General features: G+C 41.5%; 3 protein-coding genes across 8 annotated transcripts in view; 2 read left to right on the top strand and 1 right to left on the bottom strand.

Annotated features, from left to right (window-relative positions):
- The window catches only part of ARID4A (AT-rich interaction domain 4A), a 46,736-nt gene extending 10,819 nt beyond the window's left edge, over positions 1 to 35,917 (top strand). The window contains exons 6-25 of one of the 3 annotated variants that reach the window (XM_062495761.1): positions 4,116 to 4,195; positions 4,288 to 4,382; positions 4,963 to 5,095; positions 6,472 to 6,551; positions 8,267 to 8,343; positions 9,761 to 9,927; positions 18,953 to 19,025; positions 21,294 to 21,388; positions 21,713 to 21,810; positions 23,193 to 23,421; positions 25,019 to 25,269; positions 26,564 to 26,761; positions 27,894 to 27,978; positions 28,152 to 28,284; positions 28,460 to 28,522; positions 29,506 to 30,636; positions 31,217 to 31,321; positions 32,792 to 33,007; positions 33,233 to 33,379; positions 33,813 to 35,917. In XM_062495761.1, coding sequence (XP_062351745.1) covers positions 4,116 to 4,195; positions 4,288 to 4,382; positions 4,963 to 5,095; positions 6,472 to 6,551; positions 8,267 to 8,343; positions 9,761 to 9,927; positions 18,953 to 19,025; positions 21,294 to 21,388; positions 21,713 to 21,810; positions 23,193 to 23,421; positions 25,019 to 25,269; positions 26,564 to 26,761; positions 27,894 to 27,978; positions 28,152 to 28,284; positions 28,460 to 28,522; positions 29,506 to 30,636; positions 31,217 to 31,321; positions 32,792 to 33,007; positions 33,233 to 33,379; positions 33,813 to 33,916 — 3,560 coding nt within the window. In that variant the 3' untranslated portion in view covers positions 33,917 to 35,917. Of the gene's footprint in view, positions 1 to 4,115; positions 4,196 to 4,287; positions 4,383 to 4,962; positions 5,096 to 6,471; positions 6,552 to 8,266; positions 8,344 to 8,810; positions 9,928 to 18,952; positions 19,026 to 21,293; positions 21,389 to 21,712; positions 21,811 to 23,192; positions 23,422 to 25,018; positions 25,270 to 26,563; positions 26,762 to 27,893; positions 27,979 to 28,151; positions 28,285 to 28,459; positions 28,523 to 29,505; positions 30,637 to 31,216; positions 31,322 to 32,791; positions 33,008 to 33,232; positions 33,380 to 33,812 lie in introns of those variants that run through there. The other 2 variants (XM_062495762.1, XM_062495763.1) reach the window with 2 other exon arrangements.
- A 6,937-nt stretch (positions 35,918 to 42,854) lies between these two features.
- Positions 42,855 to 46,030, bottom strand: TIMM9 (translocase of inner mitochondrial membrane 9). Of its 4 annotated transcripts, none has more exons than XM_062495052.1 (3): positions 45,977 to 46,030; positions 45,558 to 45,653; positions 42,855 to 43,212 (listed from the first exon to the last, which is right to left on the bottom strand). In XM_062495052.1, the coding sequence occupies exons 1-3, from the start codon at positions 46,013 to 46,015 to the stop codon at positions 43,078 to 43,080; spliced, it is 270 nt and encodes an 89-aa protein (XP_062351036.1). In that variant the 5' UTR covers positions 46,016 to 46,030; the 3' UTR covers positions 42,855 to 43,077. The 4 variants fall into 4 exon arrangements, with proteins under 4 accessions (XP_062351036.1, XP_062351037.1, XP_062351038.1 ...); XM_062495053.1 differs by having other exon boundaries at positions 42,855 to 43,143; XM_062495054.1 differs by having other exon boundaries at positions 42,855 to 43,128.
- Positions 46,031 to 50,811: 4,781 nt separating this feature from the next.
- KIAA0586 (KIAA0586 ortholog) lies at positions 50,812 to 121,435 on the top strand. The gene is made up of 31 exons (XM_062495760.1): positions 50,812 to 51,085; positions 51,639 to 51,715; positions 52,780 to 52,849; positions 53,966 to 54,032; positions 54,338 to 54,515; positions 54,927 to 55,160; positions 55,803 to 55,947; positions 56,709 to 56,888; positions 59,487 to 59,568; positions 60,530 to 60,662; positions 62,050 to 62,091; positions 63,463 to 63,689; positions 64,576 to 64,648; positions 64,966 to 65,223; positions 65,398 to 65,572; positions 71,203 to 71,391; positions 72,291 to 72,478; positions 73,643 to 73,744; positions 74,883 to 74,963; positions 79,173 to 79,369; positions 79,574 to 79,692; positions 80,249 to 80,433; positions 83,043 to 83,202; positions 83,775 to 84,000; positions 84,537 to 84,778; positions 85,805 to 85,881; positions 87,480 to 87,614; positions 89,237 to 89,417; positions 92,725 to 92,864; positions 96,416 to 96,503; positions 121,082 to 121,435. The coding sequence occupies exons 1-31, from the start codon at positions 50,812 to 50,814 to the stop codon at positions 121,225 to 121,227; spliced, it is 4,671 nt and encodes a 1,556-aa protein (XP_062351744.1). The 3' UTR covers positions 121,228 to 121,435.
- The last annotated feature ends 21,055 nt before the right edge of the window (positions 121,436 to 142,490 follow it).

Genomic DNA, 142,490 nt, shown 5'->3' with positions numbered 1-142,490 from the left:
ATCTTTTCTCTAGTCTCTATGTGCAACAATAGTGAGATTAGCATTTCAGAAAAAGCAGTTTCAGCCAGTAGACTTTTGTCTGTGAGGTGATAGTTTTCTGTGAGTAGACTCAAAGGCCACTCAAACTTCCCTGCTTTCTGGGATATTTCAAGTACATTTTTGTAAGAGGAACTTGGGCTCTTGTAAAATAATTTACCAAGTAGTAAATTTGAGTTGTGTAGTTTCTCAGTAGTACAATACAGTGCAGTTCTTGCTCTTGAGTCCTTTTACAGTGATGAATCAGTAGTACAGCCCTTGTCTACAAGGCCATTCAACAAGCACTTCACAGCTCTTCTACATTGTTTCCACAGCTGAACCCCAAATATCTACAAAATCTGCACACGTTAGTTGAGATATTCATAGACAGCATCTCTTGTAGTTCATAAATTGCTGCTTTGCCAGGCAGCCAGTGACATTAATTCACTATGCGCAGTGACATTGGAACAGCTTTAATTTGTGGTATGTGCTTTCATTTCATTGTCTTGGTGACTTTAAAAGTTTCTCAATGGGTTGGAAAACGAGATGAAATTGTTTCCTTGCAGTGCAGTGTAGAATCCAATCTCTGTTGGTTTGGGCAGCAGCAGTAACACAGCTTGCTGGATTTGAAGTTTGCAGGATGCAGCCTTGAGGGTTGTTTTCCCTGTGCACCTGTGTGTCACAGAACTGCCTTGTCCTGCTAACACTGGTGGCTCTGTGGCAGTCATCTCGTAACTGCTTTGAGGATGTTCTCGCTAGAGTTCTGCTCTCTTCTCCTTTTTCTTTTTTTTTTTCTTTTCTTCTTAAATCTATTTCTAACATAGCTATATTTATATTTCTAAACCAGATGTAGTCAAACGGATCTGTAGTATTTTGTGACAAGCTTCTTCACAGTTCCCAAAAATGGTTTTGATTACTTGACTTGTTAATGTTTTATATTTAAATACATGAACACCAAACTTGAGATGGCCTTATTGTCAAGGCAGTGTTAGAGGATTTTTTCTGATAGTATATACAAGACTGCTACAGACAGGAAATGGAATATACCAGCTCATCAATAGTGAGCTTCAAGTTGCACTTTTTAGTGCATTTTTGAGGTACTGAAATTTTAGTCCCTTTTTCTTCCTTTTTTTTAAATTCTTGTGTAGTGTTGTATTGACCACTGCTGGGAAGTTTGTTTTTATTTTTCTGTCATAGATTAGGGTTGTGTAGCTCTTCTCAAACAGAAAAAAAACTATTGTGTTTCTCTCATTATCATAGACATCACAGACAACATCGAAATGCATTGGAATTCTGAAAATTTCCATTTTATTGTCACTGTTTCAATATGCTCTGTATGGAGCATATTGGACTCAGTTCTTGGGACTAGACCAAGCATTATGGCAGAGACTATTCCTCCAGGTTGTGCTGCTTACTCATCTCTTTTCCCCTTCTGTCAATGTTCCTCATTAAGGAATGTGTTTGGAAGAAAAGGGCTGTGCCGGGCAGAAATGTGGCTTTTCTTCCCTCTCTTCCCATTCCGGGCATGTTGTGTTGACTGTGGAGCAGTTCCCTGGCTAGTCTGTATCCTTCCCTTCCCAGCAATCAGCTGCTGCACTCTGTTTCCCCAGAAAGCCCCTGCCCACCATCAGATGAGGCAATGGGAGGACGTAAAGGGCTTCTGCTTTTTAACCCTTATTTCTTTGGAAAGACAAGACTGTAATTTCCTCTTTAGAGATGAGAATCGTGACACTGTAAACACATCTTTGATGACTTCACTGTGTGTGTGTGGATGGGGAGATGTCTTCTTGTCTTCCTTTCCTGTTTCTTGCTTTCTCCCTGCCTGGTGAATTATTCCTTATAAAACACAACCTTTTTGCTTCTGAAGAATTTGGAGTTGTAGCAATAACCTGTTGAAGGAATGAAGTAATTGATGCAAGTTATTCAACAGTAATTTAAAAGTTTTTAGTTTGATTGTTACTTCTAGGCATTTTAGCTAGAGTTAAACAGCCTTGCTTCTGGATGAGATTAAAAAGAGGAATGAATTTGCAGCTTAGAGTGTATTAAGTTCTTCTGACATGACTGTTATCACAGCTTCAAAATGTCTCATAGCCAAAAACTGTGCCATCTGCCTTACTGCTTATATTTACAGAATCCTTAGTATTTGATACTGTGCCTTGGAAAGACATTCCCTTAAATCCTCTAGGACTAGCATTAAAGAGTCATGCACAGGGTGACACAAATCTGAACAGTACTTTGGTGTAGCACATTTTTCTCAAGAGTGGCATGGAAACCACAAGGCCTATTTAGTTTACGAAAGGCTTAGATTTTTAAAGGTGCTGAGTTTATCAGTGTGAGTTTCTGGATTGCCCTTTCAGAAAGGCACAGTCAGGTGTTTTCCCTAGAGGAGAAGCAAGTTTGAAGTAGCTACAATTATGAAATACTTCAAGCATCATGGTTAATTGGAGTGACTCCTTACTTGGCTCCACCTTAGTAACTCAAATAATTGATATTTTTGTATGACAAATGATGCTATCCTTTATCCATTGAAACTTATTAAAGTGATCACTTATGCAGATAAAAAAAAATAAATCTTTGTTTATACTGTTATTTTACGCTTTGTTGTTCTGCAAGGATGTTTTGCTCCCAGTCCTGCAGCTACACTGGCAGTTGCAGGTGCTTTATACATGTCCACAGTATAAATTGTTACTCTTGATTGTCATAATGTCCTTATATGTCTTAATTTGAGTTTAGTGTATTTTACTGAGGGTATTTTACTTAATCGCCAGTATTTATAATATTTTATCTTTTAAGGGTGAAAAACTGGTATATGTCATCTGGTTTGTGAATAGTTTGCTTGATTTATCCTTCTACTGGACTAGCTTTAAGTAAATGGGTAGAGCTTCCAATTTTTGAGATAATAAATAAAAGGAAATAGCTTGGTTCTGTTGTCAAGTATTAGGCTCTGTGTGCCTTTTTAAAATCAAGTTACCTGTTGCCATTCACCAGCCATTTGTCTCCTAAAATGATTATTCTTGAAACTTCAGTAGTTTGAGATTTTTGGAGGAGGAAAAGTTAATTGTGTGTGTACAAGTGTTCTAAACCATAAGATAATTCAGTAGTGGAACATATGGAGTATACCACAGCAGTATTTACTCTGAAGATGGAGGAACTTGAAAGCTTATCTTATCCAGCTTAATTAATTTCATAAGTATGCCAAAATTTCCATACTGCTATGCACAACACTTGAAACTTTCTTTCACTAGTGCACAAAGCCAGTTTCAAGTGGTTTAAATATAGAGAAGTGTTCTTTTCTGCACTTTGACCCCATATAAATCAACTTGTACCTTGCTGGGATTCCAGCCTGCAGCCACCTGGACTCTGCTCGTTGGAATTGGTAACTTTGCCTTTCCTTCTCTTCAAGGAAAATTTCATGAAAAGGTTTTATCTAAACTGAAAAGTAGATCTTGCTCAGGGAGAGTTTGCAGTAGCCTCATGGCATTCCAGCCTTCTTGTGCTGTGCATTGATAGAACTTCCTGTGAGATACAACACAACAGCATGTGTACTAAATATTCCTTATGAAGTGGTCTGATTTGGAATTGCAGGTTTCCAGTGTCTTGATCTGCTTGCAAGATGGCATTGATGGTATAGCAAAAACTTATCAGAAACCTGTTTTTCTTTCCATTGATCTTTTTGTGGGATTGCTCACGGCGAGAACAGAAGTAAAATGTAGCATATTTTTTAAAGGATAAGTAAGGAATAAATGTATAGGGTGGGGAAAAAAACCCACAAAACCACAGATTGCTAGATAGTAGTAACTGGTGTGCAGCTAAGGCTGGGGTTTAAAATGTGCTGTTGTATTGATAAGAAGAATGTCTTAACTACACTGAGACTTTTTTTCATCCAAAGCCTTACTTTGTAGTGGCTTGAATCTGTGTGAACATCTATTCCAAGACTGAGTTCTGAATACTGACTTTCCTTTTGCTTGTGAACTGAAGAGTGAATAAATGAGGCTTGAAAGTGATGTTGTAGAGAATGTTCTTGATTGTGAGATAAACAGTAGACTTGGGATTGAGATCTGATCAACCTGTGCTGATGTATTTTCTTGGCTTCACCCTAGTTTTTGATGACGGTGATGAAAGGACCTTGAGACGAACTTCATTATGCTTGAAGGGAGAAAGGCACTTTGCAGAAAGTGAGGTAAGACAATGGTGGATGTGGAATTAAAAATAAATATTTAATTCATATCTTTTTATTGCAAACCTTTGTTGTTTTCCCCCGTTTCCACGTAGACACTTGATCAACTGCCACTAACCAACCCAGAGCACTTTGGAACTCCAGTTATTGGGAAGAAATCCAATAGAGGGAGAAGATCTTCTCTTCCTGTGTGAGTTTTCAGAGTGTTCTGCTTTTCCTTTAGTGTCCTTTGCTAAAACTGAAACAGTCCTATTGAAGCTGCAATGGTCTGAGTGTTCTGTCACCTGAATTTTGTGCACAGCTGATAGACATGTCCATATGCTGGCAATATTGTGAAATTGAAGGGCTTTTTTCCTGTAGTACCCTTAAGAGCATTTATGCTTCTTTCATCTAATAGGAAATGTAGGATTTTTAACCTCTATACTGAACACAGTTAAAAAAAAAAAAAGGTGCTTTTTTAATTTTTGGGGTAGAGAGCGTCTTTCTTTGTTTCATGTTTATGCACAGTCAAAACCTGAATCAAGTCTCCAATTCTAACATGATGCTGTTGTAAAATACTCCTACTTTTGCAGGAAAAAATTCCTGTAAAATTCCTCTTACTAAGTGCACTTAATATTTAAGTGTATTCTAAGCAACTTCAGCTCTTAAAATTATAACTCTTTATTTGAAGATTTGCAAAATAGGAAGAAAAATCTTGTTGTAGGCTGTTTTTGGTTTTCAAGTAGTAACTTCAGACAAACTTTAAAATACTATGCATTTTGATAATCCAGTACTGAAGATGAAAAGGAAGAAGAAAGTAGTGAAGAGGAGGATGAAGATAAGAAGCGCCTCAACGATGAATTGCTTGGCAAGGTTGTGAGTGTGACTTGTAATTCAGAGAAGGCAGACTGGTACCCAGCTTTGGTGAGTTCTTTTTGCAGCAAAGCTGTGAATGCAGTCAGGCTAAGCTCTACTCTCATGTTTGCTAAAAATACAAGTGTTTTGCAGTATCTATGAAGAGTAGGAAAGCAGAGATTAACATTCATGTGTAAGTTACAGTTTCATGGCATTAAAGTGTTTTAGAACTGCATACAAAATGATCAGTGTGTAATGATACTTTTCTTCTAAAAATAAAATATGGTAGGACTTGCACTCCCAGGCAGTTTAAGAGGATCTAGATTTATGGATTCTAATTGCAGTGGGATTTAAATTTTTTTTAAATGTAATTGTCTTTTTCCCTAGACGTTCAGTTTCATGAAATACTACTTTCTTTGATGCTTGCATTTGTACCAGTGGTCAGTTACTCTAGGAGCAGATGTTGGTGCTTATTTTTATTGGGCTGTCAATAAATGATACAGCTGTTCATTGCCACTGCTGATAATAAATATACATTACATAAATCCAGGTTCAAGCAGACTTGTTTTGTAAAGGCAGACACTTTGCATCTTATTGATAGACACAGAAAAGTTTACATGTGCATATTAAAAGTTGCTTTCTGTAGAAAACATTTTTATGTTTTCAGACATGGTGTAATGTAGGGTGAACTTCCTTATCCACCTGTATGTACCTCAATAAAAATGTGGTACTGTACATGCTCTGGTTGCAGCTCCCATTATTAATGACAGATTTTTTTTTTATTTAACATGGTTCTTAACTGCTGAGTTAAGTTCTTGGAGGTTATATATTTGCATTTAACATTTTCTGCTTGTATATGATCTAGAGCAAAACGTAAACCTATCCTGTTTGTGGTAACACAAATACTGCAAATGCATTTTTATCACTTTCTTTAGGCCTAGAGATGATACTGCTGTGGAAGGATGTGCTGGATTTCACAATGATTTATATTATCCACATCTCAATAAACAAAACAAACCAAAAAACCCAGTTAAGTCTCAGTTTAAATTCCAGAAAATCAGAAGCTGGTATAAAATAAGTGGGTTTGTGACTTATTTTAAAATAGATGCTTTAAAAAAAAAATTTGTGTGAACAAGAGTAAAAAAAGCAGAGAGAATGAACAGAGTCCTGTGATGTAACCTCAGTAGATCAGTTTTCAAATGAAATTTTAGACTTTTTTGGCTTGTACAGAACAAGTCAATAGTTTGGGGTAAATTACTTCTTGAAATTTGTTGTTGTTGGCCTTCGTAGTATAAATGCAAATAGGTTTGTTTACCCAATACTGGAAATACAACAGAAGAAACAGAAAGCAGCAGTTTTACTGCAGTATACCTTTCTGTCCTTTCAAGATCAGCTTTTTTTTGTTAGTTTGTTTTGATAAAGAAATGCTTTACTTGCATCTTCAGGTTGTGTCACCGAGCTGCAATGACGACGTCACGGTGAAAAAGGACCAGTGTTTAGTTCGATCCTTTGCAGATTCCAAATTGTAAGTGATAGCTCACTTTGATTAGATATCTGTGGGAGGAAACTGGGGAACTCATCACATATTGCTCCTGAAGATGTTATTTCTTCCAAAAGGAAAGGGTACATTTTTCTGTAATGCTGGATAGACACCTTTGGCATTCACTGTCTATTTCCAGCTGAGTCCTTCTGTGCTTCCTCACCATTCTTTCCATTGTATGTGACAATAAGAATTCATTGAATCAAGAAAGTTCCTGGTGCTTCTTCATTAAAAAAAATCAACAACTTAAAGTGTGAACACCTGGATGTTTGTCCTTTTTTTTCTTTGTTTAACATAATTTCTATCCTTTAAAGTGAGTTTTGGTTTTAATTATTTCCCTTACTGCCTTAAATTACCTTCTTTATGGATGTCAGTTGCAGTAGTTTGGGTATCTGCCTCATTACCTCCAGTGCCCAGATGTCCATAGCTGTTTAGATAGTTTATAATGGTTTCATCTACTTTATTTAATAGAAAAGAGAATTTAAACAGAATTGCTAATTAAAATGTTTACAGAATCTGAATCATATTCCTTCAAAAGGAAAGAAAGGTCCTGTTAGTCCATCCTCCACTCCAAAAGGGAGATCTGTGTCTTACATATTGAATAATGTACTCATAAGAGCATGAAGACTGCTTTTGGGATTTTTGAAAGGCTGCTTGCATTTATGTCTTTTCATTGTTACTGCATTTCATCTGTGTTAACACATTGTAACTAAAAACTTCCTCGCCAAAGGCCACCTGTCACCTTCTTTCTTTCAAAGTGAGCAGTTTTTGATTTTTGATAGCTGAGACTTTGAGTAGGTTACAAGTACTTGATTACTGAAATGTGTTTCAAGTACCTGAAGACTTGGTTCATTTTGGCCTCTTAATGAAGATATGTGTCATCATCCTTCTGGAGCCTGGCTCCTTCTGTACTGAGAGTTGAAAGTCACTGCTAAAATCTAGACTTGCTCTGTTGGCTTTTTGTTTGCTTTTTTTTTTTTCCCCCAGAGCAGTAAGGCTTTAACTTCAGAAAATGGCAGCCTCTAATTTCTGAGGTTACACTCCAAATTTTCTGAAGTAATGGAAGAAGACAAAAAAATGTGTTAGACTAACTCACTTTTAGGGCTTTCCCTGCAGTTTGGTTAGGATTTCTCTTGTAACTCAGTGACTGATATCCAGTATGACATTGGAACAGAGCAACCTAAGTATGTTTTGCTGTGAGAAGGAGAAGGCTTTTGTGATTTAAAAATTAAAATCAACTGTCTTATCAATGCAAATCTGAATTGACTTCACTGTTGTTCTGTGCTAGTGAAAAGGCATTTTGAAAATAGACTACTTGCTTCTGTCCTCTTAGCTTAGACCCTTGTTTTGGAGGGCAGCTGTTGATTCTTGTGAATATTTTCAGTTCTGAAAATTATTTTTACCTGCATGTTTGACCTCTGCAAATTTGTGCAGGTTAAGCAATTATAGTAAAGGACATTTACAAAGTTTTCTTAATTACTTAAGGATACTTTAATGCCTGGATTTCAAAGATTGGAAACTTACCCTAGATAACTTACTCTTCTGTTTGGACCAAATGAAACCAAGTGCCTTAGGCAATTAATTGTTAGCAAGGTCCTTGCAAGTGGATAATAACTCTTGAAAATTTTAAAAAATATTGTCTTTCTAAGTCAAATGCTTGCTTTTCTGTGATGTAATGACAAAACCTTATTCTTTTACAGTTACTCAATAGCAAGAAAAGACATTAAGGAACTTGATCTTCAAAACTTACCAAAATCAGAGTCCTCTCCTAAAAAAGGTAATTTAGAACAAATTCTTGGTGTTTAAATGAAGTAATTTCATACAAAATTTCTTTTGACATTTGCTGATAAATGATGATTTCTGATGATTGCTCTTGGATATTTTGTAAATAATTTTAAGTGGGAGAAATTAGAGAAACTTTGAATATAGCTGTGTCTTGTAGAAATATTCTTTATTTCATTTTTATTTCATTATTTTGATCCAGTCCAAATTTGTGGAAAATGAATAGAGTATTTTCAAGGTAGTCTATTTGGAGTGTCAGTGAGCAATGGAATATATATTTTTATATTTATTTACTTATTTATTTACCTCTCCTAATGCTAAAATTTAGTGGTATTGCTCAAAACACCCTCTTTACATTAAAGATACCCAGACAGTGAGGTGTAAACTTCATAATGACAACAGTCTGTGATTAATATTTACAGAATTGGATGGATGACATGGATGCCACAATCCATCAAAACATGAAGCGTGTTAAAGAGAAATGTTTAAATTGTATTTATTAAAAATTATAGTAAAAAGTCCTCATTCAACAACAGTATGTGGCTTCAGTAAAGGTGTGGAGCAGCTCCCTACAAGTCAAGATGTAAAATGCTTTGAATGAAAGCTTGAGGTGTTTTTGATTGATTTGTCTAATATAACATGATTTCTCTTCTACTGTGTCTTTAATAGCTATTTCACAGTCCAAGAACTTTAGAACAGCCAAAATAAAATAGCAGATGCCATGTTAGAGATAAATTGAAGAAAGGGACTTTTTTCCGGTGCAGAACATAATTGGGTTGTGACATTCCTTGCTACAAGGGAATATTTTGGAACCAAAGGTACTAATGGTTTTCAAAAAAAAAAAAAAAAAAGAGTTGAGACCAATGTGTGGAGGTTTTTCTGTCAGCAGTGTTAAAAACTGGTGCATTTTCTTCTCCAGCAACACTGAACAGTTAATTGCAGTATGTTCTTCTTTTGGGTGTTTCCCTGGCTCCTTTATTCAAGTCTTTTTTTGTGACTGAGGGGCAGATTTTGGGGTTATCTGGTTTTGTTTTGCTTTGCTGTTTCCCACCCTCAGAGCACCTCCTCAAGGAAAAGAATTTGAGGTATTTCCATTGTACAAGTGTAACTTGTGCCTGTCCCATTTACTCCTTTGCTCACTAATGTATTTTCTCTCTGTTCCAAACATTAATGTCACATCTCTTTGGGCCAGTGCTCTTTTTTCTTTTTTTTTCTTTTTTTTCTTTTTTTTTTTCTTTTTAATCAAAAACATATTTTGGAAAGAGCAAAATAAGCCATGGTGCTTGATCTGTGATGGATTCATTGCATTTAAGTTGGCGCTGTGCTTTTTAAGAAGGTGGAAAGGAAATAAAAAATGCTTTGTGACTGTGAATGCTGCAGATGAGGTAAAGCCAGGGCCCCTTCCTCTCTAGGGCTACAGGAGGCAACCACGTTTCTCAGCACCAAGGGTGTTCCTCGGAACTGGAAAATGGACATCAGTGAAATTCTGGAGTCTTCCAGCAGTGATGAGGAGGATGCCGCTGCTGCAGAAACTGATGAAGAGGAACAAAAAAGAGAAGAGAAAACTGAAGAAGTAGCGGTGAGTCTGGACAATTTCTGTCATTTTTCAGGGATAATTTAATAAGATGCTTGCCTGTAAATCCTGCAGTTTCTAGCATGCTATTCTCAGACTCAGCTCACTTCAGTGTCTTTTCAGTCCTGTTCATCTTCTCTCTGCTACAGTTGTATTTATTGAGATTTGTGAGCAGTGACAAGTTGTCTGTTACCCATTGAAGAAACAGGAGACAAATGTCAGAAACTAGGAATTCAAGGCAGAGAATAGAGAAAGGTTCTGGGTCAAAAGAAAAGGCAAAACCAAAAAAATTAGGTTGAGCCTATTAGTAATTCTACCTTGAATACAGTATCTTTGTATTTTTCTTTTCTAATTTCCTTTTGTATTTTTCTTTGTATGTAGGTTATGTAAAAAAATAACTTGTTTCTGAAAACAGTAGTGTGATTTAAGGAAAAAAAAAAGACAAAAATTTTCAAGCAAAATCAGGAGGTTGACTGAAACTATGCTAATTCACAGGGCCATAAATGCTGTTTAGAGCAGTACAGGACTGACCTTCGTGTGTGCTAGGTTGGGAATCATGGGATGCTGTGGTGGATGGATTTTGTGTCTAACGTGTTGTGGCATGTACAGACTGGGAGAGGAATTCATGGAGAGCAGCCCTGTGGAGGAGGGCTTGGGGGTTCTCATGGATAAAAGACTGGATGAGCCAGCAGTGAGCACTCGTGGCTCAGAAATCTAAACGTGTCCTGGGCTGCATCAAGAAGGGGATTCTCCCCTTTCCTCTGCTCTCATGAGACCCCTCTGGAGCACTTTGTCCAGCTCCAAGGTCCTCAGCACAGGAGAGACCTGTGGAGGTTGCTCCAGTGGAGGCCTCGAAGTTGTTCTGAGGGCTGGAGCCGAGCTGGGATGTTCACCTGGAGGAGGCTCTGGGAGAGACCTGAGAGCCCCTTCCAGGACATAAAGGGGTCCAGGAGAGATGGAGAGGGACTGGAGTGACAGGACATGGGGGGGCAATGGCTTTAAACTGAAAGAGGGATTTAGGTTAGACATCGGGAAGGAGTTCTTGGCTGTGAGAGTGGGCAGGCCCTGGCACAGGGTGCCCAGAGAAGCTGTGGCTGCCCCTGGATCCCTGGCAGCGTTCCTTCCAGGCCAGGCTGGACGGGGCTTGGAGGAAGCTGATCTGGTGGAAGGTGTCCCCATGTGGGGAATTCGAACTTGGATGATCTTTAAGGTCTCTTCCAACCCACATCATGGAATGTGATTCCATGATTCTCATATTAACAGTTTTTTTCAGCATTCGAGTACTTTAAGAGGCTCTTTTTCCGTGAAGTTACCCATTTTCTTCGTGTCATCAAAACTGTGGGTACAGAATTCCCGTCTGTTTCTGCTCGGCGCTCGCAGCCTGGGTGTTGGATTTAGCAGCACGGGCGGAGGTGGGGGGCGGGGAGGGAAAGCGCTGCGGGATTCATTTGTTTCCCCACCGCGCCATTCTCACAATACACCCCGCAAAGCCGCAGTGCGGGCCGTGCGTGTCGGGAGGAAGGTCAAAGGCCGCTTCCCTTTCCCCCTGGCCTTTCCCTTCCCACACGGAATGGCCGATGGCGCTTGGCGGCGGCCTCGGCGTTCCCCGGGCAACCGGGAGCGGGCGCGGCGCAGGCGCGGGGAGCGGCCGCGGGAGCCGGGGCTGGCCGGGGGCTCGGAGATGGGCTGGCCCTTCCCTCTGCCTTTCATCTAATGCCTCGCGTTCTCCTTAGCATTACTATTTCGTTCTATTAATTTTTATTTTTTTTTTTAATTTCCCCTCCCACCCCCCCCCCCCCCACCCACCCCTTCCACCCGTGCGGAAGAGAATGTAAGTAATGCCGGTTAACCGCGGCCACCGCGCGGGGAGAGAGAGCGAGCGCGAGCGAATATTTGGAAGTCGGGCTGAAAATATGTCCAGGCAGATTAGATAGAAAGGAAGTAAAACCATTTTGCGTTTGAAAGAATGCAGCTGCTAGGTAAGGATCGTGTGATTGCTCGAATCTGTGATGTGAGCGCGGTGCTTGGGGATGGGGGCTTGACTTGGGTTTCTGATCTGGGAAGAGTCTGGTGGAGCTTGATCAGGGGAGATCTTTCCAGGTTAAAAAAAAAAAAACAATAAAAAAGAGAGACAATAAGAATCTATTTTTAGGTGTGAATTTTATGCTCATGTATCAGCGTGTTGGAAAATGGAGTAGATGTCTGTATGAGAATAATGGCATGATGAGATAAATCTGTGCAGAAATGTAAAATCCTCTGGGTTTTTTCCCCTCTGTTTGCAGTGAAAAAGACTGAATAGGCCACATTTTGCAGGGTGTGAACTGTTGCAGTCTGTATTGCTCTGTCTGTATTAGCATTGGTTAAAATTTCAGAGTATCAGTCACTAAAAATCAAGGATTGCTGTACTAGTTTTCTAGTATCCATTTTTATTATAATTTTTCATGCCTATTGCATAAAATGCTGTGTATTTCAAACAAAGAAGGGGGAGGGGGAAGCTTGGTGGTTAAAAAAAAAAAAAAGGCATTCCTGTGAAAGAAATAGAGATTCTTTTTAAAGAATGATGTTAATGTTAAATAGTGAAGCAAAGGATTCCAGAAAGGTGCATGTGCTGATAGGAGAAGCTGTGGAATCCATTATTTCCAGGTGACAAGTAGGAATGTGAGGTGAGCATCTTCATGCTGAAGCTGTGTAGCAGAAGGTAGATATGAATCTTTTTAGATAATGTCAGAGCAAAACTGTCATGATGGCCCATTAAATCAAATTCCTGGTCCAGCTGTTAGAATACATATTTTCTATTATGGGCCATGCTAGGTGTTGCAACAGACAACATTCAGGGAATTTAAGGAATTTCTATTTTCTTTTCACTTAGAAAGGCAGTAATTCTAGCTGCAGAGAGAATCGACAAGTGAGTGGGGATTTTTTTGCCTGTATTTGATTACAGATGTTGAATTACTGAAATGTTATATTTTATAGAGTGTTTCCTTTTATTAATCAAGGTCAAAAATAGCTTCTGTCCATCCTCTCCCAGAATATTCTCAGTGGGCTTTTTGTTTTAGAATTGCACTTGGTTATATTATTAGAGATGGGAGTGAGATTATTAAAAATGCCATTTTATTTTCCCCATTCCCATCTTTTGGTATGCACAGCAGCTTTGCTGTCAGGGCCTGTCCAGCTGCTGCCAAGCCATGGTAGGCCATCATTAAATAATCAAATGAACACAGACCTACTTAATATATAATCACAACATAGTCAGAAAAGTCTGATTCTGGAATGGAAAGCATCCTATATTTCTAAAGTAGGATCTTTTATAGTGATAATGGAGCAGAGAGATCTGCTGTAGCTGGTGACATTAGATCCCGCCATTTTTCCAGCAGCTGGCTTAAAAATGTGCAACTTTGTTTTGGCAGAAACTGTCTTTCTAAGTGTGTTGCCTTTGATGACATCTTTAAGAGGTGGTAGAATTGGTACCACCAGGTTTCCAGGCTTTATATGGCTTTTGTAAGCTAAGGAGGGGGAACAAACACCATGTAGGTTTGGTGCTCCTCCTCCTCCTCCTCACCCGTGGTGAGTGACTTGTGTGGTCCAGAGTTGACTGGGAAGGAGGACAATGTGGAAAATGCTTGTCATGGACTCTTAACAGGGATTGCATTACACAGATCTACTCAGCATGTTCAAATTGCTGGAATTTTGGTGAAAACGTGGTGCAATTCAGGATTATTTTCCATTAGCAACCAAGGTTTTAATAACACATTTCATAAAAAGTGAAAAAATCCAGAGGTATTATAGAAAAAATATTGCATGAAAATTAAAAGAATCATTCAATTAATTTGAATCCACATAAAAATCTGAATATTGCTTTTGCTTCTTACCCAGTTTACAACACGTCAGAATAAGGTAGTCAACTGTGTTTGGAGGGTACATTTGGCAATCTGTGCACTGCAGGTAAAAGGAAAGAGAAAATCTTAACTCTAGTATCTCCACATAGAAACAGAAGCTTTTGGAACACTGAACATTACCTGATTTTTATCCAAAACAGGTTGTATCTACTACTGTATTTGCTTGTATTTAAGTCAGGGAAGAAGAAAGAAGAATCTAATCTAAACATAAAGTAGTGAAGTGAAGGACTGCAGACAGGTAAATGTGCTGGTAGGAGAAGCTGTGGAATCCACTGCAGTCCATCATGTTTGTTTCTCAAGCTTAAATATTCAGATACTCCCTGTTTTGCAAGGGGATGTGTAAGCAACATTTGGATTTGGCTCTGTTCAGCTGCAAGCCATTCTGATTCTGTTAGAATGAAGATGTTAACAGGCAGTTATTTCAAATATCTTTTCAGTACACGTTCTTAACAGATACATTCACTTAAGACCAGAGTAAAGGCAAGGAATTTATTTAGATAAAAAAAAATATTCAGCTAGCTGGTCTCCATGGTTCATAGAGGGAAGAGTTGTAGAACCTCCAGGTGTTTGCTAAGAGGGATTTTTTTCAAGGCTTATTTCTGACAGTCACCTGGAGGATGTATGTGTAGCATGTTTAGTGGGGTGCATACATTTAACCTTTTTAAGGTTCTTGCATCACAATGGCATTAAAAAAAAAAAAATTGGTCACAGTTGCTTTACATTGTTGAAGAGGGAAGATGCCAGAGGCATTTTCCAATGTTCCTGTTCAGAAAATAAGCAAGGATTTCCGTTCTCATGATAAGTTGTTACCATATATTTTATTTATTAGCATTAAGTCCATAAAGGAAGTATGAAATCCATGGTGTGTTTTAGGAGGCTTGAAATTACTACAAATAATCAGCAATCAGCTATTAAAATATTTACATTTTACTTCAAAATAATTCTTGTTCCCTGTGTAGGTTTTGCTCTAAGTAACTGTGGGAGAGCACATAAAATCATACCCAAATTGCCATGTCTGTTGCAACCTATTTGTATTTTAAAATAACATTGAAATAGCTGACTCTGTAAATTAAATACAGGGAAACAGTCATTTTGAAGTTAATGAAGGGTGATATCCAGAAAGAAGTGGTTTATTAGATACTAAGAAAAAATTCTTTCCTGTGAGGAGAGTGAGGCCCTGGCACAGGTTGCCCAGAGAAGCTGTGGCTGCCCCATTCCTGGGACTGTCCAAGGCCAGGTAGGATGGGGCTTGGAGCACCCTGGTCTGGTGAATGTCCCTGTCCATGGCAGGAGATGGAATGAGATGATTTTTAAGTCTCTTCCAATCCAAACCATTCGAAGATCCTGTGATTTATATATAAAAAAAGTCCCTAAGCATCTGTGGTGTGTAATGCACAGAATAGCCTTTAAAAATAGCTAAACATTGATTAGTTAATCCTCCTTCTCATGCATGTGTGCATTTGTAGGAGTTCTGGCTACTGTGAAGCACAGCCTGCATCATACCATGCACAAATGTTCTTTAAAGACTTTCTTGCTCACAGTTTTATGCAAAGAGGCATTCTCAGAATGTCACTCCAAGAGAAGTTGCAAACTGCGGCTCAGCTCTGGAGTGAGTCATTGTTGGTTTGTGGGATTTCTGGTTTTTGTTGGTACAAATTAACATTTTAAGACCATGCTCATCTCCACGTGGTTTAAAGCTGTTAACTTGTTGCAATCAGTTTAATTCTTGTCGTTTCCTTAATTAGTTTACAGGCTTTGCCTTAGAAAGCAAATGTGCAAGTGATGAAATCTCATTGAAGTACTGTGAAGCAACAAAATTACATTAACTGTAATTCTGGCAGCTTGTCTTGATCATCTCCTCCTCTGAGCTCCAAATCCTGTGTATGCTGCTCTTCCTTTTCCCCTGCATTTCTTCCACAGAAGCATTTATGGTCTTGTCAGTCTATTTATAACATAAAAGAAAGATCTGTCCCTGGTAGCTCCACCTTGGATTGCCTGAGTTCAGTGCTTGTAGGTACAGATTCATTCTTTTTGTAGAAGAAACTATTTCATCCTTTGTGCTCCCACTCAGCTCTAAAGGTTGGCACCCACAGAAGCTTTAACATCTTTCTGTAGAGTAAATGATGACTCAGGATAACAGAGCCACATTGTCTAAAATCATGCTAAGGACAGAGGCAAAGCTCATGGTGAATTAGGTAGCTCAAACCAAATGAAGCAAAACCAGTTACAAGTGTTCTACACATTTCTGTGTGCTTCATGTTGCTGGTGCTTACCCTACAGTTTTAGAAAATACATAAATGCTGATAATGTTGTTTGGAAGGCAGTAAGAAATGGAGTTGGGAAAGGAACATGTCCATTATGCAAAGATAATGTTCATTGTTGATTTTTTTGTTTTACAGTTTCCAGTGTTCCCTAACAGATGTGGCCTGCTTGTCAGAAAGGAGGAAAAAAATCTCAAACCATAAAGTTTAAATATTTTAATTAGAAAAGGAGCATCTTGGAGATTTTTACTTATTTTCATTTAAATGCAATTCACCCTCTCATCCTGAAACTAAAAAGTTTTTCTCATGTTGCATTTAGCTATGGGTATTGGATGAACAGCAGAATAGTCTCAGTTTTGAACTCTTGCAGCTTAAAATTTTCATGTTGTTTTGTCTCTCACTTGGACTTACCTTTGGCTGTAGTCTCTCCCTTTTTCTACCATCTGTATAAAAAAAAAATGAAACGGAGGGACAAAACTCTCTTCTTTAAACAGTTATCACTGTGAACTTATTTATGTCCAGTCTAGAATGGGCACAAATGTCTGGATAGTAGCACTGTCATCCTGGTTCCTGCTGGAAATCAGTGCTGGGAATTTCAGCTCTTCATTTGCTCTCCAGTGGTGATCACAGGGTGTGGCATCAACATTTCTCAGGTGTTTCCTTGATTTGGGTACAGATTTACAGCATCTTAGATGAACCCCAATGGCAGGGAGGTGGGTCCAGATGGTATTTAAGGTCCATTCCACCCCACCCCATTCTATGATTTTATGATGGCTGATACAGTTAAAGTAAAACTCACTCAGAACAGCATACATTTCTGGGAATTCTTTTATGTCCAGTGCCAAGCAGATAATCCTAGTAAAAATATGGCATTTTTATCCTCATGTTGCAGTAAGAATATCCAGGAAGGGTTGGTCTTTCTCATTTTGGCCAGAAGCAGAAGAGCAGCTGATCCATGATTTATTCCATGACAGTCACTCAGGTCTTACTCAGGTGACTTCTCAGAAGGCTTTGGTGCCTGTTCTGGCATCAGTGCCAGGCACAGTTCAGATTCCCTCTGTCAAGGGGCTCTTACACCAGCAACAGAGAGAAGCAGGTGCAGAATTTAGGATGTCTCACACAGATGGATGATTACTGCAGCCAGGTTTTATGCCCCCACCCTATAAAGCTTTTCATCTTTCCTTTTTGCCTTTCTTCAGCTGAAAGTGCTTGGTCTCAGTAGAAGGATTAAATCCTGGCTGCAAGATTGCTTTTTCTAACCTACATTTTTGGTGTTCTGACCCACAGTTCTGGTTTAGCATTGTGCCCACACAGAAGAAATGGCTTTAATTCAGCTTTAGTTCACTCAAGTATTTCTGAATGCTTGCTGTTACTAGATGTATTTCGTTTGCACCGTTTGAGCTGTATTGCCTTCAGTCAGTAAACATTACAGTAGATGGTAGAAATTTCTCGATCTTGACGTTATTTTGCAGTCTAGATGGGGAGAAAAAAGCTGTGGTTTCTATAGCAATACTTCACTTGATAACCTGGAAGAGCATGCTAATTCTATAGATAACTGTTTCTCCTTATATAATCCCTGTAATGTGCTGAGCAAATGCTAACTGGTTCTGTACAGTGTTGTGATTACACATTTATATTCCTCCAATTAATCCCAAAGAAAAATTGGTGAAGTAAGATACAGGTATTGTCTGTGCCTGATTATAGCTGAGCCCTGTTGGGTTTAGAAGCTCAGAATTCAGTGAAGCAGGCAGGGCTGGGATTCATTCTGATGCTGGGCAGATTGCTTGCTGGTTAGCAAGCCACTAACATGTACATCCCCTATTTCCCTGCCTTCTCCTTGCCTTGAAGCTTGAAGTTTACAGAATGCAGAGATGACTGAAATCTAAATTGTTGTTCTGGTTTCCTTCTGGAACTGCTTGTCACTTTCCTGTTATTTTTAATAATGTAATGATAAGATTTTTTGACACGTACTGTACGTCTTTCCTTCAAGACAGCTGCAGCCTGCCTTGTGCAAACTGCCAGGCTGGCAGGAAGAAAGTGGCATGCAGAAAGCATTGCAGGGAAAAGGTTTTCTTTTTTTCTGCCCCCCTTTTTTTTTTTTTTTTTTTTTGGTCTCTGTTAGAATCTCAAGATTCCATGAAGATACATAGACATTATTTCCTCTGCCTGGCCCTTCCACCCCCCCAATAAATTTACTTTATTTTTAAATAATTTTCATGGGAATAAAAGGAATATCTTTATTTCACACTATGGATTCCTTGCCATAAAGTTAGTGTTTATCTGTTTGAGGCTTTAAGTTGTAAAGGTAAAACTAAGGCATTTATAATAAGAAGTTACAGACGTGACTTTAAAGGTGTTTCCAAATATAAGCTGAAATCAACCATTGGAGCTTAATTAAGAAACAAATACTGTCTGGAGCATCTCCAACAGGTACTGTTGGAGAAAGAATTGTTCTGCAACCTCAGCTAAAATTGGGATAAGGAAAATGAGTTAAACAAAAAAGCTCCAAACAACAACCTAACCAAAAAAAGCCCACCTCTGAAATTCCTATGAGTTCTTTCAGTCCTGTAAATACCAGACCTCTTCTGTGTTAGGCAGGTATGCTATGTGTATTAGTGTTTTCATTTTGAGGGTGTCTCACTCATTCTGTCATGGACTGGTGCTTTCCTTGACCTACATTTACTTTTTTTCCTCCCGAGGTACCACTTGAGTCTTCCAGAATAAATTTTGTTTTCTGCATATTTCATCATTACATGGGTTCAGGGCCAAATGGGAAGTGGTTTGGGTTTAGCTCTTGCTCTTAGGCTTTCATACAAATAAACGGTTACTTTGCATATTTGCAGTTTTCATTTATGACTGCATTTATTTTCACAGCCTGAGGAAGAGCTTGATCCTGAAGAGAGGGACAACTTCCTCCAACAGCTTTACAAGTTTATGGAAGACAGAGGTAACACTGAATTTTCTTCCTTTTTTTAAAATCTCCAGTCCACTTGTTTAATGGCACAGCACTCAAAGGGAGCTCAAATCCTCCCTGAAGTGTTTTGGTTTTGTTTTGCTTTCACAAAGCCTTATTTATGTTCACAATGCCTGTTAAATAAGCCCTTGGTTGATTTCTGGTTGTGACAGCCATGGCTGAGAGCTCTGCTGCTGTTAATATCCCAGGCTGGAAGCTGTGAAGTCTGTCCATGGATGGTGAAATCCAACCAGCAGAGAATGGAGATGTGCCATCCTCAAGTCTCTGTGCACAAATGGAGCAGTGATACCTGAAGAGACAACTTAAAAGATTCTATTTTATCCTGTAGCTAGAACAATAAAATAGTGTATTTTACATGTCTGTCTTTACAGAATTAAGTGAGGCTTAATAAATTAGAATAGTTGAAGTGTTGGCTTCAGAGCTGTATCAGAAGTGCACGTGCTCTGCATAGGGAGCAGGATGTACCTGCTGACTTGGGAGAGCTGCTGTTGCATAAGGCATTTGCAGTTGCAGTTGTGATGAGACTGACACTAAAATGGAAGCATTTATGATCCTTTTTAAAAATACATATTCAAGCCTGCAGATAGTTTTGTCTTTTAGAGTATATTGGTTTGATTAATTTTACTTGTGAAGTCACCATTTCAATCCTGTATTTTAAATACCATTTTCGTCCTGCGGTAGCCTTGGTGTGGAGTTAAATTCCAGGTGTAACTACTGCCCTTTTCCCTTTTTTTTTTTTTTTTTTAATCTTTCTTTTCTCTTGACAGCAGTTACCTGAATGATATTTCCATAGCAGCACAGAGTGCAGCAAATGTTGATGTATTTGAATTTGAAATAACCAAGAGCTAAGGATAAAACATGAAGCACTTGCAGAGTCTGAATATTTGCCCCTTTCTTTTTTTGAGGGGGTGAGGTTGTTAAAATTAATGGGGAAATCAAGTTGCCTTTGTAAAAGAGGTTCTGTGTGCCCTGTAATGAGGTGTGTTCTAGACCACAGAATCATAAAAGAACAATTCAAAAGCTGTTCAATATTGCCAGTTCTTATCATAGATTTAGAAACTGAGCATGTATTATAGAGCAAAGTGCTCTGGAGCTCATCCAATATAATTTTGAAGGCCTCCTGTGTATATATCCAGTGTTTCTGGAGAATAAGCTGCCTTAGGGGAATAAAAGGCTAAGCTGGGGTTGGAAGAAATCACTCTGCTGCTGGGCTAATCCAGGGTTTTCCTTTCATGTAGCCTTGATTCTTCCCACTTTCCTGTTTTCTTCCTTTCTCATTCTCTAGCTTAAACACACACAGACTACAAAACAAGTAGGGATGTCAGGACCTTGTGAAGGCAAAAGAAGAAAGTGTTTGTGTGCTGAATTTGAAGATTCAGTCCATGAAATATTCTTTAAGCCAATAGGTGGATTGAGCAATGTGCAGGATGTTTTCAGGACTGGGACTTTCCCTGACCTGTTTGATTTTTATTTTCCTTCTCTGTCATTATAGCAAGATTTGTGATCCCACCAGATTTGTTCTGCATTCTGTTCTCTCAGTATAAATGTTTTGATTCATGGAATCATGACAGTATTCCCAAAGCCCTATAAAATTATTTTGATGATTCCGAATATAATTGCATGAAGATGAGGTAAGATGTGAAGCAGCAGGGAGGAGGTTTGATCTTCTTCCTTGCTGGGAGGATTTTTGTCAACGTATGCAGCCACTTGCCCTAAGTCACTTTTGGTTTCTCCTTTTGCAAATAATTACTGTTCTTTATGTCACTGCCACTCAGCCGATTTGAGTTCTCTCTTCTCCCTGGAACTGTCCCAGATATTCATGTCTGGTCAGGCCTTGTGCTTTTCCACATTCTGACAATTTGCCTGAGTATCTGTCTCTTCCTAATCCAACATCTCTGCTTCTTCCTCATTCCTTTCAGCCCACAGTGTTTTTAGTTAATCTCTTCACACACTGGTCTGTTCCAGCATTCCTCAGGTGCTCCCTGCTCACGAGAGGAGCAGTGGGATGCAGCCAGGTGGATGGGGGTTGTTAATAAACCTGGGGGGCTGATAAACCACCCGGAGATAATGGTGCATTCATTAACAGGTCATTGGAATTTACTGGCTTGGGGACATGCCTTAAACCATTAAATACAGATTTTAAAATGCAGAAGAATACTTACAATGAAATGTGTGCTAATGGAATGGAAGAGGCAACTTGATGTTCTTTGGGATGACTTGTTTCTGTTTCGTTTTATTCAGGTACTCCTATCAATAAACCACCAGTTCTGGGCTACAAGGACCTTAATCTCTTCAAACTTTTTAGGCTGGTTTATCAGCAGGGTGGGTGTGACAATGTAAGTGCTGGATGTTCCCTGAACTTAATCTGTCTGTTCGTTCATATCTATAAATGATTATGCAGGAAAGCTGTGATACCCCATCCCTGGAGGTGTTCAGTCCTGGTTGGACAGGGCTTGGAGCAACCTGGGGTAGTGGAAGGTGTCCCTGCCCATGGCAGGGGGTTGGAACTGGGTGTTTTTTAAGGTCCCTTCCAACCCAAACTGTTCAACGGTTATAAAAGGCATTGGCCTTTAGCTCTGTTAGATACTATTCCTTAATGTTCTTATTTAACAAACCTGTAAACTTCCTTTTTTCTTTTTTTTTTTTTTTTTTCCTTAAAGATTGAGAGTGGTGCTGTATGGAAGCAAATTTATATGGACCTTGGCATTCCTATTTTGAACTCGGCTGCTTCCTACAATGTAAAAACTGCTTATAGAAAGTAAGTTCTTATATTGGATAATGGTGAAAACATTTTTCCTTTCTTTTTCCTGGTTGTAGCATGTACAATATTCAAGAGATTTTTGGATAGTTATAGACAGCAGCTGATATTCTTCAGTTAATGAACAGTTCTGAGTATTTTCCTGTGCTGACGTAGAGGAAAGGAGGGAGTGCTCAAGGCTGAAAGTTCCTGTTGCTCCAATACATCAAAATTCTGCTCATTTTTTTACCAAGAAACTTTAACTTTCCTTATGTGCTGGTGGCATTTCTGAGTACACCAATGAAATTTATGTAAGAAGCTTTGGCAGTTTCAGCTTTTGAATTAACAGTAACAGACTCCTTAAGCTTTAGATTTCATGTGCATTGAGGAGCATTTTATACCAGTTGCTTTAACTTCACGAATGGTGTTGACTGAAAAAAGGCATGTTTCAGATTATATATTTGTATGTAAATTTTGCAGAATTTGTAGAATAATGGCTTTAGGGCTTAACTGTGTGCATTGCTATGGTGCTTGTGACAATTATTAAATAGTAAAATCATTACTTACAATGACCAAATGCATAAATCTTTTTCTTCTGACCCTCGCTTTTCAGTTGTGTTCTAACTTTTGAATTGGAACCTTTCATGAATGATATTCTCCAAGCTCGTTTTCTAAATAAAAATTGTTCTTATTATTTATCCTCCTGGAAGTTTGACAAGAAACAGTTGGGCTTTTTAAGTAAAAGGGAAGAATGAGGTTCCCTTGATTCAGACCTAAGAAAATTTGGAAATAGGGATGACTAATGACTCAACTCATGTTTATGTTGATGAAGATGACAATATTGAGACTATCTTCAGTGGGATTTGAACTGGTCACATGTTTAAGGTCTGTATTTCACAGAGAAGAGTGTTTATCCTGGAAGGAGTAATTGGTAAATGTGCACTGGGTTGCTGTTACAGCAGAAATAATGATCATGTTGTTTGGACACACGAAAATGTGTTGTGACAGTGATAGTGTGTTGTAACTTGCATATTAATTCTTTGAGGAACAAGCTAATTCATACTTGTCTCACCTATAACTCGACTTAGAGTGTGCCCAGGCAGTTTCCAGAGAAGAAGCTGCTGCATGGCATTATTGTCATGAATTCTTCACTGGATGGGAATGAAGTTAATATATGGGAAGCAGCTCTGTGTATTCTTTTTCAGCATTTGACTTGAAATTGTTTCACTTCAAAATCTTCCCTAGCTTTTAAACTTTTGTTTATTTGGGTTTGTTTGGTTGTTGTTATTTTTTTTTTAATTATTATTTTCCTGAAGTTACAGAGCAGGAAAAGAGATTTTATGAGCTTCAATAAATAGAAAATAAGCCATGAAATATAAATGGGACCTTCCTTGTGTCCGTAGGTATCTTTATGGTTTCGAAGAGTACTGCCGTTCTGCAAACATTCAGTTTAGGACCATCCATCACAATGAACCAAAAGTGCTAGAAGACACACAGAAACACGTGGAACCAATGGAGGAAAGTGTGAAAGAGGAACAAAAAATGCCCCCAACAGAAGTTAAAAAAGAAGCAGAAGAAAATTATTCTAGCAGTGAAAGTGAGAAAGAAGAAATTGAGCTAAGATCCCCAAGGGTGAGTGGTTTGAACTGATTTGTGTTCAGTTCTTAACAAAGCCCCTCTGTATAGTGAGCAGTTTCCATAATGAGTTTTCCCTGTGGAGAAACTGCATGTTGGAATTGGTGCACTTGTACAAGTGTGGAGTTCTGGGAGTTTGATTATTCCTTCATATTCCACACCATGTGTAGGATTTGCTCACACTCAGTTGGATGTGCTATGGTTCAGGGATGGCTTGGGAGCTGCTTGGAGCTTGTTATCATCAGAGCAGTGAAACACAGCAGGGCAGTCTTGGTTGTGGGTGAGGATTTCCACAGGCATGTGGAACCTGGAGCCTTCTGGCAAGAAACTGGAATACCAAAAACTTGCTACAGATCTCAGAATCAAAGGGAGACCCATTTCTCTGAATTGATTTTTGTCATGGTCTCTCTTCTAATAGAAGAAACACTCAAATATTAGAGCATATAGACAGAAACAGAGGGAGGAATAATTAAGTTTAGCCTTCATTTGCCTTTAAATGCTGTAGAGGTGAGTAGCTACATGGATCAGATCAGTGGCACATCAGCTGGAGGATACTGATCTCCATGAGGAATATAGACAGTACTTTCAAGGTATTGGAATATGACTGTAGCACTCATTTAATTACCTTAAAAAACATTTTGTTTTCTTTAATAGAGTATGACTACTGAAGGACGAGAATTGCTGCTTTTAAATTGTTCAAGTTCTAAAGATTCTGTTCAACTAAAATGTCATTCTGTTAAAGTCCTACTTGCAAAGCAGCTTTTCAAGCAAATATATGGCCTTATAAATTAATAGATGAAAGGGCACGGTGTAAACACAAGTTGAGACTTCTGTTATGTATTATATTTCTGTTTAAATGAAAATGACTGTTCCAACCTGCATCAGCCTCAGTGGATTTCCTGACGTGACATTAGCTGTGTTCTTAGTTTGTTCATTTGTTTTTGAGTTGGTTTTTCTTTTTGAGAACACTCAAAAAAAGGATAAAGAGATCTAAGAATTTTTTGTCTTTTAAATAATTGTCTCTTTGTTCTGATTAAAAAACAGTGATCCTATCAAGAGACTTCTAATAAATCAAATAATAATCCTAGATCTCTAGGAATCAGTTGCAGATAGTCCCAGGCAGTAACTGTCTGAGTACTCAATGTGCCTTTTAAAAATTGAGTGCTTAAGAGTTTTTTGAAAGCTGACAAATTTCTGCCTGTGATGTCCAGAGGTGACTGTCAGGATTGAAGATGCTGAGGGGAAGATGCCTCCCCTCCACAGTCCTATACAAGCACTTCAAATAATGCTGTTGCTGTAGGTGAACAAGACATTTTGGCCCTTTATATCAGAGCAGCAAACATTACCAGTCCAAGCAAATGTCCTGGAATCTCCATCAGTTAATCAGAAACTCATCCTCATTATTCCAAATTAAGCAGATGCAAAAACTTGCTGCTTTAATTCTACTATTTTACAATATTTTGCACTTTTTTTGTCATCTTGAGCCTTTCTTCTCTACAGGAGTTGCATGTCTCAGTTTTATGGCTGAGATTTGTAGAGGTTATGGAGAAAGCAGGTGACAGGAGTCATTAAACTGATCTTATTTCTGTTCCAGGGACGAAGGAGACTTGCCCGTGATGCAGCCCCTGCTAAAAAAGATGGCGAAGAGGATAAAACCCAAGACAAATTAAAAGACAGTAACAAAGAAAACAAAGATGTAGAGGAAACACCTGAGAATGCAGAAAAGAAAGAAAATGAAACTCCACCAGGGAAGAAAAGCACACCAAAGCAAAAAGAGAAGAAAATTAAAAAGCAGGAGGATTCTGATAAAGAGTCAGATGAAGAGGAGGAGAGGCAGAGGGAGAGGTAAACACTAACTTGTATCAATCTCTGTGCCATGATTAAGCTGTTCTCCAGGCAGGAGGACACAGACTTGATCCTACTAACGTGTGAAAATCAGAAGCCTTATTCACTCAGACAGGGAAGGGAACATTTTATTTCAAGTTTGTGGAGCCTGCTCTACTTTCTGGAGCATCTTTTTGTGCTCCATGGCAGGCAGTAATTTTCACTGTCATTTTACTGGCCAAGGCTGTGTTAGTGTTCCATCACACCAACACCTGCAGACACCAGGCTGGCAGTGGGTGATGTGGGAACAGCTTGGAAACACTTCCCTGGGCAGTTGAAACAGAAATGGCAAATCCCTTTTCTCCTGTGCTTTTAAGGGTTTGCTGGTGGCTGGTGAAGCTGTGAGATCCTTGTTTTTATTCTGTGTCAAGTGATCAAGGCATCAAAGAGTTTTCTTTAAGCTGTGTGAGTGTTACTTGTCCTCTGAATTGCTTGCCTCAAGATAATTGGTCTTTCACTGAAGGCCAGCAAATCTGTTTCATTAAAAGCAAGCCCATAGTCCTTTTTAGTATTTTATTTCTTGCTGATTTTTGTAACTTCTAAATTATGCTAAATTCTCCCTTAAATAGGGAAGAAATTATGGCTAAAAATAGGCTAGATGGTAGTTCTTCAAAATACATTTGAGTATAATGTTTAAACAGTAGCTAAAGGTGTAATAAGAGGTGGATGTATCTAATAAGAGCTGCACAGACACTTTTAAGCTTGGCTGAGCACTTCTGTGATCAAAGTGAAGTTTTGTGAAGATTTTTCCAATGGAATGGTGTTTGTGTCCATGAGAGGATCACTGTGATGGCAGTTCAAACTTACATGCAGTTAATAAACTGTAGCATGTTAAGCCAATTGAAAAAGTACCTTTTTTTAATAAATAATGTGTAGCAATCAAATATTTCAGAAACTGAAGTTAGTTCTTCCTGTGCTGTTTAGGCGACACACACTGAGTTAACTTTTATTCCTCTTTGTGTTATCAAAATATTAATTTAAAAAATAATCTTTAAGCTTTCAGGTAGTTGCACACTTGATAAATTGTGTTTAAATTTTAATAAAACCCTGGATATTTCTGGCACTTAGCGCTATTCTCCCTAAGTTCTCTTCTTGATTTTAAAAATCTGTTTCTGAGCAAGCTTCAGAGACAGGACAGGATGCAGAAAATCAATTTCTTTTTTCTTGCAGCCTTTTTCTACCTTGAATGCTCTCTTTAAATTTCAAAATACGATTGTCACTAATTAGTGGGCATTTAAAATACATTTTACTGCAGGGAAGAAATTGAGAACAAAGGAGAATCAGAAGGTGAAGAGGATGAGGAGGACACAGAACCCTGCCTGACTGGAACCAAAGTGAAAGTAAAATATGGACGTGGAAAAACTCAAAAAATTTATGAAGCCAGTATTAAAAGCACAGAAATTGATGATGGAGAGGTTTTATATTTAGTTCATTACTACGGTTGGAATGTAAGGTAAGGATAACAAATTGTCTTTCATTTCTTTGTTCAAAGGCTTATTTGCAAAAGAAATTTTTGTTTTTAAGGAAATAAAGTGAGAGATGTTCAGTGATGTGAATCCACATTGAATTAGCAACATAAGAGGCTCTGAGTGCTTCACTTTTCAGGCTGGTGATTTTGTTCATGGTGTTGCATTGAAATGTCAGAGCATACTTGTATTTTTCCAAGTGTCCATCTGCCTTAGTAATCCTCACCCCTTCCAGGAGTATCCCTGATATTTAATGTGTCTTATCAGTGTTAGCACTAGCAAACTTCCCTTTAAGGGAGTCATTGATAATGGTGAAGGTATTAAGTGTATTAAACAATTAAGTGTATTAAACACTGGAATTTTGGCAACAAAATATACTCGTGTATTGAATGTTGATTGTGACTGTAAAAATGCCTCTCCTGGCAGCCAGTCTTTATAGTACTTTATATACTTCTAGTATATAACTTGTGGTATTCCAAATCCATAAGCAAATTTCTTTGTGGCAACGTGAGGTTTGAGTGTGGCAATATTCCCCAAATATTTACAGATTTCCTTTACCTTATTAATACCTTTAGGAGATTTTGAGGAACGTTAGTGTGTTTGTGCTTTTCAGAATCTCATCTAGTTTGTTGCCATGATTTAAAAACTTTGACTTTTTAAAAAAAAAAGGTACATTTTCCAGCTGAGGCATGGTGTAGTGAAAACTGTCATATGTGTATGATGTGGAATAACTGGCACTTTAGAGCTGACTCAGGCCCCTGAGTGTTCCAGTGTTTTGCTGGTGAGAGACAGGTAAGTTTGTACCTTCATTTCCTCATCCCATAAGGTTTTTTTATGGACTGGAAATGTCATTCATCTTTCTAAAGCCAGACACTGCATGAGTTGTAAATACATGCTCTGCTGTCATGGAATGGTTTGGGTTGGAAAGGAAAGCCCATCTCATTCCACCCATAGGCAGGAGCCTTCATTATCCCAGGGTGCTCTGAGCCCCATCCAACCTGATGTTGGCCTTTTCCTACCTCATTAAGAAATATTTGATGTAATTCAAGTCTTCTACTCCTCATACTCAAACAACATTTTTATGTGTAGTGGTAACAGCACGTTGTCATTCCCTTTCAGGTATGATGAATGGGTGAAAGCTGATCGGATTATCTGGCCAGTGGAAAAAGGAGGACCAAAGAGAAAACAGAAGAAAAAAACAAAAGTAATGGCTTTCAATAAGTTTATCACAGTACTGTATTTAATGACTAGCACTGTTCCTGTTTAAATAAATTTAAAAAAAAAAACAGCTACTCAGTCCAGTCTAGTTTTTAATAGAGTAAAAAGTTTGATGATCAGCAGTGAACCATTAATAAAAACCCACTGTTTCCCCTGCAGAATAAAGAAGATGGTGAAAAGGAAGAGAAGAAGGATGAGGAGAAACAAAAATCCAAGCGTGGGCGGCCCCCTCTGAAATCCACTCTCCCATCCAACACGTCCTGCAGCCTCCCCAAAACGCCCAACAGCGAAGGTAAATCTGGCTCCAGAGGTGCAGGGAGCAGCGTGTGCTTCCCAGCATTCCCAGCTGGAGCCCAGGGTGGTGTGGTGGAGCTGGAGCTGCATGTGAGCTCTGAGGTCCCTGCACCTCGGCAGCACCAAGGCTCGTTGCGCTCGATGAAAATTAATTCTTTCGATTTTAATTTTAGCAACACCTCGCAGGCAGACGAGACGTAGCTCAGGAATGTTTGATTCTGATAGAGGATCAAACGGTGAGTGATCTCAGCCCTGTGTATGCTTTGGAGGCTTTTTCAGTACCTTTTTGAAAAGAGATTTGGTTTTTTGTTTTTCGGGGCATTTTTTACATTCTTTTTTGTTGCCTTTTTTTTTTTCTTTCTCCTTATAAATTTTATTGAGTAAGCAATTGAGCTGACACTGCTGAGGAGCACAGCTTGCTCACAGAAGAGCAGTGACTGTACAAGTCATTCCATGTTCTTCAGCCAGAGCCTTTCAGTCATGAAATCCAGTGCTATAATGATAGTCTTTATTGTGCTAATTAAGTCCTCAACCTCAATACTCCATCATCCAGCAGAGCTGTTAATTATACACAAATGGCAGCACATCTTTGGTGTTTCTAAGCCTCTCTGAACAAGAACTGAAGTGAAATTACTGTCTCCTTTTAGTACAGGTCCCTGAATAATCTTCTGGTAATGTACTAATGCTTGCTTTCTGTGTGGTGAATCATTTGCACAATAGTTTAGCCATGAAATGTCCATATTGAGGTTTAGAAGGTTTTTATTTTTGGGTTTGGGTTGGGTTTTTTTCTCTGCATGGAGGGGAGAAGCATTATTTTTTGGTTTTATAGTGTCACATGGGAGAGGCAATATCCATGGGATCAGGGGAATCCTATTTTTGCTGCAATAAAATGTAATTCATTTGTATTGGCTTGTCTGGGAAATATTAGTGGGAGAATCATAGACTTCAGCTAAATCACCTGAGTTAAGAGCATCATCCAGATGCTTCCTGAGCTCTGACAACCCCACCACTACTGCAGTTTCATAGTAATTTTAGGTAAAAATAAGAACTGTAGCAAGTGTGTTGAATAAGGCAGGATTTTTAAAGTGTAAAATTATTACTGTAAACTGATGTTGACACCATAGATTACTGAAAACAGGTTTTTGTGAGGTTTAAATAAAAAGTCATGCTGCAATTAATTATTTAGGGTGCTGTTTGCTTATTTTTAAAATTTTTTTAGACTCTGGCACATCTGACAGTGAAGCAGATGAGTCATCTGAAAAGAATTTGAATGAAGAATTTTCTCCAGAAACTTCAGAACTGGAAAAAAGTGAAAAACTCCGTGATGAGAAGCAGGATGAGGAAAACCCAAAGATTTCTCATGTGCTGAAGGAAAACGACAGGACTCAAGTACAGCCACTAGAAACACTGAAACTGGAAGTTGAGGAAAGTGAACAAATTGTTCAAATTTTTGGAAATAAGACGGATCAAATGGAAGAAATCAAAAGAGAGGTTGAAAAATCACCAAAGGGAAAAGGGAGAAGGAGCAAGACAAAAGATCCCTCATTGGAGAATGCAAAGATTGCACCAGGAAGCCAGGAAGAGGTGGCAAACGAATCTCTTGCAGAACCTGAAAGATTAGATGTGTCTTCCTTGGACTGTAAAGACATTTCCAGCACTACTGAAAGCGAAACAGAGCCCTCCACAAAAGATAAGAAGCTTTTGAAGAGGAAAACTTTGGAACAGGCATCACCTGAGAAGAGAAATCGGCGAGAGAGCGAGATGGAAGTGCCAAATATTGTATCTGAAGAGAGGACCAATGAATGTACTGGAGCAGAGGAATGTAGAGGGCTGAGTGCTGAGGAGTCCCTCAGAACGGAGCACGAGGAGATGCCATCCCTGGTGGCAGAGTCGGTTCCGCACGCTCCGGAGCTGAGGAATGACAACTTCCAACAGCCGGCCGAAGCCAACGAGAGCGTTCCCTTGAAGGACGAGGATGACACGATGCCTCAGATTGGTCCTGAGACCTTGCTGTGCCATGAAGTGGACCTGGATGACTTGGATGAGAAGGAGAAGAGCAGCAGTGAAGACACAACAGCAGGAAAGCCAGACCCCAGTGCTTCCAACTCGGCCCCTTCAGCCTTAGCCCCCACCGTCCCCTCGAGCTTCCCGGTGGCCTCTCCTCTGGCCCTCAGCCAGGACGAGTCACACAGCATCAAGAGTGAGAGTGACATGACCATTGAGGTGGACAGTGTGGCAGAGGAGTCTCAGGAAGGGCTCTGCGAGAGCGAGTCTGCCAACGGATTCGAAGCCAGTACCACGTCGAGCAATTGCAGCATCGCCGGGCAGGAGAGGGAGATGGGAGAGAAAGGTGAGCATTACCTGCAGGAGTCACTCCCTGCTCTAGTCAGTCCTTGCTGAGGGTGACTTGAGACTGGTGTCATTTTGCTAAAAATTGCTGGTCTGTTTTGTCTGCTGGTTATAGATCTACAGAATGGTTTGGGTTAGAAGGAGCTTCAAAGTTTATCTTGTTCCAGCCCCCTGCTGTGGGCAGGGACACCTTCCACTACCCCCAGGTTGCTCCAAGATGCATCCAGCCTGTCCTGGAACATTTCCAGGGATGGGGCAGCCGCAGCCAGGGCCTCAGAGTAAAGAATTTCTTCTCCATATCCCATCTAACCCTGCCCTCTGTCGGTGTGAAGCCATTGTCCCTTTTGTCCTGTCACTCCATGCCCTTGTCCAAAGTCCCTCTCCAGCTCTCTTGGAGCCCTTTCAGCCCCTGGAAGGGGCTCTAAGGGCTCTCCAGAGCCTTCTCTTCTCTGGACAGCCCCAACTCTCTCAGCCTGTCTGGTTTTAGATTTATTTGTTGCTTATAAAAAGAGCTTTTTAGTAGCAGAAGTATTTGAGGTGTTTTATGTCTTGTTTCTGATTTTCTTTTCCTCTTCTCATAGGTCAAAAAAGACCCAGTGACAGCAACAGTGGAACACTGGCAAAAAAGCAAAAGCGAACTCCAAAGCGAACCAGTGCTGCAGCCAAAAATGAAAAGAATGGAACAGGTATATTCCTGCAGGAGGAGGAGGGGGAAGGTTATCCTGTCCTGTAAATGTGTGTAAGAACCTACTGTTCTCATGTTACAATTTCCAGTGGATGGGGCATCCCTCTCAAGGTTTTTCATTTTTATTCATTGTGATTACAGCTGATAAAATGGAGAGGAGTTCCGAGCTCTGCAGTAGCAGTGTAACTGGGAAGTCTCTTGCCTGTTTTATATTGCTTACTTAGAAAAAACATCTAAATAATTTTTTATATCAGCCATTACCACATATTGACCATTATGATGATTTTTATATATTGAGTTGATTATGAATTTGGGAGAGGGCACATTTAAAATCTTAAAACCGGTGTTTGTCCCGGGTAAAAATTCAACATTTTTGAAATATGGAAAAATGTTGGATGCTAAAGAACAGCTCTTCATCCAAAGGAATATTGTCTAGTTTTTCTCTCAAGCATCTGACTATTTTGTAACTTGCCATAGAAATCTGGATTTTTGTGTTTCTGTAGCTCACTTTTCAGAGAATCACAGAATGGTTTGGGTTGGAAAGGACCTTAAAAACCATCTTGTTCCAACCCCCTGCCATGGGCAGGGACACCTTCCACTGTCCCAGGTTGCTCCAAGCCCTGTCCAACCTGGCCTGGAGCACTTCCAGGGATGGGGCAGCCACAGCTTCTCTGGGCAACCTGTGCCAGGGCTTCACCATCTGTATAATAAACAATTACTGTCTAATAACCCATCTATTCCTGCCCTCCTTCAGCTGAAGGACATTTCCTCTTGTCCTGTCACAGAATTTTTGACAATCATTGCATGAATGAATCAGTGGTTTTGGCTTTGTGGCAACACTTACATTTTTACATATCAAACTAAAATACTAATTATCTGACATACACTATTCAAATCTATTTAACATTCCTGTGGAAAACTTGGCAGTTATTTTGGGAATCTAAAATATTTGAATATGTGAGCTAAAAATTTTCTGTTACATGTTGAATTTCTGGTGTTTCAGAACTGTTCCTTTAGATGTGTAAAGCAGTTTGATAACTAAATACAATCATGTGCTATCTACCCATAGTAATACAGGTTTAATCTTTAAGAAAAGGATTTTAGTGTCTGCTTTATACTAGAAAGGTAAAAGAGGTGGTTTAAGACAGTTTATTAGTGCTCTAATATTCTAATTTTGGTAAGTTTATTTATTATTTCTGTAAAGAAATATGGCTGTTACTTTTTAATTGGGGCTAGTCATTGAATTCTCCTGCATCAGCCATGATTATTGCACTTGAGAGTTCAGTGCATGTTGTGTCTGACCAGGTTATCCATGGAATCTGAGGTCATTATTCCTTGGGTGTGTTTTGGGATCTTCTGAGCAAGGCGCAGTAGTTCCTTCTTAATCATTGTTTCTTTGCTATAATCACAGTTTTTAAAATGTCAAGGTGAAGGTTTTAAGTCCAATTTTTTTTTTTTTTTTTCCCTACAGGACAAAGCAGTGACAGTGAAGACCTCCCTGTCCTGGACAGTTCTAGTAAATGTACTCCTGTCAAACACATGAATGCATCCAAACCACAGAAGATTTCCCGCTCCCCTGCCAGAGTGGTTTCTCCTCACATCAAAGATGGAGACAAGGACAAGCACAGGGACAAGCACCACCACCAGAATGCTTCACCCAGAGTGTACAAATGGAGCTTCCAGCTCAGTAAGGATTCTTGAAATGACTTGATTACAGGGAATTTGTGAGAAAATTTGTTCTGAACGAAAAGCATGGAAATTTGGGGATTCTAAATGAGGTGTGGGCCTTTTCTGGCATAGTTATGGAAATGTGTTATCTTCCATTCTGTGTCTTACATCCTCTTAAGAACTGCATTCATTTGTTTATAATCATCTTGACAAAGCTGTTTTTTTCTTTTCTTTCCCCTTACAGATGAACTGGACAATATGAGCAGCACTGAAAGGATCTCCTTCCTCCAAGAAAAACTCCAGGAGATACGAAAATACTACATGTCCTTGAAGTCAGAAGTAGCAACCATAGACAGGAGAAGGAAACGATTAAAAAAGAAAGACAGAGAAGGTAAGGTTGAGATTTGCTTTATAATTCCCACGAGGAGTTAATTTGTTTGGAAATGCATAACTGACAGCAATTTAATTGATAATATTTTAGAAGAAAGGAAAGCGTTACCATCTGTTTGCATACATATTTAGAAAGAATATTTGTGGCTTTTTGGAACATTTGTTGACTCTTCTATAATTGTGTAGTAGAAACTTGGACTTCCTAGTGCAAGTGCTTCCATTAGACTCATCTGAGTTACCTTTTTAATAATTGGGTAAGGCTAATGCTATGTCTGTGCATACAGCAGGGAAAGCAATTGGCAAAACCTCTACGTCAGTTTTTTGTGCTTGTGCTGCTGCTTTGATGTCTTTTACACAACCTAATAACCAAGGCAACCTTCCTTGTGAGCTGTACTTTGATAACCTCTTGCTGATGTGTTGTTCTGTGTGTTCAGTGTCCCATACAGGAGCATCCATGTCATCTGCTTCCTCAGACACTGGAATGAGCCCCTCGTCATCCTCTCCTCCCCAGAACGTGCTGGCTGTGGAATGCAGGTGATAAACATTTCTCTGCCTTGCCAGCAGCTCGCTGCCATGGACATAAACCCTGAAATTCAGCCACAGAAAGCACTCAACTGGTTGGACATTGCCAAGTATATCCTGTACACACTTCCACTGCTGGACTGTACCTGTTCCCCCCGCCTACCCCCTTCTTTTGTTTAATTTACTGTTCAGAGAACTTAAGCTCATTGGTAACTGAAGGTTTGTAGGCACAACGTGACATTCTTGTCATTGTGTTTGTTTTTGTTTCTTGTTTGTTTCTTTTTTGTTTTGTTTTGTTTTTTCCTAACACAGAGAAAGGGCACTTATCAAATTTGCAAAGTTATGTCCAATGAAGCATTCAGGTGTTCTAGGGTGATCTTTAAAAAAAAAAAAAAAAAGGGCAAGTGCACCAAGCAGACATCAGAGTATTATCCAGAAGAGCTGAGTAACTGCTGCACTTTCACCAAGCTGTGGGTAACTCTTGGTGAGTAGTTCCTCTTTGTGGAAGCACTTGCTATACAGAACTGCCAAAGTATGTGTTCAGCAATGTGCCCAGTTTTAAAGCTGTAAATGGGACAAAATAAATTGTGAAAGGAAGTGTAGTTGACTGAAAACTACAGTTGTAATAAGTCTTCCACTTTTTATAGGATTTTTGAGCACACAATTATGCAAATGTTTTAATGTTTATTAATGTTTACAGTGGAATTGTGAATAGGTTTTCAGTGGACTATCTTATCCCTTGACAAAAATATTTTGTCTTTTTTCTATGTAATTTCAGAGTTTTTATTTTGTTACAAAAAGACGAAAAATGAAATATATAACAACAATGAAGTTATTTAACAAGATTTCTAAAGCTGAAATTTTTGTGTAAAATAAGGTATCTTGCAACTTGTTAAATATATTTATTCAGACATTGGATGTTGTATTTTTATGTATTTTTTAAAAATATTAATAAAATTGGAAAAAAAAAAATTCTAGGTTAGTTCACTCTTTGGACAAAACATCCTTATCAGTTCTGGCTCTTCAGGAGGAGTTATCCAGTAGCCAAACCTGTACTACCAATGGGTCTGTCTACATATCCTCCACCACACAGATCTGCCAGCAGGCATCTGGGTTAAAACAAAACTTTATTTGGAAACTTTGGCAGTCCTAGTACTTAACCTTGTTTGGAGGAACAAAATTTCTTGGGTTGCCCTTAAGATGCTTTGTCACAAGTTCTTGTGTTTGCTGTACTGCCGAATAAATTTTATATCTCCCAAAGTTGAGATGCACCAATAAAGTAAAAGCAACTGTGTGTGCTCTGCCTGTGGATTGTCCCACGGGCAGATGCAGTTTGTAAATAACTCTTCCAAGTCCCTGTATTTAAAGCCGTTTGCATATACATTATGTATAAATAGTGATTTTTTTAAACAATTTTTTTATTCATGTTTGTACATTGAAAGGGGGTCTGAGCCCCTTTTTCTGTGTTTAATATACTGTAGAGTAATAACATAGATTCTCTAGACTGTATATCAGGATATTCTGGTTCCACACGGCAGAAGGTCAGGAGGAAACGCTAGTGATGGCGTAGCATTACTAAAATTTGATGTTTCTTGAAATTTCATTTTACAACATTTGTCAACTTGTGATTCCAATTCCTTCCATTTTCGCAGAAAATTAAAGAAAAAGTACTCTTGTAAATGCACTTTTTCTGTCTTTTCTTAAGCAAAGCAGAACTATTTCAATGTAAGATAAATATGGAGCTCACTAGACAGCGCTAATAAAGGCCATGTTTTAAACATAGGCTTTATATTCTATTTTTATTTAAGTGATTGTTCTTGTAAATGTCTGGAATTTACCCTAAATAGGAAAGTTAATCTCCATAAATTACTGTAAAGACTTTTTTCAGAGCTAACTTTTACTTGTTAACCTTCTAATAGCTACGAATAAAAAGCAATACTCATTTAAAAGGAAGTAACATGGGTCACATGTTTAATATTTGTAGAAGCAATCTGAAATCTGGGAAAATAACAGGATTAATGACATCTCGTGCATATCTCTGGTCTCTAACCTGTGTGCACACTGTGAGATCTTAAACAGGCACAGAGGATGGAGGAGCTGCTGCCCTGGCCTGGATGTTCCTCACGTGTGTTCTCAGCTGACTGCTGCTCCTGTCTCTTAGGAATGTTTAAAACCCTGCTTGGAAGGCTCCAGGTATGCTCCCATGGAACATGGAAACCCAATCCAGCCCATGGACAGGGAGAACTTCCTCCCTTGATTCCTCTTCCACCTGCTTCCCTTGCACTGCTCTCCCCAAAAACAGCTGGTGTTACTCTGGCAGAGCACTAAACCTGCAGGAAAAGATGCAACTTCTGCCAAGCCCCTGGCAGAGCCTTCAGCCTGTCACCATTTCCTGTTATTATCATTCTGGGAAGGAGCATATCACATTATTCAGTAGTTTACAGTAGTTATCTATGCTGTTTAAAAACACCACAGGGAAAAGAAAATTAGCTGGAATCATTGGGCTGTCCTGGGTTAAAGGTGAAATCAAGAAGAAACCCTAATAAAATCTATGATTTCTAGCTCTGCAATAATCCCCTGATTGAAGCCTTGTTGATATAAATTCCAAAGTGTCTTTCACTGGCTGAAAGTTTATCCTGTTGAAGACACAGTAAATATGATTATACAGAATTGAGATTTTTTAAATAGAGATTAGGTATTGTGTTTCTGAGACCAAGCAGAAATAAAGCACTCCCTTGGCAGTCTTTGTGCTGTTCTCCTGCCTTCTGATCTACAGGTTTTCCTTAAAAAGATACTTGTTATTCCAAGCTTCCTTAGGAGGTTAAAACAAAAAAATTAAGATGTTGGATCCCACACTTGTTAAAAATAACAAGGTTGTGAGAGAATCAGACTGGTCCCTCATTTCCTGCAGTTGCTACAAAGAACTTTCAGATTGCTGGCTGATACTTTATTTTTGCATTAGCATAAATCTGAAAGATGAAAAAACCTCAGAATGTTTCCATGCATGCACATTAGGTAAGAATAATTTCCTTACTTGTTTTAGTTTTCACTTTCTTTCATCAAGTGTATCAGCTACATTTGTGGTAATGAGTTTTTATTTTCTAATGTGAAAGTTTAGCAACACCCAGTTAAATCCCTGTTCGGTTTTGGCTCCTCCATCAGGTTGCTGGTGCCTGAGAAAGTTTCTCCTGCCTAATCAGCATAAACAGATCAGGCAAGAAAAGCAGAGTTGTCAGAACAATAATAAGTCATTGTTTTGACAGAGGTTAAACAGATTTTCAGTAGTAATTATCACTGAATGAAAAGCATAACAAGGGCAAAGAATGTGTCTTCATGAAGGATGATGTATCTGACCTTCACAGGGAGCAGCAGAAAAGGTGATTAAATCACTGTTTGTGCTATTGTGCATGTTTCAATCTAATGTTTTAAAAGGTGCAGTGTTAGAATAGACAGAATTTTTTTTAATGGTTATGTATTCTCATTTTTTGTAGGGGGAGGTACAGAGAAATGGCTGCCAAAATTACTCAGGATGGCTTTGATGTGAAGCTGGGAAGAGAATCTGAATCTAAGGATTTTCAGCTCCTGTGCCTCAGTCAGAACATCCACTGCTGAGAGAGCCTTCTCTCTGCAGACAGGTTTGTCAACCAGATGGAATATTATATTTAAAAATTAATACTTTTAGAAGATGATCTTTTTTCCCCCATTAAAATATTCTTGGATAGCTGAGGCAGCCAAATGCATTTTCTGGGCATCCTTTACTGGAATTGTTTTACAGCAGTAAGTCTAAGAAATGCTGTTGTCTTTTTTTTAAGAAAAGCAGGTTTGGTTTGATGGCCTGTGAAAGAAATCTGATGTGAGCCAGATTTTACCAGCTGAAATAAAAGATTAACTTGTTCACAAAAGTATATTGAGCAGTTTACTTCACTGTGCCCCTGCCTTTGCAGAAATTATGCACTGAAATCTTGGTTACTTTTCCTTCTCTGGTCTTGGGATTTTATTATTTGCTACAGTGTGCAGGACAAAGGCTCTGGAGATGTGGGGGACATAATAAAACAGTGGAACCAAAGGGGATGTTGCCAGAGGCAGACTCACTGTAATTCCAGGGCTAAGGAAAATGACATTTTATAATTAGCTCACACTTATTAAGGAATTGCTCTCAAATTTTGAGAAAATCTGTTGTTCTCCCATATTGCCTCACACCAAATCGGATGCTCTTTTGAGAGATCTGAGTTTAAAATTATTCACCTTTATCAGTTAGCGTTGAGTAGCTGGGATTTATTTGGGATCTTTTGTTTGCTCTGGAGATCTGCGAGTTCCCCAGATTCCACAGGTATTTGTTAGTTCCACCCATTGCTTTGGATGGATATGTAAATTAAGTTTTTTGTGTTCCAGTGTTCTTGGTCTGACGGTGTGTTTGTTTTAATGCCAGTGAGTGGTGGATTTCATGATTAGCCACAACCCAATGACAAATACTCACCGTGCTGTCATTTAAAGAAAACTGCAAGGATAAAACTGTCAGTTGTGAAGGCAGTTTTTCTAAGAACAGGACTTGTCTGGTGTCTGTATTGAATTATCTTTGCTATTTGTGCCGTTATTCCTGCTCCTTCCCATTTCAGAGGAGCCCTAAATTCTGGCTTAGAGCAGGCTGGTTCTGCTTCAGCTCTGCAGCTGTTTACATTGGGTAACACCCTTATGCTGCTGCTTATCCCGCACCAGGAGATTTCAAACACGAGCAGTGACTTCGTTTGATGTGCACCAGCACAGCTCAGTCACTGCAGTAACCCCGGAAGTTTTGCTTCACTTTCCCTCTTTCCCTCTTTCTTTCACTTTCCCTTCTTTTGCCCTGGAGCTCTGCTGCGGCTGTGACATCCTGCAGGGGTTGTCACTCTGTGTGCAGCCCTCACCCCGAGCCTGCTGCTGGGGGACACACTGCTCTGGGCTGGGGCTGGGGCTCTGCTGATGTCTCTCGTTTTTCCTGCCGTTCCGAGTAACCCAACAACGTTTCCGTTCCAGCGCTGTCTTCAGCTGTTCCTAAACTCTTCCTCTAATCCCTCATCTGGGTACATTTTGACCTAATTTACTGTGCTCCTGCCAGCTATGCCAGTTTCATAAGGAGGGGTAAGATGTGGAATTTGTATGAAGTACTTTGCTCTGTTGCACAAGAGTGTTTTCTTCTTTCTGTTTTAACAAGGCACTTTTTATGTGTATGTGTAACTTAAAACCGTCTCTCTTGATGCTTCTCTATTTCCCGTATGAATAAATAAAGCTATTTTAAAAGAAAAAAAAAAAACAAATAAGAAAAACCTCAACCCTTGATTCCTTCTGCACGTGCTCTGCTTCCCACCCTGCAGGTAACTGGGGGCAGTGGCTGCCCTCATTTGGGCAGGACAATCCCTCTCTGATAAGGAAATGTTTTGGCAGTGGAACCAGTGAGAGGTAAAATTTTATGTTGGTCTGTGCAGGTATTTTGAATATGATTAACTCAGAATGTGAGAGCAGCCCCACTTAATCCTGCGGGAATAATTTTGGAATAATGTTATCCACAGGCAGTGCAGGAGGGAGCTGGTCTTGGAGGCTGCGGTTTGGCTGCTGCTGTTCTTGTTTCCTGCTTTTCCTTTGCAGAACGCTGAACAAGGGATGAGGATGTGATTTCTCTTTGGCTCAGAGACTCCGGGCAGCATCCCCGGTGCAGGGTAGCACCTCTCTGTGCCTTTGAAGGAGCAGCTGATGTTACATTCAGCCCCGGGCTGGTTCCGTATTAACCCTTTACTGCCGGAGTGCCCCAGTGAACAGGGATGACGCTGCTCGCTGCATCCCCGGCAATGCCCTGCCGGCCCCACAGCCTTGCTGGAGCTGGGCATGTGCAGGCACGCAGGGAAATGCGTTCTTTTCCTGCAGATCTTCCTTAAGACATTTTTTCACATCTCTGGAGAATCAAAAAGGAAGGGACTCTTGCAGATCATCAACTTCCAACGCCCCAGGAGTATGTGCTTGTGCTCCAGCAGTCTCTGTGGTCTCGGAGTACTCCAAGGGTGACCCTGCCCCTTTCCTGGTGCCCCAGGACCCATCCTCCAAGTGCCTTCTGGTGCGACCCAGCCACCTCCCTGTGCCTTTCGGTGCAATGTGGCCATAATAACACAGTTTAATCTGCAGAACAGTCACTATGGTACCTCCCCTGATCTAATTCCAGTTGTAAAAATGTAACAAGTGCATTTTACCTGGCTTTTATTGTGAAGAACCTGCTGCTGCCTGACACCAAAACACAAAGGAATGTGAAGTTAAAGTAAAACATAATTTAAAAGCCTTCCAATATGAAGCAGAATTGTAACTTTTTGAGTCCTTTTAATGCTGTTCTTTGGAAATTCAAGGCGCAGGCATGATGCGGGTTTAGGCATCAGAGGCTTTAATTGCTGTTGCAGCTTTTAGATTTTGGGCCAGACTCATTCAAGAAATTTTGGAGCTGAGCTTAATGGACTTGCTAAGATTTGAACCAGATTCCTCAAATGCCATGTGCTGACTTCCCAACTAGCTAAGAGAAAACGCTGAAACAAGAGGTGTTGCTAAGCTCCATTTCCCAGAGTGGGGAATGTCAGAGCACAGAGGATTTGCCCCCTTGCTCTGAAGCCACAGCCACACTCAGTGTTTCACCCACACGCCCTGACACAGCGCTGCGGTCGCTCCTTTTCTTGCCTTCCAACAGAGCTCAGCAGTTGAAGCTCTCAGCAGGGGATTACATAAATTGGGGCTTTGCTTTTATCCTGGAGAGAATTCAAGGAGCCTGTATTCCAGTCTTCCAGCTGATTGATCTGATGGCTGTGCCAGCACTGCTGCTGTCCAGGGCACTCTGGAGCAAGGTTCTCATTTGACCCTTCCTGCTGAAATGGTTCTGGTTTCTGCGGGCTGAGCAGTAACTGTGTGTGTTTCCAGCAGGAAGGATCCGTGTTCCCGTCGCTGCTGCAGTGAGCGTCTCCTCCAAATGTGTGTCTGTTTACCAGCTCCGTTTCCTTGAGCTGGTTTTTGGCAGGCTGCCCTCCCGTTCCCTCCCACCTCCACTTTGGCTCACTTTTTTCCACAGCTTTCTCAGTACTTCCTATTTTTCAGCCTTTGCTCCTTCTTTCCATCCTTCCTGCACTTACTGTGCCTCAGCAAGGTGATTCACCTCCTCTTGACACCCCTTAGCAGCATTTAAGAAAAATGCTGTTGTCTTTTTGTTAGGATCCAGAGTTAAAAGCATTTTTATCCTGTTTTTATTATTTATTTTTATCACCTGGATGTTTTTAGCTACATGGATACATTTTTATTTCCAAGCTCAAATATACTTGTATCATCTGTATGCAACCTGTCACCTGGATGTGAAAGACTACAACATTTTTGTAGAGAAACAAAAACTTTGACAAAACAAATCCAAAGTGGGTAATTTATTAATTAAGTTCCTCTAAAACTTGCTTAACCTTTCTTAACATTTTTTTTTTTTCCAGGAAATCTGTCCTAATAAATATATATTCCTACCTCCAAATACTGAAATGAGAGAAAACTATTATTTTTTGACACCCCCCTTCATTTCAGCCCCAAGGTGCTTTGTTCAGAAGACATGAAAATTATCTACTTCTATCAGTTAAACTCTTCAGGCACTTTTCTGAGCACTTCTTTGCATGTGAAGATTCAGTGGAAAATCATGGATTACTTCCAAATGTTTAAAAAAAAAGAGCTGCTTCAAGGAAAGCCTTCAGTCTTTGCTATGCGTGTATTGATTCTAATTGGCTGCAACATTTGTGGCCTGATGGTAGCAAACAATCTGGACAGTTTTGGCCTGATAGTCCTTTGAAAAAGCAGGACATGGGAGACTTACTGCCTTATTTGGGTTGGTTTTCAGCCTTCACTATTTTAGAGTGAGCTCTTCTCCATCTCCACGGTAACCAGGTACAGGCAAAGGAGGAAGGAGCTGTGACACTGCACGTCCAAACACAGGAACGTGACTGCACGATCACAGTGGCTCCTTGCACCTTTCCAAGCACAGGAACAGGGGCCCAGGGAGAGCTGGAGCAGCAGCACCCAGAGCAGGGTCTGGTGCTGCCCTCAGGGGCCAGGAATCCACAGCCTGGACAGCCCAGTTGTTCATTCAAGCTGCTGCTGGAAATAAAAAGGTAGAGGGTAACAACAAAAGAGTCCTCCTGCCCGTTCCGTTCCTTGCTGTTGCCTCTCTGTCACTAACAGAACCTGGCAGCTGACATGGAATAGCTTTGGTTCACTCCTCATCACGTGGAGTCTCAGAACTGGTGCTGCTGCTGTTCAGTTCCCATTGTTCCTGTAGTTTATGAGCTAGAACTGAAGCACAGGGTGCCTGTTGCCTCTCAGTCCACTGCACTAACGCCCTGACTGCAGCATTTCAGCTGTCAGGATTCTTCCAAAGCACCGCTGTGTTTCCTAACCCAATCCAGCTGCCTTCCACGCCTCTCCAGGACTCATGCAGCAGCAGGACAGACCCTGTGCTGTGCAGAGCCTGCATTTCCTGCTGGCATTCACAGGAGAAAGGAGAAAACTGCAGCAAGCTCAGTGTGTGGAGTGTGTCAGGCCAGGAGTCTGGGCTGGGAGGATCCCATGGGGTTCCCCCAGGGATACAAAGGGTGCACAGGAACTACCTTAGGCACAAGTGCTGCTCATGCCCCTCTGTCCCCTGTAAGTGACAGGGTGAGGCAGAGGCAGAATAACTTGGGGCACCCATCAGCTCCTACAGCAGCTGAGCAAAGAGCCCCCAGCAAACAACATGGTGTTTTCAAATGTCCCAAAAAACGGCTCTCTGGAAAGAACACACATACATATATGGCTCCCGTTGATTTTATTCATATTAAATAAAAAAGTGTAGTCCCATATTACATTGATTCATCTCAACCAGTCTCAGCAAAAGGCAGGTGAGCCCTCCCACCACCCCCGAAATTCAGACACCACTCTGTGGGCCCTGGGAAAAGTTGTATCTGCATCATTCCCTTGTGGAAACAACTCCACTGCCAGGCCAGCAGGACTGAGCTCCTGTTTAACCCTTCATGGCTCCCACTGCCTGAGCAGCACCCCCAGCTCTGCTCTGAGCTGCTGGGCACACATCCTGACAGTAGGAATCCCCCAGTGTGTTCTTGCCCAGGGAACACTGGCACAGCTTAATTCTGAGCACAGTGCTCTGGTCTAACGAGGTTGGCTGAGCAGTCCTGCCTTGGCTGCCAGAGCCTCGTTCTGCTGGATGTGGTACTCCTGGAATCTCATGGAGATCCTCTGTGTCATCTTTAGATACTTTTGCAGGCAGTTTTCTGAGCAAGTTATCTACAGCAAGAGGGAAACAGAGGGCTTCAGACAGTAAGTCAAACACGTCCCCAGCCAGGACCCAAAATATCACCACGGACAGGGACGAGCAATTAGGTGAGTACATCTCATATTGCCAAGCCTCAAGATGAGGGCAGTAGAAAATGTAAAGCCGAGTTTTTCAGGTATGCCTGGCACATCTACTACTATTCATTCCTATAATAAAGCCTCCATGAAAAACACCTCGGACCTGGGAGATACCATCCTTTTGTCCTTGGGTTCCTCTTGTGGAATTGACCTATATATTTGGAAATTAATAATACATCTATTAAATTAGTTAATTTTGTTTTAATTCTGCTTACAAACACATACTGGCTTTGGCAGCCAAATATCATCTGCTCTCTGCTAACTCAGTTTAACCCTTTTTTACCCTTGTTCCCACTGGTTCTCTCAACCTTCTGGTACCTGCCTTGTTACCCTGCAGCAAAGCCACTAAATACATCAGTCAGCTGGACTGGGAAATAAATACCAGAGCCCATTCCATCCACAGTGTTTTTCAAATTAAAAGTGGTTTCTCTCTTTAAGCGTAGAGAAAGAATTGTGAGATTACTTCTGAGCTACAGTCCTACTAATTGGATGTTCTGTGCCATGGCTCAAAACCTTGCTATCACTGCAAGGGTAACAAATTTGGGTGGAAAGCCAACCCCTTTTCCTGGGGAAGTAGACATTGCTTTGGTTCTGCTCAGTACAGAGGCATGGGAAAAGCAGAAGGGATGAAAATGAACCAGACAAAACCCCAGCAAGCTTCACACACCACCCAGTGCCTGCCCTTCTGTCCTCAGCCTGGCACCAGCTGCAGCCAAACCTGCTGAGCAGGACTGGAGTCTCCCTAGGAAACAAATTCTGGAAGTGCCCCAAGCCTCTGCTGCCAGAGGGAGCAGACGTGACACGCTGCTGGGAAGTCCAGACTTGCACTGGCACTTGTGCAAGGAAAGAGCTCAGATGTTGGGTTTTTGTCAAGTGTAGGATCCCAAAGGGGATGCATGGAGGTATTAATCTCAATTATTTCATAAGGAACTACAACTCTCAAGAGAATCGTGGGAATTTCCAGAGCAGACAGACCAGTGTCCATCTAGACAAATGTCCTGTTTCCAGAGACAGGTGCTCTGCAAGAAATCCCATAATGAACAATATGGACAGAACTTCCCAAAAGAAAGCTTGTTCCTAGTTGCACTGTTAACAGATGGCTCCTGTGCTACCAGACATGAACCATCTGCAATCCACAGAAGCCCAGAAAGGCAGGTCACAGTCAGAAAATGGTTTGGGTTGCGACAGACCTTAAATATCATCTTATTCCAACCCCCTGCCACAGTAGGGACACTTCCCACTAGTGCAGGTTCCTCCAAGAATCTAAGAATTTTTTTTGGACCTAAGTAATCTTTAACCCAGAATAATTATGACCTGTGATAGAATTCCATTAAAGTAGATTCAGAGAAGATTAGGGAAAGAAGAAATCTGTCTTGGGAAGCTAAGAGAGCTCTGTTCAGGGCAGCAGAACCAAAGCTGAAAGGAGACGCGAGTTTTGCCTGCAGTGAGGAGTTGAACTCCAAGGAGGCAGAAAAGGTTCAAAAACGATGGTTAGTTTAAAATTTAGGTGTTTTTTCCTCCTGCCAGCAGAGTTAAGCAAAGGTTATTAGATTTTTAACCAACAAAATAATTAGCCTCTGAAACAGCCTCTCAACAGGCAAGGAGAAGCAAAAGCGTGCAACTAATCTTAGGGAGAGCTGAAGCTTTTTGCAGATGACAACGTGAAGGAGCTCCCTGCAGTGCAGGGAAGTGGATTTAACAACCAGAGCTGTGTCCCCATGACTCACTACAAAGCAGGGACGTGGGCAGGTAAACAAGTATTTCAGCAGATTCCTCAAAGAATGAGATGCAGGCTGTAGGTGGGCAGCTCCCATGTCCATGGAGTTACCATCCATGAGAAGTTAAGGCACAGGAACCTCCACTGACAGCTCAGGGAATGAAACGTGGAATTGCAACAAGCAGCCAATATTCAGTGGAGACTGGGCAGATTCTGTGTGTGACAACATTTCTAGGTGAGAAAGAACCCTGAAGAGCAGCCAGTTCCACCCCCTGCCATGGGCAGGGACACCTTCCACTATCCCAGGCTGCTCCAAGCCCTGTCCAAGCTGGTCTGGGATGGAACACTCACTTGGAAGCAACATGCCAGACACCCACAGTCCACTGAAGGTTGCTGCCTGGCTTTGTATCTCGGTTTAAAGATCAAAACTCTCCAAATTGCTTCTGAAATAGGAATGTTGCACAGCAATTCTACCAAAGGGTCATGAGAAGCCATCACCTACCTCTTCTGGTTTCACATCTCTGCTAGTGAAATCCTTTATGCAATCCACGAAGCAATTTTCTGTAAGTTTATTGTATGTGCCAAGGAACTCCTTGAACTGTAAACAAAAATTTTTGGACAACGAACATTAAAACAAAAAATTTAAAAATAAATGTTAATTTTTATTACATACAGCTGTATGGTGTAAGAAAATTTGAAGGACAAGTCACTAGAAAAATTTATTCTCAGTCAGATTTCAGCACCAACAGCTGCTCGTACACAAAACATGCTGTTTGTCAATCATCTCTTGAAATGTTGGTTGTGTTAACTCAGATGATAACTCAAGAGTTTTTGTCCTTCCCTATGCCCTACACCTTCCACTCCGTGTGACAGAGCAGCACAAGACTTTCAAAGCCACCCCTCCCAGGTGCAGCATCTCACCTGCTTGATCTGATCAGACTCTGATATTTGTCCAGCCATGTTCCACCACCTGTGACTCAGACACCTAAAATTGAGGATAAAAGCCGAGTTTTAAATAAAAAACATAAATATCAACAGCAACATCTTAGATCAGAAGGGAATTTTGTACATCCTTGAAGTGTGTTTAAATGCAACTTTGCTAGCAAACTTCCAATCCATTTATTCAAAGGGGAGTTACCTGTTGGGAATGTATTCAGGTAAAAAAAGCATTCAAAATAATTCCAGGTATGAAATCTTACCAGATCTACCTCCCAATTGCTGTCCTTTAAAGACTTCTAGGGCATTTCACACAGCTAAAATACCTTATTTATTTTGATAAGTGTTGTCAAACTTACGAAAGAAGCTAGGGCAGGAGCTGGGGAAGAAGTTGTAACGCTTCCCAGCCTTAGAGTTTCAGTAACTTTAGATGTGATCGATAAAAAGTAAGGAAAAAAAGCAAATACATAAACTGGCAGTCACTGAACAGATGCAGCACGAGGTGCAGGGCCTGGTTTCTGTGTAGCTGCACCAACCACCTGAAGTAGAGCAAATGTTGTGGTCATTGCAGTGAATTAAATGCAAGAAAAACACAGAACAATGAAAATGGCCTTAAAGGAATGAAGCAAAGAAAAAGGGAAGAAGTAAACAGCCATGGATCCAAGAATTTAAACAAGCATCCTCAAGAAGACTCGCATTCCTAATCCAACACACTGAACAAGTTAAAACTTGAAAGCATGCCAGCAGGTTTCCTAGAAGACTGAAGCCTAGTCTTCCTTTTTTTCCCCCCCTTAATTTCCATATTATCTAAGACCTATTATCACTGATGATAATGCAAACTAACATCACGTGTTGGCAAGAACAAGATCCTTCAGTTTAATTCAACTTGTGAAAGAAAAATGAGCACTGAAGTGAAATCACTTTGTGAAAAAAAAAAAGGTTTTAGTCCTTTAGGAAGGGCAACTTACAATTAATCTTCTATTATGCTTTGCCAATTTTTGGGTAAGACATTCATGTTTTAGAGAGCTTTAGCTATTGCAGTCTCTCAGCAGGGGGAAGGGAAGGAGTACACAAGCTCCCTGAACATGAACAAAGAGAAGTAACAATAATTTCTACAACAGAAAGAAAAAGAAGCAACTAAAAATAGCAGCAGGGAGCTCTGAAAGAGTGAACTGTCCCCACACCCCCTCCCAGCAGCACAGGGATGGTGACATCTGCCTCCTAACATCACACTTCATCTGCACGGGGAGCCAGTTCAGAGACTGGAGGCCAAGGGCACAGATGATTCTGGGATGTAAGATGCAAGAATCCCTCGTGGGCAGACAGGCACACAGGTTATTCTGAAGGAGAACCTACAGGATGTGGTGGCTAACAAGGAACCAGGTTTTAGTCAGGCTGTCACTGAATCACAAACTGGTTTGGAATGGAAGGGACCTTCAAGCTCATCTCATTCCACCCTCCTGCCAGGAGCAGGGACACCTTCCACTACCCCAGGCTGGTCCAAGCCCTGTGCCTGGAACACTTCCAGCATGGGGCACAAACAGCATCTCTGGGCAACCTGTGCCAGGGCCTCAGCACCCTCACAGGGAAGAATTTCTTTCCAATACCTAACCCTGTCCTCTGGCAGTGCAAAGCCACTACCCCTTGTCCCAGGTCCCTCTCCAGTCTCTCTCTATCCTAAACCCCTAATTTGTGTCAGGAGAATGAGCATGCCATCACCTGGAGTAACCAGTGAGAAGTGATGGCAACTCCACTCTCTGTGAGAAAACAAGCTCTGTGACAATTCTCAGGGCAGGGTATGTAGATAACAAAACAGAAACTGCAGGGAGCAGGGGAGACTTTTGCCCTCTGCCAAAGGCGGGGAGCTCAAAGCTTCAACTGTCGGTGCCATTTTCTCACACTCTGCATTGCTTCATGATCTGTGTTTACAGCAAACCCGATCCCTCTCATTCTGTGACTGATTTGGCAAGATTGGAAATGGCAGATTGAAAGTGCAGTTTCACAGAGCTTTGACACCTGGGAAGGGCTCTGATTCACATCTGCACTACGGCACCACCTGATCTGAAGTGCCTGAAGCTCTTGTCCCAGTACAGGTATTTCACACATTCCACAGTGAATTACATGGCTATAAATCAGCCTTACATCTAAAAACCAGCCACCGAACATTCCCACGAATGTGCAAATCTGCTTCCTTTCAAAGTCTGCTAAACGTATTATTTCAAGATTTCCTGCTGCTTCTCCCCTTTCCCTCCAACTCCGAAAAAAGCTTTTAAAAGGGTGATGAGAGAGTGCTCAGCACCTCAGCCAACCCAGCCCAGAGCTTCCTACAGAGCTGTTCACACCACTCCCGTTTAATCCTACAGAGCCTGGAGGACTTTCCCGTGGGCTAAACGTGAGTTAAAAATTCATCACTACCCTTCTAAGCAAAAATACTCACACTGCAGGAAGCAGAGGTCTCTGAATAAACCTCTGCCTCAAGGGACAGTCTGGGTGTGCTGGTTCACCAGAAAGGAGCAAGAACTGGGAAATCTCCCTTCCTGAAAGACCCTGAAGCTCTTGCAAATAATTTTGGTGTCCTAAAGAGACATTAAGAGAAGTCTGTCTGAGCAAAATAACCAAGCCCTGCGTTTGGGATTTTTTTCCCCATCTTTTTGAGAAAAATTGTATTTTTCTTGGAAGAAGAGTGACACTATAAATCCCTCACACTTCTAATCCCCACTAGCCACCTGAATCAGCTGTAATTTCACCACCTACTCCATAAAAAGAAAGCTGAAATGTCTCTTTAAACCTTTGCCTCCAGTTGCACACAGAGAACACCATGCAAGTGTTTCTGAAAAGGAAAAAAAAAAGTCAAAACATCAAGTCAAAGAAGTATCTCAAAGAAGAGAAGTCTCGAGTAAAAGAGTTGTATCAAGGTAAACTCCCCACATCTTACAGAGAAAGTTCTTTTATCATGGGGAATTACTAGGCTACAACTGTATTGACATCAGATTTAGAAGAAGCCCAAACAAACTGATTTTAAGAGGCCAGAGGCATTTAATGAAGTGAGAGGGACGGGGTGAGATGAGAAGGCTAGTGAGGAGCTGGGTAAGCAAGTGCATCTGGTGCACAGGTTGTTATCATCCACTGTCTCCTGAAATTGGCCTGGACCTGCTCTGAAGAAGGGACCAGAGGTAAAAATCAAACACCGAAGGTGAGTTACCAGAGTGAGCCTGACCTCAGGAAAGCCTCTGAGCACACTGAACACGTGTATGGGCATCGGGCCTGAAGGAAAACTCACATTTTCCCACCAGCACTCTCCCATTTAAGTGAGATCACACCTGGCTGACGCTTCTCACCCAATAAAACCAACACCCGAGGCTATCACGCCGAGCTTTATTTTCCTGGTCTTTTGCTTCTACTCCAGTTCTCCCTTCCAAGGGCACATTGAGTTCCTTTCCCTCGGGAATCACTCGCTCAACCCAGTCCCAGCCCAACACCGGGCAAAGAGCGCCCTTATCCCCACAGAGCCGCCCGGCACCGGGAAAGCCCCCGGGGCAGAGCGGGGATTTCCCCATTGAGGGCCCTCGGGAGCGCTCCCGAACCCTCACGGGCCGCGGGGAGGCTCCCGGTCCCTCCCGGACTCTCTGAGGCCATGAGAACGCTCCCGGTCCTTCAGGAGATCTCCAGGGCCGCGCGAACGCTCCCGGGTCTTCAGGAGATCTCCAGGGCCGAGCGAACGCTCCCGCTCCTTCGGGAGATCTCCAGGGCCGCGGGAACGCTCCCGGTCCTTCGGGAGATCTCCAGGGCCGCGCGAACGCTCCCGGGTCTTCAGGAGATCTCCAGGGCCGAGCGAACGCTCCCGCTCCTTCGGGAGATCTCCAGGGCCGAGGGAACGCTCCCGGTCCTTCGGGAGATCTCCAGGGCCGCGGGAACGCTCCCGCTCCTTCGGGAGATCTCCAGGGCCGCGGGAACGCTCCCGCTCCTTCGGGAGATCTCCAGGGCCGCGGGAACGCTCCCGCTCCTTCGGGAGATCTCCAGGGCCGCGGGAACGCTCCCGCTCCTTCGGGAGATCTCCAGGGCCGCGGGAACGCTCCCGCTCCTTCGGGAGATCTCCAGGGCCGCGGGAACGCTCCCGCTCCTTCGGGAGATCTCCAGGGCCGCGGGAACGCTCCCGCTCCTTCGGGAGATCTCCAGGGCCGCGGGAACGCTCCCGCTCCTTCGGGAGATCTCCAGGGCCGCGGGAACGCTCCCGGTCCTTCGGGAGATCTCCAGGGCCGCGGGAACGCTCCCGCTCCTCCCCGGCCCCTCAGGAGCGCGCGCCCGTCCCCCCGCCTGTTCCCTCACGCGCTCCGGGCCCGCGCGCACTCACCGCCCCACGCGCCGGCCCCGCAGATTCGCCGCGCGCGCGCGCGCGAGGAGGCCCCGCCCCGCCCCGGGCCCCGCAGATTCGCCACAGGCCGGAGAATCGGCCGCGCGCGGACCCGCCGCCCGATTTACCCTCTCGGGTCGAGCGTTTCCCGCCGGACGCTGTTGAGGAGCGGACCCGCGTTTCCCGCCGGACGCCGTGGCCATGGCACCGTGCGCTTCCGGTGCGGCCGGCCGGGCTGGGACAGCGGGAACGAGGCCGGGATAGCGGGAACGGGACAGCTGGAGAGAGGCTCAGACAGTAGGAACGGGGCCGGGATAGCGGCAGCGGTACTCTCCCGAGGACGGCAGCCGTGCCCGCGGCGTGGGAGGGAGCAGCGCCCCGGAGTCCTCAGGCCGCTGCCGCCACAGCGCCCGGCCCGCACGGACGGCGCTTTGAAAAGGCGCCGCTGGCCGAAGCCTCAGGCTCGCCCATGGCAGCGGATAGCAGCCCCGGCAGCAGCCACGGCTCGCTGGGCAGCCTGACGGCGGGCGAGGTGCTGGTCCGCTCCACAGCGGTCCGCAGGCAGCAGCCCCCGGCCGGCGGACGCCAAGTGACGGTCGCTGTGCAGAAGCTCCGTGCCGGGGGCTCGCCCTGCCCGGGGGATTCGGCTGCAGACGGAGCTCCCCGCGTCACCCCGGCCGCGGTGCCAGCCTGGGCTCCGTGCGGGGCAGGGAGCCCCCGGGACTTCCCCAGCGCCGCTCCAGGTGCGTCAGTGACCGCCGCGCTCGGCTGAGCCTGCTGCTGAAAGCGCTGAGAGGCGACTTCAGCCACGGAGGAGCTCTGTAATTAAGGAATCTCCGTGTTCTCGTACCGCAGTTGTCCCCAGTTGTTCCCGAACTGTTTTGCACCTGGAAAGCGAGTCGTGTAGGCTGTGAGGCCCTGGCACAGGTTGCCCACAGACATTGTGGCTGCCCCATCCCTGGGAATGTTCAAGACCAGGTTGCTTGGGGCTTGGATCAGCCTGGGGTAGTGGAAGTTGTCCCTCTCCGTGGAGGCGGGCTTAATCCCCGTTAAACATCCCTGTTTAAAGGATATTTAGTAATCGTCTGTTTTTCAGAGGTTTCCCCATGCTGTAAATCAAATTTCTCATTCAGACTCAGAATTGATTCATGTTTTTAAGCTTTAGCTCAATTTCTGTAGTCATTTGTCTTAGAGGGTCATGATGTTTAGGCATTCAGAGAGAAGGGAAGTGTGGATCTGTACAGAAAATGCACCACAAATTATTCTGACCACAGTAACACTGCTTTTATTTTTTAGGAGTCCTAAGCACCACGGGATATGCAGAATGTCTACTTCCAGTCAAAAATTCAGAGCCTATGTTTTTATCTCAAATGGTAAGAAAAGTTGCTGTTCCTTCCTTCAATCCTCAGCTAAGAGAACACGGTTTTCCTCAAGAAGCTGTAGATCCTCTAAAAGTAGCACAAGGTTTTGGCTCAGCCTCTGCACCACAACTGTGCAACTGCTTTTCCTCTTTGAATTGTTGCTAATGTGGTGGTACTGCTGGTATATTTGGAGGGGCTCTGTTTAATACTGAACGTCAGCAGTGCTTAATTCTGTGTGAATAATCCTGAATTGTCCAAGATTAGCAACTTCTCTAAATTTAAGCGGGTATTTGTGGCTTCTCTGGCCATAAATGAGGAGAATAAACTTGCTTAGCACTTAGAATATGTGGTTTTAATTTGAATTGTGTTTTTGGAATTTTAGTCCCCGAAATGCTGTGCAAGTTCTTGTTGCAATTATATCAAGATGGACTGGCATCACCATCAGTCCTTTATTAGAAATCCTTTCATGCCTTCTTTCAGTGTACTTCTTTGTGACAACTCTGACTCCTTCCCTCATAGGCAGCTTCACACAGAACTGGCCTTTTTTTTTTTTTTTTTTTTTTTTTTTTTTTTAAACACACAGCTCAGACTCCTCTCTGCATAACTGGCTGAAGCCCAAGCCATCCCTTTCCCAGCCACCTAACCCTGTCTGTCTCTCACACAACACCTCCTTACCTTGTCTGTCCCTTACCTCCTCACAGCACAGCCAGGCTCCATCCCAAACTGCAGCAAGCCCTAACTCAAAGTGCAACTGGTAGCCAGCTAGCCCTCTCTTTTATAACACCCAACCTCACTGGGCAGGCACAGATGTTTTCACTCCTCAGTAATCAGTACAGCTGGAATTCATCAGGAGAGATTGCCTTCTGTACTGTCCTTTCAGCCTACCTTCCCACAAGTTCTTGACACCAATGTCCAGACCCTTCTGTGGCAGAGGTCATCACATTTTGTGCCAAGACCTTTGTGTTGCTGTGTGCACATGGTTCCAGTTGTGTACTCAGCAATTCCATCTGCCTCTAAAATTTTGGCTGCTGTTGGCAGAGACTTTGATCTCTACTTTTTCTGCTCGTGTTCTGAAGGATTATCCTGGAGAAGCTGCAGCACGAGATGATTCTTCACTGCTGCTGGAGGACAGTAGAGGACCTGAAGGTAAAACACATCAATTACCATTTTTTTTGTTTTTTTTTTTTTTTTTTTTGTAAGGAGACTGATTGATTAAAGGAAAAGGGGGCTTTTAGGTATTTTCATCATAGAAACTTCTGAGTGAAAATATTCAAAGGTTGTTTTGATAAAAAGGTGATAATTGTAACAAATGTTCTTAAATTTTGCAAATTTACCTCATTCTTGCTGGCATTACATTCTTTTAATTAACTGAGTGGGACTTCTGCCAATGTACCAGAGTGTTGAGATTTCTTTTTTTAACCAAACTATTAATGTCTCTGAGTAGACAGTTTGGAGAAGGGTCTTGTTTTATCCACTTTCCTCTTGTGAATTGCTGTACTACAAAGTCATGTTTTTCTTCAAGCAGCCTATACCAAAAAAGTGTATTTCTAATCCTTAAGAATCCTAGGAAATCACAATGTCAGTGTCTTTTCCTTTAATTTCTGAATCTGCCAATTTCAATTAGATTTAGGGAAGTGAAGGCTTTTTAAAGAAAACACAGTTATGCAGGTTTCTTGGATATCTGGAGCTGTGTAGAGAAGAAAAAACACAAATCAATACCCTAGTAGAGACCAAAAATCATAATTTTACACTCACAGGCAGCAGCTACCTGACTTACCAGCATTTGCTTCCTCTGCCCAGCAAACAGTGGGTGAGGGAGAGCCTGCAATCTTTTCAGCATGATTTGCACCTATTAAGAAAATTTGTCTTAATTTATGGTGATAATAGGGAAATACTGTTTCTGAAGTTTTCTTAATTATTTTTTTTTTCAAGTTAGAATTTTCAGCATTTTATGGACTGGGTTTTCCGAGCTCAAGTTACCTACCATTGACACTTTACTCTCCATTATTGGACTTTATTGGTACCAGCATTCAGTGCTATAAAAATTGTGTTAAATGAAGCCTGTTCTTACTCTTATCATTATTTAAGTTTTCTACTAACTGAAAGGAAACAATTTGTTGTTGCAATAGATGATGTGGTTCCTGCAGGCAACAGATTCTTCACAGCAAAATTAAATGTGTTAAAATAATACTTTGTCTCTACCTGTGAAAGAGACATTTTGTGCCAGTTATCTCAACCAAGGATGTTTGTCCTTCCCCACAGATGATGTTGTTATTTCTCAGTATGATACTGGCCAGAAAGAGGCTCTGAGAGCAGTATTAATGCAAAAGTAAGTGTGAATTGTTGTTGGTGTCTGAGCTGTTCTGTTTCTGTGTAAGTACTTCAGTAAGTACACCACTTCAGTTTTTGCCAAAATGCATAGCTGGTAAGGAAAAAATGTTCTTTTACTGTTCTCTGTCAGTGTTCTTTTTCTGGGTATGAAAGTGTTTAGAGTTGATTTTATTCCCTGGAGTATCTTGTGTTAAGACTTCCAAGATAAATGCTTATATGGTGATATCAGTGCTCTATGTGGGAAATCATTTGCTTGGAGGAGATGTGGAGAAAACGTTTACAGGCACTTTTTTATATTTATAGGACTCAGATTATTCCTGTTCATAAGGAGGTGAAGGTGCAGCTCTTGGGAAGTGCCCCCACAGAAAAAAGGGAAAGTGCTGGGGGTGACACCAGGTCACCACCCAGGGAAGTTGATTCTGCAACAACCATTGCAGCAGCCACTGCTGCTGCCATTGCCACTGCAGCTCCACTTCTCAAGGTGAGTGAGTAGCTCGTGGGAGTAGCAGATCTTTGTCCTCTTAAAATAGTAAATGTGCCAAACAAGCCTGAAATTGTTGCTAGTAGCTCCAGAGAGCCTGAATGTGTCTGCTCATTGCTTTGTTTGTCAGCTCACACTCACTGACCAGTATACCAGAGGGAACTAATTTGGTTTAGCTAAATGGGCAGAAGACAGAGAACATTTTATTTATTTATTTTTTTATTTATTAGAAATTCACAATATTGCTAAAGCACCAAACTTTATTGCTAAATAGAATTTTGTTTCTTTTGGGATTCAAATCCAGGATTCTGTGAAGGATGTTTTTTGTTCTTTTCATGCTCACACATCTTCTGCAATACTGTTTTTTTTTCTTCCTTCCCTTTTTTAAAATTTCTTAATCCTTTCTTGCAGGTTCAAAATGATTTGGAAGCAAAAGTGAACTCAGTTTCAGAACTGCTTCAGAAGCTGAAGGAGACAGACAGGCAGCTACAGCAAGTGTCTGAACAGCAAAAAAATATGAAGGCTCAACATGAGGAGCCCCACTACCACCAGAGAGTCAGTGAGCTTGAAAAGCAAATGAATGCCTTCATGGTGCAACGGATTCAGCACTTGGAAAAGCTACAGGAGCAACAAATGAATATTCAGGTATCTAAATCACAAAGCAGAAAGTTCAGGTTAATAATTTCTCCTGTATCTCAGTGTTAATGTTATAATAATTTGGATTGTTTCTTCATATTAGAAAGAAAGTTCAGTGGAAGTGGTTTAAAGAAAGTGAAAGCACTCAACAATGAGAAAGACACTGAGGGGCTGGAGCCTGTCCAGAGAAGGGCAGTGGAGCTGGGAAAGGGTCTGGAACACCAGGAATGGCTGAGGGAGCTGGGAAAGGGGCTCAGCCTGGAGAAAAGGAGGCTCAGAGGGGACCCTCTGGCTCTGCACAACTCCCTGGCAGGAAGGTGGGGCTAAGGCAGGTCAGGCTCTGCTCCCAGGGAATGAGGGACAGGACAAGGGGAAATGGCCTCAAGTTGCACCAGGGTAGGTTTTGGTTGTGTATTAGGGAAACTTCTTTACTGAAGGGTGGTCAGACATTGGAACACTCACAGCACTTTGGTGGAGTCACCATCCCTGGAAGTGTTCAGAAAACATGGATGTGGCACTGGAGGACTTGGTTTGGTGGGGAACATGGTGGTGCTGGGAGAAGAGTTGGACTCGGCAGTCTTAAAGGTCTTTTCCAGCCTTTACAATTCTGTGATTCAATGACCAGAAATAATCTGTAATTTTGTCTCCCAGTCCCAGCTCATCAGCTCTGCAGTGAACACCCGAGGCTTGCAGCAGGGTCCTGTGCCTTCCTCTGGGCCCCTGACAGAGCAGAGATCACTCAAAGCACCTTCATCTCACAGGGGTTTATTCCCTACCAGTGCTGCACCTGCCCAAGGTGGAGACAAATTCTTACTGTCTTATTTTCACTGTTAGTTTTGCATTAATTTAGTGTCCATTAATAAGGGATTGTGCATCACATCAGTAACGAGTAGTAAACATTTCTTCTGTGTAATTTTATTGCTCAATGCTTTTCATAATTTTTGTGACATTCTGAGGATGTTCCAGTATCTTCCAGTTTTAATTAAAGTGAGACTTTTGATTTACTAAGTCTGCACCAGGAGGAGCCTGAATTAGAATAATCTTATGAGAGATAATCTATATGGAAGCCAGTGATGAACTACAGTTGGGTTTCGGGGTTTTTTAAATCCCTTTATGGTAGCAGTCAGAAGTATAAAATTTTCTTCCAATTTACTTAACTGGTGCAGCAATGTTTTGCATTTTTGTGAAGAATTTATAGACCTGGCATGGATTTTTACTAGATTTTTTTTTCCCTAGAGTCTAGAGGGGCAAGTAGTGATAGGACAAGGGGGGGATGACTTAAAACTCAGGAATGTAAGTTTATATTGGAAATGGAGAAATTCTTGTGAGAGTTGGGAGGCCCTGGCACAGGGTGCCCAGGGAAGCTGTGGCTGCCTCTGGATCCAGGTTGGATGGGCTTGGAGCAAACTGGGATGGTGGAAGGTGTCCCTGCTTATGGCAGGAGGTTGCAACTGGATGATCTTTAAATTCCCTTCCAACCCAAAATATTCTGTGATTCTATGATATAATTTCCTTTGAAGAAAATCGTTAGCATTTAAATAACTTTTATTTTTTTAGTGTTACCTGAAGCATATTCAAGCCATTTTCCTAGTCATGGGGCTCATACACAAAAATCTCCTCTGAAGACACCAGTTCCTCGAAGATACGCTCCAGAACCTGTACCCAAAAATGGAAAAATCTTAGAGAAAGAAAACTCTGTAGTAGAAAAAGAAAACATTCCCAAACCTCCAAGAGAAGGTATTGTCCTCCACTAGCCTACCTAGTATGGCCTGGTGGTTACTTTGTTTATTTCCTCACCTTTTCTGTTGGGTTGCTAACACTTAAAGGCATATCTTCAGAATATTTGGAATCTGCATTTGGGAAGGGTTAGTTTTGTGTATAAATCACTTACTTACAAGTCACTAAAGACTTAAAGACAGAGCTGATCTAGTATACAGAATTTCAACAGGACTGTTCACTGAAATATTTTTTCAAAGACAAGTTTCAGGAAGATTAGACAGAATAATGTAAAACTTGGAAGCTACTCGATAACTTTGTCATTATTATTGGTTAAATTGAATCTTTATTTTGTTTTTCATGGGTCCACAAGGTCTCTGGGTTATTGTTCTGAAAGCAGCAGATGTAAAGCAAATGTAAAGTGACTTTTTTATACTGCTTTTGATCAGGTTCTGTCTCTGTTACACAGCTGTCAAGCATTCCTATTGTTCAGTGGGTCTAGGAATAAATGAAATAAGACAAAAAAGCATTCTGTGCATATTGTCACAGATTTTTTCTCAGCGACACAGTTCACTGCCATCCCAGTTCCATCCAGCTTTGCTAATTTCAAGCAATCTCAGTGTGGCAGTTAGGGCTCACCAATCTGAGTTTCCTGGCCAATGCACCAATTGTGTATTGGGTCTAGCACTGGCCAAATCACTAGGCACACGTTAGAACCATTTACTCATTTTCTGCTGTGAGATAAAGGTTAGGAGGAGGAGGGCAAGGCAGGGTCAAACTTGAAAGGGTATAAAGAAACCTTTATTAACAGATGTAAAAGAAAAATAATAAGAAAAATCAGAATAAACCTTCAGAACGCTTCTGCTCCCCCCACACCCTCTTTTCTTTCCCACTGACAACATAGAGACAAAACCTGGGACTTAAGAGTCAGTTTACAACCTCTAGAATAGTCTTTCTTCAGTCCTCTTAGGAAGAGGAATCTCTCTTGCTGTGCCACAGAGACTTCTCCACAGGAAACAGTTCTCTCGTGGCTTCCATGTCACAGTGAATCAGCTGCCCAGGAAAGGAAAATCTGTTCCCAGTGTGAAAGTCCCTCCCACGCCTATTAGCTTTCCCACAGCTGCTTTCATGGGCCACGTCAGCTTATTGGGGTACTGTTTGAAGGATGACCTGTTCTAGCATAAAACAAAAGTTCTCTTCATCCATCTCTGGGAACAGAGTTTTCCTACCACTATCCCTGGGGCAAGGTTTCTCACCTCTCTCTGTTTAAATTTTTCATTGGTTCATAGCAACTTCTACTTGATTTAATATTGGTGCGACTCACAGCTGTTTTAGAACACTACATTCCCCCAATGTATTTCCATGAGTCAGGGAAAAATAAATAAGTCTGATATATCAATTATGTGTTCACCATAGCCTTACAAAAAGAATTTCAGCCTAAGACTTAAGGCATCTCCTCAATCTCCTCTCATCTAGAATTTGACTCTGTTCTTCACTGACTCAGAGTCCCATCTTGTTGTCTCTACATGTCTTTACCCTTCCTGATTCGGGAGAGAATCGGTGTTTGTAGGTGGGTTTGTTCTCAAGCTTTATCAATTGAACCAGTTTTTATGGAGTGCACCATTAAAAGGTTGATCTCGTCCAGGCTCTGCGATCGAGGAATCGCTGTGTCTCTCACTGCTGACCACGTGGTCACGCTGGGACTCGCCCTGGGCCTTTCCTTCACGCAGAGCACCGGGAAAAGTAACAAAACTGCTCCTTTTGTCCTTCTGTCTGCAGCATAGCTGGCTAAAAGCAGCTAAGCAAACAAAGTCCGTTGTGAGTCATGCCAAGATAGCCACAGCCACACGGTCCCGGCCACTCCTGGCCTCAGAGCCAGCACTGGCTATGGGGCCGCTCCCGGTGCCGGTCCTGGAGTAAAACAAAGTCTACTTACGAGCCATGCTGACTCTGGCTGAGCAAACCTGCTGCCATGGCCAGGTGCTGACAGAAATCCCAGCCAAGCCACACTCCAACCCAGCCTGACCCATTACCCCTTTGGAGCCTTGCTGGCCTTTGCTCCTTTTTAAATGTGCTTTTTCCACAGGGGCATGTTCAATTCATTTTAGTGGTTTAACTGGATGTCAATCTTCAGACCTAGCCAGCTGATTGGCTCTTCAGACCTAGCCAGCTGATTGGCTCTTCAGACCTAGCCAGCTGATTGGCTCTTCAGACCTAGCCAGCTGATTGAATCTTCATATTTAGCCAGCTAATTGGCTATTCAAACTTAGCCATCTGATTGGTTATTCAAACCTAGCCAGCTGATTGATTATTCAAACCTAGCCCTCTAATTGGCTCTGGCAGGTCCCCAGCGGGAGCCACGCCCCCAACTGAAAACCAGATTTTCATTAAACCGTGACACTCAGAAGGATAGGTTAGTGGTTTTAAGTGAACTGCCTTATCTGAATTAGATCTAGATTTTTAACTGAAATTTTTTTCCTCCATGGTAAGTGTTTTATAATGACGAAATATCTGGAAAGTAAAAGAAAGTATTAAATATATTGAGCTAACCCAAGTTTATTTATTTCGGCTTCATTTTAGGTGAAGGGAAATGTCTGGAACATGTTTTGAATTCTCAAGAAATACCACTGAAGCAAATGGAATATTCCAAGAAGACAGCATTAAGCAGCAATGAAAGGGACTGGTCTTCTGAGAGATACAGGTGGATAAACACAACAATCCAAACCAGGAGTAGTTTCTGTCTGTTTTAATGAAATTGAGAGAGGTGAATTAGACACTAATGCTGTAACAGAGTCACTGGAGTGGTCCTCGAGTCTGGCACAGCTGTGCTGGAGTGTTTCTGGTTTTGCATTACTTTTGACAGGACCTGATGGAATGGCTGGAGCTGTGCTAGGGGAAGTTTAGGCTGGATTTCAGGAAAGGTTCTTCCCCCAGAGAGTGCTGAGCACTGTCCAGGCTCCCCAGGGAATGGGCACAGCCCCGAGGCTGCCAGAGCTCCAGGAGTGTTTGGGCAGCACTGCAAGGGATGCACAGGGTGGGATTGTTGGGGTGTCTGTGCAGGGACAGGAGTTGGACTCTGATCCATATGGGTCCCTTCCAGCTCTAATATTCCACAATTCTGTGGTTTCTGTTGAACTGCAGGCAGATGAAGGCTGGTTGCTAAGGATAGCTCACAACACTTTTCTCAGAGGTCATCAGGTTGCACTTGGAGTGCTTTTCAGGAGCAGCATCCACCTAACCTAAGCTTTAAAATGGGTGATAAAATGTTCTTAGCTATGTAGTCTGAAACATATTTTCCCCAGGTAATAATGTGAAATTCTAATTTCACTAATACAGTGAGAAACTACTCAGATGTGCTGTCTAATTTAGAACAGTGTGCATAAAAATATTAATTGTTTCAAATGGAAAGATATCCAAAGTTTAAATGTTGCTCTATTAGATGTAATTTCAGTATTGAAAATAAAAGGATACGGCTGAAGGTGTTAAGTGTAAACAGAAAAAACCCAATAACCTCTCTGAAACTTCAGATGCCAAACAAGTTCCAGATTATCTGAAGGTTTGGTACTTGCAGTCTAAATTCCTGCTTGGTTTCACAGTTGAATCCTTTCTTGGGCTGCCTCAGGAGCCATGAGAGGTGTAACCAGGAATGTTTCTCCCCTCAGACACAATGCTTTGCCTGCAGACTCAATTCCTTCTTTTGTAAGCTACAATTCAATTGAGAAAACAGTGCAGAAAGCAGATGATTTACTTCAAGATCTTGGCAAGTTGAGAAGAGAAATGCACAACATTCTACAGGTAAAGTCAATCTAATCACAATGAGCAGGGGTTTGAAGAAGGGGAATAAAAATTGTGCAGAAGATGATAGAAGTCTGGTATCAGTAAAAGTGTTGCTCTTGCTTTTACACCTAAGAAAATCCATATTTGTTTGCAGTAATTGAAATATTGGAGTCTGTGTGTGTGGAAGAGCTTTGAGCCTGAGTAATGCTCTGGGTGTGCAATGGACTCTTGACTGACATAAAATAGGAGAGAGAGAGAGAGAGAGAGAGAGAGAGAGGGAGAGGGAAGAACAGAAAGAGAAAAAAAAGAGAAGTTTGTTTATTTGTTTGGTTTAAGGTTTTGCATGTTTTCAGTGCCCATTCTCTGCAGAACTACAGAGCTGATGTAATTTTCCCATTGGAAAGAACAATGTTCCATTTATCTCCAGTCAGCTTTAGGGATGATTTAAGCATTTCCTTTCTCATTTTGCCACTTCTTTTTTTATTGAGTGCTGTTTCCAAGGAATTGCCTGGCACAGAATCCTTGTGCTGTTTCTTGTGCTAATTGTTTTGTACCTTTGGGGGTGCAAGATCTGCTTCTGCGCTGGCAACATGGAGCTTTTGGCAAATGAGGCTTTTCTCTCTTAACCTGGTGCCATTCCTGGTTCCACCTGTCTGCTGTGGTCCTCTCTGTCCTTGTCAGTGTACACAGTGAGAAAGAAGGAAAGTTTGAAAATCTCACCTCTGTGAATTGCCTTGAAATGTAATAGCTTTGATTCTGCTGGTTCGTTTCTGTGGTTGAAAGTTTCAACTTGCATATTTTCCTATATTTCCAAAAAAAATATTTTGTATTACCTGTCTGGTTTTTGTTGCTGTATCTTTAGAAAATGCAGCTTCATCTGTCATGTCTTATAGCATAGCTGATGCATTTTCTATAACTCTTTGTGGATTTTACATTTAATTACTCTTACTAGGAATAGAACAGGTGCCTTGTGCCTGTATGAGGTTACAAATATTTTCTTACCACTGTTGCTAAAAACTTGGACAAGTAACATACCTTAGTACGGGCAACAGAACAAGATGAGATGGGATAAAGAATGGGAGAAAGATGCAGTTACAGAAATGATTTGAAATCTCTCTTATGAAAAAGATCAATAGGAAGACAGAGATGATGACTTGGCAAATGGAGATTTGGGTCAATTTAACACTTAGCTGCTGACAACTCATCACTGAGAGGTTTGTAGAGTGAGATAATGATAATTTTTTGGGTAAATGATACGCCAGCTCTGTCCTAAAGCAAAGCTTTGATTAGATGAGGACAGAAGGTGGTGCTCTAACCCAAGGAATTCATTGTGGCCAGTGAAAATGATCCAGTATCTCCTATAGATTTTACCTTGAAGTCTCAACAGCTCTTCTGTCTTTTTTAGGAAGCAAGTTCATGGAAATCTGACATGAATGATCTTCTTAAGGTATACCTTGAAATTTTTCTTTAGTGGGTTTTTGAACTTTCTGTAAAACACTCTAATGCTGAAGCAGTTTTGAATGTGTTTGCAATGAAGTATCACAGCCTGCCTTTTGCACACCTGGATGTTTGTTAAAGGATTGCTCTTGTACAGATCACATTACTCCTGGTTCAGCCCTAGGAAATCCCTTGAGGGGATAATGTCAGGCAGGAAGCTGCTGTGTCAGATTAACACTGTGAGGGCTGCTGCTACCAGCATCTTTTGCATATTTAACAGATCCAGTTACCATTTCATGATCTTGGTCTCACTAGCAAGTCTACATCAATTTACAGTTGATCATGTATCTGTATTTCTTACCTTTTCTCACAGATTTTACCTGTCTTGAGTTCATATTTGTCAAAAAGTTTCATTTTGAAGTGAAAGCCTATATAAAATTGATAAATTCTTTGGTATGTTGTCTCTTTCTCACCAGGTCAACACCAAGGTCATGGGATCAGTGTCTTGATTCCTGTTTTGTTATGGCATTGTGGCCATCTGTACATCTGTTCAAACATAAACTTTTGTTTAATTCTGATTTGACAAAAGACTAGCCTTACAGACAAAACTGAGTTGTGATCTGTGAGATTTTTTTTTTTTGTTTTTCTGTTCGTTCAGTTAATGTTTTTACAGTGTACTCGAGTCGGGACGTTTTGGTTTTGGTTTGAGGTTTTGGGGTTTTTTAATGTGCATTTATCACTTTTAAAATTTTTTAGTGTTTAATGAAGTTTTCAGAGGCCTCTGGGTTTTTCCTAAGGAATGTGAGAATGAATGTGAGAACTTGTTTCCTGTGTTTGTGTCCCTTTCTTCTGCACTTAGCAGCTGATTTATACTCGATTTTTATCTCTATAAAAGGGTTCTGCAAAGTGAGATGTGTCATTGTTCCTTCTGAAAAGCGAAAATGAGTAAAAGTGAAAGAGGATCACAGGACTGCTGAGGGATTTATCTTGTTAAAACTTAAAAGTATTGCTTGGTGTAGATGATGCCAAACAAGTGCATATATTTAGAGGACTTGGGCTTTTATTAGCCTCTTAATTATATTTAATTACTGTTACATAGAGAGATTTGCTTGTGATACTTCATGTATCTAATTGCCACTTTTCACATGCTTATTAGCCTCATTAGCATTGCCTCTCATACTTCACATCATTTTCCATTTGAGATCTTTTGGATGTCTTTCACTTCTCTAAATATATTTGCAACTTAAAGAATATTCTTGAGAAACTGAAGTTGCTGATAGTGCACATGGGCAGTATTTCATATGATGGCATTGATGTGATAACAGATTAATAGGAAATTATAATCTCTGATTAAAAGCTAGAGGTTCTGTTTCAATTTTAGTCCAAAAATCCTCCTGTTTCACCTGATCCTCCTGAACATCATCTGCTCAACAAACCATCCATCCTTCAAAATGTCAAAGTGCCAAGGTCTATACTGACAGATGCAGAAAGGGCTTTCAGAGGAGTGCAAAACAATAAAAGAGTCCTTGAGGAGAATCTGGAAGCTGTTACTCGTGCAAAAGATGGAGATGCCATGTATTCTTTCAGTGACTCCTTGACTACAAACAGGTCAGACCCTGCACTTCAGTGCTTTGTGAGATTGGTGTTTCCAAATCTGGGCATTGAAGAACTCGTGCTTTTCCCTGCAAAAAGGATTTACTGAGTCTTTCTAGCAATCATTGCCTGATTCTTGAAATTCTGATGTTTTTCAACCCTTGTGGTGTGAAGTGATTTTTGTCAGGTACCTAAATCTGATTCCTGAGGCTTTATCAGCTGCACAGACTGCTCTGCTGCCAGGGCATTTAACTGTTTCCATACCAACTTGCATTAATAAGAAAATTGAAGCCTAATTTAATTATTCAGAGCAGAGGAGGTTTCACAAGTGTGTAAATTTACATAATTTAATCACCTCTCAACAGATCTTTGGCTTTTGAATTTTTGCTTTGTTAGTTATGTTAAATACTCCTGCTTGAATCATAATGGAAATTTTCTATTAAAACATAATCTAAACTTGCATTTTCCTGAGGAAGGTAGCTATTCTGTGTGTGTAAGGGTTTTTTTTAGGCATGTTACCTGCCCTCATTATCTTTTAGAGGATACAATTTGTCGTCTGCTTTTTTGTTAAGTTGGAATATTTTTGTTTTCTTGTTTTTTCAGTTGTGATCAAAGTAGGAAGTGACACATGGCTGCCTCTTATTCCTAAAATATTTGTAATATATCAGTATTTACCAGCAGGGAGTGGGGCTTGCAGGTGGCACCATGCAAGAACAGATTTGGGGTTGGGACTCTCCTTGGGCTTTGCTTGGTGCCTTTTGGGGAGTGTAGAGGTGCAGAATCTCACTGTTTGTGTTCTGGGCCTCTCTTTTTAGAGCATTTAAAGGTCACAACTTTCCCAGGAACAAATCTGTACCATTTGAGAAGCACTGCCCTAAAATGTTTCTTTCTTCTGTTTCAGGGATGTCTTGGAAGAGTTTCGTATCCGAAGGACTGTGGATGAGTGGATCAAGGCAATCAATGAGGAAATCCAGGTAGGGCTTGAAAAATGAGTTTGGATTTTTGTGTTACTTTTTTCCACCTTGCCTTGTTCTTTCATATCCACTGTAAAGTGATTTACTCACCCCTTGAAAATGTGAGGAAGCTCCCTCTGGTTGCTAGCATGCAGTAATAAAATAAAATAATTTACCTCTGTTTTAAAACTGTAGTTGTGTAATGAAAATCCCTGGTCTCAGTTGCTGGCTAACATGAAGAGTAGACCCTTTCTCAGAGCATCAAAATTATCCACACACTCTGCTGATAGCCTTGAAGGTAAAAATTTCCATTTATTACATTCATGTTTTCTGTTTAGGCTGAAATGGCAAAAAATCATTCAGAACGAGACAAATATGATGCCAAAGCCCCATGGAACAAGAGAGCCCAAAACCTCAGGGCTATGAAGACCAAGAAAGAAATTAAAGAGAGAACTCAAAATGTCCAAGGATGCTTGACAAAAAAGCCTTTATCTGCAGCTAAGCCATTGCAGAAGCAGGTGCAAGATAACAGAAGGGAAGAGAAGTTTAGAACTTACTTTTCTGAAAAAATGGAGAGCAAAGAAAGAAGGGCAGATGTGAGTTCCCAAGCAGTTTGTTTCTTTTTCTGGAAAAAACTGTTCAGTATTGACATGAAAAACTGTGTGTGCAGGTGTACCAATTTGAAATGAAAGTGATAGCTCTGCCTTGCTCTGATTTACATAAATGAAGAACTGTAAATTACTTTTTTTTTTCTTGTTGGTGTCCACCAGGGAGCTGTAGGTGGAACTGCACTGGTCCAAAATGAAGATTATCTGTCTCAAGTTTATGGGAAACCCATTTACCATGGCCACCGTAGCACGCTTAAAAAAGGACCCTACCTGAGATTCAACTCACCCTCTCCCAGATCTAAACTTCCCAGACCCAAGCTGGTAGAGACTGTTAGAGGTAAGTGCTTCTTTGATGGGCACAAGGTGTTCCTTCCCAGTTTTTCTACCAGCAATTCCTTGTGAAAATGAATCTGTTAATTATAGTTCATCTGCTCTTCAATATAAAGCTTAAGCAACTGCAGTGACTTTTCAGAGTGGTGGTCACTGCCTCAGGTTTGCCCTTAATTTAACTTTATTTTAACTTAATTTTTACTTAAGTGGTCAGGCAGTTGGACTAGGTGGTTGTTGTTGGTCCTGTTCATTTGAAATAGTTTATTTCTATTTAAGATCCTCTTTTTAAAACTAAAAAATGCCAGAAGTGTTTCAACTTTGCTTAATGTGTCCCTCACTTATTTGAGATTGTCAAATAAATACTTATTTCTAAACATGATAAATGTCTTAGTATGTATTTATTGTTGTCCAGGATTTAATGAGCTGAATTGCTAAAATCAGTCACAACTGAGTGTGTTGAAAAATGAACTCAATTTTTGCTAAAGGTCACTGGGAGATTTATTTTTGTGTCAGGTTTTTCCAGTGATTTTTCATTTAAGTATTTAATTCATTCAGAGTTCAGAAATGTACTGAGACTTGAAAAACTGTAGGAAGTCTCATACATAATTTCCTGTTTCTGATGCATCAATTGAAATATAAAAAATGGAATTTTTTAATTAAAAAAAATAAATCCTCATCATGAGGATGACATCTGTTAGCTTGAAAATATTTAAAGGTGTAATCAGAATAATTGGTTAAGTTTACTAAGTGCCAGCAACTCCTTTTCCTTCATCCAGGTTTTTATAAGCAGAGTAAAAGTCCTTTATCCTTTTTGTGATAGCTTGTTACGATTATTTAATTGATAAAGGTTATTAGTTGATTAATAATGAATTCTAATTGTTAGTTGTGTTGTCAAAGTGTTAGGATAAGAGGGTCCTAATTTTCTAACTTATTAAAAATATATAAAAATGATTACAAAGGAAGACTATATGATATCTGACACAGGTCAGAGTAGATAAACTTCCTCTAGAGTTAGTAGACAGTAATGTTTTAATTGGATCTGTTTTATTTCCTAGTTACCTTTTCAAAACTTAATACAAAAACTAAGAATAACCTTTAGCTGGTATTAAAAAAAAAAACAATGGATCATTTTTCTGGGGAGAAAGTGAGCAAAAGAAGATAATGGTGAAGGGAAGGTGTGGAGATGGGAGAGAGATTTAAGAGGAGGAGGTGCTTAAAGTGAAGGTGGTCACAATGGAGTTAACAAGATGTGCATTCATAGAAAAATATTAACTGGCTCCCTCCATGCTTCTTGCACTCAGGCTGTTGTTACCCATGCAGGGAAAATATACTTGATGCAGTCATAAATGCCATGTTTAAAAATGCTGCCTGGGTTTTTATTGCAGCTGTCAAAACATTATAATCTGTGTGAAATAGAAGAGATTAACATCAGAAGGCAGCCAGTCACTTGATGAAATCTCATTTTTAAGCCATTGCAATGGGTGGTGTAAAACATACCTATGTCTCTGTAGACAGGCACTGCTGGGGTTTGAGGCTGGGGATTTTTTTTACAGTATTACTGTTATTATTGTTATTTTACTATTATTGAGTAACCTGGTCTAGTGGAAGGTGTCCTTGCCCATGGCACTGGTTGGATTTGGTTGATCCTGAAGGCTCCTTCCAACCCAAACCCCTCTGTGATTCCGTGGTTATGATGTACATCCACAGTGGCAAGTCCTCAAAATAACACAAGAATCTCTTGTTTGGCCTGGCATGGTCTTCATGGCACTTTGCTTACCTTTGTTCTGGAGCCCAGTTGTGATCTGTGAAGAGGAAGTGTTATTGCTAGAAAGTATTCACAATTCTCACCACCCTCCTGGAAAATGTGGGTTATAGTCCTGGCAAAAATGTAGAAAGCTGTTCAAAACTCACCATTTTTTAAAAGGGGAGGCCATTTTACATGAAAGCTGTCAGCCTTGTGACTTAGGTATTTTGTTTGCCCTCTCTTGAATGTCTTTTCTTTGGTGAAAAATGGTGTATTCTCTGGTGTACTCATTTGAAGCGTGATATATCAACGTTTTTGACTACTGGCTGTGCTGTGCACCTATAATTTAATTTATCCAGTATAGATTTTGTGGATTAATTGTGTGCTAGTAAGCACTTAGGGTAGTAATAACAGTGATACAGTGACCACTAAGATTTGGATTGAGAACAGCCACTTCTTTAAAAACATTTAATCAGCAGTTCTCCTTTTGCTGAGTCCTAAATTCATTTTCTTCTCTATTTATTGAGCTCTTGTCCTTTTCAGAAGGTCATAACCTTTCCAGAGGGGGCCAATTTCATCATTCTAGAAACAGTATCTTGTAAAGTGGCAGAGAGAGTGCCCCTCTCCCCAATCTAATAATAACAAATAGGTCATTTGATCGTTGGAAACCACCAGTTGAATTCAGTGGTGTCAATGAAATGGAAAGGTGCAGGTTCTGTGCAGTTGGAACAAGCTGCTCCTGTTCTTCAGTATTTTTCTGTTGGAGGCAAACAGAAGTGAAAGGGAAAACTGCACTGGATCAATGCTGCCTTCAATCTTCCAGAACTCCTGCGTGTGACCAGCAGTTTAAAAGCTCTTTGCTGGAAAAGAGAGTGAACTCTGGATAGCCTCTTGCCAGAGTGGTTCCCTTCCAAGCCATTAAGTCATGCTGCAGAGCAAAATGTGTGTTTGCAGCAGGAAAGCCACTATAAAATTGGTTTCTCTATTTAACATCAGGTTGGAGTTATGGGAAGTTATGGTTTTGTCTCTATCCTGACAGTAAATAAAATAAGACACCCCCTTGTGTTCTTATCTGAGGGGAGAGTGGAATTTTTTGCACGTTGTGTAAGGGAACAGCACTCCAGTGAGTGTGTCCTGTTCCTAAACTTTCTGATCTTAACTGAGGTTGAGGTTTGTTTGATACTGGCATTATTTATCTTTGCCTCTTGGTAAAACTGTTGGTCAAACTGCTTTTTGTCCTTTCCTATAGCTTGCCAATAAAATGGAAAAATAATCCATGGTGTTTCACGTGGGTCTCATGAAGACAAAACAGTTCAATCATTTTGGGTGCTGGTGTTCTGGAAGAATCTGTTATGGCAAAGCAAAGTATAAATAATAAAATTAGGAACAGATCTGTGCTCTTCTATAGTAGGAGTGTAAATAAAATGCACCAAGGTTGAATGACCACTTCAAAGCACCAAATCTTAAAAAAAAAAAAAAAAAGAAAGTAAATAAACAAATCTCTTTCACATTAGGCATGGTGAGTTCTTCCTCCATGGATCTGCACTACAGATTCCCTTCCTGGCCTTCATGTACCAGGTGATAAAGGCTTCAAAAATATTGGAAGTCTCTGACCATGGGTTTGATTGGCTGAAAAATCCAGACTTGTTAAATGACTATTTTGTTAGAGCAGTCCACTGAGCTTGTTTTAAATTAGTGTTAGAATAAGGATGTTTATTTAAGACTGAAATGGCCATCTGGAGAGTCTCTTTTCAGTCATTTTATAACTCTCAACCATTTTCTTTGCAAATAAACTATGGTGACTAATGCTTAGTTTCTTATGGGAAGTTAGGAAAAAAAATTCAACTAACACTTTTATGAGTAAGAGATAATTTCTAAAAAAAATGCTGGAGTTGTTTTCTTGCATAATGTGAACTGATAAATACATGTAAAACGCTGTTTCTTTTAGAGCTAAGTTTAATTAAATGTCTAGTTTCTGCTCAGTGCAAATAAACTTTTCAGGGGAAAATGAAAAGTTGAAAGCAATTAAAATGAGGTGCTGTGTGTATACAGTACTTAATCATTCTCACTGTGAAAACCTTGTTTTTACAAGTTGGCAGCATTACAGATACACTGCCAATTTCTGCTTTTACTCAAAAGTTCAAGGCCAAGGGGGACTGTTAGATCATGTAGTATGACCTCTTCTAAATCACAAGCCTCTGAACTGTATCTGTTTGTATTACAGAGTCTAGTAATTTGTCTGACTGCAGAACAGTTTTTTGTCTAACCTGTGCTTTGCACAAAGGCACAAACTCTTCATGTAAAGACAGCAGAAATTCTGCTTCTTCCCATGGCAAAATACCTTGTGCTTCAAAAGCTAATAGGATGCTTCAGATTTATTATCTGATTTGTAGTGAGGTTTTGGCTTCAGTTTACAGCTACTTCAGTTTCCAGGTGATTTTTCCTTTAAAAATGAAGAGTGCCTATTAACATCCAATCTATTTTAATATTTGCAGAGATACAGGAATGCAGTGTTATCATCTATGGAAGTCTTCTCCTGCTCCATCTCAGGCATTCTGCTGAGACATCTGAGGGTTACCTTTATCTTTTGACCAGGACATTGTGTTGTGATTTCTCATTCCATTGCTTACCCAACATGACCATAAACTCTTTTTCTAGAGATGCTTCTCTCTGACCTGTATTTTCTCATTGAGGAGTTATGACTAGTCCTTGTTTCCAGGCTTATAACCCATAATTTATCTGTACAAAAATACCCCTGTAATATACCCTGCTTGTCTGCATCTAACAAAAGTCACATTATCAATCTTTATTTTCCCTGCATTTTATAATTATTGACTTTCTTCAATTAATTAGGAGGCTGTTAATAAGAGCAGAGCTAAAAAGTGCTTGTTGCCACATGTTAACTGGCTGCAAGTACAGGGAGGTGATTATTAGAAGCAACAGAGGAGTAAAATGACATTTTTTTGGCTGTAATAAAGGTATGAAGTTAGTTACCAGCATGTTTCTTTCCACATTCATTATCCTAACACCTACAAAATAACAGCAGAAGCATTTCTGCCTGATTGACAATTGTTGACGTTTTGGGGGGAATTTTTAAGCAGTATTTATCAATTAATAATTTTATTGTTAATTATTATTATTAATAATATATTATTAATAATATTAATGATTTCCTTAGTAATATCCATTGTTTGCTGTAAGTTGAGTAACACCTTGCATGACTGTATGGAGAGAAATGCACATTGCAATAAATGTTCTTCTCTGCTCTTTGCTTAAGACATTTTTACATATAAATTACTTCTGGCTGGCTGTTTACAATATGCTTGAAAAACTGGGCCAAAAAACCAGCATTTCCTTGATGATGATTTTCCTTCCTTCAAGACTTTTGTATATTAGCTATGGCTTGATTTTGGAGTAGCACTGAGTTGTTAAACCAGGAATTTACAGATTATACCTGTTCCTCTGAGTACCTGTCAGTTTTGTGGCTGCATTTCAACCCTAAATTCAGGATTTCTTTTTAGCTGCTAAATCACACATTCAGTTCCAAATTTCAAACTTAAATTATTAATTTCTTCTTAGCTGCTAAATCACACATTTCATTCCAACTTACTGCTGTCCTTTGGTCCTTTTCATGCTTCTGTGCCCTTATCTACTAGATTCAACTTAAAAATTGCAATTTTAACTCCTTCATTGCTGCCAGCACTTAGACATCTTATCTATCATCCACCTATAGCACTTCCATGTTTTCTGCTCTTTGGGACTCCCTCCCTCATTCCCTCCATCCCACAGCAAAAATTTGCAGTGGATTCAGTAGGAAGGCTTGGATCTGTAGGCTGCAGGTCACTGGATTTGTGCATGCATCGTGACCTACAATCTATCTGCTCTTGTTTCAGGCACAAAGGTGAAGTCAGCAAAGACCCAGACCTGCTCTCACCCACAGAAAATCATCACCAGCCCCATGAAGAAGCATCCTGTGTATGCCCTTGGCCAGCAGAACCAGTACCTCTTCAGCCCCAGCCAGGATGTCCCTGCTGCCTCTGGTCCTCTGGAAGGGCACCTCATTCCCATTGCTATTCCACTAGGTAGGAGCAAATCACCTGGGGAAGATTGTGTGCAGGTTAATTGCTGCTCTTTCACAGAAATACAACTTTTATCTTCTTAAGTCAGTGGTTTGGGGGTTAGAATTAGCTGATCTCTAAGGTCCATTCCAACCCAAACCTTATTCCATGAGATTTGCACCTACCCTTCTCATAGGAAATCTGAGGGATCAGTTGAAAATGTTCTGCTTTTCCTCATCCTTCATGCTGGATGTCTGGTGACGCCCTGACAGAGCAATTACTTGCTTAGCTGTACCTTTTTTGGTTCATTTTGGTTTTAGGCTTCATCTTCTTGCTTTCAGTTTGGTATCCATATAAGCAGGAATTGAATCACTCACCCTTGGAGTCAACATTTGCAATGACTTCAGCCCAGCAATTTCAGTAGGGCTGTGCCAAGCACAGTAAATTCCTTGTCATGACTTCTGGATTTTTGGACTTTCAATAGAACCTTTATATATAAGGTTTGCTTAGAGAAGGGTTAGTATTATATAGGCATTGAAATAAGGTAATTATTTTTTTAAAGGGCTGTCTCAGACAAAAATGTGTGGGTTGTTATACTAAGTGTAATAGTACTTTGGGTGTGATGGTCTGTAGTTTTTGAATGGCAAGCACAATTCTTGTTTTCAGCAGTAGATGTCACCAGAGTCAAGGAAAGTGAATAATTTTAAAAACAGGTAGTGTTGAGTTGACAGTTTCTGCTGAGAAAGCTTAAAATTAGCTGGTGAATTACTGTAGTTTAGCTAATGTTAATAGGGGGTTTTTAATTGGTCTCTAATTGCGTGCAAAATATCCAAACACACAGAATATGCTTTAAATTAATTTATTAATTTACTGGCTTTGATGATGGATGTATAAATTTTTAATTGTTTTTCAACTGTCTTTAGGTAAAACTCAAAGCAGCAGCACATTACTGCAGCCTGTTGGAGCAACCTTAGATAAACCACACCCTGTCACAGTTACAACTTCCCTTCCTCCAGTGCCACCAAAGCCTCCAGTGGAGGTAAAAAAGCCAAATATAGCTGTAATAGAGATGAAATCAGAGAAAAAGGAGCCACCTCAGCTCTCTGTGCAGGTACATGTCAAGAGTGATGATGGTTTGTTTGTTTGTTTGTTTTAATGAGTGCCAACTACAGGCAGCCTGATCCATCAGTAACACCCTTTGACATCAGCAGATGGTTTTCAATAAGAATTAGGAAAATATGGAATGGAGGGACCAAGGAGTTCTCATGTTGTAGTAATATATTTATTCATATTTTAAGAATTATCTTTATTATTTCAGCAAAATAGAAAACTATTTCTTCCCTAAATCACCTACGCAGAGCATTTGTAAAATCTTCGTCACGTATTCTTTTGTTTTTAGATGAGATTTTGGAGCCAGAACAAACTTGGAATAAAAGAAGTAGAAATATAAATGTCAGTTTTCTTGGATGATTGCTTTGGCCTCTGATTTCTATTTCAAGCATGATTGTCAACCCAAGGGTTTCACTCCTGATTAATCAACCCTTGCAGTCCTTACCTTATGGGTTGGGGTTTGTTGTTTTAATTTTTTACATGAGTCTGTTATCAAGGAAGTAAATGTTTCTTACATGTTCATTGTTTTGGATTCCAGTTGTTGAGACTGCACACACTCCCCCACACACCTTTCAGACACAAATGATTCATGGAACTCAGAGTTAAACACAGGTAGTGTTCTGTGCTTTGTTCCCTTGATGTGTCACTTCATTCCACCCACCTGCATTTTGCTGTTATTCCACCCAGTTCTTAAATATTTAAGGTGATTTTTCTTTTCCCAAAGGAATGAAGCATTGAAATCTTTGTTCTCAACAGAAATACAACACATTTTTAATGTTGTAATGGATTTGCCTCGATTACAAAGTGTATTGTAATCTTCTAAACTAATTACAGGTCAAACACACCTCTGTTCTAACTGTTATAGGTAATTATTACAGATACACTCACCTTTTGTTCCATGCAAGGCAAAGTGGCAGGGAATTAGAGAACAGGAGAGCTCAGGTATTGCAAGAGAAGAGGTGACTATTTCTGGTGTTAGTTTTTGACATTGCAGTAATTTGATTTTCAGAACCAAGCTGATATCAGATACAGGCATGAGAAAAGGAGAGCACTGAATTTTAGTGGCTCAGAAGCAGGTGGAAGAAATCTTAAAAGGTTCAGTAATAATAGGCAAGCTAATGTACAGATTTTTGTATTGATGCTTTTTTTTTTTTTCCTGTCCTAGGTGTTGCCAAGTGTTGATATTGACAGTGTTTCAAGTGGAAGTGTAAGTCACACTCCTCCAAGCTCTGAGCCTCAGCTCCCTCCTGTTGATGCTGCAATACAGGTACTGATTGTCTGGGAATTCAAACTTGTTCAAAAGGAAAGTATGTTAAATTGCTGCAAAGTTCTCATTGTCTTTAGTTAGAGAAATGAGACAGTTCTAGGAAAGATGGAGTAATTATTCTAAAGAATTTATAGTACAAGGTATTTGTTTAAGAAAATGAAAAATTGTAGAAAGATGTTCTTCTGCCAAGATTAAGTGATCACCATGGTAAAACTCTTAAGAAAAACAGTGTTCCTGTGTCCTGTAAAGAGTTATAATCCCTGTTGGCCCATGCCTGTCTTGTTTTCACTGGCTTCAGTGTTCTGAGGATGTTCCTCATCCCTCCCTCTGCTGCTTGGCTCTTCTGGAGTGGTCAGTGGTGTGGGCACTGAGCCCCCAGGAGCCTGTGGTGTTGGAGTGGCCACTCTGTTGTTTTTCCCTACAACTTTTCTGAAGTGTTTTTAATCTTGATCTGAGGAGCAAGGAAGGTTTTTGTGCAGCTCTAAGGGTAACTGCTGTGTACTGAGTGATAAGGACAGAGTGTGTGAAGGCTTGGTGAGGCAGTGATTGTTTTTGTGTGGTTATTGTACATTCTGTTTTCCTGACTTCAGGAGTTAGCTCCTCCAGAGTCCTGTGATCCAGGTATTCACTGAATCAGACAGAGATTGTGGACTGAAATAGTGATTTGTATTTAAAATTCTATTACTCCATCCCAGCAAGTTGATTAGAGAGATGGAGCACCTCTCAGATGAGGAAAGGCTGAGAGAATTGGGATTGTTCAGCCTGGAGAAGAGAAGGCTCTGGGGTGACCTCACTGCAGCCTTCCAGTACCTGAAGGGACCCTACAGCAAAGACAGAGACTATTTACAAGAGTAAGGACAAGAGGGAATGGTTTCAAACTGACAGAGAGTAGGTTTAGATTGGATTTTAGGAAGAAATCTTTGACTGTGAGGATGCTGAGGCCCTGGCACAGGTTGCTCAGACAAGCTGTGGCTGCCCCATCCCTGGAAGTGTTCCAGGCCAGGTTGGATTGAGTTTGGAGCAACCTGGGATAGTGGAAGGTGTGATTTAATTGATTTTTGTCACAAAGGTTTTTCTGCTAATGCAGTTCCACTCCCCCAAGATGAAGTACCTAACAACTGCAATCTGTCTCTGTAAGATTCCAGAAGAAATACACACTGAAGAGGAAGACACAAAGTTGCCAGGAACTAACTTCATTGATGTTACTGATGTCACACAGGTAATCCCATTGCAAAGGTGTCTTTTCCTTCTAATCATTTTTGTATTTGTTTTGTATTATTCTGTTAAAACTAGAAACACAATGTAGCAGCTTTAAAAATACACTTTGTGATCAATGCTGAATTGTTTACAGCTTTACAGAGGTTCTTAGCAATTACTGTGTGTTGGTGAGTAGAGAAGCTTTCAAAAAATTAGAGTTTAAAAACTAAAATTAGCTTTTATTTGGATATGTTGGAATGCACTAGAAATACAAGTAGTTCTCTAAAATCAGCAGTGATTATAGCACTTAGACTCTACAGCTTAAAACTCTGCATGTAATGAATATAGTGACAGGCTGAGAGAGCTGGGGTTCTTCATCCTGCAGAAGAGAAGGTTCTGGGGAGACCTTGGAGCACCTTCCAGTGCCTAAAGGGGCTCCAAGAGAGCTGGAGAGGGACTTGGGACAAAGGCCTGGAGTGCCAGGACAAGGGGGAATGCCTTCAAACTGACTGAGGGCAGGGTAAGAATTAGATCTTAAGAAGAAATTGTTGACAAAGTTATTGTTTCTGGTTTATGGTAACACACGTTTATGTGAGATGCTCTTTCACAGTTGAATTTTTTAGGTAGCAAATCCTTCCTTTGGTTAGCTGACCTCTTGTCTAGGGGGTCCTGAGAAACACTCAAGGTTGATGAACCAGCCTGTATTTCACTTTTCTGAACAGTACATACTGTGTGTGATCAAAATTTACCCAAAAACTTTTTACTTGTTCTGTGTGTTCTTAATCCCAGGATTAGAGTGTACATCAAATATTAACCCTAGAGCTTACAGGTGGATTTATTTTTAAATGAGTTGATCATTTAACATTATCAGTTCATTATCAGCCCTAACTTTATGGTTTGTCTATCAAAAGTGTGCAAATGCTTTATTCATTTATAGTTTTAAAATTACCTTATGTTACTGGAGTGTAGTAGTTAAATCTGTGTGCACATTGTTCTTATGTTAGCACAAGAAAAAAGCTATAAAGAAATCCTTTTAGGAGCTATCAAAAAATGCTGCAATGTTAAATTTTTATTATGTGAATAATAGTTACTCATCTTTTCTCTTTTCATTTTTTCTCTGGATTGCTTTTATCTTTTAGTTTTGGCAATGGGATATATTTTAACCACAATACCAAAAATGTTCCAAGTGAAACATATGTTTGGCCTATGACCACACAGACAATATTCTTAAAAATGTGCAAGGCAAACACAATGGGGAAGCATAAAATCAATCTCTGGAGTGGCAGGGGTATTTAAGACATCAAAAGAAAGCAAAGTTATTGTTACAGAGAGTCTTCAGATTCATGAAAGTATGTGCATAAAATGCTATACAAAAAATAGCTTTTGTTGTCTTCCCCCACTCCCCTTTTATTATGAAGGCTTAATTCTGTTAGAACTGAGTAGGATAAGTATTTGTGTGAAATAGCTTCCCTTTTTTTTTGTTTATTTTTGTTACCTTTTTCTGTGTTTTGTTTTCTCTGGAGGTGTTCCAGGCCAGCTTGGACAGGGCTTGGGACAACCTGGTCTGGTGGAATTGTCCCTGCCCATGGCAGGAGTTTGGAACAAAATGATCTTTGAGGTCCTTTCCCACCCAAAGCATTCTGGGGTTCTGGGATTATTTCAGAGTGAGAAACTTGCTCAGCTCACATGAGTCCACAGCTGACTCTCAGATTTATTGAGTCTGCTCTCAAATTCCTACAAGCAGCCACATCCTGCAGTTCCTTTAGCAAACTTCCTGGGATTTCAGATTAAATGCACTTTTTTCTCTCTCTGAATATTCCCTAATTGCAAGGTAGGGGCTTTTTTTCTCAGAATTTTTGCTTCCAATTTGAATGCCACAACAAAATATGGAACCTACAGAGCTCAGAGTAAATGTATTTCCCTCAACCCTCATTTCCCCTTGATGCTCTTGGGCAGGACATTGATATTTTTACACTTCACTCTTCAGACAAAAGCTCACAGGTGACACCTGCATGCAGCCTGACCTTGCTCCTGAGAATTGCTTTAGAAATCCATCAAGAAGAAATCCATGGCTTAAGTTTCAGGAGCCTTTAATAAAAGATTCTGCATGTACATGTTTGGTAGTGGAACAAAACTAATCTATAACATCTCATAATTTCAAACTTTTTTTTAATTATATGAATGTGATTTAAGAAGTAGAATTTTGGCTTGATACTTTATAGTAAAGTACAGTGATTAATATTCCAATCATATCTGAAAGACTTTCTAATTTATGCCATATTTTGATTGGGGGGTGTGATAGATATTTTTAACAGTCTCCAGGGAAGCAAAATGCAGAATTGAGTGCAAATTATTCAAGACTGGTCTACAAGTTGATATATGTTCAAGTTCAATCTGTATAATTAAATACTGACTATTACATTATTTTTTTATTTCAGCAGAGATGATATATCACCCCCAAATGAACATAATTTTGTGCATTATTATGGATTTGTGCTCTATAAAATATTTTGGAAATGCAGTAGAGCTGCAAAAGTTTGTCAGAGTTACTAAATTGATGTAAGATCTATTGTATGTACTTGCTTTATTTAATCCAGATGTTTGTATTTTGCATACTTTCAGAGGTAATAAATAGGCAACATCAAAGAAAATTTATGGAGTAATGCAGGCAAAGGAAAATGCATAATGAAATGCTGGACAAAGACATCTTTACATTTGCTGTCAGGATGAATTATTCTTCTCAATACACATATCCCAACAGCATGGACTGCTGAGCAGCTTGCAAGGCACCCAGAACCTTCTGACTTTACCTTCACTGCTCATTTCTGTGCCTAGAATGGTTTAAAGATTTTTGTTAATCACCCAAATACACATATTCTAGTTTTCTCCCTTCTTTGAAGATTATCACTCGTTAAAGATCCAGAAAGACCCAGCAGTTCTTTGTGTAATATCCATCAGGGACCTCTTTGACTCTTCTCCTACCTTAACACATTTTAAAACTGCAGTGTTAATGTTGGGGTGGAGAAGGAGACAGGGAAATGTTACTTTTTCTCCTCTTTCTCTTTTCTTTCTCTTTTCAGTGATTTTTTCTTTTTGTTCATAGATAATATATAGCATGGGGTCTTATTTTATGGGTTGAAAGTAATTTTAATTTATATAAGGGAAAAGGAGGCTTTTTTTTTCTCCTTTCACTGTGTTGGAGATTAATCTTAGTAAATATGGGTTTACAGTGAGCTTTTATGCACCATCACATATTTCTCACTGGTAGTTCAGGGCTCAGCTCCTCATCTCTTTCTGGCATGCCAGATTTTCTTCTTAAGAGAGTCATGTTACTATTAGAGACATTTGTTTTTAATATTAGAAGTGGAGGTTGCAGGTTCTCATTCATCAGGAGACATTACAATATGATGGGTTAGTGGCTGCTTTTTGGGACTTGGTGCTGTGTTTGTGCTCCAGGGGAAAAGGAGGGAGGCATCTTTGGGAAAACTCAAATGTTTTAACGCACCAAGTCACTTCTCTGACTTTTTAGAAATAGCACTTTAACATCCAAATCGAGGTATCTGTGAGGATTGTCTGAATTGTTGCCCAGAAATACCTTCTAACTTTCAGCAGCTGAAGTTAATGGAAGAGTAAACACACATGTGACATACGTGTAAACTATTAATGTCTAGTTTTCAATGCTGGCAAGTTTATTAGAGTTTTGATTAACTACATGCTCGTTAACTTTTGTGAATTTGTCTTCTCAGACTGTAGACTTTAAAGAACATGTTTGATTTATTTTAAGAAAAACAACCAAAACACCAAAACCCAACCCAAACAAACAAAAAAAACCCCTAACCCAAGAAGTAACTGTAGAATGTTTCCTAAAGTTTTTTTTTTTAGAGGAGGGGCATTTCTGGTGTGACATTAAAGAAACCTGACACAGGTCACAAATAAATTTTTCAAGTATTAGCATTGCCACTGGCTCCCTGCCGTGTGCAGCACAGGCAGGAAATATGAGCCAAATCATGTTTTACTAAGCAGTTCCTGTGGCTTTATTCCTCTACAGATTTATGATTTGCTAAGCTTTGAGTTGTGTCAATTAACTGTAACACACTGAGGAGGGAAGAGTGTGGTTTGTGTGCTGTGATATATCCACAAATGTGTCTTAAAGAAAAAAAACCTGACAGCTACCTCAGTGACATTGGCTTCCAGAAATGTACCATAAATTATTTTACTACTTATTTATTAGGATCAGGAAGAGGAGAAGGATGAAATTCCAGAAATCCTTGAGCCTCATCTGGAGCTTAATGGCCAGTTTAGAGTTGCCTCACCACAATACAATGGTCCTTTGTTTCCTCCAGTGGCTTCTGCTCCTCAGCAGCCTGCTGATATTTTGGATGAACTGATTCAAAGGAGAGAAACTATAGAAGACAAGTTGGTAAACTGGTGAGTTGCAATTTAACAAAGTGGCAAAGAATATATATGGAAGAAGGAATGTTTCCCTAATGATCTTTCCCTTTTTTCTCACCTCCATTTCCTTCTTACCCATTTCCTTTTGAGCTGCCTTGCATTTTACGTCAATAATGCTCTTTTGTGTGCTCTTAGGTGTCTTGGTGTTTGCTGATACTTAAATTGGTTTTATTCTGCCAGGGTGGAACAAGAAATAATGGCAAAAATTATTGATGAGATGCACCCCGCTCAGAAGGAAACGGTGCCCACTGTTAGCAGTTCAGACAATGAAGACAGTGAGGTTGTAAGCCCTGGCATTGGTAAGTAGGAATTGCTGTTCTCTGCAGATGGATTATCTCAATTTTTTGGTAAATTTTAACAAGCTGTGTGGGTGGCTGTTGCCTCAGCCTAAAGGTGGATGGATAATCCTGAACCAGAGAAACTGTGAAAAGCAGCAGTGCATACCCGAATTTATGCTGAGACTGAGCAAGTGTCACAAGGCCATTGAAATAAATTACCTAAAATAAAAAGACTTAAAATAACTGTACAAATCACCTTCTGTTATTGGCCACCTAAATCACATTTGGCATTTTGATGAGCCTGTAATGTTTCTTTTTGTAATAGAAATGTCCAAAATTACTTTTGTTACGAATACAAGAGAATGGAGAGAAAAGCATTTCTCCTGTGATGTCACTGCCTTTTGCTGTTGCCTTCTTTTATGCTCCTGATTTGTTTCTTCACTGTTTATCTGGAAGGTTGAAATCCCTTTTTGCAGAAGATTGCTTAAAATTTCATCGAGAGTGAGTGGCTGCAGTATAGTACATGGACTTTAGGAGGTGAGACCAGGCTGTGTGCTTCACATTCCTTCATTTTTAGTTGAAGTCGCAGGTGCTGGAGGATTTCAGCTCTTTGTCAATGCTGGCGTCCCCGTGGACTCAGAAATGATAAATCATTTTGTGAAGGAGGCTCTCAGTGAAACCATTGCAACCATGCTGGGTGACAGGAAGGCTCAGAGAACAGTTCCTGATCCAAGTGTTCCCTGCAGCACAACCACAGTGATGGTAAGAGTCTGTTTTATTCAAGCTTTTCTGCTGAACTTCTGAGGGACTTGGTACTTAATTTCATGTTATTGAAAGATAACTCGTGTTATTTTCAACCAAAAATAGTTATTCTGCTTTCTTGCAAACAAATGAGAGATGAAGAAATTAATTTCCTCATCTTAGAGGAAATGGAAGCTGAGAGCAGTGTTATTTTTGGTCTTACCGGCTTGCAGCCATTTTTTAATATCTGTTAAAATTATTGTTAATTCTTTCTGAGTTTTGACTTCAGTAGTTTTGAATAAATGCTTAATTGATGAGTAGAGCTTCCTGTAATACAGGATAATTTCCTGTGTTCCCTTTGATAATCAAATGACAGCTGGCTGTTACTTTGATAGCAGCATGACTGTGCTGCAATCTGGTGTTGTGTAATGGCTTTGGGATGCTTGTGGAAATTGCTGTGCTTAGAAATCCAGCTATGGAAGGCTTTGTTGAAAGTGGGGTCAGTCATTCTGTTCTGCTGCAGTGCAGTTAGCCTGAAACACCTCCTCCTGCCAGCTGCAAGGGATAAATAGGTGATTCTGTATGCAAGAGTAGAGGTTTCACTGCTGAGGGCTCAACCTCAGCCTCCCAGCATCTCTTGCACTCCATTGTGGATTGAGGAGGGCCTGATGTTCCTCTCTGTTCTTCTGATGCTCTGAAACCTCTTCTGTTTTCCATTCTGCCTTTACTGTGATGCCTGGAAAAGCTGACCTGGAACAGAGACTAGGCAGAGCAAAAGGGATAAAACAGGGATTTATTGAAAGGATCCACCTTGGGCAGTGCAAGAGCCTGGCTGGGGCTACACCCAAATCACATCTAAGATGGGTCCTGCTCACGAGTTTTTACACTTTTATAAGTTTTGGTTCCTCTGCACATTGGGGTCAATTGTCCAACCACAGCCCCAGGCTCTGCAGTCTCAGCCCCTGCCTTGCCCCATTTCCCTCACTGTGGTTTCTGCTTTTTGGGTACTGGTTGTCCTTGATTCTGCAGCTGGGAAGGGATTGTTTTGTCTGACTCCCCTGGGAAGAGAACTTACTGACACCTAACATGAACTTCCAGAGTTATACACCAAGCAGCAGAGATTCTGAAAAATATAAAAGCTAAAATACAAGGTGTCGACAGATCTCCCTTTTCTGTATCAGCTTAAACTGCAATACACTTTAGCTGAAGTGGTTTGGTTTTCCTTGCTGTATATGTTTGTGCACTTCAAGAGATGAGTTTTGTCCTCTCTGACCTTTGATTATCCTAAAGAAAGCAACCATGCACATGTGGACCATTTTTTGACTCTTGCTGATGGGCAGCACTTTGATGTTTTCCAGTTCAGATTGGTTTCAAGCACAGGTAACACTAAAATGCTAACAGACATTTTTAATAATAATGTGGTTTCCAGGGTGGGTTTTCCTCAATGCCTTGAGCTGTAGTTGTAATTCTCTACTGCCTTTATTGGAATTACAGGTAGCTAATTATGTTTTTTTTAAAGTCTTTCCACATCTGTAGCATGATAGCACAAGTTAAAGAATAGCTGGCAAAGTTTTTTTAAATTTTTCTTTTTCCATTTGTGTTCGGTCTGTAGCAGAAGTTCTTGAATATTTAGTTTATACATTCTTGATTTCTCCCTTCCCACTGTGAATTTTCCTATCTAGAACTGAATTTCAGCTGTTACTGAGTTCTTTGGTGTTCACGATGTCACACGGTTGGGTGTGAGCTCCAAATGTGTTGGCAGGTTCCATTTCCCATGAGAAATTTTAATAAAAATTATCAGCCTGAGGACATACTCTTCAGAAACCAGCCTGGAAGTCTTCCTATAGCCTCATTGCCTTGTTTAATTTAAGAAATGTCAGAGAACAAGACTGCAAAAAGCCTGGAAAGGTCCAGCATATTCCTCCACAGCAGGCCAAAAAACAGCCATCATATTTGCTTGTCAGATTTATGTCCACTGCTGTCATCTTTTTAAGGAACATCACAATTCTGTTTGTGCTTCTTTTAGTGCTTTGCTGCCTTGGTTATTGCTTTGTTTGTAATTTTCTTCTTACCATAAAGTCATCATACTGACTCAATTTTATTCATGTCGTGAATTATGTTTTGCTTAACATTGTCACAAATGCTTTACTAAAATCCATATAATAATGGAATTAATATTTAGATTGGACATTAGGAAGCATTTCTTTACCAAGAGAGTGGTTAAACGTGGGATTAGGCTTCCTGGAGAGGTGCTTGGTATCCCAAACCTGTCAGCATTTCAGAGGCATTTGGACAATGACTTTAACAACAAATTCCAGCTTTTTGTCAGCCCTGAACTGGTCAGGCAGTTGGACTGGATGATGATTGTAGTTCTCTTCCAACTGAAATAGTCTGTTCTCTTCTATACATAATGATTTCCCAATTTAATGATTTTAATGCCTAATTCCCTGGTTGTAATTTATTTTGTCCTGGTGCAGCTTCCTGGAGGAGTTAGATCCATGGGAGCAGCAGCTGTCCCTGTTCTGTGATGAGCTGCCTTTCCCTCTCCTCCTCAGCTCTCTCCGGGGCTCCTGGGAAGGCAGGAATTCTTCAGAGATCCTAACTGTGGTTATGATTTTTCTTCCCCTCAGGAGGCTTCTATGCCTACTCCAGTGCCAACACCCCAGGCCACACCACCACCAACACCACCTTCAGAAAAAGAATTGCCCCAGGTCAAAACTCCAGATTCGTCTCCATCTCCTCCAGACATGAGTGGGGATGTTCGTGGACATGAAAAAATTAAAGAAACAGGTATTGAAAATAATAATTGAAGTTTAGAAGTAGCAAATATGCTTTAATCTACTGCCTTTAATTTTCTTCTTCAAAGAAATGTTATCTCTCAAGATAAATATTCTTGAGGCTATAATTCAAGTGGAAACTCATGTTCTACAAAAATTTATGGGCTAATTTATATAGAAAGCAAACATCTTTTATTTGGTAACAGTTCTGTTTTCAAAATTAATGCACATTTCTATGGTCTGTGTGATTTCCACCCCTCCAAACCCCTCCACAATTTTTCACATCAGAAAAATAGCTGTCTTTTGCTCCTTCCTGTGCTTGTAATGTTAATTAAATCAAATGTATACTCTTCAAGTATAGCAGCTTGGTTTTTTAAAATGCAGAGCAGTCTCCCTTGAGGAAGAAATTGAGGTTTTATTCAAACTTCTTCAGGTGCCAGCACTGTACTTAAAAGAAGCAATTCTTAATCTAGTCTTTATCAAAAGATATTACAAAAACTGCATGAGCTTGGTAGAACTGACTCTCTGTCTGATATATACTTCCTGCTTTCCTTCCTCATCTAAAATTTGGCTTCTCAGGTGCAGGAGTTCAGGCTGCAGCTGCCCTTCACCCTGTGGTCACCCCTGTGGTCACCCCTGTCACCACACCTCCCCCAGTACCCACACCAAGCCCTCCTGTCTCAGAATGGGACTCCCAAGCTGAAAAAAGGAAAAGTCCAAAGCTTCCAAACCCATGGGATGGTGCAGAACTTCCTCTGGAAGAAGAGAACCCCAGTCCTGTCCCTGAAGAACCATTCCATCCTAGGACTGTGTGAGTTCAGCAGACTGCACAATTTTCTTAAAAACTGAAATGCTCAAAATGTCAGCAGAAAGAAATGCTTAATATATATGTCAGGAAGCATTTGAGATAAGCCAGGATTGGGTTTTCATTTTTTTTAAATTGCTTGAGATAATTTCTTCTCTCTTTCATATATAGAGAAAAATATTAAATCAGGGCCTTTCTCAGGATTTATCAGCCCTTATTCATTGTCCTGTTGAACACTGTACTTAGTAAACTTATATTGGTATATAAGTAACACAGAGAGTGACAGTGAAATATTGTGTTATTAGCATTTTAATTTTTGTGTTACCTCCTTGAGAATACACATGGTAATTTTTAGTTATAAGCAGAAACTCACAGATAACATTATTTAACCATGTTAACTCGAGCTATTTTGTAAAATGCTGTGCTCTTGCATTGGAAAAAAAGATTTCAAAATTAGTTTCTTTTCAGTACTGAGTTAAGATGTTGGTCTGCACTGCTCAGCATGTCTTGGTGTACTCACAGTGCATGTTCTGACCTTGCAGGGAGATGTCAGTGGCCAATGATGAGGAACCAGAGGCCTTGGTTTTACCATCTCAGCAGCTGCCAGTGAGGCCCTTTGAGCCCCTTCCCTGCAATGCCCAGGTGCCATCACCTGTGCCCACGGTCAGCTCTGGGGTGTCCACTCAGGAGAGCAGCCTCACCCCCACAGACACTGAGACCACAGACAGACCCCTCTCAGAAGGGGAGGTGCTCTTCACCTATGAGCAGCCACTGCCTGCTGCAGGTAACCTGCAATGGGGGGTATTTGCACCACTTCATTGGTGGCTTTGTCTGAAGTTTCTTCTGTCTTCACTCAGAGTCAGCATAAAAAAAAAAAACATGAAAGACATGAATTTTCTTGTCTTCTTGTTTGGGCTTGGTTGTTTATTAAATCTTACCTAAAATACAGAGAGTTCAGCAACACTTCGAGCTATCAGCTAAAAGTGAGCAAAATGGAGACAGATCCAGCTGCTACAAGGTCTCTTAAAGCTAAACAGTCCAATAGAGAAATAACACCTCTATTATTTATACTTTGGACCTAATAACCAAACTCCTGTGACCCTCCATGCAGCACTAACTGTCCAACCAGTAACTACTGCCTGAAACCATGAAGAGGGAAGAACACCACCAAAAGGAGACACCACCCAAAATCCTCCATCTTGTCCCATATCTATTACTATGTTATAAAAACCTCAGATCTAAAACTCTTCACCATGTGAAATCACACACTTCTGTTTAGCTACACACCCATGATTTTAACTCCATCGCTCAAATTTGGAAGCCTTCTCCAAGGCCTGAGGTCAAAAGCAGTGTTCTCCAGGGGTCAGTGCCCGAAAGCCCAAAAAAATCCAGGTTTCTGGGATCCAACAGTAACCAACTGTGGAAATCAGAATTGGAATTGTTTCTTATTCTTCTGAAGCTACAAGCATTAACTTCCAGTTCATGAAGATTGACAAGAGCTTGTTGTTCTTTTTCCCATCGCTGAACAAAATGCTGCTGTTTATTAAAGAAAAAGATTCAGTCTGCTCTTTTGTCATGAGATCAACTTGGAAAATAACTGGGACTTGTCTTGCTTAAGTACCATGTGGTACTAAGTTGTTATTGAAAGCAAAGTGTAAGAAATATGAAAGTATGTCTTTATAATAGACATCCAGCAGTAGGAATTTCCAAACTTACTAAAGCACAGTGTTGCACTACTTAAAGAATGTGGCTTGGGTTTTCTGTGATGTAAGTTGAATGTTTCTGATAGTTGTAACAAAATATTTTTCAGCCTTAGCAGAAGGAGGATTGTCTCTTCCAAACCTCACTGAGAGCTTATCCAGTACTCTGCAAGATGCCAATGAAATGGTAAGGAACTCCTTCATAAAGAATCAGAGATAATGTGGGTTCCACCTTGGGCATCCTGCTGAATTGGATGTGCTTTAAACATTTTCACTCATCAGCTTTTCTAATTCACACTTTTAAACTGCATACTCACAAAGAGTGTTAGAAGTTTAGAACACCAAAGGAAAGAAGACCACATTACACAAACTAATTTATGTTTTAAAAAAGTTGGATGATTTATATACTTCTATAGGTGAGAGATAGCTATTGTGCACTTTCATTTCTTTATTGTTTCTAGTTTTAAGGCATCTTAAACAGAATAGAACATTGCTATGCTCTGAGCTGTTGCAGCTTTGAGCCATTTTTAATTGCTTGTGTGGTTAAATTATTAAAGTGGGTTAGCTGAGGCTGGAGTTTGTTAAACCTGCTTAAAACATCAGGATAGTTTCTTATCCAATGTCTGCTGTAGTCAGTGGTTCTGGAAGCCTCCCAAGTCAAGGTATTCTCAATTCCCTTTCTCTCTTGGCATTCCTCAAATGCCTGGACTTTCTGACTTTGTAAAGCCTCTTGGTAAGATGTAGCTGTGACATAAATTATGGGAGATACTATGGAGAAGAGAAAGCTCTGGGGGACCTTACCAATGTAGAAATACGTGGTAGAAAGAAGGAAGATAGAGCCAGTGAAAGACAAGAGGCAGTGGACACAGGTTGACATCCAGGAAATTTGCTTTAAAGATTTTTTTCCTGTGGAGTGGCCAGACACTGGAAGAAGGGCTGGGTTGGGCTAGACACCCTCCAGAGGTTCCTTCCAAGCTCCACAAGGCAAGTTTAATGTTCAGGAGCAGGAGTCCTCTTCTCCTGGCCTATCCTTCCTGCACATTTCTGCACATTCACGGGAACACCTCACCTGTACATAGCTTCCCATTTAATATCCATGATTCCATTCAAGTCATAGCATCAGAGAAGAGCCCCAGTTGGAAGGAACCCACAAGAATGATCAATTCCAACTCCTGGCTCAGCACAGAGCACACAGAACCAAAACAGGCACCACCACTGTGCCCTGAACTGGCAGATCTTTAGGTGCCTCATCTGACTGCCACACTTCCTCTCTTAAACTCTGGGCTTAAGAAACTCTGATATCAGATGAATCTAAATTAAAGTTCTCTTCATCAGAGGAACACTTGCCTGCTGAGATGTTTTTCCCTCTCTTTGTCACCTGGATTGTAGCTCCTTCTAGTATTTCTCCATCCTCAATCCAGGCTGTTTGGTTTAGGAAGGTGATTCCTTGCTGGTGAGAGCAGCTCTGCAGCCAGATTGTTGCTAGCAAAGGATGTGTGAGGATTTAACTGTTCCCCTGATCTTTGGAGGCCTGAAGGGCCTTGTTCCTCTTTAAGTGTTGCAGACTTGTGCATGTCTGTGGGTATAAAAAAACAGTGTGTCATCTGTTTGCATATTTTTAAATGCTTGAATTTTCATGACATAATTTTTCAGTGGGGAAACTTACTGTTAGAAAAAGCTTGGTAGTGAACTAAAGTAAAAATTATTCAAATTCCTACCAAAAGCCAGTTTGGAGTATGTGTTATGTGGATTTTGTTTGTTTGTTTGTTTCTTTCTTTATTCTAGGATTATGATCCTCCAAGTGAAGGGCAGGTGCTGAGGAGAATGGATAAAGGCTGTCACAGGGATCCTGTCCTGGCACTTTTAAACAAGTTAAATCAAGCACCTGTTTTTGTACAAGAAGGAATTGACCACTTGGAGGTAACTTACAGTCCTTGGCTTTCCAGTACAGTAGTTTTGAAGTGATTCTTTCCTACTCAAAAGTAGATAAAATGTTCCAAGCTTATCCTTCCTGTTTGCTGTAGAACAGCTTCATACATTTCATTCCCTGCTGCAAGTGATCCCACTTCAGTTGGCTTCATTCTTGTGTAAAACTCTTTAAAAACACTGAAATCTCAGTGTTATAAACAAGCTGTACATCATATGTACCTCATTTAACAGGGATGGGTGTGACTGTCCCCATGTCCCAGGTTTGTCCTGTCGCTTGGAGTACCAGGGAATTTTCTGTTACTTCAGCAATACAGGTGGAATGTTTAACAGTACAAATACCCTGCACTTAACAGCCACAGGAGTGTTTTAGGGAGCTATGAAGAGCAACCCAACAAGTGTTTACGTGTGCTTTGCACATGCTTTTGATACTGATCTTGGAATGAAACCTCAAAAATTCCTATTCATTTGGCAGAAAAAATAGAGACTCTCAGAAAAATGTAATTATCTGCATCACAATTTTTTTGTCACACATCTGAGTTGTTTCTGTGTTGGAAAATAGCAGTTTGGACTGGGTGTTCATTCTAACTGACATAGCTGGAGGAATATTTGAAGGAAATGAACCTTTGAATACTGCAGCAGTGGTTCGTGAACACCTTTATGTGCAGCAGATCTTGCTTTTATTTGTGGTGCTACTGATGCATATGCAGTTTCTTCCTTCTGTCTTGGTCATTTTGGTCTAAATAATTACCAACTTGACTCACCTCCTTGGCTGTTCTTTTGTCTTTCTTTATTTTGCTAATGATCTATGGTGGCTGGACTTGGTGAAAAGCTTTCTACGGTGTCAAATCCCAAGTCTGCCTGTAACTGCAGTGACATTTTCTCATCAGCACTGCCAATTACAAATGCAGCTCTGATTTGCTTTTTTTCTTTCTCATGGTCACAGACCACTCAGTCTGTCCATACGAGGCACTCATAAACTTCCCCCACATTCTGGCAAGGTGTGTGCAGGTGTCCCTTGTCCTTTAGAGGAGAATCAGCACTCTTCTGGATGTTGCTGTATTGCTTTAGAGTGATACTGTGCATATGTGTGTGTGTGTTTTGTCTGTGGATTCCACCTGTTTTCCTACATGGAAGCAAGCTGGGTTTAACCTGCAGCTTTAAAAGTCAGGATCCAGGGAGCCATCCCTATTTTTAGTGCCCTCCAAACCTACTTGAAAATTGAAGCTTTTATCTGACATGCAGTGCAGAGAGTCAATAGCTTTTAGATGCTGCTAATGTTTCAAGGTCAGGCAGTCAACAGTGGCCAAATATATAATATCCAAGGCTTCATGTGCTAAAAATGTAACTTAGGTTCCGATCGTGTTGAGATACCACTAACAAAATAAATAATGTTTGGCTGCAAGTGTTTCTTTTCTGTCCAGTACTGATAAATGTAGACCTTAACTTCAAATCTAGATGATATCTCCAGGGCTTGTTTTCTTTATCCAAGCAAATAGAGAATAAAGTTAAGTTTATAAATGCTTTCAGGGTTAATGTAATTAGGAAACAATGCCTGGGTTTGGAAGACTTACACTGGGTTTTTGTATGTGCTGTGGTTTTGGTGTTCTCTGCAGGATTCTGATGGCAGTATTGGGGAGCTCAGTGAAGGTCAGAGACCGAGGCTGACCAGAGCACAGGAGAGAATCCTGATGGGAAATTCCATTTTCATGGAGCATCCAGCTGCTCAGAGCTCTGGGAACAGGCCACGCCAGGGTCTCCGTTCTGCATCTCCAGGGCAGCTTGCCCCCATTGGAGGTACAATTATATTCTTATTTCTTCTCTATGACAGTCATGTGGATTCTGAGGATTTTTCATAACATAATCTGAAATAATTCCAGACCATATGTTCAAAATCCAAAATTTGCAGGCAATTCATACGATGGAATTATTAGTGTTCCTTTTTCAAGAGCTGAATTTAATTCAAGCCTTGTCTTCACTCTTCTTAGCAGTTTCCTACAATTAGAATAAAAACCATGGCAAATACCCACTCGCCTATAGAAAGGTTAACTTGTAAAGTGTGTATTTTATTCTTTTAAGTCAAATTCAGTTCTAAGAAACAGATAGGAAGGAGTTTCCATTGGACAGGTGTTAAACACCAGCACTTCAACTACTTCTGTCTGTCCCCTTGCTCAGCACTGCTCCTCTTTCCTTTTATCACTCCATCGTGGTGATGCTGCAGTGGCTCATAAATGGCAATATATTTTAGCTCCAGATATTCCTCTAATGATATGGAAATTAATTTTTTCCCAGATGGATAGCTCAGGCACACACATCTTGTACAAAGTAGGGATATGTTGCTGTGGTGAAGCAGAGAAATTTATTTTATTTTGGTTGAAAGTAGTGCTGAAACCAGTGGTCCATCCTTCCTCTTCCTTATTTTTTATCTCAGGTTCTCTGTTGTTATCTGAAAATGTGCTTCTGTAATTGCTTATTGTAGCTGCTGCAAGCATGTAGAAAGTCTTTATTTTGTTCACTGTGGTTTTAAAGATGTTTAAACTAAACTGAAATAATTACTACACTGTTGCAACACAAATGTGGTTGCACTGATTCATCAAAAGTTGTGTGAATTAAAGTGATCAAACAGCTGGTTTTCTGTCCTTTTAATTTTCACATTTGTGAATTTGACAAGAGAAGCTTACCTCACATTATTAACCCTTGACCAGTAGGAAATGGATTGAAATTAAATGTGTTTAACACGTGGCAAAAACAATCTTGGAGAAAGTAGAATATTTGCTTGGTTTTGAAGTGATTAACATTTGAACTGGTCACACAGTAACCCTTTAAAGCAGCTGTGACCTAATGTTTTGGACAACTACACCAGTGTCAGCCTTGAAAATACATTCTGGTACTTCATATAATGTCAAACTTTTGCTTTAAACTAGTTTGTTGAAGGTTGTTTGAAAATTGGTTGCATGAGGTTTCCTGAGATAAGAGATTTCTCCAAGTCATTTGTGTGACTCAGTGTTGGTAGAGGTCAGTCAGCACTAAGGAAACTGTGATGTAGCAATAAATCAGTGATCAGATCATCTGCAGATACTGCAGGACAAGGGGAAATGGTTTTAACTAAAAGAGGAGAGATTTAGATTAAATGTGGTGAAGAAATTTTTCCCTTTGAGGCTGGTGAGGCCCTGGCCCTCACTGCCCACAGGAGCTGTGGCTGCTCCTGGATCCCTGGAAGTGTTCCAGGCCAGGCTGGAGCAACCTGGGAGAGAGGAAGGAATCTCTGCCCATGACAGGGGGGTGGAACAGGATGAGGTTTAAGGTCCCTTCCAGCTCAAACCTTACTGGATCCTGGGATTTCTCTGGTTCTGTAAGTCTGAATTAGTGCTCAGGACCATGGAGTTGGAAGATGCCTGTTAATGGCAGAATCTGTCCCTATGTCTGTCTGTCCTTACATCCTCCTTACCCAGACTGCCCATGGCTGTATCTCCTTGTATCTTTGAAAGAATTTTAAGATTTATTTAATTTAGGATGGCCTTTGGCTGTCCTAAATGTGTAAATATCTTCACCCTTTTCAAACCAGCTCCTGCCTGTGGTAATCCACGAGCAGTGTACTTGTGTACTGATCTTTAAGATCATCTCTGAATCTTGTAGTGTTGTTTTTATTACAGCATATTTTTGAGAGGAGGCAAGTGCTTTGGGCTAACTACCATAGTGGAATGCCCTGTGCTTTTATATAATCTTTATAATGCCAGACTGAGTTCTGTTGCATTCTGATGATTTTTAATTTAGCTTCCCTCCCTCCCCACCTCTGAACACAGCACAGTAATTCATTGCATTGCTAAGGAAACAGCATTGTATAAAAGCTTGGATCTGCTTTCAAGACAAGAGTTGTTTTCATATCAAGGAGGAACAGAAATCCTTGTTTCTAAGTCCTTTTGTTAGTGAAATCAACACTGAATAGAAAACAATCTGTGTTGTAGAGAGGGTTTGGTGAAGGGTGGAAGGAATGAGCTGTGATTGTTTCCACTTTCCTTCCAAACCTTTTTTTTTCTCTCTGCTGGGATGTGATTGCTTGTCCTTCAGCCTAGTGCAAGTCAACTATTTCCTGATAGCCACAACAGCTACAATGCAGGTCCATCATTTTATTTGATAATTATTTTCAGGGCTAATATTAAATAATAGTTACACCCATGGGTGTCAGACTTCACGTATTTTAGGGTGTGCATCTCTGCACATGAAACCTTGCAGTGGGTACTCAGTTCCTCTGTCAGAATGAGTCACTCACAGAGGTGTCTGTAAGAATTTGGGGGATTGTGTGTCTGTGGGTTGTTTTCAGTTTAGTGACCAGTTTTTATTTGTATTCTGGAAACACAATGTCCATTTTTAGGATGGAGCAGGTGTTGCCCATGTAGGTAAATAACAGCATCTTGATGATCAGTCATTTATAAATCCTCGTTTTCAGTGCTTAAAGGATATAAAACCAACATGCAAATGAAATGTGGCACAGGCAGTCTTAAAGTGAACAATAATTACAGTTAATTAAGCAATGATTATAGTTAATTAGGCTTAAAATTCATTCTTTGGCTCTGTATGATAGCAGAAGGCTAAAGTTAGTTCATGAGCTGTCAGTACATTTTTCATAAAAATGTTTTACACACTTGCAGGCTGCAAAACCATGATAAATGTTGGATTAGAGAGCAAATTATCCCTTTAAAAGAGACTATATACAGGTTTTTTTTTTTTTAAGTTCATACAGGAGTGAAACATTTAATAAAGAAGCTTTTCCAATTTCCTTCCAGTAAGTGTGATAAAGCTCATTAAGCATATAATGGTATGATGAACTGTACAGCTCTGAAGCTTTCTCAGATGCTGCCACATTAGAAATCTAGAGATTATAAAGCTGATTTATTTTTTCAATTTCCACAGACATGTATTTCTTATTTCATTTTTATCCCCACAAGAGCAATTTAAGGGGTATACAATGAACCACGTAAGGAGAAAATCATTCTCTTTAACATTGCATGTCCCACTGTTGGAAGTTTGAAAGGCTGCACATTCTGCCACATGAGTTGACCAAGAGATTATTGCTCCAGCTCATGAAGGAATTTTTTTCTCTCAGCAGAAATTCTTGGAGGTGCAGATACAAGTCCTAGTCCAGTGTTTTTGGCTGAACTGGAGTCACAGCCAGGTTCAAATCCTGCTCTGCCAGCAGCCCAGCCAAGCTACAGAATGGCAACACTCCCAGAGGATCTGTCCCAGGTGAGCTGAAAGAATTTTTCCTGTGCCTAGTCAGAAAAAGCAAACTGAAACCTGGGAAAATAAATTTTCCTGTTTCATATCCTGCCTGACATCACAGAACTGGTGCATTTAAAGTGATACATTCAGCTGAGAATCTTCAGTTGAAGTGCATGTGTACAGTAAAGGTGATTGTGTTTTCTGTGACAAATCCTTACAATATCCCTTCTTTAAACTCAGGCCTTCATTTTTATTTTTTCTGCACTTCCTCACAGCTTCACAGGTCTCACAGGATCCAGTCCTACACAACGTTCTTTGAGGCATTCCCATGTTTTAGGGGCGTAGTTCTGGATATATGGCTGAGGAAGTGACAACAGAGATTTGGCCTCCTGAGTTGTCACCCACTCAGCATTCCAGGAGCTTCATTTGTCCTAGAAGGGGCAGGGTTGGAAAGGCAGTGAGGATGATGAACCTCAGAGCACTTAAAGGTAGAGGAACATCCTGTTGATCTCCGCTTCAAACCCAGACAATTAATTTTTTGCCACTTTATTAATACGTGCTGTTACCTAGAGATGATGGTTTACTTGCTAACTAAATTCAAATAGCAAGTGGCAAAAACTAAAAATGAGGTGGCAAACTGCTCTCTAATATGTGAGGCTTCACAGTGTGTTTGAAAGCATTATATGCTTACTATTTTCTGTGGTTTCTGTGTTCATGGATAAATTCTGTCCTTCTCTGATGTTTTTTGTATTTGATGTTTTCCTTGTATTTAAAAAAAAAAATATCTAAAGTATCTTGCATTAAACTGCCTTTGGGTTTATGTTTTTGAGCCTTGATGCATATTGTGCCATTAGTGTCTGACCAGTTCTTAAAGTTGTCACCTGAAGTGATGGGTCATTGCATCTTCAGAGAAGATTTTTAATGTTAGACCTCTTTTACTTTGAGCTCACCAGAACAGACTTTCTTGAAATTACTATTCACAGGCAAAAGTGGATTCTAGCCAAAAGTAATAGAGACAGAGAAGAAGGACAGTGTCCTTCACAGAAAATATACAGATAGTTATATATTATCCTTTATCTGTAGGTAGTTTTACATTACCTTATCTTTAGAAACTTGTTGCATCTGAACCCTTAGTGTGGCTTTTTTTTTTTTTTTTTTGCCTGCTGGCATGTAAAACTCACCCTCCCTTCAAACCACACAACCAAACCCCAGAGCTCTGTGTGGTTTTGTTGGGTGTGTTTTTTTCCTGAGTGTGGTTATTCCTGATTTAAGACTCTAAATCATTTTCTCACAGGATAACTTTCTACCTTTGCCCCATCCAGGAGAGATGTTTACTGTGGGTAAGCCATATTCTGTAAGATCCTCTACTAGATCTGTACATCCTTCTCTGAAATTAAAAAATAATCCCTGTACCAGGTGATTGGAAAGCTTGTTGTGACAGTATTTATCTACCTTGTGACAAGGATGAAGCTTTCCCCTGCTTTAATTAAGGATGGCATCTGTGTGCAGCTCTGCCATTGGATCTGCCTTGTCACTGCCTGCAGGAGACAGATTTTCTGGTAACATTATACCAGCTAAGAGAGCAAGAGGTACTGAGGCTTTCAGGATGATTCATTCACTCTGTGCAATGTTTAAGGCAGTAGTCACTTCAGACTTTGTGAAGGATTTCGGATTTCCTCACAAGTTAGTCATGACTCTCACGTCTTGTTCTTCATCTCCAGACAGTGTTTGCCTTCACTGAAATGAAACTGTACCACCTACGTACAGAGCCAGAAGACAAATCTATTTAGGAGCAAAGTTTGCTGAGAGACCTGAGAAAATGCAGGATTTCAGATGGTGTCCTGCTGGGCCTTGGGCTCGGGAGGTGATGGCTCAGGCTGGGTGGTTTCTGCAGCCTGTGTGAACAGGATCCTCGTGGCAGGGAGGTTGTGGCAGGGATGTGGAGCTGCCAGGCTTGTTTGCTCTCTGGCACTGGTGTGTAGGTCAGGTTTCCACCAGCAGAAAGAGCACCGAGTTTTCACACAGGGCACCAGCAAATGCCTTTTAGTCATGAAGAGTGAAGTCTGTGTGGTCACTCAGTCCAAAACAAATGGCTTAAGTCATGCAGGAATTTTCTTATCTACCCAAATTCCTTGGCTGCTCCTCCATTTATGGCATTAGACTTTTTTTTTGTTTTGAGATTTATATATGCTTTTAGCCACTGTTAGACAGAAAGGCAGACTAAATGCATCTTTACTTTGACCCCTCCTGTCCATCCTTATGCAACAATACAGGAATTGACTGTTACTTGTGGCCATTTTACCCCTGTGGCCTTAGCTCTAAGAAGCAAGAGAATGACTTGGAGGAAGCTGGGTTCTTCCTATTCCAAATAAATCATTTTGATCATGGGAGGGACAGGAACATTGAAGTCACATTTGCGTGGCTACACATTCCAGAGATGGTAAATCTAAATAACTTGAAGTCCCAAATGCATTGTTAAAATCTTAGAAGATCACTTGGTTGCAAAATATTTTTCATAATATTCTTTTATAAATAGGGGTGTTTTTATACAATCCACATTTTTCAAGTGGGATTGTCACTTTGGTATTCTCATTCGCTTTCATTTTTAAGTATTTCAAAGTACATGGCTTTTAATCTTCAGGAATGCATAATTGTAGGTTATGAATCTGTGTTATCTCTCAACTTCTGTTTGCAGCTCGGTTCAGTTTAGACTGAGTTTTGCTGTATTATAAATCCAATGGAAAAAAAAAAAACCACTTCAGATGGACCCATGAGAACTGTTGTGCTGCTGACATTTAATATATCAGTGTCCTTCAGTCATGTTTCCATGAGACCTTCATGCTCTCAGAAAATAATCTCAACTCTTTCTCATCTTGCCTACTTTAAATTTGTCTGTCTTAAGAGAAAGCTTAAGTCTTCCAGATAGGCACATAGTGACAGGACAGGGGGTAGTGATTTTAAACTGCTAGAGGTCAGGGTTAGATTAGGGATTAGGAAGAAATTCTTCCCTGTGAGGATGGTGAGGCCCTGGCACAGGTTGCTCAGAGAAGCTGTGGCTGCCCCATCCCTGGAAGTGTCCAAGACCAGACCAGATGGGGCTTGGAGCAACCAGTTCTAAAAAAAATGGCCAAGGAAATAAATTTTAGATTTGGCCTGTGTTTTCCAACGTGTGTGCTGAAATTTTTATATTTCTTTTCTCTTTCATCTTTCTCTTGTTAGTCAGGAAGGTAATACCTAGGGGGAGATATAGATATCCTGGGTATTGGAGAAAGCCAGGGAAATTTTATGTTCTTTCCACTACATGCTTTGAGTAAAAATTGAAAGTCTCCAGTGTCTTCAGGTCTAAATGGCACTTTTCCATCCATTCCTGCTGCTCCCAGGATGTTTCTCTAGAGGGAATAGCTGTAATAGGCTAATTCAGAGCTGAATTCTCTTCAGATGTAGGGAGAACAAGTGCACACGTTTAATGAATCTTTAAAAACTTCTTTGGATGTTTCTTGAAGCTGAATGTAATCTTGCTGAGCTTTTACATCAAAAGTGAGATTTGTAATGTGATTTTAATGTTTGATACCTAGGACGAAAGCCAAGGAGCTGCACACGTTGAGACTGTGAGACCCCGAGTTATCTTTGTGAGAAGGAAATCTGAGGAGATGCAACAAGAAGGTAAATCAATGTCAATATGCAGAGTTCTCTCAGTTAAGCACATCATCACTTCTAAATATTGTTGTACACAGATATAATAGTGCTGATTTTTTAAAAACTGGTTTTCATTACTACAGCGTTTCCAGCCATTTCTGTATACAGAGTTGATGCAGGTGTACAACGTTATGGCTGTATGTGTACATAGTTATGTTATTGTTGGGGTGCACTGAAAGGATGGAAAATTCAGCATGGAGAAAAGAAGGCTCCAGGGAGACCTTGGAGTCCCTTCCAGTGGCAAGTGGGCTCCAAGAGATCTGGAGAGGGATTTTGGACAAGGGATGGGGTGGCAGGACAATGGGCAGTGGATTCCCACTGCCAGAGGGCAGGATTAGGTGGATCTTGGGAAGAAATTCTTCCCTGTGAGGGTGCTGAGGCCCTGGCACAGGGTGCCCAGAGAATCTGTGGCTGCCCCATCCCTGGCAGTGTCCAAGGCCAGGTTGGGTGGGGATTGGAGCACTCTGGGATAGTGGAAGGTGTCCCTGCCCATGGCAGGGGCTGGAACTGGGTGAGCTTTGCATTCCCTTCCAGCCCAAACCACTCTATGGTTCTACGAAACCTATCTGTATGGAAGTCATGAGAATCTTGGCAATTAAGTATTTATTTAAATTTGGATTTGCTAAGAGCATTACAACGTGCATTTTCTGTAGTCAACTGAATCTTAATTGCTTTATGGAGTGGTGTGCAGCAAACAAGATGTTCATAATGTTGTGATAAAGGGAGTGGCTCGTACGCTTGAGAAAACACAGGAGTGCTGCAGGAGAACTGGAAGATAATGTGAAGTTAAGATCATGCAAATGTGGGAATAAAAAAGATATTTTCAATGTTAAAATGACCTGGTTTGAGATGGGCTTCAAGCTGGTGTGTAACAGATAATGATTTTTCTGTTCTGAAGGACACTAAGTATTATCTCTGCTGTTTTTGGAGGTTGCTTAACAGTGTTTGTAATGGTGTTCAGGATGATGAAAGAGAGGGAGAGAATATCTTTTGTTTATTGTAGCTCAAGTCAGTGTTGGAATAGCATAAACTGTGCACATGACTGCCATGGGTAATTGTTTTAGCAGATAAGAAGTTTGTGGAGGTGCTACAGTGAGATGTGTAGCAGTTTTAATCTTACATTCTAAGAACAAGAATCTAAAAACCTGCCTGTCTACAATATATGCAATTATAATTGCTCCACCCTAGCACAGAGAAATTCTTCCTTCAAGCCTTTTTAAAAATAATTCTTTGAACTTCTTCCATTTAATTTTTTTTAAAAACATCTCATCGAATTCTGAGGGAATTATTTTGCTTCAAATATTTATGAGTGGTAAGAAAAGCCCCAGGCCAGTGTTATTGGTCGTGGGACTTGGAACCTAATTTCAAAACCGTGGTTTGCATATGAAGAAAGTTATGAATAATGTAAAAATTATCTATGGATAATTAGTGGAAAAGCTTCCAGAGCTGATGTGGCACAACTTAGTACAGGTCTGTTTTTACCTATTTTTACCTCTGCATTGATCTGTACTGTAACACAAGGAATTTGGGTACGGTCCCCCTGTGTCTGTCAGCTGAAAACATGTGACCAGGAGATGGCAGTAGTCGATTTTCTTTGAAAGGAACAAAAAAAGAAAAACGAAAAAACAAACAAAAAAAAAAAGATGATTTATGTACCAGCATAATTGAAATCTCATTCGAAGTATACATATTTAATAAGCCAATAAAAATCTTAAGGATTAGCAAATGGAACCAACTGCCTGTCACTTCTAACCAGAATGTCTTCTCTCTCTAAGCTTCACCACAGAGACCTTAATCAGGCCAAAAGTTGAGGGTAAAAATTAATAAGAAGCATTTGAAAGAAAAAGGGAAGCTTGCAACATGATAAGTGTATGTGGGTTTAAGTAAATACAACATTTTGAAATTAAGCACATCTGTTACTGTAAGTTCAAAGCACCTTGTTTATAAAAGTTTCATGTCAGATGGTTGCCTTCCCTGGGATAGCAAGGGACAAGGAATGTTTCCCTGGAAATGGAGAAGCATTGTGGAGGCAGCACCATTTAGGTCCTTTTTCAGAGTTTAAAGGGTAAGTGGTTGGGTTGGTATTAGAGTTTAGGAAATCCAAAGCCCCAAGATGAAGTGTGAATTCACAGTGTTGGGAGAATAGGAAAATTGTTTTGGACTTCCAAGTTGGATGTTAAAAAGCTATTTTTATTTAGTTGATAAGTACATGACAAGATCTGATTAATCTTTCAGTGGTCATAAACATATACACACATTGGAGCTTTCTTCTGTTGTTTAAAAATTTCTGTGGTCTGCAGTGAACATGTGTTTTTACTGGAAGAAAGTTGATTGATGGCTTCTAATGAAGGTTGAAGTTCAGGACTGCTACAATATCATGCCTGAAAGGGTAAAGTCTCCTGAAAAGTTACAACTGAAAATCAAGCCTGGATGTATTATTAATTGAAATGTGTGCCTTCTCTAGACACAGTGGAGACAGTGGTTTGAAAACATAGAGTTGTAGTACATAATATACATGCATATGTATTTTTGGCTTTATAATACCCTTTAATCTTTGTGCCATTCTTTCATATATCTTCATGAATTTAATAGGATAGTAATTGTTGTGGTTGGTGAATGCTCATATTTCCAGAATTTAAGCATTTTTAGTCTTGCATTAAAGGGATTCAGAATTTTTTAAATTAAAATGAAAGAACAGGTGGCAACGCTTGAGTGCAGAGCATTTTTAAACTTTATTATGAGCAGCTCAGAGGTAGATGTATCTTCACTTAATTATTTTCCTACAGCACAGACTCTCAAAATGTGACCTAGAGAGCACAACTTGATGATAGTAATTCCTTTTTATCTGCAGCTAGTGAATATTATTCAGGCACTGTAAATACATGGGAAAGGAATATTGGGACGCTAAGCAATTGGCTTTGTTGCCTCAGAGAGATTGCACAACTGCTTGTGGGAGATGATCTGTGCAATAAATGAATAAGATGACAAGAAGCCCTTAAAACAATTTGTATAAAAACAAAAATTCCATAGTTCTTGTTCAGTATTGAAAATGGGCTGCTTCTGTGTTAACGTTTAGATTAGGCTATATTGAAAGCTGTAATACTGAAAATATGACTATAACTAAATACTTCTTTGTCTTTCTTCTTCAGCCAGGAATTGCTCTGAGTTAGGTTTTGGGTTATTTTTTCTTAAAACTATTGTGGCATGAGGCAAATCTGTAACAGATGCTTCAAGGAAGGAAGAAGATTAGGATAAGGCTAAAGGTCTTTCTTTTTTTTTCTCTTCGAACTGGAACTGTTTTGGTCAAACTCAATGACTATTCTACTGAAAGCTTACTTTTCCCTTAATATCCTGCTGTTTCTTTTTTTGGCCTGAATTTCACTGAAGGCTTTTGCCAAAGACTCTCCACACTACCCTGGATACAGCAGCCAGTGAAGCAAACCAGAGCTCTTCTTCCACACTGTAGGGAGAGCCACCACGACCTGAGAGGCTGAAATAGTTTATGTAGCCTGTATTGCTCCTTGAATTTGCCTAATTTCTGAGAGAAGATTTTGGAAATTGGAGGAATGAAATCACTTAGCTGGAATGAAACATTTTCCAGGCAAATGTTTCATGTAAGTTTGTTTCAGTGCTTCTTCAGAATTCTCATCACAGACTCACAGAATGGTGTGGGCTGTAAAGGATCTCGAAGATCATTTAGTTCCACTCCCTGCCATGGGCAGGGACACTTCCACTATCCCAGGTTGCTCCAAGCCCCATCCAGCCTGGCCTTGAACTCTTCCAGGGATGATTCTAAGCTATTTTTCCTCTGGTTTTCCTATCCAGTTACCTCTCTGTGCTATCAGGTGGCTCATTGACATCACTCAGTTAATGTATTTTACATTTGGGCAAGTCAGGAAATGCAAGGCTGCATTTCCCACAGAAGTTCTGTCTTTTCTGTAAGTAGTCATTAGCTTTTAGGTGCTCCAAGTTTAGTTTGCCAGTTTAGAATGCCAGTTCTCAAGGTCTTGTTTATTCTGAAAGTGTCCATAGGAGTTACACAATAGCCCGTGCAGTAGAAAACATGCATGTTAGTAACTAATTTTGCATTTTTAATAAAATCCCACATGAAATCCTCAGTAGCCACACTTGTGAGTTTCTACTGTGAATTCCTATAAGTAAATATTTAGCTGTGTTATAGTACATTTGTAACAGGAGCTTTTAATTTCTTGGCTTTTGTAAATATTATTTATCTATTAACAAGTGTCATAACTGCGGCTGCTTCTTTTCCCATCGAGTTACTTCAGTTGTTTTTCAGACAAAATGTTAAACCCAGAAGTTGGATTTTTCATAGCTTAAGGCAAAGTCTTGTGTGAATTTATCACTGTGGATGATTATGTCCTGCTGTGGGTGTGTTCTGCTGCTTCAGGTTTGAGTCATGAGGAACCAAACAGCAGGAATTGCTGTGGGTTTCATGGGACTGTGCACATCTTTGTAGCCATTCCCAAAAGGTTTGTCCCTGGGAAATGGTCCTCTGGTCTCATACAACCTGCTATTTTTTTCCCCTCGCTTACTTGTCCTAAAGGTGTGAAGAACAGTCACTACAAGCATGTGAAGCACAACTATGTTTTGGTTTTTGTTTTTGATTCGTAGAACCAAATTCCTTGAATTTGATTTTTTGAAAGAAAAGTGGTCAGATGGAGAAATTAAAAAAAAAAAAAAACCAACAACAAACCAGACAACAGAATTTATGCTTTTAGAAAACTGTACCAAGCAGTTTTCTGCCCTGCAGTCTGAGGGTTTCCTGCTGAGTGCTGTGCTCAGGGAGAAGGGATTCTCCTCTGGAGGCCAGTTCCACACCATGTATTGCCCAGTGCTTGCCCTACACATCACTTGGCCATTTCCTTCAACTTCTAAGAAGCTGAGAGTTTGTTCTTCTCTTCCTGCAGCCCTCCTTAAGTGTCACAGCTCTCTCTGCTGCAGTGACATTGCTGTGACCTTGTGCTGAGGGCTTTGCAGAACTTTTCCCTTTTTATCCTTCCCTTGGTGCCTGTGCTGATGGTGCTTTACACCCATCATGAAATCTGCACGGCTTTGTGCATCCTCACACCTCCCTCCTCCAGCCCTCAGGAGAATCCTGGGGTGTGTGTTTGGGTCATCTCTGGAGAGAACCATTTTGCACTTTTCGTATGGTAAAAAGAATAAGGCCTCCTTCTTGAGAAGATCTTTGTGTTTAAATGCATTTATTTTGCTGAATTTCAGGGTGTGTTCCTGTACCAAGCCCCTCCTCTGGTCTGAATACAGCAGCAGGGACTTTCAGTGAAATTCCAGCACTAGATGTGTTTTTTGTGCAGAAAGGGAAAGAAAAATTTCTGCAAAGTGACATGATCACTATTGAAAGTCTCCTTTGGAGACAAATATTTAGATTTTTTGCTTGTCTTTATTCAGATTTTCTGGGGCTCAAAAGTAAATATTCCAAAATCTCATCTTTAAGCCTAGATTTTAAAGGATTTCAGGTCATCTAATCCACTGACCTGTGGCATCCCTCTAACTGTGTTTTACAGATCACAGATTAAACTTCAGGGCAATGCCAAAATTAAGCCTGGTATTTCAGTCATATATGGGATCTGTAACTGGAAATATTGAGAAGGACTAGTCCCCTTTTCATGCTGATGAGCTGAAAACCTGTGGCACTGCTTCACAAAACACCCAGTGCACATTTGGAGTTTGTCCTTTTTCATCGAATCACGGAGTCACAGACAGGTCTGGGTTGGAAGGGACCTTGAAGCTCATCCAGTTCCCACCCCCTGCCATGGGCAGGGACACCTTCCACTATCCCAGGTTGTTCAGAGCCCTGTCCAGCCTGGCCTTGAGCACTGCCAGGGATGGGACAGCCACAGCTTCTCTGGGCACCCTGTGCCAGGGTCTCCCCATCCATATAATAAAAGAGTTTCATCCTCATATCTAACCTTAAAGTACCCTCCATCAGCTTAAGGCCATTCCCTCTTTTCCTATCACTTTATACCTTTTTTACTTCAAAATATCCTGTGGTGTCTGGTCTGGGTGCCTGCTGAGCTGCCTACATCACATCATCCAGACACCAAAAGGTTCAGAGGATCTTCTGTTCTGAAGTATATCATAAAAATGTAGAAGGATTTTACATCCAAATTAATTGGAATTTATTTTTTATTAAATTATTCAGAATTGCATTTACTTTTCAAACACTTGTGACGACCTGGAACTGAAGCAGTGCAGTTCTACTACTAGAATTCTCTGTGTTTTTGCCAGTTAGGGTTTTTTTTTATAATTGTTTAATTTTGGGGGGGGGGGGTTTGATATTTTGTTTCATTTCAGGGGTTTTGGTAGCTTATGTCTCTAGCTGCCAGGCACATCCTAGGCAAAATTCTCCTTAAAGAAGGGTGCCTCTTGCTGCTGCATATCCACTCTTAGGAGTTGGAATGTACTGGGTGAGAGCTCTAGACTGCTATTTCCACGTTGGCAGCCTACCTTTGATCTCTCACCGGTTCCAGTTTTAGTTGTATAAATCCATCTATTGTCAGCCTGTCTGGGGGTCAAGCTCCAATGTGAGGCTTTTTCTTTTGTCAGAGATTCTCATGTGGTGGTGAATCAGCTGGAGTTGCTGTGGAGTGCAAACAGGATGGTCTTGATAACAACTATTAAATACAAGTCTCTGATCTCCTGGACACTACCACACTCCTCCCCAGTCTGTGGAAGTTGTTGTGCCAGGACAGCCTTTCTCACAGCCTGTCTAGGATTCGTAAACATGCTGGGATCTGACTGAAGCAGCTTTGTGTCAAGGATTATGATTTGTATGCACTTTTACAAACTTACAGTAATTGCTGTTCCCTTCATTGTAAAGAGCAAAAAATAAACACACACAATAAACCCCTTTAATGGGCGCTGATCCCACTGGCACTGATCTTGAGCAACTCTGAATAAAAGCAGATGGTGGCAAGCTGACTAAGCTGACCTGTTTTCCCCTTTCATGCAAACATTGCTTATATAAATGGGGGACACACACAAAAAATTAATGGGCTTGGGCAAGCCACCTAAGGACAGAGACTCCCCATGTACTTAATGCTTACATCAGCCCCAGGGCTGTTTCCAGTTAGTTCTTCTCTGGAGGGAGAAGTTTCTCACAAATTAGTGGTTCCACAGCTCTGAGCCCATGGTTTAACAAGAAAGGACTGATGTGCAACCAGAAAGTAAGCATGCCTAGCTGTTCTGTGGCCTGTGCGTTGTGGTGGGTTGTGGAAAAGGATCAGAACAGTCTCTCCTGAACCTGTTGCTCATTTGCAGACATGAAATTGAGTCAAGTCCCTTTGCACATCATCTGCTGTCATAACATTGTGAAGAGGCGTTCAATTTTTTTGTGGTCTTGTACTAGTTTAATTCACATGCCTATTTGTTAGCAGTGATGGTAAAAGAATGTAAATTGGGATTCCCAGTTGTTCTAAAGGATGTGCCTCAGTGTGTCACTGCAATAAGAGACCAGAGGGCTGGAGCACCTCTGCTGTGGATACAGGCTGGGAGAGCTGGGATTATTCAGCCTGGAGAAGAGAAGACTCCAGGGACACCTCACTGTGGCCTCCAGTACCTTAAAGGGGTCATAAAAAGGAGAGAGATGGAATTTTTTATTCAGGTACAGAGTGACAGGACGAGGGGGCAATGGTTTAAAATTGAAAAGAGTCAGGTTTAGATGAGATGTGAAGAAAAAATTTTTTACTGTGAGAGTGGGGAGACCCTGGCACACGTTGCCCAGAGAAGCTGTGGTTGCCCATCCCTGGCAGTGTCCCAAGCCAGGTTGGATGAGGCTTTGAGCAACCTGGAATAGTGGAAGGAGCTCCTGCCTATGGTAGAGGGTGAAGCTGGATGGGCTTTAAAGGTCCCTTCCAACCCGAACCATTTTGTGATTCCATGATTCAGAGAAACAGCATTTCCTAACCAGCAGGGCATTTGGTTGGAGTTACTACATCCAGAACTATGCTGCAGCTTCTCACATAGGTTACACCCTACAAGAGCACTTTTCTGAGTAAGATACATCTGCACTTCTCAGTCACTCTCTGTGTACAGCCTGATGTATCCATGCCAGCTAAGCTGAGCCAGGAACCATTCCAGGTCTCAGGCAGACCTGCTGCTGGCTGGGTTAGTTCAGTTGGCACATGCACCACAGGATCTCCTAGGATGACCATCCTTAGTTGGGTTAACAGTCATTTAAGTAGGTCTCTTATCTCCCTTTTTTCCTTTTTAGTTTTTTTTTTTTAATAAAAAAGGCAACAGTATCAGAGCAGGAAGTCTTGATGCTTTTGGGTGCTGGCAACACATTGCCTGGATACTGTTTGGTGACAGGTGAAGACAAGGAGTATTACAAACACACATTTCAACTTGGAGAAACATATATAGCACTGTGATAGGAGAAATGCAGGCTTTATGTGTTCAGCATGTGCTGAGTTTGTTACATTTTTCTGGTTGGTAGGGGAAGGCAGATGTTGCCTTTTATAAATTCAGTGGCTCGTGCAAGTCTGAGAGCAGCTCAACAGAAGGAGCAGCTTCTGCTCTCCCCACTGTGCTGGGTTTGCTGAGCCCTGGGCAGAGGCAGCTGGACTCCCTTCAGCTTTACCTGTTCTTAAATTGCTCTCAATTCAGCTTTTTTATGCACTACATAAAAGCTGGAAGGAACCAGATGTTAGTGTGGGGGGTGGCTGGGTAGGAGAGAAATCCCTGGGACATGAGTGTGTTTGAGGTGAGTGATGAATAACTCACAAATTCTGACTGTCTGCCCCCAGACCTCTTTTACAAAGCAGAATGGGGATTCACAGAAGCTGTCATTCTCAGACAATAATATTTTTTCTTTGTCTTTTTTAATGCTTTTTAAATTTTTGGCACTGCTGGGAGAGGCACAGCTGTAAAGTTATGAGAACCAAAGTGGCCAGTAAAGATGGATATTTAGGCAATTCATGTCCACAATCAAATTGTGTTTTTAAACTTCTACTGCTTCTTAGATTGTGAAAGGGCTTGACTTACAGGCAGTTTTCATGCTGGTGACCAGTGTTGTTACCAGGCACTTTGTTTCTTGTTTTTCTACTTGCTTCAGGAGTAAACAGACCTTGGACTTTATGCACCAAAGAGAAGCCAAGTTTGTCCAGCTCCACGTTCTCAATACAGTGATACAGAGGCTGCTTGTAATTAAATATAAGTATAGGGTTCCCAAGCCCACAGGATTAATTTCATAAGAATAGGAGCTCATGAAATTATCAAGTAAGGCAGCAGCATGGAGTAAACGTTATCTAGGATGTCTTCCAAATGAAGAACACTGTGTAAATACTGGTAATGCTCCTCTTTGATAGCATGCTGATTTTGAGAAATGCAGGCTGCCAAAGCAGCATTCTTATTAAAAAATAGGGTAAGGACTGGTGAGTGAAGATTAAAGTTGTCATGCATGACCTGTTGCTCAGTGCTGAGGCTGCACATGGGGCTGTGTTTTGTAACTCTGTGGAATAACATTTCCTAACATAAAGCTGCAGTAAAATCCTCTTCATCTTCCCTGCAACTGGTTCTGTAAGTGAAGTACAACAAATCCTCATCTCTGAAATACCACTTGTAAATGTGCTTTTGGTGACTGCCTTTGCAAGAAACAGTAGTAAATGATGGAGATGGGTTAGATTTCGTCTGTGGACTACTGTGCTCTGGTTTTTATCATGAGTGCTATCATTCAGGAGAGAAAAAAAACCCCTACACCTAGAAAAACTTAATTTAGATTCAGAACCTTTGTATGTCCTGTCATTCTGCTCTAATCTAAAACTTATGTTTTGCTTTTAAAGAAGGAAGAGCTGGTTTTAAGCACAGTTCTAAACAACCTGAGTGAAAGTTGTTGAGTGTGACACAAAATAAGGAGCAGGTCTGTGAAATGCATTTTTTTCCCCCAGTGCTTTGGCTACAGGGAAGCAACTGTTTCTCTTTGTGTACAGCATGACTTTGCCTTCCAGTTAACTCTTTTTTTAAATGTCATATAGGCATGTATTTTTAATACAAAATTAATAAATCATCAACCACATGTGAACAATGAAAAGGTATCTCACCTTCTCTAGGTCTGGTATAATTATGTTTATATTTTGGCTCAAAATTAGCCAATCAAGGTGGCTTAGACTTAATAGGCTGATCTGCTGGTCTCCATCCTAATTCAGGTTGTTTCAGTAAGGTAACCTCAGGGTTGCATATCATGACCTTGTTTTAGGCACTGTGCATATTGCAAGTTAGGCAGAGCTGTGTTTGTTTAAAGCTGTAAAACAGCTGCAGTGTCTGTCCTTGTCAGGCCATTGTATCTTCAGGAGAAGTAAAAACCAAGGAATTTGTTGCAAATTGCTCAATTTCTGACTTCTTTTTTTAGTGCGTTTTTATTATCCTGAAACTATAATTTCAGATCTTGAGAAAATTGTTTAATTTACTTAACGGCTGCCATCGTACCCCGTTACATAAATCAGAGTTATAAATGGGAAATATTTACTAGTTTGACTTCCAGTGTAAATACAACATTGACTTCTCAGAAGAGCATGTTGCTTATTTCAGTAATTGGACCCGCTCCTAGAGACAGCCAGGCAGGGAGATTACACAGGGAATTCTTGTTTCTGAAGATGAAGCTTCCTTCCTGATTAAAAAGGAGGGAAAAAAAGAGAAGAGAAAGGGGGGGAGCAGTTTCCTGCCAGAATCCTCACTTTGAGGGAGCCTGGGCAGCCATGCCTCCCCCTGCTCCAGCTTGCCTTTATGTTCTCTGACACACCATGTCCAAAAACCCTTTCTATAACAGCAATTGGGGTTTGCCTGTGCAGGCAGACCTGGGGTTTAAAGAGGTTTCTGCTCCTCTCTCATCTGCTTTTAATGCAGGACTACAAGTGCCAGTATCTCTGAGGTTTTAAGGCTTGGTAAATAAAGGCTGTTCTGTTCCTAAGGTTCATCATTTTCTGGTAACGACCTAACAGAGAGACTCAACCCAAAATTTCAGCTGCACGTAGAAAATGTGGTCTGACCTCCATATATATGATGTGAAAATGAATAATAGCAGCACTACAGGCAAAGTCTTCTCTTGCTATGATGTGACAGCCCAGCCCTGCAGTGGAGGTTTCAGGAATTTGGCAGCACTTTTGGAAATGGGCCCTGTGGTTCTGCCGAGGAGATGTTTTAGCTCAGAGGGAGCACAGCCCACAATGGCTTTGTTGGCTCTGTACTTATGGCAGGACACTGAAGAAAAACCTGGTTTTTCTACCTACAGTATGTAATGGTTTGGTTTGAATGCAGCCAAGGTTGCATTCTTGCCTTTTTTTGAAGTGAAGCCGTGCTCAAAAATTGGAGAACCACAGCAGCTGAAGGGTAGAACCACTTAAGAGGATGATTAGGGCCTGACTCTCTAATTCATTAATTTGGAGAGGGGTTTTTTTTTCCACTTTCTTAAAGGACAATCTCCCTCTGTCATTCCAGAGTCAGCCTGTTAAATGAGAACCCTACATTCAGAGTGGGTTTAGATTAGATACTCGGAAAAAAATCTTCTTTCTGAGGATGCTGAGGATGCCCCATCCCGGGAAGTGTTCCAGGCCAGGTTGGATGGGGCTTGGAGCAGCCTGGGATAGTAGAAAGTGTCCCTGCCAATGGCAGGAGGTTGGAACAAGATGGTTTTTTAGGCGCCTTCTACCCCAAAGCATTCTGTGATTTCATGATGTGTAGAGGTGTGCTAAAGCTAACAGGAGCTAAGACACTGATTTCACAAGATATCCAGGACATCTCCATGTCCAGGTGTGCTTGCTTGGATTTCCAGGTGTGGCTCTCAGAGCAGTGCCATCCAAGTGCTCTCACACCCATGTGGAGCTGCACAGTGCAGGGCCTGCCAGAGGGAATAGTCTGAAGTATATGAAAAGAAAGTTCAGATGTTTTCAGTCTGAGAGTGAAATTGCAGAAGGCCCTTAGAGGTCTGAGTTATTGTGCAATCTCTGTAAGTAATTTGTAATCAAAATACCTTTGCACATGTCACTTTCATATTTCCTGTAATAAAACAGCAAGAGCAATTAAGATTTTCGACCATAATCTTCTACAAGCTTCTAAAAATGAGTGGGCTGGGGATTTTTGGAGTTATGGCTGAAATAGGGAGTGTTTAAATTTTTGATTGCTTCAAAAAAGGTTTGGTAATAGCTATTTTAATAGATTTTTTCAACCGTAGCCTGACAAAACTCTTATGTGGCAACATAATTAATCTGAAGTTTGCTTAACGAGAAAACAAAGTAAGAAACCAGAAGAACTCTTCACAAAACTGGAGGACGTCTGTACTCTGGCAACCCAGCATGTGACCTATTGGGCTTTATGCATTTCAAATCAAAAAGAATCAGTAAATATATTGCCATATGCATGTAAATATATCTAATAATGCTCTATGTATCTGTAATGTTGTTCTGCCACGGTTCGGAAAGTTGTCTGTGGTCTTGGCATTCCTCAGGAAACATTAGATTAATACAGCTGCCTTTGTCATAGATTTTTTTCCTTGTTTAAGTAGGTGTGTGAAGGCTGGTGCTACATAAATGAATTACACGGAAGACTTTGGAGGAAGAAGGGGCTTGTAAACGAGACTGAAATTAATGAATATGAGAATTAGAAATCAAAACTTTATGTTTAGTCTGAGGAGAAACAATTCCTTAAACCGTAACCACATGGCTGTTCCTTGTTTGCATCAACTCTGGTTGACTGTTATTGTCTTCTGTTAATTCTCTGGGGCAGTGGCCTGACTTTGTTGAATGAGCCAATTGTTTTCCTTTGTGTTGCCCATGAAGTGAGTCCCCATCTGGTTTGTATCAGACTGTTTTCACAGCCAACAACTGCTGCCTTTTCTATATCCTGACACTTAAGGGCCCCATGCTATCAAAGCATTGCTGTGATAGCCTGTCTGGCTGGGTCCATACAGCTGTGCCTTGCAGCTTGAAGCCATTACCCAAGTAATGGTAACTTAGAACTTGAACTGGCTCTTATTCCCACTGGTGTCGTGTGTACAGTGAACAGAATTCATTTTTGTTGAACTCTGTGTTCCACAGGAAAAAAAAAATTCTCTCATTGGAGTTTATGCGATCAGTTCCTTTTTATTTTCCAGCAGCTTCCTGTATCTACAGGCAGCTTTGTGTTCTTCTAAAAATTAATGAATACAGGACAAGCAGTATTTAGTTAAGGCATGGTTGTTACTACTTTTATGGTACATTAAAGCTCAATAACTGAAAATTAAACAAGCAAATTATTCTTAATGAGGATTTTTCTTATCAGATTTAGAATAGATTTCCAGGAAACTGTGTGTGGTAAATGTAGGTTATGTGAATAAAGCTACACCTTGGATACTCCACTACTCCCTTTCCAAGTAGCTCTCTAAAAATACAGAGCCATGCACAATGAGTCTGCATTAACCTGTTTATTTCTTATCTGCAGGAATAGGGAATGTTTGGAGAACTCTGTAACAGTGGAGTTAAAACTGCACTGCAGTTTGCATTGCAGAATTAGTAAGAGAGGCCTCAGGCATGATCCAGACCTTTTCCAGGCTTCTCCAACAATGTAGGAGACAGTCTTGTTGCAAGAGATTTTGCAACACATGTCTTCTCTGCCTCCAAGATTTAAAAAAAAACAAACCAATATTGCATCAAATAACAGTGACACTTAAATGTTGTGTATAAAGAAAGATGATCTTTAAGCATTTGTTCTCTCCTGCTCTTGTGTAGGCAGCATAATGCACAGTGACAGAGTAATGATGAGGGAAAACATATTCCCCAACTTGGAGATGTACTGAATTTTAAGTATATTCCAGACTCAGTTCTTCCCTGATATTTAAGAGGCAGAAAGAAAGAAAATAATGGATAATATTTCTTAAAATGCTGGTTTTATTGTAGGATGTGCAAGCAACTGCCAGAAAACAGATATTGCCTTATCTGATACTTGCAGAGAAAGTGTTCCTGAACCTGGGAGTGTTTTGTGGGTAAAATGTGAATTAATTTGCTTCAGGTAACATACTGGGGAACCATAAAATTGCATGAAGCACACGAGATAAGACTTCCTTTGCCATTGTGCTTTTCCTGCTGGCACACACTGGGTGTCATCATGTCACATCAGGATTGTGCTAAATAATTGAATCTGTGTCATTGTCAGTTCAGGTGTGTGGAGGGTTTGCAGAAGCTGCTTTCCTGAGGAGCTTTGTGTAATTGCTGTTCCTATGAACAGCTCCTGAATTCAGGTGTGTGCTCTGTAATGATGCACAGAGCCAGGTGTCTGTGCCCTTCACCTTAGAGGAGTTTTCCAGCCTGAATGGTTGGATAATTCCCTGTCTTGTCCATCGTCAGGCAGAGCCCACACTCTGCTCCCACACATGCAGACTGGATTTCCATATGTGCTCCTCTGCTGTGCAGATCTCCCTGTATTTTGGCCAGGGATATTTAAACCCAGAGAACTGATAAATGATTTTCCCTCAGGTGCCAACAACTCTGTTAATCCTGCTCGTGGCTCAAAGCACTGAGGGGAGCTGGGAATCATCTGGGTGTTCACCAGATTTGGCATTGGAAGCTTGAGCTGGGAAGAGTCAAAGAGCTGCAGAGTTTCCTGAAGGAAATCGATGCAGCCAGCATCCCAAATTTCAATTTGTGTGCATGTGGCTGCAGCTTCAGAGGCAAAGAGCATCCTACCAAATGAGAAACTGAAGGAAAAGGGTCTGTTCAAGGCCCTGCTTGACACCAGCTCTAAGGGTTGTGCAGGGCAGCTCCTGACAAGAGCTGTTGGATTCTCTGGTGCTGCTGGGGAGCTGTTCATTGGCAGAGGATCCTTCAAGAGGCACGGTGCTGCTGGGAGCTGCCTGCAGTGCTCCCTGTGCTTTATACCACTTAGCAGAGATGGAGTGGGTGTGATATTAAAATCACTGGTGTGTCTAAGAGAGAGTTGAGAAGATGGTGCTCTGTGCTTAATATGCAACATAAATGTAGAGCAGTGCATTTCTCCAGCTCATTTATTCTACTGGTCTAGAGCTCAGATTCACTCAAGTATTACAAAGGAATTTTGGTTTTACTCTTTCCCATGTAACAGGCCAAGGTTTTTGTATTCTTTTATTTTTATTCTTTTTTTACAAGGAGGAATGCTTATCTCTATTGCACAAAGTTTAATCATTTTAGATTTAACAAACTTTAAAATAGCACAAGATAAAATAATATATTTACTTCCAGACCTTTCCAAGTTCCTGGTCCTAGGCGTTAGTTTGTGAAGGCAGAGTTACTTGTCATCACACTGAGTACTCATTTCAAGAGCAGGTCAAAATAGGGTCTGGACACAGACAGGACCAGAGGAAATGGTCTCAAGTTGCACTAAGGGAGGTTTGTATTGGATATTATGAAAAATTTTGCACTGAAAGGGTAGTCCGACATTGGAACAGGCTGCCCAGGGGAGTGTTGGAATCACCATCCCTGAAAATGCTCCAAAAATGTGTTGGATGTGGTACTTGGGAACATGGTTTAGGGGTGAGCATGGTGGTGGTGGGTTAATGGTTGGATTGATGATATTAGAAATGTTTTCTAAGTGATTTTATGCTTCTATAACAGCGAGCTCCCAGATCTTCCAGTAAAGACATTTAATGTTTTTCTTGTTTTGAGCATGTACCTACTTAATCCTCTTTCTGAGCTAACAGAAAAGTTATTTGCCTCTCTAAGCTTCCTAGAAATGCTTATTCCTATACGTTTTCCAAAGGTCATTGATATCCACAAATGGTAAGACCTGCAGTGGCCACCCTCTGCTGCTAAAGAAAAGGCTGGAAAAAATGTATTTTATATAAGTTTGTTTGTTCATGTACTAGAAATGCACATGGAGATGTTCTGGAATTTATTAGACTGACCATTGGAAAATGCTAACTGTATAGGGTTGGTTTTTGTTCTGTCTTGTTTTGTTTTGTTCCTGGGGAAAATGTTCATCATTTTCTTTTGAAAAGATGTAATTACAAAAATTTGGGGTAATTGTGCCGTAGGTAGAAGCATTTTAATATGCCAGATCATGGTAATGCTAGTACAGTAAAGGGAGTCTTGGCAAACTGTTTCCATGTGGGGAATCCCATGCCTTTGTTAGTGAAAATCATCAAAACAAATGCACAGGATCGTGTGAATATTTAAGTATTTGGAGTAGAGAAATAAAGCTATTTTGCTTGTGGTCATCCAGAAAAACACTTGCTATTTGAAGTTTTCTTTGTGCGGATTATGCCTTATTTCATTTTTTATTATAAGAATGCATTTAGTGACTCCATTATATGTGAGGAAGTGACTTGCAGTAGGAAAATTCTATCTGTAGCACTGCTGCAGATAAAAAAGTTTTCTCTTTTCCTTCTGATACCCATTCCCTAACTTTCACTCAAATCTGAGTGCATCCTGCAGCTGTGGCTGGAGGGGATAAAACCTCCTTGCCCAGGAAATCTTCTTGTCTGTTTGAGGGAGAGCTCATGCAGGTCTCTCACTGAACTTTTTGGTGGTAGAAAATAGCTTGTGACTTCCTACAGGGATTCACTAAAACTTGTCCTCTGAGATTCCTAAGGACTTTTATATATATATATATATATATATATATATATATTTGTTATCTGGGGAGCTGGCAGGGCTGGACGGCTTGGAATTCTCCAGTTCCATCCCCCATCTCTGCCATGGGCAGAGACCTTCCACTACCCCACGTAGCTCCAAGATCCAGCCTGGCCTTGGACACTTCAAAAAATGGAGCATCCACAGCCTCCCAGGGACATCCCACCTGTATTTTAGCTGGCTAGGAAGATGTTAATTTTCAGATCTTAATTGATTGTGAAACATCACTTGACTTTGGTCGCTCAATTTTAATTATTCATGTAAAAATATTTTTAAATTCTTTTTCAACAAAAGGAGGCCATGTAACTTCTAAGTATTAAAAAGATGCTTTGATTTTTATGTCTTTGCCTTACCACTCCTCAAGAAGGCTGTGAATGCTGTTATGTCTGGCACTGTGGAATGATGCAGATAAGCTGGAGGCAGTATTGCTGCCATTAATATCATTAAGATATGAGGTCTCAGTGGAGCCAGTCCTGCTGCTGGCTTTGCACTGACTCTGCATCCTAAGGGAGTTCAGCAGAACTTTGTCTTAGAATTAAGTCTGAATTCCCATGATGGATCATTCAAGTTCCTGTTTTTTGGCTTCTTTATTTTGTTTCACATACAGGCATTAAAATGTCTTTTGGGGCCCCAAACATGAAGGTGTGAATAACATAGCCAAATATATTATAGAAATATGCTTTTAAAATTACCTTCCTGTCCACTGGCTGGTTAGATTTTGCATAAAGTTAGAAAAGTAGGTGATCTTTAGGTTTACTGAATAAGTAAAATATTAATTACACCATTAGATCTGCAGATTTTTAATTATCACTTGTCAGATTCTCCTGATTCCACCAGCTGTTTACATAGGTTATCTCTTGTGGATTTAGGGATTACTCCTCCCTCTGGCCCTTGTACAAGATACCTGTTTTCCTGGTGGTTTTTCAAAGACTCTGGACCAGCAAGGAACCAACTCCTTCTCCTTTTTTTATTTTGAAATAAAAGCTGCAGCTTCCATATTTGTCACAGAGTCTCATCTGAGTTTTCCTCAGGAAAATGGTTGCAGCCTAGAGAGAGCAGTGCTTAAACATTAAACTACTTGTTCTGAGTCAATTGCACATCCAAAAATCACAGTCATTTGTATGAAAAAATCAAATTGACTTTTAATATATCTGCTTAGTATTAATAATTATTGTAGTTATTTAGAAAGATCATTACATGTGTTTTGGAAGGGATTTTGTGGGAAACAGCAGCAAGAGAAGTGGCCAGGGAACAAATTTATTAAGCAGTGAGAGGTTCTACAGAGTAAAAGATGCCAGATCTAAAGGAGCAGAGTAGATTTTAGGCACCAAAAGGAAATATTTATTTAGTGAACTCTGCAATCTCATTTCTAGATGTTTTTGGAGCTGCTTTCTGTCTGCCCTTCCCTACCGGTCTCTGTGTTAGGATTTTGAAAAATCTGGTTCTAGTTTATTTAACGTATTTCTAGTTTTTGTTCTGTTTAGTGTTGCTATTGGTGGGAATATAGAGTGTTTTGGAAAACCACTGAACCTTGAACTCCCGACTTGAGAGGAGGAAAAAACCATTTTCAAATATTCTGCTTTGAAATATTTGTTAGCTGCTGAGCCTGGCCCCACCCTCCTTTACTGGCTGGGGATCTGCATTTATTTTCTTTCTGGAAATATTTATAGCTGGGCTATACATTGGGGGTTACACAAACAAACAGCAAAAGCACAGTGTGTGTATACACGTGTTTATTTTCTGTGTGCTTGTGTGCAGGGTTTTTCTAAGTACATGACACCAAGGGGAAGGTGGAATTTGCCAAGTTTAGGTCAGAACTTGAACTGAACTCATACTATATAGTTTTCTGTCTCCACGGGTGTCTGTGGCCCACTTATAGAAGTTTATGAGCTGGCTGCAGCCTTTGAGAATGAAACTGTGTTTTTTCAGCTCCAGCATAGACTCGTGCTTTTAAATCCAGACATTTTTGGCTCAAGTCCTCCAGATGTCTGTCCATTTCTGTAGAGCAGCTCAAGTGTTTTAATTGTAAATGTACCCCTTTCATGTAATTCAGCCCTAGAAATTGGCCTTGTTTTGCCTTGAAATCTTTTCTGTTTGTCATGGAACAGCTAAGTTGGGGCAGTCTGGGTTGGAGTTAAAAAAGAGAACTGCAGGCATTTGCAGGACATCTTGTTTTCTGTTCTGTCCCAATGGAAGGCAGAGCTCTCACCTGCAGCCAGGTAAATGTTTGGCAAAGCATTCACACGACAAGAGAGCACATTTCTGGCAGAGCTGAGAAAGGCCAGCTTCTCCATAATAACCTAAACAAGCCCATGGATTCAAGGTGACAAGAACAAGAAAAAGCTCTGGAGGACAAACTCTCATTTCTAATAAATGGAGAATAATTTGCCCAAAAATTCTGATTATTTGAGAACCTGTTATGGTCCTGCTTATTCCTGAAAAATATTGTGTTCTTTTAGTTCCATCCACTTTCAACTTTATAAGCCATTGAATTCCAGATACATTAAATAGTCAGTATGCACAATACAGCTAAATGTGACTGAACTGGAAATGCTAATATCGTTATATTTAGTATCAGGACTAAAATTGCAGTGTAATTTCTCTTTTCACTGCAGCTTCAGAATTACTTACATCAAAATATGGATGTTTCTTATCAGTACGTGTTAGCCCAGCAAGCCTGGAATAATTTTGATTTTGTCAAAAATGCTGCTTCTTGGGTTGCCCTGCTTGGTAACTCACCTGTACAACCACGTATGAAAGTGAGTGAATTCCAGTGTGGTACCACACAAACCCATGGAGGTGTGGACAAGACACATATTGGTACAAATGTGTACCTCACAGGTTTGCTTACAGGTAAAGAAGCAGAGAGGAGAGGCTGAGAGAGGAGAAAAGAGAGGAACAGATCAGAGAGGAGAATTGAAATGCAGATTAGAGAGACTGACAGGCTGAGAGCTGGGGATGTTCTGCCTGGAGAAGACTCCAGAGAGACCTTAGAGGTCCTGCCAGTGTCTAAAGGAGCTCCAAGAGAGCTGGAGAGGGACTTTTGACAAGGGTTTGGAGTGACTGGACAAGGGACAATGGCTTCAAATTGTCAGAGAGCAGGGTTAGGTGAGATCTGAGAAAAAAATTCTTCCCTATGAGGGTGGTGAGGCCCTGGCACAGGTTGCCCAGAGATGCTGTGGCTGCCCCATCCCTGCAAGTGTTCCAGCATAGGCTGGACAGAGCTTGGAGAAACCTGGGATAGTGGAAGGTGTCCCTGTCCATAGCAGGGGGTAGGAACTGGATGTTCTTGAAGGTCCCTTCCAACCCAAACCATTCTGTAACTCTATAAAATATTTCTACTGACAGTGGTTCTGTCACCTTGGAGCCTGTAGGCATTTGTTCTTCTACTTTGCTTTAGCCATTAATGTAAAGAATTTCCGACAACTCTGATTCCCTTCTAATGGTCTTTGTAATTAAATGCCAGATATAAATGTTTTTATGTAGGGAAAAAGCAAAATAGGGGAATGACAGAAAAAAGAAAGGCACCTTCAATGAAGATTTTAAGATGCTGAGGTAGATCTGCAGGTGCTGTGCTATCCCGTGCTCAGAGCACTTGAGCTAATGCCATCTGGAGGAAGTTATTTGTTGGGACAGGACAGTGTTTGAGACTTTGAAGTCAGGAATAAACAAAGCAAAGCAGCTGGAATCTGGCAGAAGAAGAAACAAGCCATTTCTATCAGGCCCTGCTATTAAAGCAATGAGAGCACTGCACTGGAGTTGTTTTTACAGTCTTGGAAGTTTATTCTTGCTCTTGAAGGGAGCTGCTTCAGTTGAGGAATACAGGAAGGATTGTTTTGAAATTTTAGGAAGCAATATGTAGGTAATTACAGTAATTATGATTCTGGTTTCATACTGAAAAATAACCTGGGTCCTGATCCTTCAAACCCTTCTCTATTTATTGTCTTGCTGGGGAGAGATGGTTTACAAGAGCATGGACTGACAGGACAAGGGGGAATGGCTTCAAAATGAAAGAGAGTAGGTTCAGATTAGATATTGGAAAATAATTCTGGACTGTGAGGGTGGTGGGACACCTGTGCCCACAAAAGCTGTGGCTGCCCCTGCATCCCTGGAAGAGTTCCAGGCCAGGCTGGACAGGGCTTGGAGCAACCTGGGGTAGTGGAAGGTGTCCCTGCCCATGGTAGGGGTTGGAAATGGATAGGCTTTAAGGTCCCTTCCAACCCAAACTATTCTGTGTTTTCATGATTACAGTTTCACTTATAAGATGTTGCTCTCTTTCATCCCCAGATAGATTTAAAATAGTTGTATTTAATATATGGACACCCAGTCAGAGGAGTTAAAGCACATGGTTTTCATTTGGCTGAAAAGTCAGACTTGTTCAGTCTTTTTATTTTGCCAAATAGAAAAATTAAAAAAAGAAAGATTTTAGATGTTTTTCTTTGTTCTTAGTGTTGCCATATAGTGTGAGTGACCAAACCTCCCTCCGGTGTGGTTAATTCCTTTTTCCTTTGACACATATTCATGACACCCTTTGTATATTGAGTATTCTGAGTGTGATGGTACCTCTTAGAGAAAAACTGCCTTCACAGGTCACTGGATGGTTGACACACCATTAATTTTTTTGCTTCTGTTAAACAAAGGTCTGGAAAATTAGTACTGCACATGAATTTGTTACAGAGTGCCAAGAACAGGAAAAATTTCTGATCTGAAATGTGACCTTTTCCATCAGTGGGTCACCAAGATGTTTTCAGTCACTGATGAGTTTCTAACAGCCAAGGACTCTCTTACCAAGAGTGTCAGTTTTCACAGTTCATATGAATTTATCCTATTAGATGGTGAAAATTAATTTGGAAAACTGGAGGTCACCTAAGGTCACATGCTCCATTTATTGGATTTTAACAAGGAAAACTTCTATAAATACACCTAACTACATGATTACAAAATTGTATTGAGTACTCCCAGAGCCTCTAAAAAAGGTGGGGAAAGCCATGAAGATTACCTGCCTGCTTGGCCTTTCGTGCTTTGTAAAGGAAAAAAAAAATCATTTCCATTGTTATGGTGTATCAAAAGATTTTAACCAATTGCAAGTTGCATATCTGTGCTGGTGAGGAACTCAGTGTTAAAGAGGAAACCATCTTAATATTGGTTATGAGCTGCTATCTGATGAGGGGAAGACATAAAATGGAATATCACATTATTAAAGAAGGAGCAGAGCAGGGGCTATGCAAGGATTTAAACCATTCTGCCTCTATTTGTGTCTTTATTCACATACCCCTCCCTGTATGTGTATATAAAGTGTTTTATGCTCTGTGCATGCATGAGGTTGCACTCAGCAAAAGATAATAATTATAAAACACATATGAGAGTAACTTGGTAGTTGTATTTTTGGGGCAAATTTAGAGTTTCAGGACTAGCAGCTTTCTGTCCTGGGTAGTTACAGTTGTGGAGCAGACTCTCCCATTTAGCTGAAATATGTTCACAGCAAAAATGCTGAAAATCCACATTCTGTATTTTCTGTGTGGATTTAGCAAAGTCAGAGACTTCAAATTACTGCCTTTAAAAAGGGCGGTGTTGACTTTGGGTTTTTTTTAAGTTAAAGATCTTTTGATAGCTCAGGAACTGGTAAATTTTCTGTTGAGCAAGAATGATGGAATTATTATTTTTATTTTTTCTGTCTTTTAGGGTTTTATAACTATTGTAAAATTGGCCTGTAGAATAGCTGTAGGAGATATTAGAGTATGTGTTAGGAGGAATGCAGACTAATATGATACTTTGTTTTAGCACTCCCAGAATCAAAGACTTGAGAAGTTCCGACAGAGATTTGGGATAATATTACTTTCTTTTTTCCTTCATTTTTTTTCCTTTTTCCATTTTTTTTCCCTTTTTTTTTTTTTAACAAACCTGAAAACAGCTGTTGAAACAATGACATCATGGAATGTGACATGACTGTGGAAATTATTAAGAAAGTCAAGCTTTGAAAGCATCAGACTACATCTATTGTTGGAGAGGGGCTTTAGTAGAAGGTGATTTTTTACCAGGTTTCCTTGGGCATTGCACAGTCACATCTTAACTGTGTCATTTTCATGTCTGAACAAACAAACCCTTTGCTTTTCTTCTTAGCAGCCTTTTTGTATCACACAAACATGTCTACAGACTGGAATCCCAAAATCCCAGAATGTTTTGGGTTGGAAAGTACTATACAGCTCATCTCATTCCATCCCCTGCTATGGGCAGGGATACCTTCCACCATCCCAGGTTGCTCCAAGGTTGCTCCAAGCCCTATCCCACCTGGCCTGGAACACTTCCAGTGATGGGACAGCCATAGCTTTTCTTGGCAACCTTTGCCAGGTCCTCACCACCCTCCTAACCAAGACCTTCTTCCCAATATCCCATCGAACTCTGCTCTTTGTTAGTTTAAAACCACTCCTCCTTGTTCCATCACTCCATACCCGTGTGGAAGATCCCTCTCCAGCTCATTTAGAGCCCACTTAGGTACTGGGAGGCTGCTCTAAGGTCTCCCCAAGCCTTTTCCTCTCCAGGTGATGTGCTGATTCCCTGAGGAATGCTGCTGTTCTCTTGCTGCCTTCCTGAACAGCAAGAGGCTGGGCTGGCACAGGTCACTCCATGTCCTGCCTTTACTGTCTTTGGCCTCACTCGTGTTTGACTTCCCAGCTGTTGGCTGCTGTTCTAGCAGGAAAAACACCAACGGAATTTTATTTTAGCAGTAGGGTTTTGTTTTAATTAGCCATTCAAAGTGTGCTTTGCTGCCAGTCAGATGAATGCAGATGACTGCTTTAGTGACATAGTAGATAATTAACTGGGGTGAAAGAAAGCCTAACTTCTTTGTTTTATTGGGAAAACAGTGTTTTAATTACCTAGTCTATCACAGAGGAAGGGAGAATTGTTGCAGTTTATTGGAGTAATAACATGCTCCAAGACTTTGCTGTTGTACATGGACTCAGATATGTTTGTTTTGCTTGTAGCTGCTGCACTTAAATGTCCCCAGGACAACTGAAATCTCAAAATGCTCTTTTTGTACTTGAGTGAATGTTGTGCCATTCTCCCAGTGCCATTTCTCCTGAGTTCCTTCATTCTTTGTCTCTACCCTGGTCCATGACTTGCTCTCCCCGCTCCATGAATTGATTCATCTGGTCTCCTTCCTTTGGCTAAATTCACTAACTTTTGCCATGGCTTTTCTATGGATCCCATTCCAATGCTATGGAAAACACCAGAAACACCAGTGTACATACATGTATTTGAAATTATTCTGGGCCTACTGAAGATTATAGATAGATAGATATATGTGTGTGTGTGTGTGTGTGTGTGTGTGTATGTATGTGGTATATCTGTATTTACTGTAAACACAACCCAGTGTATATATAAAACTCAGTCCTTCCAGTACCTAAAGGGCATCCAAAAAATCTGGAAAGAGACTTTATACAAGAGCATGGACTGACAGGACAAGGGGGAATGTCTTGAAACTAACAGAGAGTAAGGTTAAATTGGAGATTAGGAAGAAATTCTTCCCTGTGCTCCCCTGGCACAGGTTACCCAGAGAAGCTGTGGCTGCCCCTGGATCCCTGGAAGTGTTCCAGGCCAGGTGAGATGGGGCTTGAAGCAACCTGGTCTAGTGGGAGGTGTCCCTGCCATGGCAGGGGTGGAATAAAATGGTCTTGGAGGTCCCTTCCAACCCAAACCATTCTGTGATTCTGTATGTGCATAGAAATTCATCCCTTTGTTATCTGGTAAGGAGAGTTGTGATGGCTAAAGCAGCACCCTCTGAGGTGCCTCAGAGCTGTGGACAGCAAGGGTGTCTGTGTACCTGTATTTCCATGGAAAATGGAGATGACTTCAGCAGAGTTCAGTCATTTGTCACATACAGCAAATAATGACTTTTGCTTTCCTTTTTTCTTTTTTTTTTCTTTTTTTTTTTAGAAGAGGATGCTGCCCCTCATCTGAATCCACATCTTTCTGCAGCAAGGGTGTCAGTGCAACTGCCTGGTATGAGCACAGATAATGAAAGACAGAGTCTGAGCAGTGCACATGGAGATTTGGATTCTTCAGGGACAGACACATTTTAAAGCTTAGGGCTGTTTATGATGGTTTCAGTCTGAAGATGTTGTCACTGGTACATTCGTCTGTCTAATGTGATAGTCTGGCTGTTCCATCAAAATAACTATCTTTCAGTGCTGTTTATTTTCTACTATTTTTCTTATAATTTTGCTATTATTTAAAATTATTCTGTCTGTGAATATATCAATTATTTTTAAGCAAATAAAATGCATTTTTTTTCAGAATCGTCATGAGTTGAAGTCAGTAAAGGCCTTTTAAATATTTATTATATTACAGGTGAATGTAAAGGTGGTTGGTATTAAAATCCACTGCAAAATTGTATCTCACTTATGGAAAACCTCTTGACTCAGTATAACATCAGTACTGTCAAAATGTTGACCCAAAGGGAAATGCATTTGGAACCAAAGTCTGCAAGAGAAGTGTGTTTCTAGGTATCATCAGGGGTTGTTCATCCTTAGAAGACCACTATGACAAGCCAGTATTCAAAACTATGTGTGAAAAAGAGTTTCTGTTGTTATTATGAAGAGTTAATTTTTTGAGACTTACAGGAATTTCTCAGCATTTCATGTTTGTTTCCTTAAAGATTTTTTCCTTTCTTGAAGCATGTGAATGAGAGATTGTAAGATTATTTCTTTACACTTTTAATGTAATATTTTTTTCCTTCTCATGAGACAGAAGTAATTCCTGCAGTCTCTGCAATCTCAGTTGGGAATGCCACAGTAATGGTTAACAGCAAGGCTGTGTGGACACAATGCCACTCTACCAGGGACTGCTCCTTCTTTGTGTTGCCTCCATCAGTGTAAGGTGGTAGATCCAGGAGGAAGGTGGGTTCACCTGCCCCAAACAGCATCCAAGCAGAATGAAAAAGATGAATTCAGACATGTTCCAGTAGAAAAAACAGGGAAAGAAGCTCTTTTCTAAGCAGGGCAAACACAGCTTTTGCTCTATTTCTCATCACTTATGAGAAGCACTTGGTTGTTGCAGATACAACCATGAACAATTCCCATTACTCTTACTTTCTGGAGCCTGCACTGATTTCATCTTTCCTTAACAGAGAAATATTAGAAGTTCCTTTTGGCTTTAGGTTGGTCTCATTGACCACAAGGTTCAGTTAATTTGCTGCAGCATCTGCAAGGGTAAATGGAAAAAGAGAGAGAGCTTCAGCCTTCAAGGTCAGTAATATCCCCAGGATTCAGCTTTCAAGGGTGTCTCAAGCACCTTGCAGAGTTGTGCTCTGTGTGTTGTGGCAGACACATAAATAGCAGATTTGGGTGGGGGTAAAAGAGTGTCAAGTTCTGTGCAAAATGCAACATCATCGTACAAAAAAACAAAAAGCACAAATGAGAGTCACAGAACAATGGAACAATGCAACAATGGTTTAGGTTGGCAGGTACCTAAAAATACATCTTGTTCTACTCCCTGCCAAGGGCAGGGACACCTTCCACTACCCCAGGTTGCTCCAAGCCCTATCCAGACTGGCCTTGGACACTTCCAGGGATGGAGCAGCCACAGCTTCTCTGGGCACCCTGTGCCAGGGCCTCACCACCCTCACAGGGGAAGAATTTCTTCCTAAGATCCAGCCTATGAGATGGCATCTCTGGGAGCTGGGTTCCAACGTGGGATGCCACAATCCCTGGCACCAGCAGGGAGCTGCTTCTCAATGTTCTGGTGCTGTGACGAGGATCTGCACAGTTCTGTTCATTGCTGCTCTGTGGAACTGCACTTTAAATCACACTGTTGACCCAATCAATGCTTTGTATAAATAACAGCTTCTCTGGGGAGGATGGAGATGTTCTTTTACTCTGCAGTAGGTTGCTACAGCAAGTGATTGCACTAAAACAAGTGAGAGGATAAGGAAATACAGTGGAAAGGGCAAGAGTTTCTTAACCTTAAAGCTTTCCTGCAAGAGCAAACCTTCCTGAAGCTGTTCCAAGGGCTCTGTCAGTCTCCTGGGTGGTTCAGGGTGTTGATGTATAATTTAGATCCCCTTTGTTGCAGTGTGAAGAGCAGTTGAGCTGTTCCTGTGCCCAGGGCTGCGCTTTGCTAAACAAAGTGCAGTAATTGAATTGAGAACATGCAGAGAGCTGACAGATGAGGGATGGGGATGGGATGGGAGGCAGCAGATGGATACACAGGCAAGGAGGCTGTTTAGGAAAGGATGAGGCAGCCCAACCAGTGGGAGAGGCCATCAGCTCATAATCCCAAGAAAATTACTGTGTGGGGTTTTATTGTCTGCAATGCTGAGCATCTCACATTTTGTTCCAATTATCTTTTTCAATTAATCAAAGGTGTTGTCATTGACTGAGTTGTGGAGAAATTTTGAGGAAAATATGTCAGTAAATGCCCAGTGAATACCATTTTCAGTCAGTTTTAACAATTCCCTGTAGGGCTGTGTTCTCTCCCAGCTTGTCGTGACTGACTGATCTTTTTGGAAGCTTCTGGGTTCCTGGCACTGGGCTTCAAAGATGTGCTGCTGGTGGGGATTACACCAAGGATGGGAGTGGGATCTGCTAATCCTTCATCCTCTCTGCAATCTCTCCTGTTCCTATTCAAAGAGCATTTTGGAGAGGTGAAAAAAGTGCAAACTCTTGGCTTTTCCTTCCTCCAGGCTTCCCCAAAACAATGTGTCCTGCCACATGAACATAAAGGAACCTCTGTAAATCTGGCACTCCATGCATGGATCATATTACAATTATTTATATTCCTAGGAAAAGCCAGGGGGAGGAAGAGAGGGTTGCTTTAGTTTTGATCTGAGTCTCCATTTTGACTTTGAAATGGAAAAAAAAAAAAAACCCTAAACATATCTTCTAAAAATTTATCTATTTCTTACTTTTGGATTCAGTTTTGTATTTCAGGTTCCTGTAAGTAGTTTTCCGGAGCTGGAAATGGTAAGCACATGTTCTGTGAGCAGAGCCAAGCCTTGATAAGGAATTTTTCTCTCTGTCTCTCCAAGTTCCATTTTGTTTCTACAGCTTTTATGATTGAAAATGCACATTTCTCATGGGCACTCACGGAACTGAAACAGCGTGATTTGCAAGCTTGCTAAATGGATTTCTTCCAAGCCAGTCATTGGGGTATGTCATCAAAGCTTAACAGCATCAAATAGAATTCCATCCAGGAAAAGTATTAAAAATCCACCTCTATACAGCTCTATTTTTCAGTAATCTCAGCAGCAGAGAGGTGAGGGGGTAGGGAGGGTGTTATTTGATTTCAGGACTGTAGCGTGGAAACCAAACCCCTGGCTTTATTTTTTGGTTTGATTGAATTCCTGGTGAAGTTTGCTCATGTCTTATATTGGGAAAGCACTGGAACGAGGGTGTTTGTTCATGGATTGGACTGGCAGTGCTAGGAGAGCATGAAACTCAAATGTCACAAGCTTTTATATTTGCAGAGAATCTTTTTCTGACTTTGATGAGGAAAATCTGGCATTTTGGAAGTGAGGTGCTCAAGAATCCACATCTTTTTTCCCCTTTTCTCCCCTTCCTGAAGGTAAAAGAGAGCTGCTATAGGGTGAGAGTGATAGGACATGAGATTCCTGGCACAGGAGGAGATCCCAGCAGCCAGGCCAGCACGGGGAGAGGACTGCAGCTGGTGTCACCTTTCCGTGCTCAGCTTATCTGGGTTTTCAGTATCAGAAGCAGAATTTTTCATGTGCACACTTAATTTTATCTGAATTGTGGGAAATTGGATAAAAGTGAGATTTTTGTTATTCATGTTCATAGCTCAGAGGTGGAAGTTGTCAAAATTAGCTGCTAAAAACATGAGCTGACCTTCTCAGGTGCTTTATGAATCACTACAGGATAACATTTCTTTCCTGATGGAGTAAAGATGTGTGTGCCAACCTCCTCCCAGTGGATTAAGCACACAGATGTGTAAAATGACACACGTGCAAAAATTCTCTTGGATTCCAGTCTGAAATGCAGCCACAGAAGAGCTGGAACCCTGCAACTGTTTAGCAGCTCACTGTTAAAACTTGGCACAAGCACTGGGGGCAGGATTGCATCCTATGGGATTTTTACAGCATGGGAAATCCATCCTTCCCAAAGGTGTCTCAGTGGTGTTTTGTGTGTGGAACTGAAAGCTTCTGTATAAGCACTGAGATGGTTGCCTGGTTGGCAGGATTGTTCCTATGGAGATCTCTTTTTTATTCCCCTTTTTCTGCTGCACTCCTGATTTAGATGCATGTCTTTCATAAAAGTTACCTCAAAATATTCATGATTTTGATTGTGTGTTGATGCCTCCCCCAACCCTCCAGGACTTGGATGGGATTTTGCTTCTTTGCTCTTGTGAATGTGGCCAGATCCCTTATCCAAATTTCAGTCTTGTAGCATCCTTGAGCCAGGTCAGAGAACTGCAACAAATTTTTTTTTTCCAGAAATCCCACATAAAGTTATGGAAATTTCAGTATGATGGTGTGGCCAGCTGAGCAGAGGCCAGAATAAAGCCTGGGCTTTGTTCCTGTGATGTCAATAACATAAACCCACAATCCTGTATCCATGTCTGCAGCTTTTGTTTTGTTTTGGGTAGAAGGGGAGGCCTGGTTTTGTCTTTCATTCTCTGCCTTGAGAGGTGAGTACAGAAAGGGGATTCTTACAGTTCAGGGGTTATGTTCTTTATGCATTACTTTATTTAGGTTAAAGTAGAGAAAGGAGAGAAAAGTCAAGTAAGAAGTGGAATCAGAAGCCTGAGAGGTGCCTTGGTCATGGGGAGGTCATTCCCCAATATTTCCAGTGCAAGAAAGGGCCATTTTGGGAAGAGGTGCTTTTTGACCCCCTCTGTAGGTTGAAATTGTAGGGTTTACTTGGGGCAGATAATCACTGTCCTTCTGATCAGACTTCATCCAAAAGGCCTCTAGGTCTCCCAGGCTGGCAGATCCTGCACTAAAGTTGTAGAGGACCTTGAAGGGGGATATGAAGCCCCCGAAATTTCTTGAACTGGAAGCCAGTGGAACTCTTGCCCCTGGAATGGCTGTTGCAGGTCTAGAGCAGCTCCTTAAAAAAAAAAAAAAAAAAAAAGCAAAAAAAAAAAACAGTTGGGAAGAAGAGATAGAAAAATCACTCACATGAAGAGCTGAGCAGGTGTTGAGCAAAGAACTTTACTAAAACCCAAAAAACTAAGACCAGCTGGGAAGCAGCAATCCTGCTGCCTACTGTGCTGATGAGCTGGAAGCCTGACCAGCTTCCAGGAGGGAGGTTTGGGAGGAAGGCAGTGAACTCCCAGCAGTGCCAGTCTTCATCCTGCTTACCCTGGGCAGAGAAGGCAGCAGCTTGGACTCTTCAGATCACTCTCTCAGCTCTGTTCTCTCCTGGCAGGGGTGCCCAGCCCTGCAAATTAGGGCTTCTAACATTTCCTATTGCCTTGACCTGGCTGCAGGCAGGGGTGCAGTGGGGTAGTTCCCTGCTCTTCTAGAGGTCTCAGCACTCCAATTTGTTACTGTCAGATGAAGAACTCTGCCCTGGTGGCTGCCTGCTCCTCCATACAGGTGCAGTTGTACTTCCCTGCAGCCTGTTATCACCTAGAGAGTTGAGCGTTTGATCACCATGGAAAAATCTTACCACTGAAATGAGGACTTAGAGCTTATTTTTAATGGCTTCTGGGAGCTGCTTCTTGCAGCGACAGAGGATTTGGCTGGGTGAGTGGCATCCTGTCATTTTTATTTATTTTTTTTTTACCCTTTTCTTTTTATCCTGACAGTCTGGGAAATCGCGCTGCTGCCGTGTGACGTGCCCTTGGCGAAGGGCATTCAGCATCCTGCATGTGTCACACAAACACCACCTTCCCTCTCTCCTTCCCTGCTGTGTTCCCTTCATCAGCACCTACAGCAGAGCAGCAGGCACGGAGCCACGGATCAAACGTGGCACTCGCTGTGAAACTGCTTCAAGAGTACTTAGGGCTGCTAATGCCGAGTGTTCAAAGCAGCTTTCCAGGCTGCACCGTGCCAGGTGCTGCAGACTCAGGGATTCCTCTGGCCCTTAAGCTCTGCAGCTCAAGGCTGAGGGGGATTTCCTGTGCTGGGGCTGCTGAGCTGGTGCCTCTTTGAACAGCTGATTTTGTTTTGAGTCACAGAATTCAAATGGACCTTAAAGATCTTCCAGTTCCAATCTAGAGACACCTTCTACTAGCCCAGGTTGCTGCAGGACCCATCCAGGCCTTTTGTTTTGTTTCCCCAGATCAATTAACTAAACTCATCTTTGCTATAAGACATTTCTTTTTGAAAGCAGTCAGATTCTTGCCTCCTCTAACTATTGTAAGGATGTTTTTCAGGCTGTGAAATGCCAGTGCTTTGGTTTAGGTTCTTTATACAGGCAATAGTGGCTGATTTCTGCAAGTGCTACTAACTCCAGGAAGGGTCCAAAGGGTTGAGATGGGGACCATACCACAAAGAGGCATTCTTATGGAAAAAAAAAAAAAAAACACAAAGAGCAGGAGTGTGAGTCAGAGGGTGACAGATTTGCTTTCATGCTTGTAGCAACAGTTTTGCATCTTCTCCCAGTACTGTTTGACAGGTAAAGGTCTTTGAGGGAGTAACTCCTTGTTTTTCTCTGCACCGGGCCAGTAAATAACAGCAAAGAACTGTTCATCCCTGCCTACCCTGAACTACTTGTGTTCTTATCTTAATTGCTTCGTTCTCACAACCCACACTCAATCTTCTCAGAAAAATCGGAGCCTTGAACTTCATTCCAGGATCCTGAGGAAATCTCACATCTCCCTGCCATTTCCTAGCCTCTCTCATCTACAAGAACAAACCCCATCTCTCCCCACTTGATGTACTCCGAATTTCCTCGGGGATTATCTAAACAGAGCTCACGTGATCCATCTCTCTCAACCCCTCTACAAATGGGAAGGCATAAATCACGGGCCCCTACAAATAAACACAACTGGCAAGATGTTATTTTCCCCTGTCTGAAGTACCAGCAGTTCTTTCATCTGCCGCCTCCTGGAAACGTGTCTGTTCAGAGAAAGCACAACCCTTCCCATGTACACACTGTGTTTTTCTGCCACTTCTCCTCACAAGCTGTAATGGGAACCCTGCACCAGAAACACTCAAAGAAATGCAGCCAAGTGAATACCTCTTACTGTTTTCACTTCTCTTCAGCTTGGCTCTGAAAGCTGAAAGCATTCCTGTTTGTGAGGAAAGGAATGGCTGGCTAAGAAAGGGAAAATCCTGACCGTGAAATCCTGCTGCAGCTTAATTTTCAGACTTGTGACTTTTCGTGGTATAGTTGGGGGGTGTTGGGCATCATTAATTCTGAAAATATTCTTTGTAAGCTGAAGAAAGGGTAAGTTCAACTCGGAGCTGAACACTTAAAAATGCTACAAAAACTGGAGATGTTTTTACAGTTAAGCCTCGTCCGGAGTTCATTTAAAATAATCATGTTTACATGGATCTGAATTAGTGAGCTGAGCTCTGCTAGTGCCTCACCAGAGTTAGAAGTACTCAGCCAAGAATTACAACCCTGGTAATTCAGTCCCTGCTTGCTGCACCATCAGCTCTGTGCAAGAACCCAGAGGCAGAAAGGCCAGTCCTGGGGGGAGGAGGGGGAGGGTGGTGGCACCCAAATTCACTTTAATCCATGATAAATGTTGTAGAAATATTCCTTGGGGAATGAGTGCTGGATCCATACTTTGCCTTTCAGTGCAGAACTATTTTTCTGTAGGCAACAAGTAAGGCCAGACAGGGGTCCTGTTGCTGTGACTCTGCTGAGAGTGGGATTCTGTCTGGTGGGCAGTGAAGGTGTCCACACCTCTGCTATCCCTCTGCACCTCCTTATGATTTTTGGAACAGGCTCTCCAGGATGTGAGCCACCTCTGCTCTTGGAGACTCCTCCTTTGGGGTAAGGTGGGTTTTTCTGTTCATTCCCCACATCCCTGGATAGTTGGGATCAGGGCTAGTAGAGATGAGCCCACCCCAATGGTCATTTTCCACTAGGACTGTTGTCCTGAGAGACTCTAAATGAGCAAACCTCATCTTCCAACCTTTCTTTGAGGGGTGTTGGCTGCTAAATCTCTATTTGGAATTAGCAGTGGCCCAGGGGGCTCCATGCAAGAATTTGACTGCTCCACTCTTTTTCTTAGCTACTCCTTGCTTTAGAGTAAAATACTTGTGAAATGAGTTTTGCATCTGATACACACATATATACTACCAGGGAATGGCTCTGGCATGTCTGGGCTGTGTCTCAGGATCCTTCTAGGGTCCTGAGAAAGCATTTCTCTCCCTGAACTTGTGAGTGGCAGGATGACTTCCCAGACAAGGTCTGTGAGCAATTGCAGAGAGCAAAAGCTTTTTGGTTTTGCTTTGATGATCAAAAATGCAGTTGCCTTGAGTGTCAGCTGATATGAGAAAGAGCTTTATTTCAGGCAGCCTCTGCTGTTTTCAGTTAATTGAAGCTCGTGGTTGTTGCAATTCCTCCCCTGACCCTCGTCTCGTCTCCTATCTCTGTCTGCCACAGTGAGCTGTCACTGGAGATGCTCTTCCTGCCTGGGCTCTCAGCCTGCTCCTGGAGATGCTTTTCCTGCTCAGCCTGGTCCTGGCAGACTGGACCTGTCCTTGCCAGGCTGTGTCAGCAGGGACACGTGGCCTGGCAGCTGCTCCATGCTGGAAGCTCGGTTGTTGTCGTCTTCCTCGTTGCTGCACCCTGTGCTGGCCAGGAAACGTCAGCCATGGGGCTGCCAGCTTGGCCTTGGCTCATCCACCCTCATCCTTCTGAAGGGAGAGGTACACATAGGAAATCACAGAATGGTTTGGGTTGGAAGGGACCTTAAAGGTCATCTCATTCCAACCCCCCGCCATGGGCAGGGATGCTTTCCACTAGACCAGGTTGCTCCAAGGGAAAAAAAAAAAGGAGTTGACAAGGAGCAGGTTACAAAGGTACACAAGGTTACAAATGGCACCAGAAGGTGCCAAGCAGGTAGGGACAAGCAGGGGGTGTGTGTTGGTGGCAGATGGGCTCTGTGCTGGGTGCTGACTTCTTTGGGTCTGGACCTGTATGACCATAAGATCTCTTCATCCAAGTAGAAACAGGCTGGAGGAATCAGCCTATGAGATGAAATCATCAATGAGATGAAAAGGAGATAATTTTATTACAGCAGCCTGCAAGTTCCCTTTTTGTGGGTATTGCTGCTGCTTAATGTTGGGGATCAAATTCTTCCCTGACATAAACCTGCCTGTGGCTTCTTTGGCGTTTATGGCACCAAAGCCATTTCATGCATCTTGTTGTTCACTGGGTCTGTGCCTGGATGGTTCCCAAGCCGTTGCCTGCAGATGGCTGGAATCACAGCTATGGGTCTGTGGTGCTCTGTTGGGTGTTTGCAATCCAGAGCATCTTCTCAGAGAAGCTGTGGCTGCCCCTGGATCCCTGGCAGTGTCCAGGACCAGGCTGGCCAGGCTTGGAGCGCACTGGGATAGTGGGAAGGTGTCCCTGCCCACGGCAGAGGGTTGCAACTGGATGAGCTTTAAGGTCTCTTCCAACCTAAACCATTCTAGGATTCTATGATTCCATTAAGGACTTATTAATTGGGCTGCCTTGTATTGCACAGTAAATTGGGTGTGTTGACAGCAGCCTGTGGTCCAAAAGCTACAGATGCCCCTGCTCTTAACACTCCTCACTAACCCATTAGCTTTTAATTTGTGTAAATAAAGATTCTCCTTACTTTTTTCTTTTTTATTTTTGGTCACTTTTGAGGCTGTGAGAACTCTTTGCCAGCTGCTCTGCCCACAGATCTTTTTCTCCAGATAACAAATCTTGGGATCAGCAGCTGAACCATGACATGATGCCATTTTAACGAGCTGTAAATTTAGAGCATCTCGGCATATTTGGGAAAAATATAAATCATAGGTTAGTCCTGATGTTTTTCTTAACTTTTTTTTTTATTGTTATTTCCAAAGTGAGCAAGTAGCCAAGCATTAGGTTTCTTTCAGCAGTGACAGGCTAATTGTTTCAAAATGGGGCTGTGAAATAAGTTGAGTGCTGCAATGCGGGATCAGCTGGAACATCTGTTCCTGAAAAACGCCGTGTAGGAACATGGCTTCTAAACAGAGATAAGCCAGTTCAAACAGGATATGAGGGAACCTTGCAAAGCTGAGAAAATTGCTGTCGTGACAGCTGTAAAACCAAAAACTTCTTGGAAATGCAGCCTGAGAATGCTGCTCCTAAACAGAAGCAGGGAAGAACCAATCCGTGTTTCCAGGCAGGGTGCACGGTCCTCTTGCAAAGCCTTTAAAAATTTCCTTGTCCATTCCTCTCTGCAAGAGAATTTTGTAAGCTCTGAGATGGCTTGGAAAGGCAGGGCTCACAAGAAGAAATCAGCTGGGAATTCATGTGGTTTTCAGGAAGTGCAAGACAGTTGTCACAGGTTGGATTCTCCCTGCGCCGTGGCCACCAGCAGAAATATGGCACAAACTTGGATGGATGCAGGACAGTTGTTGTGCTTCATCTGTTATTTTTACAACTATTTCTGCGTCCTGCTAGCTGTTTTTGTTAGGGGAAAGACCATCCTGGATTAGGGTTTTTTTTTGCCAAAAGGTGTTTGATGTAATGGGAATGGAACTGTGATAATTAATTTTCACATGGCAAATGAAACATCTGGATATTAGGATATAGATTTTTGGATATTAGGAAAAAGTTTCTCACTCTGTGAAACTTTTGTTTGGCACTGGAACAAACTCCTCAGGGGCAGTGGTCACAGCACCAAACGTGACAGAGCTCAAGGAGCATTTGGACAATGCTCTCAGGCACAGGGTGGGATTCTTGGGGTGTCCTGTGCATGACCAGGAGTTGGACTTGGTGATCCTTGTGGTTCCTTATAACTCAAAATATTCCATGATTCTATGATCTGAAGAAAACAGTGCTTGGATATTGGATAGTTTAGGTAAAAGTAATACATAAATTTCTGATGCAACCCAAGCACCTGATCAAATACTGGTTTTCCATGTCCCTGGGAGTATTTGAATTGTTTGAGTGGCTGCTGGTGGTGGTAAAACTGACACCAAATGGAAAATTTATCCACACCAAATGGAAAACTTAAGTGTGCAAACATTTTGAGTAATGTGAAGGAAGCTCTGAAAGGAGCAGGGCTGGGGACAAGCTTAGAAACATGGCAGTATTTTGGGTTACTGTGCCCAAGCTTCAATTTCACAAGATATTTAAAACACATCCCTACATTTAAATGCAAGAATACTTGTACCAGCTTCAGTGGGCCCCTGCTCTTGGGTAAATTTAGGCACAGGCTCAGATGTCTCAGTGGATGAGAAAGGAAAAGGAGTCAGCATGTTTCTACCTCAGAGCCCAAATAGTGACAACTCCAAGTAAATCTTGGTTGAGTACATAAAGCAGATAAGTGCAAAAACCACTGTGATAAATGCTCTACCAGCCCTTAAGTCTTGCTGATCTTCAATCTGATAACTTTTCCTCCCTCGGACAAACTGGTGAGTGTAGGATTTCAGCCCTCAGCCTGTGCTGGTGTGTGTGGATGCAGTACATGTTGTGCCTCAGGGCAGCCAGCACATGCAGAAATTAGAAATCTGGGTTTTTCAGTAAGATATAGACAGTTTTTAATCTGTCTTTTGTTAAGTTTATTCTTTAACAGAGAGCTTTCCCACTCATCCAGGAAATGCTGCTTTAGAGGTGCTGCAAAGCCAGCTTTCACACAGGTTCCTGATGCTTGCAGTGGGGATTAAATAAAATAATTTCTCTTGCTGCTCCCTCTGTTCTGGCCCTGCTGAGGGATTTGTTCCAGATGGTGGTGGATGAGGAGGGAGGTGTGCTCTGCCCCCTGTGCACCCCTCACAGGTGATGTCCAAAGGATGAATGTGCCAAACCCCACCACCCTCTGCTCCAGCTGAGCTGAGAAGGGGCTGCAGAAGGACCTCCTGCTTCTGTCCCCCTGCCAACATCATCTGGCCCTTCCCTGCATCCTTCAGGCACCACCATAGGTAGCAGGAAATGACTGAAAATCCCTGGGTTTGTGCTTGGTCATAGGATGGAGCAAACCATGCATCTACAGCTCCCTGAAAGGAGATTGGAGTGACGTGGGGATCAGTCTCTTCTCCCAGGTAACAAGTGACAGGACCAGAGGAAACAACCTCAAGTTGCACCTGGGGAAGTTTAGATTGGATATCAGGGGAAAATTGTTCGTGGAATGGCTTGCAAGCACTGGAACAGGCTGCCCAGGGATGTGGGGGAATCACCTTCCCTGGAGGGATGTAAAAGGACGTGGCACTGGGGGACTTGGTTTAGTGGTGGCTTTGGCTCTTGCAGGGCCATGGTGAGGTGCCACATTTCACTGCTGCTTTCCATTGCCTCTGCCATCCTGTGCTGGTGCTCCCTGGGTGATTCACCCAGCCTTGGGATGCTCACACTTGAAACTGCCTCGTGGTTTGTGCCCCTGCATCCCCTCAAGTGTGGCTGGGCTGCTCTGTCCTCTGTGGACTGGCATTGCAGTTCATTGGTGCACCACCTCCTTCTTTAAATCCCAAACATCCCCATTTTGAGGGTGATGAGTGTTCAAACAGCAGCATTATGAGGACTTTCAAAGCCTGTTCTTTGGCATTGAAGTCATCAGTGTTACATTTGCTCTTACTGATGAGGACTGGCTGCAATGCCAAAATGTCTATATGAACTAAAATAGCAGAGCCTGTTCCTGGTGCCTTCTGTTTTTACTGTAAAGAGAATTTCAGAAAGCTATGGTTCCTGCAGACAAAAAGCAGTGACAGTGATACAGGAACTTTGTGTAAGAGCTGATTTAAACCTTTTGTTTGGTTACAGATTAATAAAGGCAAAACAGCACTGCTGCTTGGGGCATCAGTCATTGACTTTAAACTAGTAGAACTGAATTTAAATCCCAGCTTGGAAGACATCTCTCCATCAGGGGTGAGAGCTACTGCCACAAATCACTCTGTCCCTCCTTTTTTGTGTGTGTCTTCCAGGATATTTTGGTGCTCCCTCTGCTCTCTGCCATTTGAGGACCTTCCAAGTACCACAGCTGTAATTTTTGTGTGGGGTTACTCCTCACACAGAGAGGAGATGAGATCAGCCTTGACTCCAGCCTTCTTTCCTAAGTCTGGTTCTGACCCAGCAACCCACAGCTCTCACTGCCCCACTGACCCCCTTTGGCTACTCCATTGATCCCCAAATTAATCTTTCCACAGACTCCTCTTTCAGCCACTCTGCAGCTCCTCAGCAGCTTTGCCTGGAGCAGGAGTCTATTTTTCATCTCTGCTGAGTTGACACGAGGTGAATTCTCAGAGCTGCCAGCACCGGCGAACTTCCCAGGCTGCAGCAGAGACATTCCTGCCTCTGAGTGAAAACCCAAGGCTGAATTGGATTTCTCTTGTTTCACTAATTGGCTCAGCACTGTGGTTGGTATTTATGGCTTTTGTGCTGCTCCTTGATTTCTCGGTCTGTCTGTTTTGTTATGCTGCTCCTACGAAACACGGGAATATCATGCTCTCTTTGGGACATGCCAACAACTCGAGGAGTGGGTGAGTGTAGCCAAACAGATTTTCCACCTTCAGGAGCAGAGAAACTGCTGAACTGTTGCCTGCCTTTTGTTTAGCATGGGAGCTGCTGCCTAGATCATATTTGCTGTGTGTATTTCTCCAAAGGGAGCCAGGAGGAAAGACTTCTGCCTCCATCATTTGTAGATCCAGGCATTTTGCTTCACAAGGGGGAAATGGCCTTAAGATGAAACAGGGCAGGGTTAGATTAGATTTAAGGAAGAAATTCTTAGCTGTGAGGGTGCTGAGGCCCTGGCACAGCATGCCCAGAGAAGCTGTGGCTGCCCCATCCCTGGAAGTGTTCAGGAGTAGGTTGGATGGGGCTTGGAGCAACCTGGGATAGGGAAAAGGTGTCCCTGCCCATGGCAGGGGGTAGGACTGGGTGTTCTTGAAGGTCCCTTCCAATCCAAACCATTCTATGATTCCATGAATCTCTTTCTGAGATTGTTTTCAGATCCGGACTAGGTGGGAGCACAGCTGAGTACTGGGGGTCTCATCCTACTGTAGAATTATTTTCTTTTGTAACTATTATCGTCCCTATTTCAGAGGCCCCCTGCTCCTCCAGAAGAAGTGTTTTCAAGTGGTTATGAAGCTATAAAAAGAGAAAATCAAAAATCTGGGAGCAATTTTGCAGACTCTTCAATGACACTTCTGTGAGCAGCAGTGCAAAAATGCACCAGGGCCACTCTCCTGGAGCTTTTGCCAGTGGTTGATTCCTGGCAAAGTCTGTCTTCAACCAGCTCAGATGGCAGTGCTGCACCATCATGGAAGTCCCTGAACCTTTCCAGATCCCAAGTAAAATGGAAACAAACAATTTCTCTTATTTTTCAGTGCAATTTTTCAATTTACTCTTGGTCAACACAGCTGGAAAGGGACAGGGGACTTGTTGTGGGTGTGACTGGAGGTGATGCCATCACTGATGGTGTCCCTGCAGCTGTTGATAAATTGAGCTTTTTGAAGCCATCCTTGATTGGAAGTCAACCTGCAGCAGGTGCTTTGCAGGGGGGATGGTGGGGATTTTGGGGTGGGTGAAGGCAAGAGTGATGGACCTGAGCTGCCTGTTTGGCCATTTCCCCCAGCATCAGCTTCCCCGAGTTCATCAGGAGAGTGCCAGAGCCCTCTGGATTCCTTCTCATGGTTTAAAGTAAGGTCTTTTTCCCCAAGGAGCTGCTGTAAAAAGTGGAAAAAAAAAAAACAAACCCCTCAGTGGCCTCTTTATAACTTTTTATGCAGCCACATTCTAATTAAGAAACAAAACTTGTTATAAATTGCTTTCCAAGGGACCTACTCCAAGTGGGGATTGAGGGCATTTGCCATGCGCCAGCAGAAGCATTTAAAAATGTGTTTTTAGAGTGCAGCAATTTCAGCACAAGGGAACAGGCTATTCCAGCTCAGGGGATTTGACTATTCCCAGTCTGGGGGCCCTGAGCAGTGCTTTGCTGAGGACAAAAATGTCTTAAGCAAGTACAAAAATCCCCTTTAGCTCAAGGATTCAGGGGATGGCCATGCTGGAAAACTGCAGCAGCAACAGGGAAAGTTGTTCCCTTGATGCTCTGGTGGTCAGGTGTTGACATTTCTGGGACCCAGCCATCCCAAGGGATTCTGGATTAGTTTAGAGCCATTACCCCTTGTCCTATCCCTAAATGTCCTTGTATATATATATGTATGTATATATATTTTTTTTTAAAGCAGAAATGCTTCCACAGCACACAAAACATAAGTTTTAAATAAAGAATTTAGTTTAAATTCCTGGTGGGGGTGCTCTGAGCCCTCACACCCCTCAAAACCCCTCCTTGCCCAGCTCTGAGAGGCCAAGGCAAGGTGGGGAAACAACCCCTGAGAAAAAAAAAAAATGGTCAAACCATCTGTTTCTAACCTGTGCAGGAAGAGGGGTTTTGAAGCACCTTGGAGCCTTTCTCTTTGGCCTCCAGCCTGCCCAGAGGATGCTTCCCAGCTCTCCAGGCTTTTTTCAGTCAATTGCATCCAAATTTACCATCCAATATTCCATCCTGACAGAGGGAGGGCTTCATCCCATCTTCCTGAGCTGCTGGGGGAGTGAGGAGGGGGCAGCCAGGGGAGACAGGCACTCTCTGTGAGCCAGGAACACTTGTGGGAGGGAAGCTTTGGGGCTTAAGGAAAATCTGCACATGGTTTTTCTTCCATCCCTGGCTCCCTCCCTAGTGGTTCTGCTTTGTGGGCAGCAGCAGCAAACTCATCACCTTCTGCCCCAGCCATGCAGAGGCTTTCCAGGAGTCTCCCAGGCACTGGAGAATTGCAAAGGGCTGCAGGAAAGCAAATTGGCAGCAAGAAGGGGCAAGAGCTCAGCCAGGCACGGAGGCAAGTGGGGAAAGAGGAGAAAAACAAAGAGAAAAGCAAAAAACCTCAAGCAGTGATTTTTTTTTTTTTCACCTTAATTTTCTGAGATGACTTCTGTATCTTTCTCCTCTTTCTCAGCAGAGTCCAGCTGATTTTTCCCTGCCGGGGAAGGATTGGGCTGCCCCTGTCAGCAGCTGCAGACAGGCTGATTGCAATGTGTCACACATGCATATGTATAGGTGTATTTATATGCACATCTATATATAGGAGCTGCCCTGAGATTCTCTATCCAAGGGCACAGTCCCACATCACCAACCCCCCCCCCCCCCAAACTTCTCCCTCCCTTACCCCAAATTGGAAGGCATTTCAAAGTCAGATTGAAGGTCTTCAGTTTCTGCACTGCCTTGGGAAACTTCCCTGCTGCTGGAATCAGCATCTCCATTGAGGCACTGCAGTCCTGGCATCCACAAGCTCTGCTCATCCCGACCCAAATCCTGCTACAAGAATTTTACAGTGAAAAATGTGACAACCAATTTATGAACAGGCAGGATTTGGGAAGAGCTCAGACCTGGAGCAGTGGAGTTTTCAACATTACCTTATGAATAGCAGGAAAATTGAAGCCCATCTCTGTCCTGGGAATGGGGAAGTTCAGGCATGGATGTGGATGGGTGATTTAAGATAAAAAAAATGCTTTGAGTCCAGCTTTAGGGTCCCAAACATCAGAAGGACATGGATGGACCTGTGGAGCAAAGATGCTCCAAGGGCTGGTGTGCCTCTGCTTTGGAGACAGGCTGAGAGTTGGGATTGTTCAGCCTGGAGGAGAAGGCTCTGGGAACACCTCAGAGCCTCTTCCCATGCTTAAAGGGGCTCCAGGAGAGCTGCAGAGGGATTTTGGACAAGGGCATGGAGTGACCAGGCAAGGAGAAATTACTTTAAACTCCAAGAGAGTAGGTTTAGATTGGATATTAGAAAGAAATTCTTGAAGTAGGTTTAGATTGGATATTAGAAAGAAATTCTTGACTGTGAGGGTGGTGAGACCCTGGCACAGGGTGCCCAGAGAAGATGTGGCTGCCCCTGGATCCCTGACAGTGTTCCAGGCCACTTTGGACAGGGCTTGGAATATCCTGGGATAGTGGAAGGTGTCCCTGCCCATGGCAGGGGCGTTAAAACTAGATGGTCTGGAAGGTCCCTTCCAACCCAAATCATTCTGTGATTCTCTGATTCTCTTGCTGAGTTTGTTTTCAAATCAGAACCAGGAAGGATCACAGCCAAGTTACCAGAGGTCTCATCCTGCTTCTTTCCTAACTATTATCTTGCTTTTTTCTTTTAGATGCTTTCTCCCTTGTGCTGTTGGCTCAGCCCGTCCCTAAAACTGATGCCACGTTTTCCTTCTGGGCACCAAAATTTAATCTGGGGCTTAGAGAGACCATTGCCAACACCAGTGTGTGGGAACACCTGTGCCTTTGATTTATGCCAGTGTGGAGGGAAAGGCCTCATGTGCTGCCAGGTTCCAGGGTCCCCCCATCAGATCTATTATTAAAGATACTCCTGCCACTGAGCTCATTAAAAAATACTTTCCTCAGCTCCTTCTGGCCTGGCCCTGCCTCTTTTAAAATTGAACCTTTTAATTTGAATGAATCTTTAATTTGATTTTGTGCTCTCCCTGTAAAGAGCTATTCCCTATTCCCCAGGATCCTTAGGATAAGGAGTAATTTGATAAGGTTTAGAGCAAAAGTGAGGCCATGGAATTGATCTAATTTTGTTGATGAAGCTGAAGGATTTTATTGCCTGCTTGTAGCAGGGTTGGGTAATCATGAAAGAGAGAGGGAGTGGGAAGTCCTGGGGTTTCTTGGTCTGAGTTGCTCATCTCCAGTGGATTTAGCACATGGAGCAGTGAAGGAAAGGGCTCCCTCCTGGGTTGGTTTCCTGGTTTTCTCAGGGGGCTGCTTCATTTTCAGCTCTGCTTTTTTTTTTTTTTTTTTTTTTTGTGCTCAATCTCTCCATGCAATTGGATACCAGGAGAAAGGGGGAGCACGGAGAGAATATTTAGCAACAAAAATTAATCCATGGGGACTTTTGGAGGGGGTTTAATGGCTCTTTTTAGGTCCTGATCCTATTTCTGGGAAGTAAATGGTCAAAGGGCTTGAGCCTTTTGTCTCCAGAGGAACAAATAGAGCTGGGAAGCAGAGCCAAGCTGGAATGGCTCTGGGACTGTGGGCTTGGGGGTTTGACCCAGGTTTGACATCCAGCTGGTGAAGCAGAGCCAGGCTGGAGTGGCTCTGGGATTGTGAGTTTTGGGTTTGACCCAGGTTTGATGTCCAGATGCTGAGCACTGGGTAATCCTCCCAGTGAAATGCACACAGCTGCAAACCTGATCCAGGCAGAGCACCTCTGACCCAGGGAAACCATCAACATGTGCTGTGGTGTGGGGTGATAGGGATGAAATCCCCTTCCTGCCCAGACCACAGTGCCTTCCTGCAAAGCCTTTCTTGTCTGACAGTGGAGATGAGGAGCTGCTTATGGCTGATGAGTGGGAAATGCTGCAGGTTCCCTTCCTTCCCCTTGCAGGGCTCTCCTGGGTGTCTCCTTAACCACAACACTCTGTTTGTCAAACCAACACACAGAAGAACATCCTCCCTGCTTCCTATCACCTCTGGGCAAACCCTGCCAGTGCAGATGGATGGCACTGGGTCCACTCCTGATTTACACCACTGGAGGGGAGGTCTGGGCCCTGGCCATACTCACACCAAGCTCTTTCACATCAAAATGACAAAAGTCAGCTCAGCTTCAGCCATCCCCCAGATGAGCAGGTGCTTCTGCAGCACCCCTGGCCTCTCCAGTTCCCAAAATGCTGAAAATTTTCCTTAAAATCTCCCACACAGATTGCTTTTCTCCAGGAGCTCTGCTCTGTGTGTGTCCCTGGGAACAGCTCCTGGGCTGACCAATGCTGCCTTTAACACCCCACCACAACTGCTCCATCCCTGTCAGCCAGACCCTGCTCTCTCCCTGCCAGGTGCTTCAGTTGGGTTTGAGGGTGCAAATCCTTCTCTGCGAGCAGCCCAGCTCAGCTGCTGCAGGTTTCCCTCTCCCCCAGATCCAGGGGGATGAGAGCTCCCCCAAACCCATGGGGATGAGAACTCCCCCAGACCCATGGGGATAAGAACTCCCCCAGACCCATGGGGATGAGAACTCCCCCAGACCCATGGGGATGAGAACTCCCCCAAACCCATGGGGATGAGAACTCCCCCAGATCCAGGGATGGCTGCAGGCTGGCTGTGGCACCATGGGTCAGCCTGGGGGCTCTGGCTTGTGGCAGAGCTGGTGTCACCTGCTCCATGTCACCACTTGCTGCTGCTGCTGGCTCTGCACCACATGAGCTCACATCTCCCTTCAGCCAAAAGGGGTCCTCTGGGTGATGGCCCTGCTGGGTCTGGGCTTCACTTTTCTCCCTGTTCAGGTGCTAAACCACCCCAAAATCTCCCTTTAACTGGCACCACAGCATGCTGAGGACAGGAAAAAACACCATAACCAACCTCAAGCTAGAGAGGTGGGCAAGAGGATGGACTTCCAGTGACTATACCCCATAGGGATGCACCCAAAACCAGCCCCTTGGCTCTAGAAAATCTCCCAGGCACTGCCTGCATCCTCATGCTCCTCAAGGAGAGCTGTGACCAAGCTGCAGGGTTTTGCCTTCACTTTCCACAGACAATTCCCAGCTCCTCTGTTTGCCAGGACCAGCAGCACTGGCACCCCACTTGGAAGGACACAGCTGGATTGCTCCCAAGGGACATGGATTATGCCACTTTTGGAGCCTTAAGCCAGCCCTAAACCCCAGGCCTGGATTCCTGCATGAATCTTGTGGAAACCCTCATTTGCTGAAGAGCTCATTTCCCATCCAGGGTGCAGTGGACAGAAGAGTGGAAAAAAAAAAAAAATGCAGCTTTTGTGCTGCTGGATCCAAGTCTCCATCTGTGTTTAAGAGCTTGGCTACTAAAACCAGGGATGGTGAAACCTGGTTAACCCATGCCTGGCAGCCAAAATGTGCATGTGGCTGTGCCTGTCCTGGCTCTGGGGGTGGGAACAGAGAGGAGCTCCAGACTTCTTTATTTTTAGGTGCCATCAATACAGATGAAATCAGATTTTGCTGCTGATTTAGAGGAAATTTGACCAGCAACACCGTTCCCGGCCTAATTTTATACCTTTTTGACTCTCCCCTGTATTCCTGCCCTTAAAATTTTTTATGGATTATGCAGCTCCTGCCAAAGGATTTGAGTTTGAAACCTTACTGTATTTTGGCCTGTAAAGATGTTGAATGAACGATTTAAAACTCTGAGTCATTAAAACTGTCTGGGAGAACCTAATGAATGTTATTTACTGTGCTTCCCAGCTCAGCAAAAATCCAGCTCTTTCTTCTCCTGCTTTCTATACTTTTCTTTTAAAAACAGCAGCCAAAGTTGTCTGGAAAGCATTCCTTGCTAGAGACAAACTGGATCAGTAAGTGGAAATGTCAGTTTTTAAAGAATCTCTGCCACTGCTTTGAAATAACTTCATTTTTTTGTTTGTTTGTTCTAATTCAAAAGCGTTATCTTCTAGGCTATCTCTTAAAACCATAACATAATAATAATAATAATAATAATAATAATAATAATAATGAAAAAACAACAAAAAAGGAAAATTTAGGGGCTGCAGCTACCTTTTAAAAAGAGAAAAAAAGAAAAAAAAAAGCTGCCAAATCCTGATCTTTTGATGATAGTCTCTTCAGAAGGCTGCCTAGGTGGGCTGGGCAGCACTGCTGAGTTGAGCTCAGTTACTCTCCCTTCCTGTGATCCTGGAGAGGTCAGAATAGGACCCCCCATCCTCTTTAATTTCTGTTTGTGTTGCCGAGCTTAGCCTTGGAAATGGAAATCTGACTTGAAAAGAAACTACTTGCGATTAGAGGCTGTGAAAAAAAAAATAATCTAATGAGCTGCTGCTTTTAATTCCACATCTGAAAGGCAATCTATTACTGTCTTTTATCACTCCTGTCTCCTATTAGGGAAGCAATCTCATGCTGGGACTCTTTCAACACCCAGGCAGTTAATATACATTATAATTATTGCCTAATGTATGAATAGCCTGGTGTGCCCAAGTTGTCTGTTCATTTTTACTCAGCTCCTGGAAAAGCCCATGCAGTGCCTAAGAAGGGCTGGAGAAGGGATCTCATGAAATTGATCAAAGTTTGATTTTAAATTACTTATTTTTTGCATCATGCTGTTGCCCCGGGGGCTCTGTTTGAGAACAAATGCAGAGTACTCATGTAGGAACAGACAATTCCTGTCCCAGAGGGGTTACAGAGTGATGGGTAGAGGAGGGAAAGGAAGGGGAGAAATCCCTAGAGATCAACAGGGAATGGTCTGCTAGCAGTGACCTCAGGAGATCTGGGCTTAGGGTGGACTTCCCTAACAGTCCCAATACTGTTAA

Source organism: Cinclus cinclus, chromosome 6 (assembly GCF_963662255.1).
Source record: "Cinclus cinclus chromosome 6, bCinCin1.1, whole genome shotgun sequence".
In the NCBI taxonomy this organism is placed as follows: domain Eukaryota; kingdom Metazoa; phylum Chordata; class Aves; order Passeriformes; family Cinclidae; genus Cinclus; species Cinclus cinclus.
This window is presented reverse-complemented; position numbering and strand designations above follow the sequence as displayed.

Bases quoted from the DNA above. Each gene is read 5' to 3' on its own strand.
- KIAA0586 (XM_062495760.1), top strand. From the start codon at position 50,812: ATGGCAGCGGATAGCAGCCCCGGCAGCAGCCACGGCTCGCTGGGCAGC. The intron at 56,889-59,486 runs GTATTGTCCTCC...TGAATTCTCAAG, and splicing joins TCCCAAACCTCCAAGAGAAG to AAATACCACTGAAGCAAATG. The intron at 79,693-80,248 runs GTAAGTAGGAAT...CTTCATTTTTAG, and splicing joins GGTTGTAAGCCCTGGCATTG to TTGAAGTCGCAGGTGCTGGA.
- TIMM9 (XM_062495052.1), bottom strand. From the start codon at position 46,015: ATGGCTGGACAAATATCAGAGTCTGATCAGATCAAGCAG. The intron at 45,654-45,976 runs GTGAGATGCTGC...TTTTGTTTACAG, and splicing joins AGTCTGATCAGATCAAGCAG to TTCAAGGAGTTCCTTGGCAC. The intron at 43,213-45,557 runs GTAGGTGATGGC...CTCTTGCTGTAG, and splicing joins GAGATGTGAAACCAGAAGAG to ATAACTTGCTCAGAAAACTG.